The 137,733-nt window shown below is 34.5% G+C and overlaps 12 protein-coding genes across 13 annotated transcripts; 5 read left to right on the forward strand and 7 right to left on the reverse strand.

Annotated features, from left to right (window-relative positions):
* Positions 1-3,153: 3,153 nt before the first annotated feature.
* LOC147390362 (uncharacterized) lies at positions 3,154-5,901 on the reverse strand. The gene has a single exon (XM_086459785.1). It carries the CDS (start codon positions 5,550-5,552, stop codon positions 3,447-3,449), a length of 2,106 nt encoding a protein of 701 aa, XP_086315911.1. The 5' UTR covers positions 5,553-5,901; the 3' UTR covers positions 3,154-3,446.
* Positions 5,902-11,422: 5,521 nt separating this feature from the next.
* On the reverse strand, positions 11,423-13,546 carry LOC147390363 (uncharacterized). The gene has a single exon (XM_086457850.1). It carries the CDS (start codon positions 13,544-13,546, stop codon positions 11,423-11,425), a length of 2,124 nt encoding a protein of 707 aa, XP_086313976.1.
* A 10,857-nt stretch (positions 13,547-24,403) lies between these two features.
* On the reverse strand, positions 24,404-26,440 carry LOC147390364 (uncharacterized; the record flags this gene model as incomplete). The annotated part of the gene is made up of 1 exon (XM_086457851.1): positions 24,404-26,440. A coding segment is annotated over one exon (2,037 nt), but the record flags the coding sequence as incomplete, so codon positions are not given.
* Positions 26,441-37,104: 10,664 nt separating this feature from the next.
* LOC147390365 (uncharacterized) lies at positions 37,105-39,204 on the forward strand. The gene has a single exon (XM_086457856.1). It carries the CDS (start codon positions 37,105-37,107, stop codon positions 39,202-39,204), a length of 2,100 nt encoding a protein of 699 aa, XP_086313982.1.
* Positions 39,205-50,574: 11,370 nt separating this feature from the next.
* LOC147390366 (transcription factor MYB102-like) lies at positions 50,575-52,434 on the reverse strand. Its single transcript, XM_086458169.1, has 3 exons — positions 52,211-52,434; positions 51,809-51,938; positions 50,575-51,643 (listed from the first exon to the last, which is right to left on the reverse strand). Exons 1-3 carry the CDS (start codon positions 52,341-52,343, stop codon positions 50,824-50,826), a joined length of 1,083 nt encoding a protein of 360 aa, XP_086314295.1. The 5' UTR covers positions 52,344-52,434; the 3' UTR covers positions 50,575-50,823.
* An 11,436-nt stretch (positions 52,435-63,870) lies between these two features.
* On the reverse strand, positions 63,871-71,762 carry LOC147390367 (Inositol monophosphatase family protein). Of its 2 annotated transcripts, none has more exons than XM_086458168.1 (9): positions 71,515-71,762; positions 71,291-71,387; positions 71,082-71,184; positions 69,305-69,516; positions 68,858-68,917; positions 65,619-66,007; positions 64,625-64,703; positions 64,487-64,537; positions 63,871-64,166 (listed from the first exon to the last, which is right to left on the reverse strand). In XM_086458168.1, the coding sequence occupies exons 1-9, from the start codon at positions 71,619-71,621 to the stop codon at positions 64,017-64,019; spliced, it is 1,248 nt and encodes a 415-aa protein (XP_086314294.1). In that variant the 5' UTR covers positions 71,622-71,762; the 3' UTR covers positions 63,871-64,016. The 2 variants fall into 2 exon arrangements, 1 of the variants encoding a protein (XP_086314294.1); XR_015182736.1 differs by having other exon boundaries at positions 64,069-64,166; positions 64,487-64,555.
* Positions 71,763-78,138: 6,376 nt separating this feature from the next.
* DGK5 (diacylglycerol kinase 5) lies at positions 78,139-89,549 on the forward strand. Its single transcript, XM_086417230.1, has 13 exons — positions 78,139-78,410; positions 79,785-79,998; positions 80,110-80,232; positions 80,345-80,473; positions 81,578-81,663; positions 83,548-83,671; positions 84,566-84,614; positions 87,133-87,215; positions 87,410-87,477; positions 87,593-87,667; positions 88,466-88,553; positions 88,673-88,789; positions 88,934-89,549. The coding sequence occupies exons 2-13, from the start codon at positions 79,798-79,800 to the stop codon at positions 89,270-89,272; spliced, it is 1,482 nt and encodes a 493-aa protein (XP_086273356.1). The 5' UTR covers positions 78,139-78,410; positions 79,785-79,797; the 3' UTR covers positions 89,273-89,549.
* A 1,447-nt stretch (positions 89,550-90,996) lies between these two features.
* Positions 90,997-94,486, reverse strand: PSB29 (photosystem II reaction center PSB29 protein). Its single transcript, XM_086417231.1, has 5 exons — positions 94,073-94,486; positions 93,425-93,692; positions 92,495-92,711; positions 91,732-91,847; positions 90,997-91,277 (listed from the first exon to the last, which is right to left on the reverse strand). The coding sequence occupies exons 1-5, from the start codon at positions 94,260-94,262 to the stop codon at positions 91,178-91,180; spliced, it is 891 nt and encodes a 296-aa protein (XP_086273357.1). The 5' UTR covers positions 94,263-94,486; the 3' UTR covers positions 90,997-91,177.
* A 5,892-nt stretch (positions 94,487-100,378) lies between these two features.
* Positions 100,379-107,807, forward strand: LOC147390370 (Class II aaRS and biotin synthetases superfamily protein). The gene is made up of 7 exons (XM_086458249.1): positions 100,379-101,924; positions 102,013-102,192; positions 103,347-103,604; positions 103,795-103,929; positions 104,623-104,904; positions 105,772-105,912; positions 107,317-107,807. Exons 1-7 carry the CDS (start codon positions 100,521-100,523, stop codon positions 107,626-107,628), a joined length of 2,712 nt encoding a protein of 903 aa, XP_086314375.1. The 5' UTR covers positions 100,379-100,520; the 3' UTR covers positions 107,629-107,807.
* Positions 107,808-113,401: 5,594 nt separating this feature from the next.
* On the forward strand, positions 113,402-116,891 carry LOC147390371 (vesicle-associated protein 4-1-like). Its single transcript, XM_086458935.1, has 7 exons — positions 113,402-113,850; positions 114,477-114,547; positions 114,803-114,884; positions 115,027-115,145; positions 115,875-115,952; positions 116,068-116,187; positions 116,602-116,891. The coding sequence occupies exons 1-7, from the start codon at positions 113,601-113,603 to the stop codon at positions 116,659-116,661; spliced, it is 780 nt and encodes a 259-aa protein (XP_086315061.1). The 5' UTR covers positions 113,402-113,600; the 3' UTR covers positions 116,662-116,891.
* A 2,135-nt stretch (positions 116,892-119,026) lies between these two features.
* LOC147390372 (uncharacterized) lies at positions 119,027-121,224 on the forward strand. The gene has a single exon (XM_086457212.1). It carries the CDS (start codon positions 119,442-119,444, stop codon positions 121,032-121,034), a length of 1,593 nt encoding a protein of 530 aa, XP_086313338.1. The 5' UTR covers positions 119,027-119,441; the 3' UTR covers positions 121,035-121,224.
* A 1,568-nt stretch (positions 121,225-122,792) lies between these two features.
* On the reverse strand, positions 122,793-129,294 carry LOC147390373 (transport inhibitor response 1-like protein Os04g0395600). The gene is made up of 4 exons (XM_086458239.1): positions 128,162-129,294; positions 126,013-126,505; positions 123,981-124,773; positions 122,793-123,885 (listed from the first exon to the last, which is right to left on the reverse strand). Exons 1-3 carry the CDS (start codon positions 128,662-128,664, stop codon positions 123,997-123,999), a joined length of 1,773 nt encoding a protein of 590 aa, XP_086314365.1. The 5' UTR covers positions 128,665-129,294; the 3' UTR covers positions 122,793-123,885; positions 123,981-123,996.
* Positions 129,295-137,733: the final 8,439 nt, after the last annotated feature.

Genomic DNA, 137,733 nt, shown 5'->3' on the forward strand with positions numbered 1-137,733 from the left:
ACAAAACATTAGTGAGTCAACCCACGTGCCATATTTCAAAATCCTTGAGTCAACTCATTAGCCATGTTCTAGAAGAACGAAAGGCAACTTAGGTGCCACGTGCACAAAACATTAGCGAGTCATCCCATGTGCCATATTTCGAAAAGAGAAAATCAGGTTTAGACCTCCTAAGTAGGTCAAATTGATGAGTCCACTCGCTAATTTTAAAGAAATTTTAATTTAGACCACTTTACTAGCCATGAAAATTGGTGAGTCAACTCATAAGAAATTATTAATTGGGACTCACTCATAATATGAAGTAATTCCAAAATTGATTCAACTATGATTGTTACCTTTGAATTTGGATTCCATTATTCCCTGCAAAGAAAAAAAATGAGTTAATAGCCATGTAAATGATGAATTAAAGGAGAGAAATCTTACTCTTTGATTTACTATGTGGATGTCAACGTTGGTTGCTAAGATTCCTTCAGGTGCTTGTACTTAATCACTTTCACAACGTAGTGAAGGCAATCCATGAAGACAAGAGCTTGATTCGGCTGCTATGGAGCGTGCATGGCCACTATAAGGCGTGGCGAAGAGAGCTGTTGAAGGTGCTGTGGTTGTGTTACAAAGTAATAGAAAGAAACGTTTAAGGTAGAGAAAATGTGGCTGTCATTAATGGTAAAGATCATCCGTCCTCATAGCTGTGTGCTTGGGGCGTTTTCTTTTTAAGAGAAGAAGAGAGCCTCCCCATCACTGTGTTTTGGCCGACCCATGATGGGTAGAGAATCTCTTTTGCTTTTTTTGTTTTTTTGTTTTTTTCAGACTTTCACTTTGGCTGAACCCACGCTTCTTCTCTTAGGTTTTTAAAGTTATCAAGGTTGCATTGATTGATTTAATTTAAGTCTCTTAATGACAATTTTAATTCGAAATTGAGATTTGATTGATTAATTTTAATTTTTATTTCAATGTTCACTTTGATGAGTTGATTGAATTTGAATTTGAATTTGATTAATTAATTGAATTTTAATTTGAATTTGATTGATCGATTGAATTTTAATTTAAATTTAATTAGTTGATTTGAATTTGATAGGTTGATTAAATTTTAATTTGAATTCGATTGGTTGATTAGATTTTATTTTTAATTTGATTGGTTGATTGAATTTTATTTTTAATTCGATTGGTCAGTTTAGGTCATTTTGATTGTTAATCAATTAAAATTTTCAATGTGAGAATTTTTATCCCGTTTTCCTAAGAATCAATGTCTTTAGGTAAAAGTCGGACATCGATGGGCGTTTCGATTATTTTTGTGATTTATCGTAAATTTCTTTGTTGTTGTTGATTGGGGTTCTGTTAGATTCGAAATCATATTTTAAAGGCAATGAAAGTACTTTCGAGTCATTCCGACGATACGAGATTCATGATGGGTATTTTGGTCATTTTGTTATTTTTTTGTAAATTTTTTGAATTTTGGCATGAAGTTTCTTTTAGTCCCAACGTGATTATTTCTAAGTCTCAAGGTCATATTTTCCTAACGTCGTAAGATCTCTAGACTATCAAATGTAAAACGAACCTAAACGTTTGTACTTGCTAAATCGAGTGTAGTGTATAGCGATCTTAAGCGTGTATAATTTTTTTGTCAAGCGTGTCAAGTAAGTAAGAATCATGAGAACTGAGAAAGGATTGGACAAAATTAAGAAAAATACCTTTTTCACAAACTTACAAGATTTTGCATATTATGCACTCATCATTAGAAATCTAAAACAATTGGATGACGGATTGCCAAATCAAGCATATGCAAAAATGGGATGTCTACAATAGATTATTCTAGAGAGTTGAATGGAGGAGAATGATTCTTTTATGAACTCCAAATCATTTTGATAAGACTTTAACATTATAATTGTACTAATAATTTGATAACTTGAACCGAAAAACGAAAGTGTCATTAGGAACCAAGCAATAATCAAAGGATTAGAGTTGATTGAGATGAAAATGATCAAATAAACTATAACGTGGAGAAAATATAAATTAGGATTACCCACTCATGTAGATATTAAAATTAGGGGTACACCCCTTTGCAAGACAATGGTGGAAAACTTGTTTTGAGATTTAAACAAATTATTTGTCTTAGACGACTTTGACCTCACCATCTAACGAAAGTTAATGTATTTTTCTTTTCAAATTTTCTATCTATCTATTATTTGTTTCTTTATCATTTTCCACAATCTTCGTCTCATGTTCCAACGTAGTTCCAAATTGGACTTTTTGCAAAATTCGAATAACATGTTCACATTAGCTTAATTAATATGTTGTGCCTATTAATTTAATCATGAATCGATTCTTTCAAGAAAGGTGGCTTTCAGATTTTAAATTGAATTTTACTTTACTACTAAAGATTAATATTGACTGGCAAGTTGTGATTCAATGCATACCCCACTACAATGACAACTCATAATTTATTATAAAACTAAGGGTTTAGAATCTATAACAAAATTGGGCTTCACCTAAGAAACAGTCCTGAATCTCTTGATCATAAAAAAAAAAAAAAAAAAAAAGTAGACAATTACCCTAATTTGATGAATATGATCATTTCAAGAATTGTTTGATTTTTCTGTCAAATCTCCTACATTAAATCATTGTGATCAACAACACAACAACAAAGCCTTATCCCAAAGATTTGGTGTCGGCTACACAAGCCTTATTCCTTCACTCCACCTTCTTATTTTTCCATTCTACTCTATCTTAGAGATAAGCCCTTATGTTATTGAAAGTGAGTTTATATCTGTTTTCATAATCTTCATTTACATTCTTTTGGATTTTCCTTTTGCCCTTTTTAGGACCTTCAATTTGAATATTTCATGTAACTGGGACATTAGTTATAGTGATCCAATACTAATGTTTACAAGTCCCAAGCTCGGATAAAGGAGGGTCATATCAGATGAACGCAACCATTCAAACTCATATATGTCAATATTAAATGGTTAACGAAAGATATGGGTTGTAACCTGACAAGAATGCAGTCTTAGGCTTGGCGATCACAGGAAAATGAGACTAATGTCATGATACTTCTTCTTGTTCATAAGGACATTTGATTAATATGGAATTTCATATATCGAATCAGAGAACGCATCAAGACCAGATATAATTTATTAGGTGGGATTCACTCACAAACCATGAAAAGTATGAATGGCGTTATGTCAAAAAAAAAAAAACATTTAATTTGATAAGTGATGGAAAATCTCGTGACATTAGTTTTCTGTAATAAGATAACCCTCAAATTCCTACAAAATCTAAAGATTTGAGATTTTCCAGTTCATCCTTCAACAGAAAAAAGTTCATATTGAACCACAAACACAATATTTATAAAAGCTTCAATTTAAACACAAATCCATCGATACTACATTGCATTGAAACAGAGACACAAATTTAGATAGAATTCATACGGAAGAAGAAAGGTTCCGGCCATTTTACTTTCCCACGATTAATTTTGCTCTAGCATGGCCTGCTTCTATACGAAATTGTTCACCCAAGCCTAAATGAGCCATTAGTAACCAAACAAAAGTAATAAGCTCTCCACCTTTACTGAGTTGCTGGGCATGGGTGTTTGCTCTGCAATGACCAGCGGCATAAGACATCAACTCCAGCCATACTTTGCTCATTATCTTCCATTTCTTCTTCTTCAACTGTTTTAAATCTTTGGCTAGCCTTACTGCGTCAAACAACACCGATTTACTCCTATCTCCCTTCACATCTGCAGGTTTGACAACTGTATTTACCTCTTGTAGCATATTACAAGCCTCTTCGGATTGCTCAGATATATAATTACTTCCACAGATGATCTTTAGCACTCTTAGTAGACTGAATTTTTCCAATCTAAGAAAGAATTTCAACGCCTCAGCACAAGTGTCACGGTATCTAATTTGCCCAATGCCTGCCACCGCGGACATCATTGTAGGCTGCATAACCAAAAGATATAACATATAATCCGATATGAGTTTACAGAATTCACGATCACGTTGGACATCGTTATCAACAACTCCATTGTCCTGGTCCTCCTCCTCCTTCATTCGGTAGCATATTTCGGTAGCAATGTGCCACAATAAGAGGCTCTCATCATACTCAACCTCAACACTCCATCCAAGTAGTCTACGATAAGGGGTGTTGCTCAGAACCCAATCACCTCTAGCTGAACATATCTCCTTTGCAGTCTTTGAATCAACAGCTATCCTTGATTTCCTCTTCAGCTCCCAAAATATGAATTGCTTTAGCTCCTCGGTAACGGGTTTTTTGGATTTGTATTGGATCTCATCTAAGAATTCCTTAATCCCCAAAGTATCAATAATTTTGTTTATCCATTTTGGACGTTTCAACAAGCAGAATGTTATCAGATTGAACTGTGATATAGAATTAGACCACCGAGATGTGTTGAGCATAGGGACCCAATTGAGAACTGCAGATACAAAAGAAATGACTTTGGAAATCTTGACCGCAGCAATAGTCCAATCGGAGAATACGAGCATGAGGAAAGCTGAGCAGTCGAGGCTAATTGCACCTATTAGCAAAGCATAAGTGATATAAACGTCTTTCTCATCCAGCCCATCTTTCGGATGGGATTGAAACCGCAGGAGGGTTGTAACGGTCAAACCGAAGTAGATAGCGCGTAGGATATACCCAGGCCGAGAATGAACCACTTCAACTTTTGTGTATAGCACTTCATACATGAAGCTAAGCTCAATTTCAATCACTCTGAAGGCCTTTTCGGCTGATCTCTGGAGAAAGAAATCTCGGCTCTCATTCCTATCATGGAAGCTGAAGATGAGGTCGACAATTAATCCTTTAAATTTTTCAAAGAACTTATAAGCTTGCTTCACCATTTCGACGTCCTTGAGATCATCTTTAGGATCTTCTACAACAACATTGATAGAAATGATCAATTCTTTATTAGTCTCTGGTTCTTTTATCATCTCTATCTCAGTTGGAAGTTTAGCTTCCTTCTTCGACGCGTATTCCTCCATGAGCTTCGCATAATTCGGACCTGGGTCAGGATCCGTAAGCATAGAATCTCTGAAGCTACTCAAGCTTGCAAGATATAGAGCACGAGTCCTCTCGGCATACTTGATGAGTCCAGAAACAAACATGAGGATATTGAGGAACCAAATATCGGTGGGGAGTGATCGTATGAAAATATAACCAGCGGCACCAAGCTGAAACAAGAGACCAAACAAGTGCCGAAGCCACAACTCATTGTCTTCGAGAGCAAAAGCAGTGATGGTATCTGGACCACCAAGGTGTAACAAAAGAAATGGTGCCCAAAAGGCTACAAGATCGTCATTCTGATCTGACCCGGTCGCGTCACCTTGGCTGTTGGAGATTAGTCCAAGTGCAAAACCTGCGATCCAGTCGGCGAGCAAGTAAGCAGACCAGATAAGCATTGTTACAAGTTTGTGTGCCTTCCATTTTCGCAACGGTGCAAAAAAGATTAATAAGGTCTGTAGAAGAAGACTAACAAGAACAAACACCCTTAGATCCCATACATGCCAGAGCTTCAGAATATGATTAGGGATAAGATTCATACTAGCACTTCTTCTTCTTCTTCAATTGAACTTGATTAGCCTTACAACATATAACATGGTTAACCAATCTACTTTGTTGACTTCATCTACAATCACAAGTCTTTCTTTTTAAAATTTTCTTTCCAAGTCTTTCTTTATTCTTTTCTTTCCTTGATCAACAATTACCCATTTACCCATCAATAATTGTCATCCTTGTGTAGAAACAAGTGGTCTTTCTTTATTATTGGATTCCAACTAAATTGAGTTTAGTAATAATTAATGTGTAAAACATTTTAAGCTAAAATAAACTTACTTTCTTATGTGTGCTTGAAAGAGATTTCAATGTATTATGAAATAAATCTTCTAATTAAAGTTATTCTTATATGTTATCAGAGCGAGTTAATTTTAAAAAATATTTTAATATTTTTATTATTTTTATGAATCATGTAATTATTAAGATCTGAATTACTTACCATCTTTGCTGCTTTCGATCTTTTATTTTTCGTCTCTGTATTCAGATCTGAAATTAACTCTCATTTCTGTCCATTACATCTGGTCTTGGAATTTTTTCAAACACTTTCGATTCATATGGTCAACTTTAAGATCTAAAACTAACCTTCTGTTTCTCCAATAATTACTTTGAAAATCAGAAGCTTCACCGTAATCACCGTCTCCGGAGTGATATCTGCGACGGAGTTCCAAAGTCCGAACTTGTTCTTCTTTTGAGCATGTCTCCAGTGAAGGACGTGTCGAGTCCGGTTAGATCGCCGGCATCGTTATCGCCTTCAAGCAGTCACCGTTTACAACAACAAAGGGTTAAAAAAAAAAAGAAAAAAAAGTGAGGTGATTTAGACATGCCCCTCCACGTTTTAGGGAATATTTATGTTACCCTCCGGTATTTTTAAGACGATAACATACTCCCTTGACCTCGGACTTCTCATATAGACTACAGAAAAATGACAAAATGCCCTTATCACTACAACTTATATAACCCAAAGAACACTTGATTTTTAATTTACGAAACCTGTATGATAAATTGTTTTTAATATATCGAACCTCCTCTTCAACCCATTTTTTTTGTTTTCAAACTTGCGTTAATACCTTGTATTCTAGGTCATATTGATAAGTTTGATCATGACGTTCCTTTGTTTTGATATTTTTGAAATATGAGTATGGGACTTGATTTTTCAATTCAAAATTCCATCTTCTACCATAGAAGTCATTTCTTATTCATGAGGTCTGAAGGTTTAAGTGGATAGCATCTTAATATGGGTGGCTCTATTTGCACACACCAAGACGACTCATTACACCCATTTAAGTGATTTTTGTTTAAAAATGGCAAATAACACTTTTATCCTTTTGTGTTTACATTACAATCCATCAAACAAAAAACCCAGTTATTCTTGTTCTACTTCTTCCTCTCTCTCTTTCTCAAATATTTTTTGACAAATTTTATTTCAGCAGGTTCAAACCAATTCGATAAGTACTTATGGAACATAATTTTCTTATGTGAACGACTTTTAATCGATTGAAAATGTTAGGGTAAGAAAAAATAAGTAAGGTCAAAACTTGAAACCTTCTTAAATGCAAAGAAGAATAAGAAATGAGAGAGAGAGAGAGAGAGAGAGAGAGAGAGGAAGAAGAAGAAGTAGAATTCGTTCAGTACTTTTAAGTGGGTAAAATCAACAATTTAAGTTAAAGTACATTTATTAGGTGTGTGCAATTAAGTATTTTAAAATTGAAGTGGGTATAATTGATCATTTTGGTGTATACAACTAGAGCGACCATCTTAATATTGGAGAAGGTGATAAAAAATGTTTTGTAGGTTGAACTGTTGAAATAGATATAATTTTAACCAAGAGGATGAAGATAATTAGTGATACAAACTAAATCGATGCACCAACAATACCTAATTGTTAGTAGTGCAGAAAGTTAGTTCGTTTCCTTTTAGGATCGTAATGTACCACCAGACTCTTTCTATGTCTTCATTAATGGTCTTCTAACCTTTTCTACTTTTTGTTACGAACTCATGACTTCTTTATCGCCATTAGTTTGAAGGGGAGTCATAGTGGTAGTAGTTTATTGGGATAAGAAATATATATCTTGAGAATACATTATATCTAATTAAGACCTATATAGGTATAGGGTTTTGTTAACATGCACCCTAGGGGCACATGTTAAGGTATATTAAATACACCTTGGAAATAAGCATTTGAAGGTATTTTTAGTAAAAAATAAACCTTAGGGTGCATTAAATACACATTATATATACTTAATTTTTGAAACATGTTTTAGTTGCACAGGGAATGGATGATCAATATTCAATGCTGAATCTTGGGATAAGAATTGTAGTTCATGGAGTGTATGGGTTGAATAATTTTAGTATAAGTATCCACAATATGAGTAATTGTATGAGCGACATACCTTTGATTTTTTGAATTAAATCAATTGAGTAAGGCTTTAAACTTTTCTTTTAGGACATACCTTTTTTTTTGTGTGCTAAGTTTAGGGTAAACCTCATCGATATATTTTTATTAAAAAAAAAATCCAATGTGGAGTTCTAACAACTAGAAGGGAATATTTAATTATCAAGTTTGTTATCCAACAAAACATGGAGTGAGACTCCCATTCTTTTAAAAGATTAAATACCTAACTCCAACAAATCATTAGGCTCACCTGGCCACATCAACAATCTAATGCCACAATCTTATAGATTTCATGATAAAACTCAGATTAAAAAATATATATTTTCGATTTGATTAATGATTTTAAGAGAGAATAAATGTTGAGAAGATATTATATGTATTTGATTTAAAGAACTGAAAGTATTATAAGTATTTAATATTTTAAAATGATATAGGTCCTACTCTAAGATTTTTTCGAATAACAAATTTAATAAAATAAGATTCCCTTAGAGTTATCAAGACTTCAAAATAGTTTTTGTAACAAAATTTACAATAGTGAGGTCTGCCCGATAAATGTCTTTGTAATAATAATAGGGAAAATATGACATTTTGTAAGAAAAAAAATGTTAATTATTATTTAGAAAATGAAAAGGGAGAGTTGGTCTCAGATTGAAAAACTTGAGATTTTATAAGTAAGAGTCGTGATCATTGTCAAACATATTGAAAACTCTCATTCCTCTCTTTAGTGTAATTGCACCAAACATTAGTAGGCCAGTGAGCCAAAAATGAGTGTGATTTTGTTGATGCACGGAGACCACGCCTACCCATTCATGGATTTTGTGCCATTTTTAATTCAATACCAACTTTTGAGTTGTGATAATCTGACTCCCCCACATGGCATACTCAAAATACTCTCTTGACATGGCATGTGCTATAACCATAGATTTTATGCCTTGGGACACATCTGCATATCCCCATAAATATGTGCAGTTGTGTATCCCGAGGAGTAAAGATCTATGGTTCTATTACATGCCACATCAGGATAATATTTTGAGAATGCCACGTGTGGGAGTTAGAAAGTCATTACTCTTAACTTGTATGGTTTTAACACCATATATTCTTTTTATAATTAAAGAGTCACGCTGACATGGCAAGGGCACATAATCATAGGTCTTTTTCGGGATATATAGGAAAAAGATGTGCGGTTCTGTGCTTTGTCACATCAGCCACGTACCAAAGCCGTGTGCATTCATCATTATTAATTCATAATTAAAACAAGGAAAATGCTGAGGTAACATTGAAATTGACATTGCTGAGGTGGATGTGTCTATAGAACCATAGATGCTTTTCATCGAGATACAAGTGAGAAGTATCTATGGTTATGTGCACACCAATGTCTCAAACGATGTTACTTCAGCACAACTCTTAAAACAACTCCAATCAGGGTCATTTTCCTAAACAAAACATTTTAGAGAAACACTACTTTACTTACTAACTTAGAAATATAGCAAATCTTACCAAGGGTGGTTGAGCTCAAATGAATTACCAAATTTGGCAAATCCAAAACCACAGCTTTCTGATTTCATGGAAAAACTCATCTTCCTTGTGCAGATTACCCTGATTTGGATTAAGAGTAACATTCACTAGGGTGGACTCCTATTCTAGTCCTCACAGAAATGGTGAGAAATGGAGAGATCTAACCCTCAAGCACAAATTTGAATGAGAAGCACTAATCCAAAATTTACACTATGACAACATACTTGGGATTGTAATTAACAAAAGATGAGTCCAACATATTTATGGGTAAGTTGTAATAGTTTCATTCAAAATACGTAATCATTCACGGGGTGCGCCAAAAACTTATGGGTCACTGAGCCAAAATAGTGCGCCATCCACGTGGCATGCTTGGTTAGCCAAGCAATCTACTTTAAAGTGTAAACCCAAATTACCAAAATTAGGTATGCAGGAAATTTTCCAATAAATAATACATTTTGATTTTATTCATACATAACAATGAATACAAGTACAACACACACACATAGATCAAACTAAAGAAAATAGAAATGTGTATGCGAGGGTATGATCCATGTGGCAAGACTCGCTTATTACTGCTAATTTTCCAATAAGGTTAAACAGGGGTGGAGTCAGGATTTTGTTCATGTGGGGGCAGCCAAGAGAAAAAAATAGTTGTGAGGACAACTAAGAGTGGAAAAAAAATTGTGGGGGCAATAGTGACGGATTTCTTTATCTGCTGCTAAAACCTGTTGCAATAGCACATTAATCCATAGAATTTGAAAACTCTTGTGGGGGGCAAGTGCCCCCACTGCCCGCACTCTGAATTTGCCCCTGAGGTTAAGAGGGCTCTTTAGCAGAAAATTGATCACTCAAGCCAAGGTGAGTCATCAAGAACCTTACAAATAGTAGCTCTCCTCCTTCCACCAAGGGGTGCACCAAACATTAATGGGTCACTGAGCCAAAAATAGTGTGCCATCCACGTGGCTTGCTTGGGTAGCCATAGCAATCTACTTAATTTAAACGCTAGTCTGAATCGTTTGCACCTAGGGTGGAGGATCGAAACCCTTCTCCTACACCCCAATACAAGCTAGTAAACCATTATCCAAGGAATTAGCGTATAAAATATCTAAAAATTTCCTTGTATTACAACTTTTGTGGCTTGTATTGGGGTGTAGGAGGACTTCAATCCTCCACTCTGGGGAAGCAAATCCTCTGTAGCACAACTATTCTGTAGCACTCTCTCCACTACTGAGAGAGAGCCATAGTATGAAAAACTAACATCACAGCCATCTTGTGATAATGGTTTAGATCTAATTTAAGAAAACAAAAAAAAACAAAAAAAAATTGCAAAAGAGTTTTTTTTTGCCAAATCCTCGTTTTTGAAAATGAACGGCCAATAAACTATGAATTTTATAAGGGTGAGATTTTACTGTATTGCTAATGTGGCACTCTTTCAACAGTCGAAACATTGCTTAGAGGGGTGCTAGAGGATAGTTTTGCTACAGAGGATCCGTTTCCCCACCCTGGGTGCATACAATCCGCATTTTTTATACGCATATTAAAATTAGAGCAAATTAGCAAAATTAGGTATAATTTTCAAATAAATAACACATTTTGATTTTATTCATACATTACAATGAATGGAAGTACAAAACACACTCAAGAGAGAGAGAGAGAGAGAGAGAGAGAGAGAGAAGTAATAAAATAGAAGGAAAATGCAGAAATGACAAAAAGTATTTACTGCGATTCTCACAAGTCTGACATGGGATGTGCACATAACCATAGATGTGTTTCTTCGTGATACGAGTAAAAAACATCTATGGTAATCTATGCATGTCCACGTCAGAATTGTGAGAACCACAGTAAATTCTGTGTCACCCGGCACGACTCAATATAGAAATGTGTATACGACTAACGAGGGTATGATCCATGTGGACAGGCTCGCTTATTATTGCTAATTTTCCAATAAGGTTAAGAGGGCTCTTTAGCAGAAAACTGATCACTCAAGCCAAGGTGAGCCATCAAGAACCTTACAAACAGTAGAAGCTCTCCTCCTTTACTTAGCGACGCAGCCTGGGAAAACCCTTTGCAGTAACTCGCAGTGTAAGATAACATCTCCACCCACACCTCACTAATGATCCTCCATTTCCTGTCCCCTGGCAATTTTTCATTAAGCACCTTCACTAGCTTAATTGCATCAGTCCAGATCTTGTCTACATGATCATTCTTTGACAGTAACATCTCACGGGCGCTCTCTGGTGTCGGCTTCAATTTTTCTCTTTGTAGCGACTTCTTGGCATCGGTACATGTGTTTTGAAATCTAATTAGTTCAGACCCCACAATTGACGACAACATTGAATGTTGCACCACTAGGAGATATAGCATGTAGTCAGCTATGTTCTTACTGATCTTCATGTAATCTGTTTGAGTATTGTCGACACTCTTGTCTGTGTCTATCTTGTAGCAGAGATCAGTCGCAATGTGCCACAATAGAAGGCTTTCATCGAATTCTACTTCTCCAATACTCCAGTCAAGTTCGTTCACAGGACAATCTGTGTTTTCGAGAACCCAATTTCCTCGACGCGAGCATAACTTCTTTATGGTCTTGGGATCGTCCTTTGCAAAATCAGATTTTCTCCTCAGCTCATTGAAAATGAAGTCTTTCATTTTTTTGGTGACTGGTATGCGTGGGGTATGCATGTAATAATTTAGCAATTCTGTAGTGCCAGACTTCTCTAGGATCCAATTTAAAAACTTGCACCGCTTGATGAGACAAATATCAATCAAATTATACTGTGAGATTAATTCTGACCACCTGGGCCTGTTAAGGAGGGTAAATTTCTTCAAGATGAATACAGGGATTGTAGTCCACTTATGGCGAGTAGTCATCCCAATTAGGGAGACTATAGTCCAATCGGAGAGGATGAGCATTATAAATGATGTAATATCTAAGACAATGGTACTGATACCAACTGCATATGTTACTCCAATTTCCAAAGGAGTATAACCGGACACACCACCCCAACAGAAAAGTATGAATGATACCAAAATCAAACAGGAGCATATGCCTCGTAGAACATACCCAATGATAGAATGCACCACGGCCGCTTTTGTATAGAGCACGTCATAGATGAATCCTAGTTCGACATCTACGACTTTGAAGGCATCTCCGGCGGATAATTTGAGAAAGAAGGATTGACTCAATTCCCGTTCTTGGAAGCTGAAAATGGTGTTAGCAATTAGGCCCTTGAACATCTTGAAGAAATAATGACCCACCTCTACCACTTCAATGTTGTTCAGTGGTTTGATTGTGGCTAAAGAATTCTCGGGATCTTCTTCTTCCATTCTTTCTCTTACCATCATCGGCACACCAACTTCCTTCCTTGACGTGATGAGCCTTGCATAATTAGGGACTGCATCAGACTTTTTCAGTGTTAAATTCCTGAAAACATGCATGCTTGCGAGATAAAGAGCACGAGTCCGCTCTCCATACTTGATAAGTCCAGCCAAAAATATTAGTGCCATTGGGAGCATATCTTCAAAAATGAGGTCGTATACCCAGGGGATGGCCCGTCCAATAATTAAACTTGCAATCGATACCTCGAAAATCAGCCAAAGTAAGTGCCTTAACCAAAACTCATTGTCCTCGAGAGAAAAAGAAGTGATAGTGTCAGGACCTCCAAGGTGCAATAGTAGAAATGGAGCCCAAAATGCCATGAGGTCAAAACTGGGGGGATTTAGCCGAGATTGATGTTGGTCTTCATTGCATTTATTAAAAAGGGCATTCGTATTATTGAAGTTGATGCAAATAGAAGAGTCGCTTTCACCTTCGCTGATAAAGTTTTTGAGGGATGCACCTTGGGTGTTGAAGATGTTTCCAAGGGCTAATGCTGCTATCGAGTTGGCCAGCAAGTACAATGCCCATATTAATGGACTTAACCATTTGGAGAGTCTTCCCTTTCGAAGAGGTGCCAAGAAGATGAGTAAGAATTGCAGAGATAGACTAAATAGAACTAAAACCCAGATCTGCCATGAATTCCAAAGCTCCTTGAGATACTCAACAATGTCCAAGCTCTGTTGTGTGTTGTTAGCCATCTAACTTTTGCTTTCTTTCCTATATAGTTCCTGTTCCATTTGAATGAATGTGTTTTCAGTTGCAATTTCTTACACAATGGGCACCCAACACACTAAGTATCAACTATCAAATATTCAGAATCAAATCTTCACTACTGTATAGAGGGTTTTTGTAAATGTGAAATAACCATTGGAAGGTATCTTTAGTAGGATTTTTTTTTTTTTTTTGAGAGTATTTTAGGTAGTAAAATAAATTTTGGAGGTGTATTTAATGCATCTTAATGTTTGCGGGGCACAAGTTACCAACACCGTATAAAAAGAGAAGGTAGAGTAAGAGTGGTCCCATACCAAAATTTGGAAGACCAAAAATGCCTCTACATTTACATCATAGCATGAAAAATACAAAATGGACTTGAAATAACTCTAAAGTAGCATTGAGAGTGTCATTGAGTGTGAAAAAACAATCGATGTTTTTTCTCGAGATACTAGTGTTACAATTCCACATCCCCAATAACCATGTTAGTTTTCAAAATTTTCAAAAGTTCTCTTAGAATATTAGATTATAAAATATGTATGATATATATTAAACGACAAAAATACTCTTACAATAATGATCCATAAATCCAAAATTTTGTAATACAAGTGCATTTGCAAATGCTAGTCTAAGATTTTAATACACAATGGAACCACGGCAATTTGATGAATTTACAAATGAATATACATTCAAGATAAGAATACACAATGCCCTTGAGTTGAATGTAGGTTCAAAGGAAGGTCAGAATAAGAACATTCATTGACACATTGATTTTTTTTACTTATAACACACCAAATATGATATAAACAACTGTTTAATTTTGAAAGGATTGGTTTGTTATAAGTATAAGTTGACTGTCAATAGACTCTCTCTAAAAAAAATTTGGAAATATTATTTAAAGGACCCTAGCAGAGGGATTTATTTATAAATAATCCCCAGGCTTTGGGCGATAGCTTGATGGTCCATTTAGTAAAATTTTTATTTTTTAATGGTCCCTCATTATTGGCAAATTCACTGCTTTTTATTTAGTGTCGAGTTCACTCTTTTTTATTTATTGTCAAACTCAACAATAAAAAGTGATTAACTCAACACAGGTAAAACCCACCCATTTTTTATTTTCAAGTTTTTTCAACTAAAATACATGGAAAGATTGACTAAAAACTTAAGATAATGATTAATTTAGATGATTTTAAACCAAAAGAATCATTCTTGATTAATTTTTATCCACAAAAAAAAAAAAAATAATAAAAAATTGAAAGAACCCTAATTTTTTTACATACGTCTTAAAAATATTTGAAAAAACCCCTTGAAAATGACTTCTTCCTTCTTAAATCATTTATGATAGAATGAAGTCTTTGAAACTAGATTGAGATGCCAAAAATCCAATTGTTCTGGATGAAACAGTAAGGGCATTCAATCATGAGAAATGTGGGAAATGGGGTTCAGGGACTGATTTGAAATAATTTTTTTTTATTAAATGGACTATTAAGAGAGGCCCTAAAACTTAAAGACTAATTAGAAAGAACTCCCTCCAGAGAGTCCTTTAAGTAATTATGACCTCACTACCATATGCTAACACGCATGCTTCGCCAAACAAGACTGCTTCAAACATGCTATAACAATCGAAGATTTGTTCTAAAAATTATCAAGGGTGTTGTTAACTTGTATCCCAAGGCAGTAGGGCACATGGCAAGATACATTAAATACACCTTCAAAATTTATTTTACTATTTAAAATGTCCTAAATTAACAACGCCCCCCCCCCCCCCCACCCCCCAACAAAAAAAAAATCTATAATAATAATAAGAATAAATAATTAAAAAAATTATTTCCTACCAAAAATACCCTCAACTTTTTACTTCATAGGTGTTTTAAATGCATCTTAAGATGGGCCCTTAGGCCATACAATATCACATGCATGCTACATATGACCCATGTCCTTTCCTCCGTTGGGAAAAAACTTTGGAATGGCCAACTCACTTCAAAATTTTGGTAGAACCCTCTTATTTGAATTACATGTGGTGCCTCCAAGGAGGTATCCCAAATATTAATGAAAAAGTAGATATGTCAAATAAATGCAAAAAAGACACATGTCATAATGGGAAGAGGGTTCTACTTAAATTTGGAAGCAGCCTGCACGCTTCAAAGTCGGACTCTCTCACCCATAAAAGTAAATATAAAACTAGTGGTGTCAATGGTAGTTGAAAATTCGAATTCAAAAAATTACATATTATCCAAAAAAATTTATATCGGATTTAAATTTGGATAGTTTTATATATTCGAATCCTTATCAAATACAGATTCGGATATTAACATTTCGAATCCAATAATATCCAATTTGAAATAATAAATGATATATATTATTTTATTTGATTCATTTATTGTATAAATAATATAATATATATTATTTTATCTTATTTATTTATTATACAAATAATATAATATATAATAATTTTTTTTTTAAATAATGAAAAATCAGTTGGATAAAGAAAAATTATGTTTTTTATATATACAAATTATTCAAATTCTAATAGGATATTATCCGATATCCGATAAGATAATCGGATTCAAATTCGGATAGAGTTTTAGAACATCCGTTGGATTCAAATTCAACTTTGGATATCAGATAAAAATTTCAGATTCGGATTCGGATATTGTTGTATTCGAACTGAGAAGCATCCGTTGACAACTCTATATAAGACAATATAGGGATTACATAATTTAATGCTTTCTTAAATTTCTTAATCTGAATGAGGCTTCAGATTTTGAAGCAAAGGTTTTGCATGATTAAGAGTTGTGTGAAGTCATGTATACCTGGCACATCAGGCATGGGATTCAACGGTTGCAGCCGTTGAGTTAATGGGTGTTTTGAATATAGCCTTCAATTTTTTTTTATTACTAGAAGAAGATGAGTGTAAATTGGTCAGTCTTTTCTGACAGGGGTGTCTAAGCTTAATGGCCAAAGTGCGGACTGGGTACGAGAGCGGGAAAACGAAAGCATCAAATTCAAAATTTTCTTAAAAGTGGAGAGCGTCTCCAAAGGGTTATATATTAAGTTATATGTAATATATTCAAATATCAATTTTACTATTTTATGCTTCATTTGCTCTAATTAATCCATCACTACATACATTCTCTTGCAAAAAATACCTCTTTTACAATTTAGAAATAATAATTTTATTCATGTCCCCACCATGGTCTATAGTTGTTGTATTTTCACTCGTGCTATATACATTACTTTGTTTCATTTTCTGTACTATTTATATAACTTGACTATATCACTGTTGTTACTATTCAACTCATCATCTCCAATTAGTTACAAAAAAAAAAACAATTCTTGATCAATATAAATATTAGCAATTAAATAATCAATATATATTTTAATGATTGAAGCTTCTTCTATTTTGAAGGATTCAAATTAATTCTATAATTGTGGTATTATTTTAATTTTTATTAATTATTACAATATTATTGTCTCTAATTAATCATTATAAATTTATTTTTGAGGATACACGTGACTAATAAATATATTTAAGAAAAAAAAAATACTTAATGTGATATATGAAATGAGATTCTTTTATGTGAGCAGATTTTACCATTTTGTGAGCGGGTTCCCATATTTTGAGACCAAAGATTGATGAAGGATTCACACTGAAAGTACCAGAGCGAGGTTTGAGAGCGGGAATAACACCCCTAGTAGAAAAATTGACTCACTAAGTGTTTAAGATATTCTTTAAAACTCATGGAGAAATTATCTAAAACAACCAGTGGACATTAAATTATATTGATGACATGGAAGGCAAGGGCGACTTCGCACAATTATTGTACAAAATCTTTACATCAAATTAGGACCCATTTATGTGGGTCCAACAACCCTTAATAACTTTTGAAATCGTACTAAGTTAGTGAAGATAGCCTAATCGAATTAACAGTAATGAGTCTGTTAGCCTGAAAAAATGGGTCACACATGTGGCCTTTTTATTGGATAACTATCAAACTCCATGGAGTGGTCCATTATAAACTGCACAGTGAAATTAAGAAGCAAGAATGTTTCATACCTTGATCGTTGGAGAGAGAGAGAGAGAAACGCAACCGAAGATTTCGAAATCTAATTTTGGGCTTTTGGATTGTTGGGGTTCCATGGCTTTAATTTAAGCTTGAGATTGGTGGCATGGGCACGTGCACTTGTATGATTATTCTTTGCTTGGAAATAGAAAAAGTGAATGGTGTCTCTCTCTCTAACACTTTCCTTAATGGGAACTTTTTTTAAAGGGTATTTAAGTAATAAAATAAGTTCTGGCGGTGCATCTAATGCATCGTTACATCTTAACATACGTGAACAAAATATTTATGATGTGATTATTTATTTTTGTAATGGGAAAAAGACAAAAAATTTATATCTAAATAATCCATCAACCCTATCTCCCAAAATAATACTTTTGAGAATGCTCTCCATTTTCTCATCTTCTTCACATACATGTGCTTTTGAACAGTAATTGCAATTATTTCTAAATATTTTATGATAAATAACAAATAAAGAATGATATACTCTTGATTTTGAATATTTAAATGTAATTTTTAATCTAAAATATCCTCAAAATATTAAAAAAATGATGTTAGTGTTCAAGAAAAATCATGTGTTGAGGGGATTAGAAAGGAAAATAAATCACTTGCATTGCATTAGAGAGGTTTGTAAGAAGTTAGTATACAATGATCTATATAATAAAACACAACGATAGATCCCACTCGACTACAATTTTTTTTTTTTTTTTTTTTTGGGAGGGGGGGGGGGTGGGATAAATGTCTTATCCAGCTAAGGGTGTCAAATGAGTCAGTTCCGATTTGATTCCTAAACAAATTATAACCATAATCACTATATTTTATTTGGTTTCGATTCTAAAATAAGTGAAGCCGAAACTGCCAACAATCACAGGTACCCATTGGTTTCAGTTCTAAAAACTTGAATGAGAAAAAAAAAAAAATTCATAATCATTTTAAAAAAAAAAATTCTTCTAAAAAAAAAAACATATTATCTACAAAGTATCAATTTAATTATAATTTATTTCACTAAAAAATGATTTAATGACTTTTTTTTTTTTTTAAATTAAAATTCATCTTCTTTACAAGTAATAAATTTTAAGAATAGATGATCCATTTTAAGCTCCAATATTTAGTCTATATGAAAATTTGAAGAAGTTTCTATAATATATGTAAATTTTAAAATATAGGAAAAACTTTAAATTATGTATAACGTGAAAATAAAGAAAAAAATAAATCGATTTTGAGTACCTACGGGTACTCATCAGATAGAACCTAATGGTTCCAGTTCCTATCAATTCGATTTCATATTAAACCTGGCTATAATCGATTCCAACAAAAGGGAACTGGAACTGGATTTGGAACTGGATTTTCGATTTTAGTTCCAATTTGATTACTAGTAAATAGGTACCCATTGACACCCCTATGTCTGGCTATCATGGAATGAGATTCACATTACTCCACTTTTTTATCTTTCTTCTTTACCCCCTTCAACTTTATTGTCTTTCCTCCCCTCTTTTAAATAATATATCTTCAATTTTACTATCTTTCATATTCTACAATTGTACCCACTTTTACAATAATACTCCTCTTATTTTACCATATTTCCCCTTTTACCTTTTTAACCCCATTTTGGATGCCTACATCATAGGCACGGACAAACTCTAGTGTGGAGATAATTGGGGAATGCTAGTCAACCAGTGACGAGCTCGATGGTTTGGAATAAAAATATCGTAGAATTTGAGAATTGTAGTAGTCGAGATCAAATTAATAATTGTCAAGTTTAACAATCATAGTTGTCAAGAATAATTATTGACGATTTTAGCTAGTATAATTGTTCAGGACAATTATTGACGTTTTAGTAATTATATAATGCTCGAGTTCAATAATAATAATTGTTAATTTCAATTGTCCAGCTCGACACTTAAAATCATTGATCTCAATAATATTTATTATAGAACGCAATGCTGACACAATTTTACAGTTGTTGAGAGTGGTTAATAAGTATCGATCTGTGACTAAAAATCATTGTTTTAAATAACAAAACTATAAAAAACAATAAAAGAAACCACTTGAAATTAACTCATCTAGGTGCCTGAATGTCGATCTCAACGTGAAAACCTAAATGTTGAGTTTGAATAGTTTGAGGGACAAACGATAACACAATAGGGGCAAATTTGATATTTCACTAAATTAATATGAGGGATATTTATGGTATTTATTAATGGAATAAGATCCACAATTATGAAAAACGAACTCCTATGTTCGCTCACAATTTCAATCATGTAAACATGAGATACAACAGTCAAGATAAATCTTAGAGGTATAAATATTCTTGGGATACATACGTTGTAGTGAATGTTGGACTTCATGTTCAGGAGATCAGGACAGCGAGTGAACATGAGTTTCTTCTCCATGACTATACGGATCTCAATATTTTACTAATTGCCTTTTAACTACTTAAAAAAATAATTTATTTACTAAATCCACCCTTTAGCTGACTATGTAAATAGTTTGGAATGTGTACTACCTTGGTGAATAAGATGATTTCATTGCATATTTTGATAATCACCCTTAAATTCAAAGTTGATTATCACAAAACTCAAAATCTTGACTCACTTTGACTTTATCTATGAAAATTTTAGTTGAGTCAACTGGATGTCCAATCTGACTCATTGATTTCTGAAGTGTCTCTTCTTCCATATTGTACCCTTAAGAACAATTACTTTCTTGAATAAAATGGTTCATAAAACGGGAAATACAGTTTTTCAAGTTTGTATATCCAATCACCTTAACTTCTGACAAGGCAAGTTGACTCAGCATAAAGAGAATTCAACACAAATCAAAATAAAGAGAATTCAACGCAGAAATTGGTGTCATTTGAATCACCTACAACCATGAGTGATGATTAAAACCTTTATTATTGTTTGTGGAGCTTGATGGTATTGTTCAATGAGAAGTATTGTCCATCATTTAACACAGTGCTCACTGGTGGGGCACAATGTTTTTCAAGGGTATTTTAGTAATTTTATTAGAATTATGTTAAATTATTATTATATTCTCTTAGGGGTATATTATTTCTCTTTTTGGTGAAAAGGTGTTGTTATTTGTAATTGTAAATTTTCTCTTCATAGTAGAATCAATGTGATCCGTGAACATGATTACCTAATTCGTTTGTGAGATACTAAACTGCAAACTAATTCGAACACTACGGTTTGCTCTTAGATTGTGAAATAAAGTGAATTCAATGAATTGCATTTTTGTTTATTTTACCTGTCCCTCCACTTGTTGATAATATTTGAGACATCTCCTAAAAACTTAAACTGGTAGGATATCCTTCGACCTTGGTCTTTATTAATAAACTGATGAAAAATGACCAAATACCCTCATCTCCGACCTATAAAAAATAAAATATTTGATTTTTTTTTTCTTCTCACAACTTCCATCTTCATTATCTTTTTCACTCTATTCATACTTCAACCTTCAAATTCCCTAAACTCTATCTATCGGGTTCATTCTCGAGTGGCAAACCATGAACGCAAATTTGAACTGAGCGAATCCACAAATCAGGTAACATAGTCCGTGAATGTACCTCGATCTTAAGGGAATCACATTGAATCTGTGTTTCCGTTAGATTGCATCTTTTTTTTTTTTTTTTTGGGTCTCTTTTTGTTCTCTCGCTTGCTTCTTTTTTTTTGTTCTTTTTGATCACTTAGGATATTTCAGGTTGAGGGCTTCCATCAAAGAGACGATTAGGCTAATTAATGGAAATACACAGATTTCCTAGAGATTAGTATCGATCTTCTAGTCGTGTAAAGTAGACATCTTCCTAGTAATACATTGAGGCTAATGCCTAATATTAAAAGTGCATGCATTTTGGTTTCCAAGGAAACTTTCCACGCAACTTCAATTCCATGCTTTAGTTCTTTTTGTTTTTTTATTCTTGCCTTGAAGATTGTTTCCTTCACTTCTTTTTTTTTTTCCTTCTGTCTTTTCAACCCGCTTCACCTAACGCATCATGTGATTATCCTTCAAAAACAAGTTGACTTGGCCAGGTCTACTTTAAGCAAGGTGGTTTCCAAAACAGGTACAAATACTTTACAGATTACATATATTGTTTATTGCAGCAACACAAGTCATTTGGTTTCTCTAAGAATTATGAGAGAGAGAGAGATTGGATTCCAAAACAGGTACAAATACTTTGCAGATTACAAATATTCTTTATTGCAACACAAGTCATTTGCTTTCTCTAAGAATTATAGAGACAGAGAGATTGGATTCCAAAACAGGTACAAATACTTTGCAGATTACAATATTCTTTATTGCAACACAAGTCATTTGCTTTCTCTAAGAATTATGAGAGAGTGTTCGTTCATTTTACCAATACTTGTGCAATGATGGGGAATCGTTATTCCCTCATGTTTCAATTTGGGCCTGAAAGTGTCAAGCAAAGTCGCCTTCTTCACATGGACGGCGGCTTTAGGAAGGATTTAAACAACGGACTTCTTGATGCGGCGTGGATGGTGCAGGGCAAGTTGGTGCGTGCTATGTATGGATAACGGAGAATCGTCGAATCACCTTCAAATCCATTGCAATTTCTCACATGCCATTTGGGTTCATTTTTTTAAGTTATTTGGGGTTGTGACATGCTAAACAAAATCGGTTAAGGATATATTCATCGGTTGGTCGACAATTGGGTACTCGTTTGGTGGTACAAAGAGGATGTTGTGGAGCATTACACCATTCGCAATTTGTTGGGGGGTGTGGTTTGAAAGGAATAGACGAATTTTTGAAGGAAAATACAAAGATTACACAGATTCGATTATATCTATTTTGGACTTTATCTTTTGTTGGTCCAAAGTATATAAGGAGCTTAGGGGCTTGTTTTTTAAGGATTTTTTGTATAATTGGGATGGGATTTGTGGGTATTTGCGTGAATAGTTCTGGTTTGTAAGGCCTTCCAAATTGATCAACTCAATCGATTTGGTTTTTTCTTGAATGCAATGCTACTTATAAAAATAAAAAATAAATAAAAATTATGAGAGAGAGAGAGAGAGAGTGGATTCCAAAACAGGTACAAATACTTTGCAGATTACAAATATTCTTTATTGCAACACAAGTTATTTGCTTTCTCTGAGAATTATGAGAGAGAGAGTGGATTCCAAAACAGGTACAAATACTATGCAGATTTCAAATATTCTCTATTGCAACACAAGTCATTTGCTTTCTCTAAGAATTATGAGAGAGAGAGAGAGAGAGGATTCCAAAACAGGTACAAATACTTTACAGATTACAAATATCCTTTACTGCAACCCAAGTCATTTGGTTTGTCTAAGAATTGTGTGTGTGTGTGTGTGTGTGTGAGTGAGAGAGAGAGATGTGCCCTACCCAATGGTGATACACGGCATTGCAATATTCCTCAAGGTGCCTCTTGGGCTTCGCGAGGAGTGATTAATGGTATGAGGGAAAATGCAATAAAACATATCTGATTTATAATTGAAGATGGCAATTCTACTGTGAGGTTGGATCCTTGGCTTGATGGTGGATCGTTAGTGGGTGGATAAATTTGGAACATGGGTGGCACTTGGCTGAACCAGAGAATGCAAGAATGAGGGATGTATTAGATGCAATTGAAGGTCACCCTTATTTATCTTCAGGAATTGCCCATGCTTCATGACTAAAGTAAAAAAGTAGAGCTTCTAATGCTTCATGTTTGTTTTGTTCTTGATGGCTAACCATTGGCTTTGTTGAACAATTCTGCATTGATTTTGATCTCACTCTGAAAAAGTAACATTAACTCCTCCAACTATCACACCCATCATCCTTAGAATCAGGATAGGGTAACGTGTCCGTTGTTATAAAATAGGAACAGTGTCAACATGACACGTTTTTGTTGAAGTTTAAAACACATGGCACACAGCCCAATGTGTTTAATCTCAAATTAAAACACACCACGTGGACACCCTATGTTTTTAGAGGAGCGGGGCATCGTTCATGATCGTGAGTTTTTTCTTTAATCTCATATATGCTTAAGGATTTGCATGTCAATAATAAAGAACTATATATGATGCATTGTAATTAAGAGCCAATAAATCAAAGAATCAATTCCTTAATATATTATTAGACTAGGTCATCCAACCACCTATGGTCTACTTATTGTCGCTCCTGGTAGGTCATCCTTTTGATGGGCAAATCATCGTTGTCTTTCTTTCTTTTTTGTACTCAAGAGATTTTTTGCTCACAGGAAAGCCAATCAGGGATTTCATAGAATCTTAGATGACTAAACTCACAAAACCTAATGATGGTAGCTTTTCAATTAGGGATGCCTTCAATACACGTGGGTTCATGTGATTGGTTGATCCGAGACTCTATGAAATCTCAGGTTGAATTTTCTATGAATAAAAAATATCCCCTTGTAATGAGATCTAATAATCAAGGAATCAGTTTCATAATCCAAAACAGATCCTAGTAAAATATTCCTAAACTTTTATTCTATTTCTCACATTTATACCTTTTTTTCTCTTTATTCCGAAACCTGTGTCACAAAGCAATACCCTTCACGAAAACAAGTTGAGCTGTTAGTTTTCATAAACAATATGGGGTCAGAACCCAATACAAGTACGTAATAATTATAAAGATTCTTAATGAAACACCAGTCATTTAGTTCCTCAAGTAAGGCATCTTCTTGACAAATAAGAGACAGAAAGAAAACTAGAAAATTATTTTCAAAGCAAAGGGACTCTCTAAATGTAGAGGAATACTACTACATTTTCAAACCATGCAAATCCTTTAATATATAAGAGATAGCTATATCTCCACAAGCAGCTTGGCCCTGGCATGGCCAGCCTCAATGCAAAACTGTTCACCCAAGCCAAGGTGAACCATCAAGAACCAAACAAATGTCAGAAGTTCTCCTCCTTTACTTAGCAGCGTAGCGTGTGCAACCCCTCTGCAGTGACTTGCAGCATAGGATAACAACTCCACCCACACCTCACTAATGATCTTCCATTTCTTGTTCTCTGGCAATTCGTCCTCGAGCTGTTTGGAAAGCCTAACTGCATCAAATAACACAGACTTGCTTTTGTCTCCTTTTACATCTACAGGTTTAGTCTTTGTATTCACTGATAGTAACTTTTTATGAGGTAGTTTCTCTGATCTCGATTTTGATTTCTCTGTTGAAAAGAAAATCTTGGCCTCAGCACATGTGTCTCGGAATCTAATTAGCCCGATCCCCGCCATTGATGACATCATGGCGGGTTGCATCACCAAGAGATATAGCATGTAGTTTGATAATTTCTTACTTATCTCCATGTAATTTTTTGAACCATCATCGAGTCCAAGATTCTCCTTGATCTTGTCAGTGTTGTAATTGTCTGTTGAGTAGCAGAGATCAGTGGCAATGTGCCACAATAGAAGGATCTCATCAAATTCTTTTTCAACACTCCAGTCAAATTTGTCCTGAAAATAACCCTCATCTTCGAGAACCCAATTGCCTCGACATGAGCATAACATCTTTATGGTCTTGGCATCATTGGCAAACACAGATTTCCTCTTCAGCTCTTCAAAAATGAACTTCTTTAGTTCTTCGTCGACTTCTACGCGGGGTGTTCTAAAATAATATTCTATTGTTTGATTAATGCTAAACACGTCTAAATATTTGCTTTGCTTCCTGAGGCAGAAATCAATCAAATTATACTGTGAGAGTAATTCTGACCACTTGGGTCTGCCAAGAATAGGAAGTTTGTCCCGGATTCCAGAGACAACTGACTGAAGACCAGAAGAAATACCCCTAAGGGAGACGATAGTCCTATCGGAAAGTATTAGCATTATAAATGCTGCAAAATCTAAGAAAATGGCGCCGATAAGCAATGCATATGTAACTGTTATGTCGAACTTCCCATAATTGTGCTTCTTAGTGAATTTGAATAACAAGAGTGATGCCAAAATTAAAGAGGTACAAAAGACGCGTAGACCATACCCCGTACGAGAATGCACCACGGCCGCTTTTGTGTACAGCACCTCATAGATGAATCCAAGTTCGATATCAATTACTTCAAAGGCTTGTTTGGGATCCAATTTCAGAAAGAATTTTCGACTCCAATCCCGTTCTTTGAAGCTGAAAATGAGGTTAGCAATTAGTCCCCTGAACTTCTCGTAGAAAAGATGAGCCCGCTCTACCTTTTTAATGTTGGTCAGATTTTCGGGTTTGGTTTCTTCACACAGTTTTTTATCTTCTTCTTCTATCAAAGCGAAAGGAGTCTCAGGTTCTTCCATTATGTCTATGTTCGCCTCTACACCGGACTCCTTCATTGATGTTAATTCTTCCATGAGTTTGGCATAATTTGGGCCTGGATCAGGTTCTGCCAGCAAGGAATCCCTGAAACCATCCATGCTTGCAAGATAAAGAGCACGAGTTCGCTCAGCATACTTAATAATTCCAGCCACAAACATTAGTAACATTGGGGCTAAGAGTCTTTTCATGGGCAATGCACGTAAAAATACGTAACCTGCTGCAAGGACCTCAAAGAGAAGCCCAAGTAAATGCCTTAACCACAACTCATTGTCTTCAAGGGCGAAAGCGGTGATAGTGTCAGGGCCTCCAAGGTGTAACAAGAGAAATGGAGCCCAAAAGGCACGAAGATCACTACTGGTAGTGTTGGGCGTCCCGTGGTTTGGACTAGAAGAAGAGCGCTTTAAATGTTGAGTGATGTGTAGGCAATCTGAGTTGTCACCACCTTGGTTGTCGGAGATGAGTCCAAGGGAGAAAGCAGCGACCCAATCGGCTAGCAAGTAAAATGCCCAAATAAATGGGCTTGCCCATTTGGATTGTCGTCGTTTACGATATGGGGCGGAGAAGATGAGTATGATCTGAAGTGTCAGACTACAGATAATTAATACCCTGATCTCCCATAAACTCCAAACCTTCTTGACATGCTCAGGGAAGTCCACCATGCTGTCTCTCTTTCTCCTTTCTTTTCTATCTTCCCCTGTTCTATTTGAAGTTAGTTATTTCAGTTTGAGCTTTTATTTTTATTTTTTTTTTATAGAAGGTATGTATGTACATAAGTAATCAAATATTCAAAGTAAAATTAATAATAATGAACCAAAAATTGTAATAAAATTGAAAAATAAAATAAAATCTTCTACTGCAACTTGGGCTTTTTTTATATTTATTTATTTATTGGTGAAGGTGGTGTTTTTTTTTTTTGCCAGGTTTGTGGTATTAAACAAAAAAAATCAACTCGACTTAACTCAGATAATTACTGAGTCAAATTAGCTGGACAATGGTTGACTCAGACAATTCATAACTCGTCTGAGTTTCTAACTCAACTCAGCGAGCTTCTGATTTGAGTCGACTGAATTTTCTTGTATCGACTTGATAAGTTTGTTCACACAAATGGTAGTACCAAGTCGATTCAGAATTCAACCGAGTTAACTGGGCCTGGCCGAGTTTCAAGTCTTGAGGAATAGGCACTAAAATGATTTCTACAGGAAGGAGAAGAAACCCCATGGCATTCGTTCTAACAATCACTGAAATCAGTTAAAAATAGTCAAATTCCAAAGAAATGGTTTTTTTGGTTTTAAAGCCCAATTGGGCTTGGTCATACAATTCAATTTCAGGCCTCCAGAGGCCCGTATTTTCAAGTACCAGTGCCCACAACACCATTTTTAAGACAGATTCTATTACCACACCAGCTAGCCTTTACTAAGAGCACCCTCAACATGTGTGCTTATTGTTTGTTAATATCACATGACTTGGGGTTCTCTAAGTAAAAGTTGGTGTGGCAATATGATATCTCACTTTTTTACCTAGTAATGAGTCGGACTGATAATTTAATGTATCAAACAAAATTTAAAACCCACGTTCATTTTTCTCATTGTTGAACGATATGTCTCGAACATATCGAAAAACTCATCTGAGACAACTCAGTCTCATTCACGGACGAGACGTCAAAATGAGTTTTAAAACCATGGGTTGTTGTGTAGTTCAAATGAAAAGTGGACCAAATATTTATTGGTCAGTGGGACAAAATGAGTGAAATATACTGCATGCATGGGTTAGCTACTCCTACTCTACCCTTAAATAATAAAAAAATTAATTTTTAGACCAAATCAGCAAAGCTCATTTACACTTAATCAACTGTCATCAAGTCAACAAAACAAATCAAATTCACAAATTCCTTAATCTATTAAGAAGCAAGCAAGGAGGGATAAATACCTTACAAGTTGGGGAATGAGACACACCCAAGTATTAGGAGATCGAAGTGCTTAAGCTTGTATGTGGTTGAGCATATTTATATGGCTTTCTATCATGTGGAAATAGGACAAAGTGAAAGTTGAAAGAGAAACAAAGAGAGAAAATAAAATAAAAGTGAAAGAAGTTGCTATATGAAGTGTAATCAAAGATAAGTATTTAAAGGACAATTCGGCATGAATATTGCATTTTGTTAAAGTTGTAGTTAAAGACATTTGAATACTCCAAAAAGAAGCACAAAATCAAGAAGCTAGTGGAATCATGAAAGTCTTGTCAATGTCAGTTGTTGCATCTTTAACCCTCTTATCATCATCTTTGAGGCTTTAATTAATCTAAAAATTTGTGGTCAATTAAACAAATATTATTATTCCAATCATGTCTTCTCTTAATTCAAGTGTTTATGTCCATTCTGATTACTTTAATCTGATTTTTTTCTTAAAGTAAGAAGAATCAAACTAAAATGGTCATGTGTGATACCAAAATCACTGGTTTAGACATATTTTTAAAATATATTTATAAAAAAGAGTCATACCTGTTTTGATATTCATTTATTTTTACCAAAATGGAAATGATTATGCACATATTAATTTGCACATTTAATTTTTTTAGTCTTCTTGTGAATCGCAAATGAAAGATCACGTTTTATTTTTATTTTTTCACAAAATTATGAAAAACATAAATCAGAATCATATTTAGGATTTATTTTAGGTTGAAAATAATGGTATAAAAGTACATTTGACTAAAGGTCATTCCAGAAGAACATATTTTGGTAAAATAAATAAATACTAAAATGGTTATATAACCCTTTTCATAAACATTTCAAAAACATGTTGTGCTAGAAAACAGGTAACAGTAGGACATTTGATACTCTAATCACGGGAGTAGAGGGATTTTGATATTGAATAGAAAGGATTAGTCGATCATTGGATGCATAATTGTATAACCTTATTAGGCTTACAAAGGAACTAAAATAATGAAACCCTAACCACTCTAAGAGCAACTCCAACTTGTCTCTATGTTTTTATATTTAGAGATAGAGAACTCTGAATTAAGTTTCAACCGGTCTCTTAACTTCTGACACACCCTCTAAATCACTATTCATGTCTCTAGAATTGGAAACAAAGCAAAAAAAAATTGGAGATAGCCTCTATTTCACTATTCATCTTGTACAAATACCAATTGTACCCCTATTATTTTACATAAATACCATTCTTAATTATTTTTTTTCAATAAAATTATATTTTAAATATAATGTTTGTCCTTATTTATTTTCAATTATTATTATTTAATATTTTAAAATCATATTTAATCAATTATTCAATCAAATTCGACAAAAAATTGTAATAAAAAATCAGTTAAAATATGAATATTCAAAAAAAAAATTGTAGTTTTTTATATTAAATAAATGAAATTAATTTAAATGTATATATTTATATTTTCTACTAAATATAAGATGGACATACCAAATTTGATTTCTCATACAATTGGTGGATTTTTATTTTTTATTTAAATTGGAGTTATAATCTAAGTATTTGTAATGGGTTTTTGAGCCATGGTTTCAAAACTAGTCCAATACCGAGACATATCACCCGAGTCGTCTTGGTATTAGGCATGGATGAGACAGACGGATAAGTCAATTTTTGGGACGAGATTTAAAATCCCATGTTCATTTTTGAACGAGATGTCTAAAATGTATAAGAAAACTTGCCTAAGACAAATCAGTATCTGGCATGGACGAGATGCGAAATAGAGTTCTAAAACCATGTTTTGAGCCCATCTTGCTTATGAAAACTATCGACTCAACTTGTTTTTTAGAATAAAGAAAAAAAAAAAAAAAGACGAAGGTATAAATGTGAGAAATAGAATCAAAGTTGGGAACATTTTACTCGGATCTATTTTGGATTAAGAAACTGATTCCTTGATTATTGGATCCCATTACAAGGGATATTTTTTATTCATAGAAAATTCAATTTGGAATCTCACAGAATATCGGATCGACCAATCACACAAACCCACATGTATTGAGGGCATCCCCAATTAAAAAGCTACCCTTACTAGGTTTCGCGAGTTTGATCATCCAAGATTCTGTGAAATCCCAGATTGGCTTTCATGTGAACAAAAAAATCTCTTGATTACAAAAAAGAAAGAAAGACTAATTGAGATGGAATTAGGTTTGATACTACAACGATGATTTTTCTTTTTATAAGAGTAAGATTGTATTAGTAAAAGGAGGTTACAAGAGAGAAAACCAGAAGAGGAGGTTGAAATACACTATGTGAAAACTGAAAATTTTGACAAGAAATTTTGACGGGCCAAAGCCCACAAATTTTAGAGACCAAATTACGATGGCCCATGGTCGTTGAAATTTTTTATGTTCCTCAATTTGACGGCTTAGAGCCATCAAATTTCTTCCATCCTCTATTAATTTGCTTATTTCAGTATGTCAAAAAAAAAATATTTGGAAATGAGAAATTTTCCACCTTGGTTTGTCGAATTTTATGAAATATAGGTTTTTTTGACGTTGTGATAACCCCAAAAAAAAAGAAGACAAATGATGAAGAAAACAATAGAAAACCATTACCATCACTACGTGTTACACATAGAATCCCATCTAAACACAAAATCGTCAAAGAAAACATCTAAAAAGTCCTTACTCAACTTCGACCAAAGGTAGATCAAGCCCAAAATTTTCATAGTACAACTATGATTTGCCCATCAAAAGGATGACATACCAAGACCAAGGATCTGTAAACAATAAGTGGTTGGATGACCTAGTATGATAATGTATTAAGGAATTGGTTCTTTGATTTATTGGCTTTTAATCACAATGCGTCATATCTAGTACTCTATTATTGACATGCAATTCCTTAAGCATATATGAGATAAAAGAAAAAACTCACGATCCAGAATGATGCCCCATTCCTATAACAACAAATGGGGCAATTGGGTCGACGTGTCCGTTGTTATAAAATAGAACAGTGTCAACGTGGCACAAGATGTTTTCTACATGGCCCAATGTGTTTAATCTCAAATTAAAACATGCCAAATGACTTGTGTTGCAATAAAGAATATTTTTAATCTGTAAAGTATTTGTACTTGTTTTGGAATCCACCTTGCTTAGGGACCTTGCTAACTCAACTTGTTTTTGAAGGACAATGACATGTTGTGTTATGTGAAGCAGGTTGAAAAAGAGAGAAAAAAAAAAAAAAAAAAGAGTAAACAAACAATCTTCTAAGTTAAGAATTAGAAAAACAAAAAGTACTAAAGCATGGAATTGAAGTTGCGTGGAACAATAGCTTGGGAACCAAAATGCATGCACTTTTAATATTAGGCTGTGTAGCCTGAATGTATTACTATGAAGATGTGTACGTTACATCCCCATAAATATGTGCACTTGGGTATCCCGAGGGAAAAAATCCTATGGTTCTATGCACTGCCATGTCAAGACAGTATGGGGGAATATGCCAGAGGGGGAGGCAAAAAAATCATTATTCTTTTATTTTTATAAGTTGAAGATGGTATTTTGGTCATTTTTCATCAGTCTACTAATAAAAACCAAGGTCAAAGTGATATGCTATCACTTCAAGGTTTTAGGGGATGTCTCAAATATTATCAACAAGTGGAGGGGCAGGTAGAAAAATTAAGAACATGCAATTCGTTGAATTCTCTTCATTTCAACTAAGAGCGAATGGTATCGTGAATCAGTTCATAGTTCAATATCTCACCTTGTTCACAGATCATAGTGATTCTAGTATGAAGAGAAAACTCGCAATTACAAATTACACCATTTCACAAAAAAGAGAAATATATACCCCTAAGAAAATATAACAATAATTTTACTATAATACAATAAAATTATGAAAATACCTTTGAAAAACAGAGTGTCCGATCGGTGAGAGCACTGTGTTAAATGATGAACAATACTTCTTGTTGACCAGTACCATCAAACTCCACAAACAATAATAAAGTTTTAATCATCACTCATTGTTGTAGGTAATCTTATCAAATGACATAAATTTCTGTGTTGAATTCTCTTTATTTTGATTTGTGCATTTTGGTGCCGATTTTAAACATTTGGAACACATCTAGTGCTTGGCTGAGTTGACTCGCCCAGACAGTAGCTAAGGTGAATAGAAATACAAACTTGAAAAACTGTATTTCCCGTTTTATGAACCATTTTATATTCAAGAAGAAAGGTAATTTCTCTTAAGGGTACAATATGGAAGAAGCCACACTTCAGAAATCAATGAGTGAGATTGGACATCCAGTTGACTCAACTAAAATTTTCATAGCTAAAGTCAAACTGAGTCAAGATTTTGAGTTTTGTGATAGTCGTTAGAAGCGATAATCAACTTTGAATTTAAGGGTGATTACCAAAATATGCAATGAAATCATCTTATTCACCAAGATAGTACACATTCCAAACTATTTAGAAAGTCAGGCAAAAAGGTGGATTTAGTAAATAAATTATTTTTTTAAGTAGTTAAAAGGCAATTACTAAAGTATTGAAATCCGTATAGTCAAGGAGAAGAAACTCATATGTTCACTCACAATTCTGATGGCCTGAACATGAAATCCAACAGTCACTACAAAGTACGTATCCCAAGAATACTTATTACCTCTAAGATTTATCTTGACTGTCGGATTTCTTATTTAGAAAAGGGGATTTTTTTTTTTTTTAATACTAAATAGTCCCTCAAACATATTTCCCCTTATTATATTAAAACATTTTTAAACTGTTCGAACCCGACATTTAGGTTTTCACGTTGAGATTGACATTCAGGCACTTAGATGAGTTAATTTCAAGTGCTTTTATTTATATTTTTTATTATAAGTTTTGTTCTTTAAAACAATGTTTTTTAGTCAAAGATCGAATTTTATTAGCTATTCTCGACAGCCGTAAATTGTGTCAAAGTCGAGTTCTATAATAAATTTTATTGAGATCAATTATTTTTATTGTTGAGCTTGACAATTGAAATTAACAATTATTATTATTGAACTCGAGCATTATATAATTACGGAATCGTCTATAATTGACGCCGGCAATTACACTTATTGAACTCGTCAATAATTATTCTTGACAACTATAATTGTTAATTTGGTCTTGACAACTACTATTGTTGAGCTCGACAATGTTAATTTACTAAAATTCATTAATAATTGATCTTGACAACTACAATTCTCAATCTCTACGATATTTTTTTTCCAAACCATTGAACTTATCACTGGTTGACAAGCATTCCCCATTTATATCAGCACTAGATTATCATTTACATTATAATTAAATTGATACTTTTTTTAGAAGAAAATTTTTATATGATTTTGAAATATTTTTTTCTCATTTGTTCATTTAGAACCAGAACCAACGAGTACTCATGACTGTTGGCAGTTTCGGTTCTACTTATTTTTAAATCGGAATCGAAAAAATATAGTGGTTATAGTTCTAATTTTCTTAGGAATCAAACTAGAACCGACCCATTTGACACCCCTAATTGGATAAGACATTAATACTCACACAAAATTGTAACTGAGTGTGACCCATCATTATGTTTTATTATATAGATGTATACTCGTTTCTTAAATCCTCTCTAATTCAATGCAAGTGGTTTACTTTCCTTTCTAATCCCTTAAACACTAACATCATTTTCTTAATATTTTGAAGGTTTTTTGGATTGAAATTTACATATAAATGTTCAAAATCGAGAGTATATCTTTCTTCATTTGTTATTTACCGTAAAATATTCAGAAATAATTGCAATTACCATTCAAAAGCACATGTATGTGATGAAGATGAGAAAATGGAGTTTGAGTATTTCGAAAAGTATTATTTTGGGAGATAGGGTTGATGAACTATTTAGATATAAATTTTTTGTCATTTTACCTTTACAAAAATAAATAATTACATCATAAATATTTTGGAATGCCTACAATAAATATTAATTGTTGAACAAGGTAAATTTTAAGGGGTCTTGTTCACTTATTTTATTACTTAAATACCCTTTAAAAAAAATTTCTTATTAAGGAAAGTATTAGAGCGAGGTACAATTCACTTTTTCTCTTTGTACTTTCAACTTTTTTCTATTTCCAAGCATAGAATAATCATACAAGTTTAAATTAAAGCCCATGCCACCAACCCCTCAAGCTTAAATTAAAGCCATTGAACCACAACGATCCAAAAGCTCAAAATTAGATTTCGAAATCTTTGGTTGCGTCTCTCTCTCTCTCTCTCTCTCCAACGACCAAGGTATGAAACATTCTTTCTTCTTAATTTCACTATGCAGTTTATAATGGGCTAAGGTTTTTAAAACTGTAAAATGTGTGATTATTTTATCTTTGGTTTGTTATGGGTTTGCTCTAAAAACTAATTTTCTTTTAGAGCTGCACTCCATGGAGTTTGGTAGTCATCCAATAAAAAGGCCACATATGTGACACATTCTTTCAAGCTCACTGACCCATTAATGTTAAGTTGATTAGGCTATTTTCACTAACTTAGTAAGATTTCAAATCTTATTAAGGGTTGTGCACTAAGTGAAAACTGAAAAATTCGATAGAAAAAATTGATGGGGCAAGGCCCACGGATTTTAGAAATTGAATTTTGACAGTCTAGGACCGTCAAAATTCTTGATGTTTCCAGATTTAACGGCTTAGAATTGTCGAATATCTCTCATCCTTCATTAATTTGACAGTTTCGGCCCGTCGAAAATAAAATTTTGACAATGATAAATTCGACGTCAATTTGACCTTTTTGTCCATCAAATTTTATGAAATTTGATGGCCATGACAGTCAAATTTGGGTTTTTTTCACATAGTGGTGGGACTTATATATATCTGAATTTGATGTGTACAATTAGAGTTGTGAGAAATCCTCCATGCCTCTCATGTCATCCATATAATTTAATGTCCACTGGTTATTTTAGACAATTCCTCTACGATTTTGTGAAAAATATCTTAGACGCCCCTATCAAAAAAGACTTACCAATTTACACTCATCTTCTTCTAGTAATAAATTTTGTGGATTTTAGTATTTTTCTTTCTCAATAATGTTCATCTTCATCCTTTTTCAAAACCAATAGTCTTCAACCTTCTTTATTCAATCTATCGAAACCTTCAAACCTCAAGATTATATAAGTTTTCTGGGAACTATAAAATTATGGAATTTTGGGTTGAAAAGTCTAGAGTTTCCAAATCAAAGTTAAAATTAAATCGGAAATAATGGATTGAAGATTGGGGAACAAATTACCCTAGAGGTTAAAGAGCTTGAAAATGATAGAATATAAGAGAAAATAGATGATACTTTTAGCCAATCTTTCCAAAAAAAACAAGTATCCTTGAATTTTCAATCCAAAATTCCATCGTTTTCTAGCTCTTAAAAAATCATATATAACCTTAATCTTTGAAGATTGAAGTAGATTCAATCTTTAAGGTTGAAGATTGATTTCTAAGATGAAAAATCAAGAATGAAGATGGTTGGTTATGAGGAAGAAAAATTAATTTAAATAAATAAATTGATGACTAATGAAGAACAGTGTATATAGATTTTTTTCTATTAGTAGTGTATGTAAGATATTATTCAAATTTTGAAGGGTATATCTAAAACACCTATTAACTCAACAGCTGCAACGGTTAAATTCCATGACTAATGTGCCAGGCACACGTGACTTCACACAACTCTTACTTATGCAAAATCTTTGCTTCATTTGGAGTAAGAAATTTAAGAGAATTTAAGAAAGTATTAAATTATGTAATCCCTTTGTTGTTTTCTATTTGCTTTTATAGGCACGCATGTGATACTCCATGGCCTGAAGGCACATGTTAAGATGCATTTAAAACACCTTAGAAATAAGCATTTGAGGGAATTTTAGGTTAGAAATAATTTTTTGGGCTAATTAGTTAAAGGATCTGGCCGAGGGACTTTTCTAAGAGTCCAAACTTTGAAGCGGGCAGCCCGCTTCAAAATGTGAAGGAACCTATTCGTTACATGACATGTGGCATTTTCAATTTATTTCACACCCCTTACATTTCCACCAAAATTTGAAATACCTCCTTGGAAATACCACACATAATCCAATGGAACTTGTTTCTTCAAAATTTTGAAGCGGGTTGCTTGCTTGCTTCAAAGGTTTTTCCTTTTTTTAAATAGTAGCTAAGTTTTGGCCTGTCTCTTTATAGTCCATCTAGTAAATTTTTCTTTTCTTAATAGTCCTTGGACCTCATTTGACTTTGTAATATTTTTGAGATACCCTAACTACCCTTTTTCTTATCTTCTTAATAAAGACGTATTTTATTTATTTATTTTCAATGTTTTATTAAAAAAATGAAGAATGAAGTTGAGATTCAATTTTTTTTATGATTACGTTGTAACTTTTGATTTGATATTATGCGTTTTGAGTATTTCAAGAAGATTTATTTACCTAATATCGAAATCGAAAAAAATTTGGATCACATTTACAATTGTCGAGTTCAACATTTTTATTGTCGAGTTCACCACTTAGAGTCGAGTTCACCACTTTTTATTGTTAGGTTCAACATTTAATTACTATCGAGTTCGACGATTGTTCTCCATAAAAATATTGTCAAACTTGATAGTAATTAAATGTTGAACTAGACACCAAAAAATGGTGAAATCAACACTAAGTAGTGAGTTTGACACCAAGTAATTAAATGTTGAACTAGACAATCAAAAGTAATTAATTAAGTAAATTTGCTAAATTTTTAGCTGAATCAATTCGATGAATAATCAATTAAGTCGAGTTTTAAAATAATATTTTAAGTATTTATATTTTTTTAATAAATATAATATAAATAGATCAAATTAATTTGATGATGATGATAACCATATCATCTCCATCATCATCATCAGTGTGAGTTAAAAATCACTGATTTTGGGAAGACAAAACAAGAATTTTTATTTAGATCTATTTTTTTTTTTTTTCATTATTATATAAAAGATGACCATAGTCAAGGAGGATGTCATTAATTTTAAAATATAGGATATTAGGTTTATAATTTTGGTAAATATAGAACTTCGGATTATAATTTTGGTAATTTAGTTAAATTCCCATGCAAATCGGTGATATTAGGTTTATTCCCTGCAAAATGCAAGATTAGGCATACCCTACCATCAAAAGTCAACGTCCCTTTTCCAAGATGAATTAATAGAAAATATTTGATTTTGTTCATTCAAATGGAAAATCGTTGATGGATAACACATTCATTCAAATGGAACAGGAACTATATAGGAAAGAAAGCAAACATGGACATCACACAACCGACCATATATGAGTATCTCAAGAATCTTTGGGATGCACAGGACATCTGGGTTTTAGTTCTATGTAGTCTATCCCTGCAGATCTTACTCATCTTCTTGGCACCCCTTCGAAAGGGAAGACTCTCCAAATGGTTAAGTCCATTAATATGGGCATTGTACTTGCTGGCTAACTCGATCGCAGCGTTAGCCCTTGGAAACATCTTCAAGACCCAAGATGCATCCCTTACAAACTTCATCAACAATGGTGGAACAAACTCTTCCATTTGCATCGACTACATTGCTAACAATGCCACTTTTACTACATGCAATAAAGATCATCAATCTCCGCTCAATCCCCCCAGTTTCAACCTTATGGCATTTTGGACTCCATTTCTCCTGTTGCACCTGGGAGGTCCTGACACTATCACTTCATTTTCTCTCGAGGACAATGAGTTTTGGATAAGGCACTTACTTTGGCTGATTTTCGAGGTCTCAATTGCAAGTTTAATTCTTGGACAGACCATTCCCTGGGAACTATACTCAGATATAGTCCCACAGGTACTAATATTTTTGGTTGGAATTATCAAATATGGAGAGCGGATTCGTGCTCTTTATCTTGCAAGCATGGATGCTTTCAAGAATTTAATACTGAAAAAGTCTGATGCAGTCCCGAATTATCCCAAGCTCATTACGTCAAAGAAGGAAGTTGATGTGCCAACCGAAAGAGAAAGAATGGAAGAAGATCCCGAGAATTCTTTAGCCAAAATCAATCCACTGAAGAACATTGAAGTGGTAGAGGTGGCTCATTGTTTCTTCAAGATGTTCAAGGGCCTAATTATTAATGCCATATTCAACTTCCAAGAACGGAAATTGAGTCGATCCTTCTTTCTCAAATTATCTGCTGAAGATGCCTTCAAAGTCATAGATGTCGAACTAGGATTCATCTATGATGTGCTCTATACAAAAGCGGCCGTGGTGCATTCTACCGTTGGGTATGTTCTACGAGGCATTTGCTCCTTTTCAATTTGGGCATCAATCATATTTTACCTTGCCATTTTTAGCTCTGATTATACTTCTTTGGAAATTGGAGTTACATTTGTAGTTGGTATCAGTACCATTGTCTTGGATATCATATCATTTATAATGCTCATCCTCTCCGATTGGACTATAGTCTCCCTAATTCGGATGACTACTCTCCATAAGTGGACTACAATCCCTGTATTCATCTTGAAGAAATTTACCTTCCTTAACACACCCAGGTGGTCAGAATTAATCTCACAGTATAATTTGATTGATATTTGTCTCGTCAAGCATTGCAAGTTTTTAAATTGGATCCTAGAGAAGTCAGGCACTACAGAATTGCTAAATTATTACATGCATACACCGCGCATACCAGTCACCAAAAAAATGAAGGCCTTCATTTTCGATGAGCTGAGGAGAAAATCTGATTTTGCAAAGGACGATCCCAAGACCATAAAGAAGTTATGCTTGCATCGAGGAAATTGGGTTCTCGAAAATGCAGATTGTCCTGTGAGCGAACTTGACTGGAGTATTGGAGAAGTAGAATTCGATGAAAGCCTTCTATTGTGGCACATTGCGACTGATCTCTGCTACAAGAAAGACACAGACAAGAGTGTCGACGATACTCAAACAGATTACATGAAGATCAGTAAGAACATAGCTGACTACATGCTATATCTCCTAGTGGTGCGACATTCAATGTTGTCGTCAATTGTGGGGTCCGGGCTAATTAGATTTCAAAACACATGTACCGATGCCAAGAAGTCACTTCAAAAAGAAAAATTGAAGACGCCAGAGAGCGCCCGTGAGATGTTACTGTCAAAGAATGATCATGAAGACAAGATCTGGATTGATGCAGTTAAGCTAGTGAACGTGCTTAATGAAAAATTGTCAGGGGACAGGAAATGGAGGATCATTAGTGAGGTGTGGGTGGAGATGTTATCTTACGCTGCGAGTCACTGCAAAGGGTTTTCCCAGGCTACGTCGCTAAGTAGAGGAGGAGAGCTTCTACTGTTTGTAAGGTTCTTGATGGCTCACCTTGGCTTGAGTGATCAGTTTTCTGCTACAGAGCCCTCTTTAACCTAATTGGAAAATTAGCAATAATAAGCGAGCCTGTCCGCATGGATCATACCCTAGTTAGTCGTATACACATTTCTATTTTATCACTTTTCTCTCTCTCTCTCTCTCACTCTCTCTCTCTCTCTCTCTCTCTGTCTTTTTTGTGTGTGTGTTTGTGTTTTTTTTTGTACTTGTATTCATCATTATTATGTATGAATAAAATCAGAATGTGTTATTTATTTGAAAATTTCTTATCCCTAATTTTGTTAATTTGCTCTAATTTTAATATGCTTTTAAAGAATGTGGATTGTATACACCCAGGGAGGGAAAGCGGATCCTCTGTAGAACAACTATCCTCTAGCACCCCTCTAAGCAATGTTTGGACTGTTGAAAGAGTGTGCCACATCAGCAATAGAGTAAAATCCCACCTTTATAAAATTGGGAGTTTAGTGGCTGTTCATTTCAAAAACAAGGATTTGGCCAAAAACCTCTTATGAAAACTTTTTTTTTTAATTAGATCTAAACCATTATCACAAGATGGCCGTGATGTTAATTTTTCATACTCTGGCTCTCTCTCATTAGTGGAGAGAGTGCTATAGAGGATTTGCTTCCCCAGGGTGGAGGATTGAAGTCCTCCCACACCCCAATACACACCATAAAAGTTGTAATACGAGAAAAATTTTAGGAAGAGATATTTTAGGTGTTAATTCCTTGAATAATGGTTTACTAGCTTGTATTGAGGTGTAGGAGGAGGGTTTCAATCCTCCATCCTGGGTGCAAACGATCTGGATTAGCATTTAAATTAAGTAAATTGTTATGGCTACCCAAGCAAGCCACGTGGATGGCACACTATTTTTGACTCAGTGACCCATTAATGTTTGGCGCACCCCTTGGTGGAAGGTCTTTTTCTCGCCTCTAATAGCATTTGAGGAATTTCAAAAGGTTCAACTAAAAATAAATAGTCTAAATAAATTAAGAATTTAAGGAATTGAAGCAAAACGTTAGTTTTGCTCACATGTATATTGAGTTTTGATTTTTGATTCCCCAGGAAAAATGAATCTAAAGATCTTTGGGCACATAATCCTCGAGATCCATAATTTTGACTTGTCAAAGTTATGATTGTAAGGCTTAGAATAGCAGCTGGAAAATGTCTAACTCTAAAGCAATATTTTAAAAACCAAATGAACGATGGAGTCAAATATAATATTTGTCAAATTGGTTAAACTGATATAGGACCATGGTTCAATTCGGTTGGACAGATGTGTATCTATTAAAAAATACAAAAAAATATGTATATATTTTTAATAAGTTAATTATATTGACAAGGGAATAATACTCGCAAAAATTGATGGTCATTGATTAGTTAATTGTATTACAAAATCCAATTGAACCCAGCACCAGTTCAGTCCGATTTTCGAAACACTGATGTACAATTTTTATTGGACTAAACTGGAAGATAATTCATTACATTTAACTCCAAAAATCTCAAGACTTAAGTAACTTGTTGTGCAAAAGTGAAATATAAGCACACAAAGAATACAAGGATTTACGTGATTCGGCAAGTTGCCTATGTCCACAGAAGAGAGAAAGATCAATCCACTATCAACGATAAATATTACAAGCTTTGAAATGTCTACAACTCCCAAAGAGTAAAAAACTCACGCTACTAATCAAAAAGGCCCTTTTACTTCAGAATTAGGCTCTTGATGCCAAAGTCCAACTTATGAATACTTGACACCTCAGAACATAACCGATAATCAAGGGATTGTCGGGGCAAATGCTTGGTTTTGGGTCTAGTATAAGATTTCCTGACTAGGGCAAGATAGGAATATAGCTCCCTTTCTAGTTGTTGTTAGCAAAAGTTTGTAAATTAGTTTTGTTCAGTACGACTTGGACTTTTAGCGTCAACTTGATTGAATTTATCCAAATATGAAAAGGAGATAGAGTTGATTATGACCATAGTTTTAGAACTCGTCAACTTCAAACTCGGCTGAGTCATCTCGACTCAATTGGATTCCAAGGTGACTTGGCGACACTTTCAATAGAACCAACTCACCAAGTCAACTTAACAAATTTTCACCTTGACTTGACTTGACATATAGACATGTGTATCGAGTTTTTAAGTTCTAAAAGTATTATTCTTTTAATTCTAGGAGTGGGAAAATAATTTTCCCTAGGGGAAGGATTGGAATCCATTTTCATAAGTGATTTTTTATTGTAAAATCTCACCATATGATCAAATCGATGCTTATTCAAAACATAATGGTGTGTTATAATACCATTGCCCTTACAGAAAAGTTCAAGCGTTTCCAAGATAATAATTTGAGACAAACCAAATACTTCCCAGGAAACAACAGAAGTAGCATTTGATTATCTTAGAAACATAATAATAAATTTTATTTCTACTTATAAAATATTTTTTTCTCTCACACCCCTGGATTTTGGACCTTGCATTGATGAGCTACGGATCTGCAGAAGCTGGAGCACGACAACAGGACACATTTGACATAAATTAAGCCATGTCATATATATATATACATTTATATTTTCTTCTCTCTCTCTCTCTCTCTTTCTTTGTATTGCACTTGTAGCATCTACCTTTGAATAGTATAAGTTGTTTATAAATTACTGCATTTTGTTTTGTAGAATTCATTTAAGAATAGACAAAATCATAGAAGTTCATTTATTGTTTCACAAAACAATAGCTTATATTCTAAGTGCCATAGAAACTGCTGCTAATACTATACCCTCCTATTTTGTAGTGAGAAGTATAAATCAACTCCTCAAAATGTTTTTTTTTTTTTTTGAAATTTGATAAAATGACATAGTATTTTACTAACACTCTTGACACAATTTTCTCTCTCCTGCCCATAGTTAAAAAAGAAAACTTTCTGATCTGATGACCTTATGATATTCAAAAACATGATCCAATGCAATAGAGTTGTAGAAGAAAAAATTATATGAACTTTAAAAAAAAAAAATTTAATAGTTATTTTTCACTGTTGAATTTTATTTTTAAATTTGGATGCTCAATGGCCATTCAGTTTTAATATGAATATTTTCATGAAATCTAAAAGACTGGCTTGTTGGATTGTAAATGTGATAATTAATGTGGCCCAACAATTCTTAGGATTTGAAATCTAAAAAAATAAATATGTGGACAGCGGACAAGAGAGAGAATCTCTCTATTGTTGATATCATTTGTGCCACATGTCAAACGTTTGTTGGATTGTGAGTAAACACGTCACAATGTGAAAAAAGCCTAAATTTTGATGGGCTTGGACTGTCAAATTTCATAAAATTCGACTGATCAATAGGTCAAATTGGCGTCGAATTTTTCATTGTTAAAATTTGTTTTTCAACAGTCCGACATTGTCAAATTAATGAAGGATGGGAGAAATTCAACAGTTTTAAACCATCAAATCTGAGAATATCAAGAATTTCAACCATCCAAAATCGTCAAAATTCAGTTTATAAAATTCGTGGGTCTTGGTCCGTCAAATTTTTTTGTCGAATTTTCCACTTTTCACATAGTGCATTAAGGGTGTGCACCAAAACCGAGTCAAATTATCAGCACTCTTTTTTTTTATGTGTGTATGTATGTGTGTGTGTGTGTGCGTGTGTTTGTTGTACTGTCATTCATTGATATATGTATGTATAGAATGTGTGAATGTATGTGGAAACTTCCTCCAATAGGTACATACCTAATTGTTAATCTGCTATAAAGTAAAAAAATTAAATTTATTTTCATTTAGTGTAGATTGAGAGTTGGCTCACTGGCCTATTAATGTTTGGTGCAATAAACCATCCTACTTGGTGATTTTCATCCATTCATTATAAGAACACACGAGTAAAAGCCATAAGTGATTTTATGAGAGATTTTGTTGCCACACCAAATTTTACAAAGAGTACCCCCACATGTGTGGTAAATGGTAATTCTTTTTTAATATTTTATGAATTGGGTTGCTTTTAGTAAAAGTCGGTGTGGCAATAGAATATCTCAATTTTATAATTAAATCACTTACGTTATTTATTCATAACTTAAGTGTGTGATAATTCTACAATTTTTTTGACATTAGGAGTTCAAAGCAGTATTATAAAATAAAATAGGACCGAATCAGTAGTCCAACCATGTTCAACATGATTTTGTAATGAAATCGATTTAACTAATGCATCATTGTTCTTCGTACATAGGTATTTTTCTTTTATGAATATAGGTAAAAGTATTTTAGGAAGAATGTATACCAATCTTTAAGTTTTTTTTTAATAAATATATAACTGTCCAACTGATCAAATTGAATTAGAGTACGTTATGGTCCGATCAATTTGACAAATATTCAATCTGACCATCAGTTTGATCTTTAAAACATTGCAACAATCTAAAACGAATCAAAAAGAACATCAATTTTTAAGGAGGTGAAAAAGAGGCCAATGTACCATTTTCCATTTTTTTTTTTCTACATTTAATTCACCTCTCCTTTTTAGTGATATTTTGGGAAAGAATTTCTTAACAAGGTACTATATCAAATTATTGCAATATCCTGTTTTATCGAAGAAGGATTGCCATAAAAATTAATTTTGTTGGTTTTCTTTTTTCAATTTGATTTGCCCTCAAAGGAATTTGTGTGTCAATAGAATTTTCCTTTTATTTGTTAGATTTAAGATTTTATATGGACCTAATCCTAATTGTAAACAACTGTTGAAGTTGTTTCAAATAACTCTTTATAATGTTGAAATAATAATCAGAACCAAACTTTTGTAGGTTTGAATGCATGGTTTGTTTTTGTCTTTAATTATGTGTGATACATGGTTTAAGAAATTCGGATGTAAGAAGTAAAAGTTGGGGAATCAATAGCAACTCTCGAAAAAATGGGTTTTACTAAAGCTCAAAAAATTTAAAATCGCAAGAGAGTATTTAGGATAGTGTAATGATTTTCTAACACACACCCCAATCATAGAGCTGTAGATCATTTGCCTTTGGATACGTGTAATCATAAATCTTTTTCTTGTGTATCCTGACGCAAATGATCTACAATTTTGTGATGGGGGCATTTGTTAGAGGGGGATATCATATTATCATGACTCTTTAGGATATTATAATGTATGGACATATTCTATACACAATACCCAAAACATGTTCATGCATGTTAAAAAAAACATCTAAATCCAAAATTTTGAAAAGTGCTAAAGTGACATTAAAATTTACTTCCTTTCACACATTACTAACGTGAATGTGTGTAGGAACCACAAATGCTTTTTGCTTTTTATCATAATAAGAGTGAGAAAAGCATCAATGATTATGTGGGCACCTCCACATCAACAATGTACAAAATGATGTAAGTTTCAATGTCACGTAGCACGAGTCCAAAATTTTACCTTTTTAAGGAGAACAAGAAAAAGTGAACCAATGTATCATTTTTCATTGAAAAATGGTAATTAAAATGACTTCCTTCAACAATATGTTCAACATTGCGCCAGATGGTGTGCAGAACCAAATGCTTTTCACTCACATCTTGAGGAAAATCATCCATGTTCTATGCACTAGAATGGCTCTTTTCCATTTCTTGTTCTATATTTAATGCAACTCTACTCATTTGCTTCGCCGAAGTCCAAAGTGTATTTAATGCATCTTTAACCCCCAAATCTCCAATTCCTCTTGTGTGTGCATAGAATTTTTTCTTTGAGATACATGATTGCTCATATTTATGTCAATCAGCAGTTATGTATCTCAAGAAAAAAAAATTATGGTTCTTTGCACAGCAACGTAAGAAGAGTTTGGGGGAATTTGTTGTAGGAGAGTCAATTTATCATTATTCTTGAGAAAAAAAGAGGGATATGGGAAGAAAAGTCATAAAGAAAAAAAAATTAAAGAGTGTGAGGAATGCACACGGTACTTGGCTAATGTAGCAAAGACACAGAACCATAAGATCATTTTCATCCCGATACACTGGGAAAACATATGCGCTTCTGTAATCCTGCCCCGTAAGCCGCGTAATCAACCGCGTGCATTCAACCTTATTTAAAAAAAATGCATGTAAAGACAAAAACAGCCTTTTTGAGCTCTTCAAAGTTTGGAGGAAAAGTCTCTTTTGTTTGGTCTTTGGTCGGTCATAAAATGTTGTGCTCCGTATCACACGTACGCGTCTCTCTGTCTCTCGTTTTTTTAGATCCTCTCTTTGCCAACAGTCAAGGACGCGCAATACTTTCAATATTGAAAGAGAAGCTTTCAACATTGAAGGATGGGGTTAGAGTGTGAGGTTTGTAAATGAAAGTTTGGCTCAAGTTTTAGGGTTAAACGGTACAAATAAACTTCAGTAAATTTAGCCATTAGATTCAAGTATTTAATTTTTAAAGCTAATTAGGGATTAAGGTTGACACCAAATTATGAGTGCTTTTTGACTCACATTGTTGTGAGCAAACTTGCTCACAGCCCAACACAGGTTTGACCTATGGCATAAAAAATAAGAGAGAATTTATCTCTTGCACATAGTGAAAAAATGAAATTTCTTGATTAGATTACTTTTTGGAGTTCAAAAACATGATCCAATATTAGTGTTGTAGAGTACAAAATTCTATGAATTAAAAAAAAAAGTTTTTTTTCCACCATTAAATGTTAAATTTAAATTTGGATGCCTGGTTCCATTTTCAACACGTTAAATCAAAATTGAAAATTTTTGTTTTTTATTTTTTTTAATCATAAGTTTTTTAATGAAATCTAGAAGGTTGTGGTGTTCAATTTTCAATACCATAATCCATATGGGCCACATAATTTTTTTTAAAATTTGAAATTTTAAAATTAAAATACATGGGCAAAGGATGTGGAGGTCGGAGAGAAAAATTTTATCTCTATTACTTGCGTCATTTATGCCATATGTCAATGCGGTGTTGTGTTGTGAGCAAAAAAAGTACTCCCCTTTTAAAGGGTTTAAAAGCACAATGAATGAAAAACTACTACAATCTCATTAGGGAGTAGAATTTAAAAGGGGTTCGGGCCGGATATGTACTTACTGATATTCGTATCCAGATTTTTAATTCAGATCCAAATATGGATCCGACTAGGATCCTACTAGTTCAAACCATATCCGATTTTTTTAAACTTTCATTAAACTAATATCCGGATCCGATCTGATCGAATTAATTGATTTGGGTCGAATAATTTCAAATCATTACAAAGTAATTTATTAAAAAATTAGGTTTAAATGTGATTTGAACTCAAGACCTCTCATGTTTTAAAAAGAAGTTATGACCACTACATCTAATACTCATTTATTAATAAATGATAGACTAAAAAATATAAAAATATAACATACAATATACAAAATAATATATCATTCAAATATAAGATAGGTTCGTATCTGACCCATATTCGACTTTGGTCAAGGGACATCAACCCATATTTTAATTTAGATATGCTTGAAGAAATCAAATCTGTTAAAAATTGGTTTCGGATCACTTGAATTTTGGATAAAATCCGACCCCTTTAAACCCTATTAGAGAGGATCCACCCATTGCATCCTCTCTAACAATCATATAGAAGTGATGAAATGAGAACAACAATCACATGTGATATCTATTATCAGGTTTGAATTTTTTTTTTTTAAATCTTCTATGATTGTTAAGAAAAATTTTGGATTTTAATCATGAAATTTCTTTTCACTCGTTTTTTTTTTAAAGATTCCATTCATGTGAAATGAAAATTGTTTCTTTCTGTTTTTTTTTTTTTGTTTCTATTTGATGTTCTATAATTTTAATTAGGCTTCTATTTTTTTGAGTTTGATAAATCTGTTTATATGATTGTGTTGTTTTTTATGGTGTGGATTTTCAATAATCGTGGCTTTAATTAGTTTTTACTGGAATCAATGATTTTCTCTAGTTAAACAGATTTGTTTTGGAGTTGGGTTGTTCAAGTACAAGATTGAACTCTAATAGGAAACATTGGCGTTTATTTAAGGAGTTGAAGATAACTCCAACACTGACCCATCCAACTCTTGACTCCAAGTAATTACTGCTTCCAAACACACCCTAATTGATTACTAAACATATTACTTAATTGTTATAATCTTAATCTTTTGAAATCACCAATCGAGATGAGTTTCTCTAGATCCATTCAGGGTAGGATTATTGGGGATGGACTCATGAACAAAGCTTAGTTAATCCAACTCTAAATTAAGCTCTAGCTGGCTTAATCCATCCGACAATATTTTATGTGTCCAGATAAGTTTCCAACTTCATAGTCATGATTATTTTTTAATGGTCTTTTCTTCATTTTTTCTATTTTAAAGATTTGATTGAATGAAGCTTTATCTATTTTTTTACTTACTCTATTTAACAATTTCATAGAGACCCATAATTATATTTCTAGGGAAGGGTGAGTACGATGTATCGATATATATGTCAAGTCGATAGTAGTGAGAGGTCATAAAAATAAACAATAATCAAGAAATATAAAAATTATGTGATTCAACCATGTCTATGCTCACGGATGAGAAATGAAAGAGTTTTCAATATTTTTGAGAATGATTATAATAGGAAACCAACTCTCTTTTTATTATCACGTAATTAACTTTTTTCTTTCTCAAAATATCATATTTTTCTAAGGATAAGTAATTATGTAATTTGATTAAAAAATAAATGAACTTGGTTAGCTAGCAACCTTACTCTTACTAAGGATTGTGGGCCCTACGTGAACTATTAGGTTAATCAAATAACACCTCAATTCGCTAGGATTCATGGCTTAGATCAAATTTAAAACAAAATAAAAAATAAATTAAAAAAACACTTTTTTTTTAGGTTTTAAAAATGAAATGCCATTGAACTCTTTTATTTAAAATTTATATCAATGAAGAAAACTTACATTTTTTTTTTTTTTTGTTTACTTTGTTTCAAAAGTTCTTAATGGATAGAGGGTGTAAATGAATACCCATTTAATTGGAATCGAAAACTTTGTTTCTAGCACTCTTTTATTGGAATTGGATGGAGTTGGAATTCTTAGAATCCGTTTAGATAGAAAGTATAAAGTAATTTTTAGAAAGTAGAAAATAATTTATTATTTACTTTTTAAAAAATAAGAATTGTTTTTCTTTTTAAAAGTAATTTACTAAAATGGATTTGAATAGATTTTTTAATTTTTTAATTTTCAAAAGTCAAAAAAATTATGTTTTTACTTGTATCTAAGCAGGCTCTTAGAATTGAATTAATTAAAAATCAAAATCAATAAGGGCATAAGTTAAAGTGCAATAAATGCACTTGGGAATTGGAGTTTTGTATCGAAAATACTCTTAAAAAAATATTATTTTTATCAAAATACTTCCAAATTCCAATTTCCCAAGTGTATATATTGCTCTTTAACGTGTGCTCTAACTCCCCCAGTAATGAAAATCATTTTAAGGAGAATTTTTTTTAAATGATTCTAATTCTAATTTGAGAATAGAAAACCGATTCAAAATTTAAATTTCTTGGAGAGGCGATCCATTGATATTGGGTGGCATAACTACAATTTGCCACCTGGTGTCAATGAGTCGTGTTGGAGTAACATTGAAATGTACATTATGGGCTACATTTTAATATTACGTCAGCATTATCCGATCTCAATCTCTATCATTTAAAGCCACGTGTCATTATTTATGATGTAAGCCCTTTGTAAGAGGCTTTGACTTTGACGCAGCATAAAGAGACCAAACAACACAAGAACCACGCTATTTATTCTCAAAAGCAACTCTATAGTGGTCCCCATTAAATCCGACACCGGTGAAACATTGACACGTATCAATCTTAATTAATCTAAGACTAAAAAAAAATTATTATTTTATTAACATGTGGAATACACCTTTTACGTACACTAAAAGGTGGCATGTGCAAACACACGTCAAAAAATATCACAATGACTTATCTGTAATTAATACTTAAAAGGATTTTTAAATATTATATTAGAGGGTAAAAGAGTTTTTTTTGCATTTTTAGACAATTAATCAGTGTGATTCTTGCACTGTAATTTTTTTTATTTTTGATTAAAATGATCATGATTATATTAAGTTTAAATGTAAAAATGAGAACATTTATAAGATCCAAAATTTGTTGTCTGAACACGTATACTTCTACTCCACTTCTCTCATTATAATAGTAAGAGTCGTGCTAGAGTGACCTCAAGTTAGAATCTCATATTCACTTCTTGACGTGAAAGTGGATAAGAATCATAAATGCTTTTTCATTAGTATCTCGATGAAAATATCTATGATAATTCTCATAAATTTCACGTCAAGAAGTGTGATATGAAGTTCTAGCCTAAGGTCACTTCAGCATTATTCTAATGGTAAAAATGTATAACATGAAACATGTTCATTTCTCATTAATCCAATTACTCCTATCTTAATTTGGATCCAGTAACTCATGGAGAAAAAAACACAAAATCCAACAATTTAAATGTGAAATCTTTTATAAGAATTTATCCTTCAAATACATGTTTATTTTACAAGATTGCCTCTAATTTCGTGTTTAATGCTCGCAACATCTCAAGGAATACTCTTGGTATCAGGATTAACATTTACCCTCAATGACTAAAATAAGTTTTTTCTACAACCACAACCTTCATTATTGGTAGTCACTTGACCCCCTAATAAAAAATTAATAAGTTAGATTAGAACTTAGATGTTTAAGCCCAAATTTCGTTGTGCTGCCTCCTTTCTCCATCAGGATATAATTCGAGTTTCTTAGTTCAAATATTCAACAAAAAAATAAATTTACAAGATGTAAAAATAATTTTATCAGGGAATTGGAATAATGTGTGAACATAAAGAAAATAAAAATTCATATATAATCCATGGGGTTACTATGACTTTTATCTTCAATTATCCTTCTTCAAGTTTGAGTCGTGTTGGGGTGACACAAAGGGAGATACAAGAGTGACAAAAACTCATGGTGTCATGCACATTACCTTAGATGCATTTCCATGAGATATGAGTAAAAAGCATCTACAGTTATGTGCAAGCCACCGCATCATTTTTCATTTTTGTAACCCTTGTATCATCGTTTGTGTCATTCCAGCATTTTCAGTCAAATTTTATTTTGGAAAACCAATGTTTGAGACTCCATCAAACCAATGGCTGGTGAGAAAAAATGATTATAGGGATTCCCACAAGTCTATACCTAGAGAATGTTAATTTGTTGATCCCAAGAAAATTTCTACTGAACTTTGGAAATCTGTGCTATTTTTCCTTTATATAAGCTATACGTGTGATGGAGAGCTACAAACCTCCATTGAGGTAAAATTAGAAAAGTCCCTTATTTTTTGTGGGGTTACTTATGCTTTAATTAATAGCCATAAATGAAGCTTTCCATCTATTTGACATCATTAAATTGAATTCCTTTATTATTTAGTAGGATATGAATAAATACAAACAAATCAACAAATATAACAAAAACATTAATAATTCAAACTTCGCATAAAAAACAAAGGACTGGGGTGAGGGTCTTCTTGGTACAGTGAGCTTAGGAAAATTGCAACAAATTCATTTGGATTTTACAGTATCAACATCAAAGACAAAAAACTGAAAATGATCTAGAACTCTAAGCCATCCTTTTCTCGAATTGTAAATATTATGCACTATTCATCATCACCAAAGACTTATCTCAAGCCTTTCCAACCATTGATTACATAAAGTCATTGATATCCAAGATATCGGGGATCTCGAACTTCAACAAGTCACTGCAAAAGCTATCCCTTTCGTCTTCAGTACTTCCATTGATGTACGTCGAGCTTGAATTCAAAGGCGTCGAGCTTGATGAAGGTGTTGATAGAACAGATTCAAAGTTGAAACTATGGTGGTTGTTGATGTTGTTGGATAGAAAATTCAAGTTTTCAGATAAAGGGTTGATAAGGGATGATTGATCAGAGGCGTAATTCGACATAGGAACCAAATTTTCTGTCAAACTAGAAGGTATTACATTCTCTTGCAACATATTTGGTTGGGAATTCTGGCAGGTAAAGTTGGTTGGATTTAATTGGAATTCCTCCACATTGGTTGGCATGAATTGGGTCTCATTTAAAAATGGAACACAAGGAGAAGTTGATGTTGTGGAAGTTGGAATCTCGTGAATTGGGTTTTGAAACTGATTGGGTTGGAAGTATGCGAATTGATTTTGAATTTGTGGATTGCAAAGCTGGTTTTCTTGAAGATTTTGTTGAATCAAGTTTAGGTTTTCACCTTGGGATGATAGGAGAGAGGTTGCGAGCCTTAGAAGCTCTGGATTAACAAGAGGTTGAAGTCCAAGCAATCTTGAAAAATTCAATTGAGATGAATTGTAAATAGATGTGTTGAGAATCGAAGAAACGTCGAGAAGATCAAGACGGGGACTATGAGTTACAGGATCTATTCCCATTCGAAGAAGTCGCTTTCTAATGTGTGTATTCCAGTAGTTCTTGATCTCGTTATCGGTCCTCCCGGGCAAGCGAGCTGCAATGGCAGACCACCTAAGATAACAAAGAAACTTATGTCACTAATCAATGTATTTTGACAATCATAGAAAACCCAAATTACAAGTTATAGAGAAAGAGAAGCTTTTAAGTCCATGAGTAGGTAATCCAACTAGAAGTTATACAAATTCAAAGAAAAACTACAATAGCAAGTAATCTTACTTGTTTCCCAAAACACTGTGTAGTTGGATTATAGTCTCTTCTTCGTCGAAAGAGAATCTTCCTCTCTTGATATCAGGCCTCAAATAGTTTGTCCATCGAAGACGACAACTTTTTCCACATCTTTGAAGCCCTATACAATTCAATAAATAAATAAATAAAAATACATTTCTTTAACTATCCAAAAAAAAAAAAAAAAACCAATAATTTAACTAATAAAATGACTTGTAAACAGGAAGGAAGGCATTTGATCGATTTCAATTGTTACATTATAATTTTTGGATATTCAAATTCAAATTAGATTATATATGGAAATTGATTTTTAGATTTCGAAATCTTATATGAATACATTGATTTCTAGATACCGAAACAAACACCATTGAAATTTTGAGAATTAACACATACCAGCATTCTTCGGAAGGGTTCGCCAACTCCCATGCCCGTGTTTTTTAATATAATCGATAAGCTTTTGATCTTCATCAGAAGTCCATGGCCCTTTCTTGAGTCCATTTTTATCACAACAAGGAGCTCTACCCATGGTGATGGTCAGATGGTGTGTGTGTCACAAGTTCTTTAATGTTGATGATACTTTGACACGGATAGAGAGAATAGTAAAAGAAAGTGAGGTGAAGATGGCATGAGAGAGGTACCTATATATAAATAGTTGAGAAGGGTAAGAAACTGAGGAAGTCAAAGGGATTGGGTACCGGCCTTTGTAAATCAAACACGCGACGTGTCTCTCTTCTTGGAGAGATGGATTTGTTTAAACTTTGAAACTTTAAAGGGTTAAAAACCGTTCTGCTTTCAACTAAATTCACACTTAGCAAATCCAAAACACCATAGTGTCAGCTCGCTTTCTCTGGATTCAGATTAGATGCCACCAAAAAGGTCATCGCCACGTACCCCATTAAGTGCCGCTTTCGAAGACCATATTATCGATCTGACGGCGTGCCACCTCTTGCATGGCTCCAAGCCAAGCCAAGCCACGTCGAGTTGAGTCGATTTCTCTTTCCTTTTCGTGTATATAGGATTGTAGGGCTTAGTAGAGGGAGGCGGGGTTCAAACCGACAACCGAATCAAACCAATAGCTTTTGGTTGGATTGGTACTTTGGTTTGGTTTGAAACAAGTTATGGTGTGATTCTTGGGTTAGAAAAATGGAGAAATCGATCAATTTGATATGGTTTTCGATTCAAAATTTGTATAGAATTGACCCAAATCGATAAACGAACCCTTATATAATAAGTAAATATAATATTAATTTATCATGAATTATTTTAGGAATAAGGACATAGATTAATAATTTTTTTTACTAATTTTTATCGATAAATTAATGATTTAATTATTATATGAAATTTCTTGTTTATTATTTATTTTTTTTCCTTAAAAATATGTTAATTTCAAGAAGTTTGATGAGATATTGGCCACCCATAGAATCAAACCGACCCTAGTTTTGGTTTGATTCAGTTTGATTCTGGTTCTTATTTAGTGGAATTGACTTATGGTGGTTCGGTTTCAATTTAACCGCAAATCAAATTTGATCGTTCTTATGTCAAATCAGATTAGGTTGAATTTAGATCAAATCTGATTGTTATCAGATCGAATTTGGATCACACTATTGAGATATGATTAAAACCTAATCCGACAAGGAACAATACTACAATCCAATCTTGTCAGATCTTTTCATAATTGGCTCAACACTCATGTAGAACGATCATTCATGGGAATCAGTATTTGGTCCAAGTCAATTCCTTCTAAAATCTCATTTTTTATGTGGTTGACTTTTCTTAGTAAAATTCTAACATTAGATAACTTGATTGTTCGGGGTTGGATTACGCCTAATTGTTGTCCGCTATGTTTGAAGGATGGGGAGTCTATCGATTATATTTTAATCCACTATTTCTTTTTTCATAATATTTGACCAAATTTTCTTGGTTTATTTCGTATTCAGTAGGTCTTTCCTTGTAAGTTCTCCTCGTTGGTAGAAAAGTGGGCCAATAATGATTTCTCTCCCAAAAAAAGATTATTTTGGACTATTCTTCCCTCAGCTATTACTTGGGGGGTGTGGACCAAGAGAAATAATAGGGTTTTCAATAGCAAGATGAGAAGTGCTCATGACAGCTTTTTGGAGATCTTGGATTTGTTGTACTTATGGTCCAAACAGAACATAGAATTCAAGGGGACTACTTTTGATGATTTTTTCTTTAAATGGAATTCTTTATGTAATCATTGATGCTTTTGCTTTTTTTTTTTTTTTTTTTTTTTGTGACTCTTTACGAGACTTTCTCGGCCTCCTTATAATCTATTTTCCCTCTTTTTCAATATATTATACTTATCCAAAAAAAAAATATTACAATCCAATCCTTATCAGATTAGTTTTGAATCTATGAATAGGTTCAAAATTGAATTGGATCTAATTCGAACCCGATTCATTAACAGCCCTGCCTATATCCCATGTTGGTGACTCCAAATATTTCCATGTACTACAAGTTCAAATATCAACATACCTTTATGCATAAAAGACCAACTTCATGTAAAAGTAGTTTTAAAGCTAAACCTTAAGCTGTTAACTATAGTGTACCACATCTTACCCTTGTGATTTGTTTCAATAAAGTTTTAGTTTTTTTCTTTTCTTTTTTTGGGTTAAAAAGTCAAATAAACTTAAATGTGGGGTTATAACATGTCGGTGTGATCAATGATCAAAAAGTACAAAAATTTGTTGAATATTTATATATGATGCGTATCACATATAAGTCTAAGTTAAATAATATAGAGTTGTTACAATAATTGAGGGAAAATTTTTATTTAAATTTTCATGAAATAAATATATGTGTCACCTTGAGATAAACAATGACACAAAAACAAAATCTTGATATCAAAGTCGACCCATTGAGTCAGAATGTACCCTAACCGATAGTCAGGGCCCCGCAAAGTTCGAGGACACATCTAACGACCAATATTTGGGTCGTACAAAAGCATTAATCTTAATAAAAATAAGTTAATCATAACTTGAAAACTATTACGATTAATTTAATGAAATCAAAATATCAAAAAAGTAATAATCTACGAAGATTAAATGAAAAAAAAAGATATAATACAAAATAGGTCAGGGAGAAGGCAACAAGTGATTATTGCATATACTTTGTTTGAAGATAATAAAAAGAAATGATCTCAACAATTTATGGATCAAATCTCGAGGTGTGTATGATAAACTTCATCCACAACCATCAAAGTTCATCATCTTCATCAATCTAGACCATTCGATTGGTGGACTATCTCTTGATGGACAATAGCACAAAAAACACATCATTAGAAGAATGTAAGCCCTTTGGGGATGTGAATTGAGAAGTTCATAAACTTAATCAACGAGTCTTGGGAGTGTTTTATACCACTAAATGTGATAGATCGATGGTTACGATCAATTAATCCAGTTTGGTCCCACGTAAATGGCTGATCATACTCTTGATTGTATTTACAAGGACAATTGCAGCTTCACAATCAAATTTTTTTTATGGATGTTGAATTAACTTTCCCATAAAAAAATCATTCTTTCTCAGGGTCAACCATTTCTTGCTTTCAAGAAAACCTTCTCGAGACTTATATTTTGACTTTGGGCCAAAGCGAGAGTCTATGAAAAACGACCTTGAAAGCTACTACATCATACAGGAAAAATGTACACCTTGACCTCAGCCTTCTCTAAGAGATTAATTTCAAATGATCAAAATACCTTTGTCTCAAGCTCTAAACAAATGAACCATAACTTTCCTCCTCACAACCAGTCATCTTAAACATCTTTTTTTTTTTTTTTTTTTTTTCATTCCTTAACTGAAACCTTAAGATTATAGATTATAGATTTTGAGACAAAAATCAAGTCTTTTTTATCAATTTCAAAAGCCAACTTTGACGGGCATGTCTAAATCATCCCAATAAAAATAGAGAGCTTCTATTAACAACTAACTTTTACTTTTAACTCTCCAATCAACATCTTGACCATCCTTTAATTCCAAAAGGATAGGTATGTTATTGGTAAAAGCTGGTGTGCCAATAGAATCTCCCTTCACAGCTAAGCCGGATCGACTCAGAGCCGCCAGCGCTTACAAACATGAGGAAGGGCATTGACGTCCAAATATTTTTCAGTTTCAGTTTCTTCCTTAAACAATTGAGTGATGATATCCTAACTAGAACGCCTTCACTCCATCAATACTCGGCTGACGTGTTTAACACGAAACCACAAATCTATTTCCTCGGGACACACAAATGCACATCTTTTATGAGGATTTATAGTTTGTATCCCGAGAAAATAGATCTATCGTTCTGTGTCCATAACACGTCTGTGGAGTGATAACCGAGTGGACTTCCTAGTTAGGAAATCATTTTCCTTATTTAGCCGTGTCGGGGTGACACAAAGGGGGACACGGGTGACACAATGACGTGGTAGTGCACACAATACCGTAAATACTATTCCTCGAGATACGATAAAAGACATCTACGGCTATGTGAGCGCCACCACGTCATTTGTGTCATTGCAGCATTCAAATATTACTCTCGTTATATCTGCATGACGACCTCCATGCACGGATCCCAACCCTTTATCACTTTTTAAATCTCATGACGTGGAATCTATCAGACCACGTGTCAACACAGTAGAAACTAATAGCTAATTCACATGTGGGGGCCAGACAAGGCAACCCCTCAGACCACTGAAAGTTCACCACGTCATGCCTTTCATGACATTTGCCCTCTTTGTCTACTTCACAAGCACAAGCCCTATTTCTTCCTTTGGCTTATTTTATTATTATAATTTGATAAAATATTTGTAATAAACTAATAATGAAGAAAAGGTGATTTAAATCTCATTAAATACTCTTCAAAGCCATTGAGGACCATGTGTTCAAATGTTCCATCCACTTCTAACAATAAAGCGTTTGGTCAAATATTATTTTATTCATCTACTGAGATTTGCCCTAACTTTTTAACAAATTATTTAACAACCCTCACTTGCTTGCTTGCCTTACATTCTCACCCACCATTATATTACTATTTTGATAAAATTTATGTATAAAATTAACATCCATGCAAATAAAAAGGTTTGTATAATAGTAGGATCTTTGATCTTTAATTTAACTAAATTAATTAGATTAATTTGACAATAATCTTGGTGAGATCTCTATTCTCGGTGTTGCGGAGACACCCAATTTCTTATGAGGTTTTTAATTTGGGTTTATGATTAAATTAAGACTTATTGACTTGGGTTGATGCTTGATCATGATTAGAGTATAAAATAAAATACACACCATCATATTGCCATTTTGAGAAAACCCCATAACCTTACACATCATATGGAATAAGAGTTTATGCTAAATGAGGTTTATATAATTATGGTTTATGCTTAAAATAAGACATTAAACTAAGGTTTGCACTTAATTAGGTTTATAATTAATATATTACCATTCCATAACCTTATAAACCATATAAAATAAGAATCCATGCAAAAAATAAAGGTTTATGTAATAATATAAGCTTCAAATTGATTGATGGTCAGTGTAATGGAGACACCCGTTTTTTATTTGGGTTGGTAATTAAGATTTATGCTTAAAATAAGAGATCCACCATTATATTACCATTCTCAAGATAAAATCCATAACAAATATAGAATAAGAATCCAAGCAAATAATAAAATTTTCAATCAATCTGTCCCAACTAATTAGACTAATGTGAGGATAATCTTGGTGAGGTGTCACTGCGTGACATCACGGAAACATCCCAATTGTTTAATGAGGGTTGGTAATTAGGGTTTATGAGTAAAATAAGAGGATCAAATCTGTCAGTTTTTTTAGGGTAATCTATGGTCTGACGATATCAGGATTTTCTTGTACATGGGTTACCTGAATAAGCTGCCCACGCATCAAAGTTGACTTACAGAAATATTTAAACTTGGTAGATTATCTAAATATTGTTAAGTGTTTGTTGTGAGGTGTCAACCAGCTCCAACAAACATTGAATACTGATGTGGGGTTTCACACATTTAGGATTCTTTGATGATATGAGATCAAGGGATATGTGGATAGAGTTTAGTTGTTAATATTATATAAACTTTCATGTACATTTTTTTTTTTTATAAGTACGTAGACGTATATCAAGTCCACAGTGATAATACTCTAATAAGGGATGATAACAAGCTTAGTAGTTTATTATTAAGGGAACACCTGGCCATCATCGACTGTCGAGAACTTTCCTTAAATCCTAATTCGGTAAGGGATGATAACAAGCTTAGTAGTTTATTATTAAGGGAACACCTGGCCATCATCGACTGTCGAGAACTTTCCTTAAATCCTAATTCGGTAAGTGATCATCTCAACCATATTTTAAGTGTCGGGGCACGTGGTTGAACATGGAATATAGTCTACAAGATTATGTACGAGTTTCCTAAGACAGTCCTCACGCAGTCTGACAACATGATACAAAATGAGGACATTGAAATAGTTTTCCATTACTGCATACATTTCGTGACGAGATGATTAGATTATTAATCTGGTGTCGCCTAGAATCATAGTCCAAGATCTCTAGATGGTCATGAGCCCAAATCGTTTGATAGAGGCGGCATGTCTAAACTAAAATATTAAGATTCATAGAGAGAGGAAGCTAAAAAAGATGAACAATGAACCTGTAAAATCGGTAGGCCAACAACTAAATGTGTGCTCATAACATGGGCATTTTAGGCATTTTTGCCTTCTTTTCTGAAAATATTTCGAAGTGAACTCTAAGGAATCCAAAACTGGAGCAAGTTGAAGAATTCAACTCAGTTCCATAAACCTAATGTTATAGCTATGTGTGTAATGTATGTGTTGTTTCAAAATAATTTAATTAATATATAATAGAGAGAAGCACAATTGGGCTTTTGTCGTATCCTCACAGAAAATTCTTCTTAACCAAAAGCACCTTCATATTTACAACGAGTGGGGATGTTGGTTGTTTAGATGATACCGTAGTGATCTGCATGCCTAGGACGTGGGAACAACACTCCCACACATCTTAACCCAACTAAGCTAAGTTGACCCTTTCATGATTCCCCATATTCATCAATTTCCCTTATAAATTCCCCTTCTTTTTCGACACCCAGAAAGAACTGTGTTTGAAGATAGCTTTTAAACTACCAAACTCAATTGAGTGGATGATTTTTTAATGGAATTGGACTTCAGCCCCCACATTTGGTACTTAAATATCTCACTAAGATTATCTTTATGTTTATTGGAGAAAAAATGACCATTGTTATTGTTATTATGGGACATATCCAAATTGCGATGTGTTTCATCTAGCTTCAATATTAGACAAAGTTAAAATTCAAATAAAACAAACAAACTGTTTTTAACAACGATACTTGCTAACAAGGCCACTCAAGGGCATTTTTTTATAGCTAAATGCATTAATACTTGATACTGCAACTACTACCTAGCCAACAGCACTAGAAACTTTAATAAAGACATTACAAATCTTTTCATGCACCAGGAGCAAATTAATAGAGGGAAAAAAACCAAGGTTCAATATAATGAATCATAGAGAATATACATGCAACACATTATAATAAGATGTACTTGATATGCACCACATAACATTATAGGAGCATTTCATTCCATTAAGATTGGGATCTTTGAGATTGAAATTAGGATTTTAACTTGGATAGATTCTTTTCTAATCTCAATATCAAAGATAATAATCTTAAAGGGATGAAATGCACCCATAATGTTATAGTGTATCCCAAGTACATCTTATTATAATGCTATCATAATAAGGACTCTGTTTGGACGACGCCTTTTAAGGTAGTTTATGGTCGTCCTCCTAGTGTGCTCGCATCTTATTCGGAGGATGGTACTGCTGTTGAATAGTTGGAAAAGGAGTTGTTGGACTGTGATCAAATTTTGCGTTGCCTTAAGGAGCATCTACATATTGCAAAAGTCCACATAAAAGATCAAGCTGACAAAAACAGATCTAAAAGAGAGTTCCAAGTGGGAGATTGGGTATATCTTCACTTACAACCTTATCAGCAGGCTACTATTGCAATCCATACCCACATGAAGCTCTCTCCAAAATATTTTGGCCCATTTCAAGTTTTGGAGAGGATTGGGAGTGTAGCTTATCATCTCTAGCCCTTCTGGCATCAGCAAAGATTCACTCAGTTTTCCATGTTTTTTGTATTAAGAAGAAACTTGTGAAGTCTGCTCAACAACCATTTCAGGAATGACCACCTCTCACAGATGAAGGACTGTTGCAGCCCGAACCAAAGCAAGTGCTTAATCGACGAATTGTTAAGCGAGATAATTGTGCGGTTACCAAGTCGTTAGTAAAGTGGCTTGGAATGCCTCGGGAAGATGCCACGTGGGAAGATGCCATGAGGACATGACAATTTTTTTTTTTTCTTTTTTTTTGGGTGGGGGGGAGGGAGGGGGAATTGTTAGGGACCTAACAGGTTTCCTTTTTCTGTTTTCCTCTATTTATTTCCTTTTTCTGTTTTAGTAGGAGTTAATTTAGAAAGTCGTAATAGGGTTGTGAGTAGGGAGTTATTTTAGAGAGTCCTAATTAGAGTTTAGTTTCCTATTATTGTTTAGATTCTATTTCAAAATGTAGGAGTGATTGGAGCCTATATATATTACTCTTCAATGAATAAAATAGCATAAGTATTGTGCTATTGCACTACAATCCCTAGTCAAGCTCCAGATCCCGTTCCAAAAATTACAACCATATGAAGAGCAAATTGGCCCATAGGATCCTCCCCGTATTTTGCTTTGATGACTCTCCTCCAAAGACTGCCGCGCTCTACCCCAAAACACAAGAGCCATATCCCAATTACACTTGGTTGAACTGCTAAACTTCCTTATCCCCTGGCCACCACATTTTTTTTTTGTTGGACAAACCAACTTCCAATTTACTAGATGAAACTTGCAGTTCTCCAAATTATCATTCCATAAAAAGTCTCTAATTAACTTCTCAAGCTGGAGTTCAACATTTTTGGGTAAGGAGAACAAGGAGAGGAAATGAATGGGGATGCTCGAGGGGGTGCTCTTGATTAGCGTCAATTTACCTCTTTTTGAAAAGTATAGGCATTCCACAACCCCAACCTACTCCTAACCCTATCTACCTCCAGGTGCCAAATGCAAGAAGATCTATGACTAGCTACGAGGGGAAGTGAAGAAGGAAAACTGCCCATCTGACACCCTAAAAACTTAGCCCACACCTGATATCCGGAATGTGCCCCACTTTGAAGATCTTACTTTTGTTTAGGTTGATGGGAATTCCTAACACCGTCTCAAACCAACTCAAAAGATCACTTAGAAAGCACACTAGATCCAGAGAGGCATCAAGAAATATATGGTATCATCTGCAAACTGAAGGTAGATTATTCTTGGACCACTGGCATCCACCTTGAACCCTCTCAAGGCCCCCACATCAGCCGATCTCGAGATCATCCTACTCAACACTTCTGCAACAAAATTGAAAAGGAAGGAGGATAGAGGGAACGAAGCTGAGGAAACACGCTTCCTAATCCACCATTCACCAAAGCCCGTCTACTTCAAGAAATAACACAAAGAATTCCAGTTTACATGGTCGTAGGCTTTCTCAATGTCAATATTACAGACAAGACCATGTTCCTTGGATCTTCTTATTGAGTCGCTATACTCGTTAGCTACCATAAACCCATCAAGAATTCGATGACCTTTTACAAAAGCCCATTGCACCTGGCTGATGATCTTAGGTAACACTACTCTTAATCCGGATGCTAAGATTTTGGAACAAAATTGTAAGCCGAACAGACAAGGCTAATGGGTCTAAAATCTCAAAATGCTTCTGCCCCTTCTTTTTTCGGAATTAGATAAATGAATGTGGTATTTGAAAGGCAGTCCAAGAACCGATCCTCATAACAAACTTTAATTGCTAGCATCAGATCTTCCTTGATGATATCCCAAGCAAACTTGTAAAATGTCATGGAAAAATCATCTCAACCAGGCATTTTACCCCCATGCAATCCAACAATTGCCTGAGGGGCTTGTTTGATTCTTTTTTTCTTTTCTTTCTTGATAGTTTCACGTGGTGGATGCCTTGGTATCACGGTCGTGTTCTTTCGAAGCGAGGTCGTACGGTGCAAGAGGGTGCTAATCTACAAGCAAGCCTATAAAAATGATCGTACACCACAAACGTAACAAGCAAACAAGATAACGGGGTAACACGAGGCAAAGCCCGGAGGCAACTTTGTTGATATAATATTAATTACACAGCGTAACACGTTACAAAAGCATAAAGGCGTGTTACAAGCAATAGATGATCCTATGACACGCGGGCCTTTCATGTAACTTGGCATGAAGGCTCGAGTCAACGTGGGTGTAGGCCGGGGATTGGGAAGCACTAGACACCCTTCCTACAAAGAATACGCTAAGTCTTTCCTTAGTTTCCAGAAGGAAACATCAAAAGTGGAGGCCGGTCATACTCCTTTATTACTAAAATGCAACTAAGCTAACAGATATGCCCTGGCACGGGACTGATATGGCTTCATATTGAGCCTTACATAATATTACATGGGTGCTCTCGAGTGACTCCGGAGGGAGCTACACCTAACTCTAGGTGACCGAATGTATGGCCGTCACACTTGGGCACTGTTTACTCTCCTAATCGTTTTCAATAAGACTTGCTAATAATAAAAAAATTGCCTATGTATTTATTTTGCCAATGAGCCCACATTATGTCTAAAAATTGCGTTCAAACTCCAAACCTTAAACCAAGTCTAAAATAGGCTCTTCACAGATTAACGGGTCTACGAGAACATCAAAAGACCTAGCTAAACAAGGGATCACATAAAAGGAGTCACAATCTACATCAAGCAAAAAGCCACAAGGCTGATGTAAGATTTTTAATTTCATCTAGTTGCTTTTCTCGTTCAAGAAGTCCTCAAAAAAGACTCCCTTGAATTCCTTAAAGATTTTACACCAAAAGAAAAGGAACCCCAAAGTTGAAAATGATGATCTCCTAAAGCAAGTATCGACCCTTAAAGTTTATGACTTGTCCTTCCAGATGCCCCAACATAAGGCAAAGGAAGTTAAACTCCATAAAATCCTTTTGAAAGCCGAAAAGGAATCACCAAGAGGCTGCCATCCCTCAAACATAGAATAGAGGGATCTTCGAAAGCACGATAGGATATATAAGAGGGTAAGAAAATGAAACCAAATTTAACAAGCTAGCTTGAAATGGATGAAAATATAATCCATGAACTCCCCTTTAACCTTGCAAAGTGAATAGAAATGTGGAGTGATAAAATGTCAACAAATGAAATGATCCATCATAATAATTGAATTCAATATGACCAATCAAAAGAAGAAAGAAATTCTTTTTGGACGCAGACCACTACAGCTGTTGTTGGATTGGGGATTTCTTTCTATCAGTAGGTTGTTTGGTTTCTGTTGTATTTTGTATTTGGATGGTCAGCTCTCCCTCCCTTTTCTTTAATAACGAAATCTACTTATTAAAAAAACTGTTATTTCTCTTGTCTGGCCAGTGAACAATGCAGAGATTGCCAAGGAAGGACAAAACCACTAAAGCTAACCAGCAAAAGTTCCTCTTACTAGACCACAAAGCTTCTTTGTTTGTCATCCCCCCCCCCAAAGTAAAAACCAGCTACACTTACCAAAAAAATAATCCACTGGAATGACCTGGGACTTTTCTTATCCACTCAACTAGGTCCTTTACAAGCTAGTGGAAGTTCCTCTCACAAGGCAAAAAATCTTCTCTACAAGATTCCCCAGTCCCACATAACCCATCAGACTAGCCGTAAGTTTAATCCATTGACACGAACTAGGACTTTTCTCGTTCCACTAATCCACTCAATTTGGTCCATTACAAGAAAGTAAAGTTTCTCAATAACTAGAAGACTCATTAAGTTTCTGCCTCTGCAACCTCTTAGCCCAATATGGCTGAGATCCTTTTACCTTTCTCATGAAGTAGTTGATATAACCCACGAGACACCCTATATCCCGGCAAGAAAAGTTCAAGTTTAGTCCACATAAGATGGTACAGGGACATAGTCTTTCCGACCATGGATTAAGTGCCATAATTTTATTAAAATGATTTTACCGGTTTCATGTGAACAAGAAAAGAAAATCACCACAAGAATCATTGAATCAGATGAATAAAATAAGAAGTATTGCACAACATGACTGCATACTATCCATATTAAATAACTGATGAACTGGCAGATATCATCTCCAATATCTGGTTATGTATTTTACCATTTGTCACAAGCACACCACCTGAAGGAAAGATGACCCTCCGCTCAACTTGATCTGCTGCAAGATCAAGTCGTCTCCCTTCCCAGTCAGTGACCTGATTACAAGTGGTTAGTTTTTCAACCCATGAGATATTTAAAAAATAAAAGAATTTAATGGATTTTAAGAAGCATTTGACATGTTTAATATAAGTAGAAGGACCTCTTAAGACTGTATCTAACGAGAAAGAAAAGAGAGATCCATTTTTATTTTTTTCTATATTTTTTCTTTGTATAATATAATATAAATTAGCGTAACATGCTTTCCAAAGAAATAGTGGCAGAAGAACTTATTATAATTGATGTAAGCGAAATCTTAATTGCAATCATACAGTGAAAGAAAATGAAATACTAAGAAGACAACTGGAAGGAAGCATACCTGCCCCCCTGCTTCATGTACACATATCACTCCAACAGCATGATCCCAAGCCTATAATGTAGTTTGAGTCTAAACTGTCAATGCAGGCTACTGCACATGATTGTTAGACCACATGGAAGAATTTAATATGTGACATACCTTGATAATAGTTTGTGCCCTGGCTCGAAGAATGAAAACGGAAGCCCTACCCGAAGCCACCATTAAGTACTTGCACAAGCTGGAAAAAAAAGGAAGCATGCAACATAAACAGCTAGAAAATCACTAATATGGTAATTAAACAATAAATCATGTTTCTAGATTGGCATAAGAAGATTAAAACAGCATTGTAAAATAATCAATGAATTATCACTTTCTGTTTTTGATGGAAAAGATCGTAAGCCTTTACACCATGATATAAGCACACGTCAACCTGCATGTTATGTGTTATATATTTAATGAGTAGATAAATTAAATAGTGTTGAAGATTATTTATATATAAATTAAATAGGGTTGTAACCATTAAATAGTGTGCAATCCAATCACAGGGACAAACAGCATCTTCTTTCTAGATTGTGAAAAAGTTATTCCTTCATTGCCAAAGTAAGATCATATCTGGCTGCCAAGGTTGAACCTCTGAAGCTCAGAAGAGGAATAAATAGCATATGAATGTTAGTAATTTTCTCTAAGTGGAATATATACATAGAGAAAACCTGTAAAATAAGACCATAATAAGCATGGACCCTCACCCACACATCCCGGTCCTCGCTGCTTCAATTTTTTTAACTATTCTTTCAAGTGCCGAAACAAATTCTGCCCAAACATTTTCCATCTTGGGTTACTAATTCTTATTGTAGTTTGAGTCCAATATTCAGATTTGTTCATGAATAGAAAATTTTCTACATCATTTGATTATGAACACACGTCTGGTCAGCATTGGACATGTGAGTGCATGTGTTCTTTCTGCATTTACATTTCAATTGTGAACAGTTCAATTCTTCCTCTAATTCATAAAGTTAAGAGTTAGGGCCTAATAAAAGGAACTCTGAAACGCTAATGCTATCTCACAACAAAAAACCAATCGATATTTCAGTAGAAAACAAATAAACATAAAACACAGATATACGTTTATCGCAAAGGGATTTAGAAATAACACCTTCCACAACATGTTGGCAAAAGGAGAACTTGTTTGTCCCCAATACTATCAGCATTAGTAGTTGAGCTGAATAAAACAGACAGTGGCAAAGATCCCCAGGTTTGACTATCAGAAATACAAAAACGTGCCTCATGCACCAAGCAACACCTATCCACAGAGCATCTGGTCCAACCATTATGCATGCTGACCAGGTTACCAAGCATATTTGATAACCTCTTTGTCCATGTTCCACAGCCAACATGAGCAACCATGAGGATCCCTGGTCCAGGTAGACCATTTTTGTCTTCCTGACCTTCAGTGCTGGGATTGCAGGAAAAATCTTCCTGCCAGTTAGGACATCCCATAACACCTACTGCGATCTCTCCTTCCACTACAAGAGCCAACCCTACCTGAAAATTTTGTGTATTTCACAGCCAAAGAAGAAACCACCAAATGAGGAGTTTAAACATATAATTCAATGTTGTCTTTATGTAACCTTTCAGGAATCAAGAATCTATTTTGGTATTCAAGAAATACAGCTAATTTCAATTTAAGAATAAAACTAGATGTTCATAGACTTCATACAGCACTATATCTAAGGATCCAATGTTACAATGGGTTGAGCAGCATGTGATAGGGTTAAAGCATGTGTAGCTCCATAGACTTTTCATCCGGCAGGTAGGGGGGCTGAGGGTCAGTGCTGTATTATGAGGATGATTATAATTCAAAAATCTAAGAAGATTTCTTCTGAGACGGATGCAATCAACAATTATGCGCTTTCTTAAATTCTAAATGAATCACGAAAATGATTTTGCCCGGACATCACTTAAATTTAGTTTTTCCTGCAGGTGGGCACCACTTTACATAAAGAGTATGATCCATAAAGTTGTCGTAAAGAAGAAAACAAAAGTAACATGGTTAAATAGACGATTCCAGAGTAACCTCCCAATTTGGTTACATTGATGGAAGCCTTAACCATCAGTTACATTTATGCATCGGTAAGGCATTTCAGAATTGGGCTTAGACCCATAGCTCAGTTGGTTTGACACATTGCAAAGTCCAGCTTACCCATTAAAAAAAGGCATTTCAGATAAGTTATCGAAAAAAAAAACAACCAGATAAGTTTCCATTCCATGAGACCCTACAAACTTCAAAGGCACAAAGAGGAATAATTTTTTTTTTTTTATCGATAAAGATGAATTTATTGATAAACAAAGAGAACGAGGGGGGTCGAAGGGACCCACCCAAAACAAAGAAAACAGCAAAAAAGAAAAAGCAAAGCACAACGCATGAAACCAAAACTATCCCGACAAAGAACAAACCCTATCCCATCTCGCAACAAAATCCTCAAAGAAGACCCCCTTAAATTCCTTATAAAGTTTGCTCCAAGGAATTGGAAAGAAGTCCAATAGCATCAGAAAGAAAACAAAATCTAAATGAATAATATCCTGGATTCAGCAATAGTTATCAAGGAATATAGACTGCCCTTGGGACTTTGAGGCTGGAGAGATTCCAGGAAACCACTGCCTCCAAGAACCAATCCACGATGCAGGGTCCATGTTCAACACCTTCCATTGGGGAAATATGATCACATTGCCTCATACTTTGTCCAAGGCCTCCCTCTACAACTTCCCGTAACTACTACTACTTAATGTTTATATCTAATCTGGACATTCAACATCCATTCTAATCCTAAAATGGATAGAATCCGTTTTTCCTTTTCTTTACTTTTTTTCTGTTTAGTCAATAAGAGGGTATTGAACGCAGCTTGGTCATACTACCACTCATAGACTTTACAGGTTATGAAGCTAGTACCTTCAGGATAGACTCCCTAAAATGTCAGCATGCATCCTTCACATCCAACTAAATTGTTGGCCCACCATCCAATGACCCATCCAAATAATCGAGTTTGGGAAGGAAGTAAGGATACAGTTTTATCCGTAAGTTCTTTCAACTAATTCATTGTAAGCAATCCATCGTCTTCCTTTCCTGCCTCTGCAATTTGGGGGCCTAAAGTTCAATCAAAGATACCTTCTTCATTTGGTCCGAGACTCTTGCAAAAATCTTCACAATGGACCAGTTTATGGCAAGGAGAACTTCTTCAGACAATTACTGTTTTCTTAACAAGTCCGATGGGAAATTGGTCAACCATTTACTTATCCATTGCCCTTTGTCCAAGGAGCTTTGGGGCCATTTTCTTTCTTTATTTGTTGGAAAAAGTTCTTTCAATCATTGGGCTCCTATTCTTGTGGAAAAAAATTTGAAGGAATTTAGAGGGATCATCTTTGAGGACTTTTTGTTTACGTGGGATTTCACTTGTTCAAACTAATTTTGTAGAGGTTGTAGCTTTGTTTTTCTTCTTGTTTCTTCTGCATGTATGGTGAGGTGGCTTCCTTGGCCGCCTACCTTCTTTTTACCTTTTGAATAAAATTTGCTTTACCAATCAGGAAAAAAATGTCACCCATAGTTCACTGCACCCTGTTCAAATTCTTCACCACTCAAAAGGGACAGATTTCGGACCTCCTCATATCTATGCTAGTCAACCTCCCAACACGGAACTAATGTATATCATTCATCTCTTTATTCCTGTTCAAGAAGAAATCCACTGAATTCAATCAGTCATCTAGTAATGATTAATAGGTTTTCTTTGTAATTCCATAAGAAGGACCTTGCTAGTTCTCTCTTGCTTTTATGTTGGAATATGCACAAATATAGCTTGCTCATAAATGCCAAAAATAAGCTTTTTCCACACCCTATCATACACCTTTTCAATAGTAATAACTGACTCAAGTTATTTAAAGCCCATGCAGTTGACCGAAAATTGGAGCCAAAATACCATCCAAGATTTGTTTTTGAACAACCAAACCACCTCGAAAAGGAGAAACAAGAGCTGTTCTCTCCATTCCTACTTTTTGGTGCAGGCCAGATCCAACAAAAACAGGATCAGATTTAATCCATAAGGACCAAGAGAACCCAAACACAGTCCCAAGCAGCTAAGAGAAGGCAGAAGCAGTTTCAAAAAAGTACATTTAATGGTAAATATCCCAAATTCCCCATTACAATCACTAACACCAGATATAAGCAAAACAATGAAATACATCCACCACCAAAAATGAATTGCATACAGGACCAAACACAAGAGGAGACAAGTAAGTTAGAAGGAAGATATCCCAGCATTTCTGAGTCAGAAGAAATGCTTTGATAATCCACCATAAAAAAAAATAGGATCTTCCCCATTGAAGAAAGAAGAAGGAACATACCACATATAAGGCCTCATTGCCTTTCAGAAACCCTCGCGTACCATCAATTGGATCAAGAACCTACATAAAGAATATGAACCCAAATCAGTATATGAAAAGTAGAAACCCATTGTGCAACTTTTTATTGTAATAAGCAAGAATCAAGATTAGCACAAATTACAACAGCTCCCTATTCGGAAATGTGCGGAAAGGGGAGAGGAGCTATATCTCCTACAACAGACTGTTCCCAGTGTAGGTGATGGCATCCATAGGTTACTATGTTACAGCACTACAGTATTAGATAATGCCTACAAAATAATACATCATAATTTGGGGAAAGAGAGGACATCTTAATGGATGAGTGGATCATAATGAGTAATTCATAACAATAATATAAAATTTCAAACTTTTTTCGTCAATCGCCACAACTTTGTCTGAGCAATACTCGAAAACATCCACTAAACTCACCCAATATGTTGCTGGTTTTGCTTCAAAAGCAAATCCACCCTTTCCCCCTCTGTCAATAGCCTCCAAGACATCATCTCGGGTTAAAGGTTTATCTCCAGGTTCCACTTTATCAGTTACGGCATTTACCACAACGTCTGCTAGAAAATTCGATCTTAAGAATGCCGAGTCCTCTTCGGCCACCAATGGAATCGAAGGAAATTGCCTGTTAAGCTCTGTCAACATAGGTCAAATTCAACAATTTTTTTTTTTCCTGAGAAGTAAATTCAACAATATTTAAAACTATATTTCTAACAAAAGGAAAAAAAAATTGGGAACAAGACAATACATTAGTGAAATTGAGCATGAAACTATTTGAATTAACATTTCCCAACATAATTTGATTAAAAAGAATAAAAACAGCAGAAAATTGAACTCATTGTCATCATTGAAGCCTTATCCCAAAGATTTGCGGTCAGCTAAACAAACCCTATTCCTCTATTCCATTGTGCTAGAACCACATTTTTTGTTATTGCAAGTATGTTCATATCCGATTTCATTATCTCAGACCGCATTCTTAAAGTCTTTCTCTTCCTCTTTTAGAACCTTCAACTTGCATATTCTTTTTAAATTGCATTGTAATTGACCTTTGTTGAATGTGCCCAAACCACATAAGATTGGATACTTAAAAAACGAGAATTGTTTGTTGTTGCGAGCAAGTAAGCCTATTTTTACAAGATTGATAACTCATCGCATCAAAGCGAGTTTTGAACGCAGGTTCATGGTATCTGTTATGGTTTGTGGAGCCTGATGCTATTGGTCAGTAAGGACTAATGTTCATCATTCCACAGTTTTTCACCAGTGGAGCCCCTGAAAGAAATTTTTCCCAAGGTTATTTCAATAATTTCAGTGGTATTACGTAAAACCCTAGTTATGTTTTCTTGGGAGTATATATTTCTCTTTATTCGGTGAAAGGGAGTAATTTGTGACAGAGAGTTTTCTCTTCGTAGTGGAATCAGTGTGATCCGTGGATGTACCTCAATCCTGAGATAACTACGTAAAATCTCAATGTTTTTTGCATGTAATTACATCTTGTTCTTATTTTTCTTCTTTATTGTTCTTTGATCACTTTCTCTACAATATCAATGCCCATAGACCTTACCAACTAATCATATATGTGGGCTGCTCAAAAAATAATTGCTATTTATCATGAGATTGAGAGAGTAAATTAGTGGTTTCAGATTGCTCTAGCAAACAACATCAAGTGGATTATCATAGTCTGCCAAATTTGGGGGTCCAACTCAAAACCAATTGGCTATGAGTGGACAGGCCCAGGAGCTTATAAAAAGAGAGATAAAGCAATGAGTGTCCGATGTGGGACTAAACTCAACATAGCCATGGATTCCACTACAGCTGTACACTAAGTGATAAAGGAAGAGAATTCTCTCTCTCCTTTCCTTTTTTTTTTTTTTGAATGATGAGGAAGACAATGCTCCTTGGTCCTCAAGACACTAATTCGTTCGTTTCATGAAGTGAAACATCAGTTTGACTTTCTTTTTACCAACAATTCAAATTAACCTCATTTTTTTTCTTGCATTTCTTTTGTCATTAAATCGGTTTCCTTCATTTGTATCCTAATGGTTTTTCTACGGGTTTACCAGAAATTATCAATGATGTACTCAAGAATGTAAAAAAAATAGAAGTATTCGAATTAATTAAAAATTTAGTTGCCGTCTGCTCAACTCCAAGTTTTCCCACCAAAAGAAACAAAGAAAGAAATGGGACAAAGAGAACAAATTACCCAAGCTGATCAAAGCCTGCACCCCGAAATCAGCCACAGTGACCGGAGTTTGATCGTTCTTTTCCAGAATCCGTCCATCACTGGAAAACAGAGATTTCTTCACCTGGTCGAACATTAATAGAACAAAATATCAACAAATTTAGTTCCAAAAAACGAAGAAAAACGTTATTTTTGCACATTTTTTCAACAGAAATGATTAAAGAAATTACATCCACACAAAGACGGCAAGCTTGTTCCACAACATTCACTGCTGCTTGAAGCTCTCTGTGGTACTTCGCTTTCTGTGGCGGGAAAGGTAAGTTCGACCTAAAAATTAATCAAAAAATAAATAAATAAATAACATTTGAAATTATCTTCAGAACCCTAGATTTCGAGAACAAATGACGATCGATTTGGATAAAAGAGACGAGTACAGATATTGTGAAGCAGAGACCTTACAGTGAATAGAAATCGAGAGGAACTACGAATAGGTGTTGATGAACAATGACGATCGACTAATTGACGAACAGAGAATCGAGAACACGAATGTAAGATATCCATGGCGGGAATGAAGCTAGATCATAGATGTGAAGCTTATAGACTGGTTCAATGGCGGATTCCACTAGATGGAGTTGTGGAGTGTAAGTGTGTGTGAGTGCGCGTGCGGCGTACGTGCGTTCGCGCGCGTGTTTGAGTGCCTGTTATCCGTTATTGTATTTGTATTGGATACACGTTAGATATATAAGTCGAATTGGGTAGGAACATATGCCACGTGTCAACGTTAAAGCCTTTAAAACGTTGGTGTTAAATATTGGAAAAATTACTTAATGCACCTCGCAAGCATAATGACAAAGTAAGGGTTTGGGAATAATTCTCGAAAAAATAGGCAAAAGTCCAAGAAAAAAGCTTTGAAGGGGGCAGTTCATGTCAAAATTGTGATCAAACCCTATTCTGTGGATTACATGTGCAATATCCAAGGAAATATCCACGGTCGCGGTTCATGGGACATCTGTAAAAACAATGGTTTTTCAAAATATGGGTTAGAAGTTTTTGATTGAGCTGATTTTTTACGAGGATGATCACTATGATGAGAAGATCATACTCATAAAAAATCAGCTCAATCTGAAATTTCTAAATCCATTCAAAGTGATTTATAAATTATTGACAAAAATTGATAAAAAATTAACGATCCACATTCTAAATCACTTTTAATGGGTTTAGAAGTTTCAGATTTGACTGATTTTTTTTTTTTTTTGATGATCTTCCCATCATAGAGATCATCCTCATAAAAAATCAGCTCAATCCGAAATTTCTAACTCATATTTTGAAAATTTATTAATGTTACATTGTTGTTTCATATGTCCCTTGATCCATTCCCGATATCCACATATTGATGAAAAAGTAAAAATGTGAAATAAATACAAAAAACCACGTGTCATGTTGGGAAGAGGGTTCTACCAAAATTTTGAAGCGGCCTACTTGCTTCAAAGTAGGATTCGAAGTCAATAAAATCTGGGAAAATGTTGGATAAATTAAAAAGTAAAAATATTTTTTTAATATAAAATATGTATTTAATATATTTAATGATAAAATAACACTTAAAAATAAAAATATTCTATGATATTTTTCAAAAAGTCATCTATTAAATCACGATTAATCCAAGTTTTTTCAAAAACTTTGCATTTTTTTTTTTTCAAATCATGATTTAATCATTTTTTTTAAATAATTGCAGGTTTTTGTCATTATGTTCATGGTCAATTTAGTGATTTTTTTTCCTTAATGCGCCCCGACCCTTTTCAAGGTTCAATTAGAAAAATTGATGATTCAAATTGTCAATATCAATAATTTAAATCATTGAGATCGACCTTTGTTTCAATAGTCAAGATCACCTTTGACAACCATCAAGATCAAAGATTGCAAATTGTCGATCTCAACATTAAACTCGTTGAGATCAAATTTGTTATAATCATCAATATCAATGTTTCAATTTAAATCATCTTGACCCATTATTCAAATGGATAAGATTGATAATTTAAGTGTTCAATCAATTGTTTATCTCAACGATTTGAGTCGTCAATCTCAACAATTTGAATATGAATTTTTATAGGATGAGTTGAGCATTAAGAAATAAAGATTTTAATACTCAAGGTTAGGGGCAGAGCTAGCAAAGAGACATTGGGGGCAATTGCCCCCACTCAATTTTTTTTGGCATTTTAGATACCCTTGAATTTATGTTTAAATTTGAAATACTCCTACATTTTGAATTACTGACATGTCCCATTTGACCTTATTGCCCCCACTCCCTCATCTTCCTCCAATGTTTGCCCCCTCCCTCTCCAATTAACTATAAGTTTGCCCCACTAAAAGAAAATCCTGGCTCCACCCCTACTCAAGTGCATTTATAATTAAACTTGTCTCCCAAGAAGGTCTATTGAGTAATTTTTCCCTTGAGATTTGATCCTCTCAAGCTTTGTCAAAAGGTGAACCCAAGTTCTCTATTGGCTAGGATCGGGCACAAGGTAACATAAGAATCAAAGTTGACCCAATCACGATATTCTAAGCGACAATATGTAAAGCCTTGTTTGCGAGAGTCATGCTTTCAACACTTTCTTTAATTATTTGAATCACTTTTTAACACCTTTCTATGAATCAATTTTATAATCAGTTTGATAATAGTGTTTAGGAAGTACTTTTTGGGATCTAAAGATGTTGTCGAGAGCAAACATCTCTGAACATTTTAGTAATTATATTAAAAAAATTAATATTTTGAATATTGAATTAATATTGTAGAAATACTTAGAGAAGTATTTATAAGTCATTAACTAGAAACATAAAGACATTATCGTCAAAAAAAAAAAAAACTTAGAATTTAGTCAAATCTCCATGGATTTGGACTCCTCTCTTCTAATAAGCGATTCTAGTGTCAATTATTAATTTTCAATCAAAAATTGTTTTTTGGGGGCAAAAACATGGAATGTGGATCATAGTAACAAAGTTCGGATTCAGTAATTATTCGGTGAGAGTTCAATTCAGATAAATTTGAAAAAAATTCGTAAAAAATTAGCAAAATTTTGGAGATTATACAAAATATCTTATTGGATTTCTCACCAAAACCTATCATTTGCCACTTCTCTCTAAATCCTAACTTCTTTCTTGAGGTCTGAATGTTGAAAAAATTAAAATTTTGAAGGCGAATGGTAAAAATGCTATCATATTTCATGATAAATTGGGGGATCAGCAATTAATTTGTTAATGCGTTAAATTAACGGCTAAAACCTAGTTTGAAGAATTTTTCGAATTTTGTGACTATGATGTGAATCCCAAATGCTTACAAATCACAAATTTGGTACAATAAGAGTGATTTCATAACCTATGGTTTAAGAATCATTTCCTACCAACAATATATCTTTAAGTACAGTACTATCTTAGCACTTCTACTTTTCGGTTATTTGTCTCATTGACACTTATTTGCACTTGGACACTTCTCAACATGACACATCTAGACACACATGAAATAAGCATTTCAATGCTATAAAATTAGAATCATGATAATCTGATTACTCCCTGTGGCAAACTCAATCAACTACCTTGATGTGATAAGTTCGGGAATCGTAGATCTATGCTTTTCAAGATACATGGCTGCACTTCCCCATAAAAAAGTGTATCTCAAGGGAACCGTGTTTCCCAAAGAACGTAGATCTACGATTCCCAAAGTTGTCACGTCAGGTAGTCGATTGAGTTTGTCATGTGGGGTAGTCATCTTATCACGACTCATAAAATTATAAGTGTCCATTAAGGAAAATTTGTGTAAAATCAAGTATATAACTTTATAAACAAAATTGCTTTGATTCTTAAATTTTCGTTACATGATATCGAATGGTTCATGTTAGTTACTGACTTTCTTCGTCAGGTAATTTATTTATTTTTTCAATAGAACTCTTCCCCAATTTTGTATATTTTATATGTGTTTCATATATAAAATACCAAATAATTTATGTATTTTATTTTACTTTTATTCTTGTGGGTGTATTAGATTCTTATGCAAGGATGAACTACAAAGTAAGTTTTGGGTCATATTCATCTAATTTTTAATTTTAACATGAGTCATGATAGAGTGACCTCAAGCTAGAATGTCATAGTGCACTTCTTAACTTGAAAATGGATAGGAATCATAGATGTTTTTCACTTGTATCTTGATGAACGGCATCTACAGATCCCATACACTTTCACGTCATGAAGTGCGATATGAGATTCCAGGCTAAGGTCACTTCAACATTATTATTTTAACATATCGAGTTGTCATATTTGAATGAATAATACTGAAGTGACCTTAAGATTGTACCTCATATCTCACTTTCCTAACGTGGAAGTGTGGTAACCATCGAGATACGAGTGAAAAAGAATCTATGACTCTTACACACTTTCACATCAAGAAAGTGAGATATGAGATCTAATCCTGGGGTCACTCCAGCACAACTCTAAATGAAGGGTGTCAAACACATGCAATACCTTGACACCTTGTCAAGTGTTAAGGTAACAATGTGCGTTGCCCATTTAAAATGATTTAATGGATACCAAACCTTATCAAAATACTTTTGTTCTCTTTAGAGTTCAGTGACATGAATTATTAAACACGTTGAAAATTTATGTGAATTACAACTCCACGACAGTGGCCATGTGGTCCAACTGCTCTTATTGGTGAAGTTGGATGAAAAATCTCAAGAATAATTATTTTCTATCTCCCCATCTACTCTCCCAAGGTGGCATGTGATAGAATCGTAAATTTTCTTCTTCGAGATACACAACTACACATGTTTATACGGATGTGTAATTGTGAAACTCGAGAAAAGAAAATCTGCAATTCTATCACATGTCACATCAAGAGAGTAGAGGGGTGTATGTCAGGGAGGGAGTCCGAAAATCATGACTCAAATCATAAATCAACTTCTTAAGGCCAAATATTAAATCTATAGTTTTTAGTTGCAATTGTCCTAATTAGTCCTCTTCAAAGGGCTTATAGCTTGCCTCAGATTTCATACCTGAGGAGTCTCAAAGACCATTCAAGGATATGGTTGAAGGTTCCAATGATGTTGAAGTGAACGTGGTCCTCATTGTATTAGATTCCTAAAGAGAGATTTAAAGAGTGTTACCATCACCCTTAATGGGCATCTCCCTTGGATGAGTTAGAATGCTTAGTCTGTCAAGTACACATGGCACAAACTCATTGGGTTTTGGTTATATTTTATCCAACATAATTGGACATCAAAGCTTACATATTTGCATTTCCATGAGTTTTGGTTGTATTTCATCCAAAGAAGTTACTTCCCAAAAAACACTTTCAAAACGATTATTGAAGGACTAATTGTAATAGTGCTTCACGAAGAAGTGAGAGAACTTTTATAATCGATTATATCCAAATAAAAACTAACAATCCCTCGTTCCAAGATTAAGAAACTGAATCCAAAACATCTTTGATTGTCCTGATGAGTCATACTTTAGGTGCAAATGTCCAAAACGATGATGATGCTAACCTCACACAACAAGGAAAAGGTGGCATAATCAAGGAACACACAATCCGACAATTAGTGGAATCGAAGACCCCACAACCACATGAAGTCAAGAGCCCATCATGAGTTGAAAAGCTTCCAAGAATCTTTAAAAAAATGTCATTTATTAAAATTTCAATCTATTATACATTGGACAAAGCATGATATAAACAAGGATTTTAAAATAAAATAAAATTTGCACGCAAATAAATTAATCCAAGATTTTATAGAATCTTGAGTCAACCGAACACAGGAACTCACGCGTATTGAGGGAATCCCTAATTTATAAAACAACCCTCATTAGGTTTCGTCTGATTGGTCATTCGAGATTCTATGAAATCTTGGATTAATTTTTGTGTAAGTAAAAAATCTCTCCAGAGTTTTTCAAAAACTATGAAGACTAATTCTATGAATATATTCAATTTTTTTTTCTCACAGATCTCATAGGATCCAAGATCAATCTATCACATGTGCCCACGTGTATCAAAACATCCCCAAATTTACAAAACTACCATTGTTAGGCTCTATGTGTCATGTAGTGGGCAGCTTGTGAGATCAATGAGCGAAAAATTTCTCGTATATATCCAACCAACAAATGATAAGCAAAAGGGTCTACATCGTGTACGCCCAGGGTGAAGGATTGAAACTCTCCTCCTACACCTTAATGCATGCCACATAAACCACAGACCAATGCAATTATGGAAAATATGTCATTTAAGCTTTAATTTTTAAGATTGTAACTCACATGGCATGTATTGAGTAGTCCCATAGTGATTGTAGGAGACATTGGATTTCACATTGTGTTGACGTGGAGGTGCACTCAGAATCGTAGATGCTTTCAATAATGCCTCGAGGAAAAACATTTACAATTCTATACCACCTTCACATCTGCACAATGTGAAACAGTGTTATGCACAATCACTTTAGCATTTTCAATTGAGAAGTAAGAAGTGATTTAATCCTCCACCCTGGGTGTATATGTTAGAACCTCATATCGCACTTCTTGACATGAAAGTAGATATGTACCGTAAATATTTTTTCATTTGTATCTTGAGGTCACTCCAGCATGACTCTCTCAAGATTGTACCTAATATCGCACATTCTGACATGAAAGTGTGCAAGAATTATAAATACCTTTTGACTTGTATCTCAATGAAAAGCATCTATACTTCTTACCCACTTTCACGTCAAAATGTACGATACAAAATACAATCTTGAGGTCAATTCAGCATTATTCAAACAGAATTACTATTTAAAGTGATAAGAAGCGAATCATGTCACATGACCTAAAAACTCCAACATATTTCGAATAAAATTATAGCTTGGCACCACTAGTGGGGGACCTGCCCCTTTCCTACATAGAGGGAATCGCCAACCGATCCCCAGCTAAAACCGTTAGAGAATGTCTGGACCTCAAGTAGTATTGTCGTCCCTAAGTCTAAACAGTTGGATGATCATCGAGTGTTGGAGAAGCGAATCCCTATGACCAAGACATTTCAAGATCACAATCCTTCAAATTAAGCGAATGATTGATCTTGAGCTTTTGCTCATTATTTTTTTAATTTCCTCTTTTGCCCTTCCACACAAATTATGTGAATACAAATAAGTCTGAAATTAAGAATTGGTCAAAACCTTCGTTTCATCTCTTCTCAGTTCTCACATGTTCCCTCCTTCGTTCAAAATACGCGTTTCGCCTCCGCTTTTTCGATAGATTCAGATCTGGAGAACGAATAGAATCACACAAACAAAAAGTGTTGGAATCAGAATTCGCTTTAGTTCTCGGCAACTGTTTAATCCTTTTGAGGTAAAGCGTCGTTTAATTCAGCTTGAATTCCTCCTTTTTAATGGCGTTTCTTCTCAAATCCTCTTCGATCGAATTCATGTCCCTATCTAAAGTTGTATATCGTCATGTTAGGGCTTTTGTTAGTAATTTTCTTCAGAAAAGGTCGGTTTTTTTAGCGATCGAGTGTTCCTGAGATTATATCTCGTTTCATTGTTCAATTTTCAGATTTGAAAGGAAATTTTAGAAAGATTATTAATTTTTTGTGGCTTTGTTGATTAGGAAGTTTTGAGTTATGTAGAATCAGTTAAAAATGCTTTAGTTTTGCTCGCAATTAAGCTTTGATGTGTTTATTTCTTTGATCATGCGGCAATCATTTACTGTATTTGAGTAGTTTTCTGTGTGATTATGGAGATAGTTCTCATTTTGCAATCCATATTTTGATGTTGCAGAAAGTTTTTGTCATTTTCTTATTGAGAAAGAAAAAAATTTGTTTGATAGAACATCCTAGTGGATTGTATGGTTCCTTCAAGATTGAAATTCATTATTGCAAGTTCTGCTTTTCCGGATGTGGATGATAATCACATTTAATGTTTGAAATTGTCTTAAATTTGACGTTTAATGTTAGACTTTCATTGATTGTGTCCTCTCTCTATCTCATACTTTTAAGTATTTAGTTTTGGGTCGGGATCCATGGACTCATGAAAAGTGAACTCATGTTCACACACAATCCCAACTGTGTACATGTGAGATCTAACGGTTGAGCAGTCGAGGTTGTGTGTGAACATATGAGTTCACTTTTCATGAGTCTATGGATACCAACCCTTTAGTTTTATAGTTTTGGGTTCAATTTGATAAAGGCCTTTCATTTTTTGTGTTCGAAATTGATTCTTTGAACTTTGTGTATGTTAGTATGATACAAGTATTGAACAAATGTGCCATCAGTGCATAATGCACACTATGGGCAGCATTCCGTAGACAATATTTTGTCCTGTATGGCAAAACAGTTTCGGTATGGGCTGTTTTTTTTTTGTGAGGATGATCTCTATGGTGAGTAGATCATCCTCACAAAAAATTAGCTGATTCTAAAACTTCTAACCCTATGAAAAGTGGTTACAAACTACCGGTTAAAATGAACGGTCCATGATTCTTTAACTTGTAAACTGGGGGTGGCAATTTCAGAATGGGCTGATTTTTTGCAAGGATGATCCCCTCGCCATAGAGATCATCCTCACAAAAAATCAGCCCATTCCGAAACTTTTTGCCCATGTAAGACAAAACACGTTGTGTAGAACGTTGTCTAGAATGTTGTCTACGGATCCCGACCCAATATATATATATATATATATGAATTCTGTATCTCTAAAACTGACAGTGACTTCTGATGCAACATCACAGTTGGGTCGTGGTGATGGGTGATTGCAATTCTGAGTCCGATCAGTTCTTGAAGGAATTTTATATTCCTAACTACATACTCTTAGCGGAATCAGAGACCGAAACTGTTGATTATGTACCGACATGTCCTGTGATGGTGTTCATCAACACTAAAAGTGGTGGTCAGCTGGGAGGGGATCTGCTGACCACATACCGCAGTGTGCTTAATAAAAATCAGGTATTGTTAGTCAGTATACCAGAGGGGTTGGCAGATTGAACCAAATTTATAATTGTGAACATGCAGTTATTTTTTTTATGGGACTTACTTTAGGGTGGCTGTAATTTTCAGGTTTTTGATTTGGGAGAAGAAGCTCCTGATAAGGTGCTACACAAGATCTATGCCACTTTAGAAAAGTTAAAGGTCAATGGAGATGGTTTTGCCTCTGAAATTCAGAAGAGATTGAGATTAATAGTGAGTTGAGCCTTAAATGGTATTACTATGTCATTATTAATTCATACCCAATGCTTAATTTATAATTATTATTACTGTTGGTAGAACATTTAACATATTTTTAGCTTGTTAGGTTGCAGGCGGAGATGGTACAGCTAGTTGGCTGCTTGGAGTTGTTTGCGATCTCAAACTATCTCATCCACCTCCAATTGCGACAGTTCCCTTGGGCACGGGAAACAACTTACCGTTTTCATTTGGATGGGTAAGTTATGGTCTGTTTCTTCAGTAGAAATCTTAATGGATCAAGTATGTTAGGTTGTGGGTTGATTCTTCAATCTGAATATGTCAACCATGCACGTGAACATTTTAGTCCTATTCTCTCTTTCAATCCTAGGTATTTTTCCCCAATTCTTTTACGAATGTATAAGCCACTTCTTAATCTTATTACTAGTTAATTTAAGCATCTCAGATTTTGTTTACATGTCTTGGTTGTTGTTATCGTTTTTTTTTTCTTTTTTAGTTTATTCTCCTGATTTGTTCCAATAAGATTACATACAACTACATTGATCTTAGTAAAAGGTTCTTAAGATGCACAAGGTTCCAAGTTAATACCTGATAAAAAGGATTTCGATAGCACTTTTCCTGACTATTACTTTGATTCCCTAAAAGGTATCATCATATGCTTCGGCCCCCCTATAACTGAACCACCTGAAATGAGGTACTTCTTGATACTGTACGTAAACCAGTTTTTTTGTTTCGGTGGACGAAAACAGATAAGAGAGTTCACCCAACATTGCACACTTGTCCAGTTGGGGTAAAATAAAAAATAGGAACTACCGGATCTACATCAAGATATTGGCTATGATTCTCAAATATCTTAAAGCAGACTGGATTTCGTAGGTATTTTCGTTCCAACCAATGATAATGCTATAGCTTCAACCTGACTAATTCTTAAAATATTAATATTTGCAATTTGTAAATGTTGGCGGTGCTGTAGCTACATTAAGTAACATTCATGGGGAGTAAGAGGTTGATATTCAAATATTTATCCTTTGAATGTATTTATTTGGCCCTGTAAGCAGGACGACCACCTCACTCCGATGGCCACTAATTAATTCACTGAGACAATTGTGGGAAGGACGGATTTGTGGATGAGAAAATTAGCAGATCCATTCTCTTTCGATATATTGTATATTTATACCTCTGTCCTCATCTTTTCTCAATGAATTCAAAACCCTATGCTTTAGCACCTGGTGTAACAACAAGTACCAGATTGACTTGGGTCCAAAGTGATTGAGTGGCATTACTGAAAGCATTGGTTAATTTTGAAATGAGGAATGCTAACATGAATTTGGTTAATTTGCAGGGAAAGAAGAATCCCGGCACAGATTCACATTCCGTGAAGGCATTCTTGGATCAAGTAAAGAAAGCGAAAGAAATGAAAATAGACAGGTACCACAGTTTTCATGATTACTCTTTTGAGTTAATAAAATCTATGCCTGGTCTCTCACCATGTGTTTGACTCAAATTATAGTAGTGTATTTGCTCATTCCCTGTATATTTTGTTTTCAAATTTCCATTTTGTTCTTTTTCACATACACATTCAAAATTTTGTATAAAAGTTATAATGAAGAAAAAGAAACAGAATATTGCTTCATTTTCATGGTGTACTAAAGAAAAAGTAACAGACATTGCTTCAATTTCATGGCATTTTTTGTTAACATGCTTTTCAAATGTTCACAGAGGTGGTATGCATTTTACTGCTAGTCCAGTTCATGTTAACTTGAAGGTGCTAACATGACACCTTGGAAGCTTTACTTGGTGGTCAATTTACATAAACATAAAATTATGGAAAGATGTACCGTTGAACAATTAACATTTTCTGAAACCTCAACCCACGCCACTGTTTATATGCCGTCAACTTGGAAATATGTTAATCTGTAATGCTCTATAAATTCATTGTTATGGTAATTCTAAATGAAAAATGAAAGGATACTATCTTGACTTTTAGTTCAAGGTCAACTTCTGAACCATTATGTACCAAAAGTTCAATTTGAAATCATTGTAGAGGTTTTATCTGATTTGCACATGCCCTACACCTTGACTCTTGGAACAGTCTCTGAGTCAAAATGTCAATGTTGTAGCATTTCTTTTTTACAATAATTTATATCATTCCCCGGGCTCAATTATTTGGAGCTGCAAAATGCATGATCCGTATGTGGGTAAAAAAGAGAGACAGGGTACTCTACTTTCTCTTTTGAAGGTAAGGGAAATGAATTTTATACGCTATATAGGGTAGCTTAAAAGAGCTGGATTGCAAAATGTCGGGCAATAGTATCAAGGATCATACTTTTGATTGGCTCAAAGATGCTTCTGCAAGATGAACTATGTAAAATCTGGGGATAGCATCATCACAAGTAGGGCTGCCAATGATTGGCTCATGGTGAATTTCCTATCTGATCCAATCCAATTAGATGTTGGATTGGTTATGGATTGACTTGTTCGGTCCGATAAAGACCCAATCTGATATTATATGTACGTGTGTCATGTATGGATGTGATGCATATGCATTATCCTTGGGAGGTTTGTAGACCATTTAGGTATTGGGCAGCCTTGACCCAGATAACCGACTCATTTGTTTTAATCAGATCAGGTCTCAGAATCACCATTTGTTTTTGGATTAACTCTCTAACCCATCTCCCAAAAGCTTGTCATGTCTTTGTTAAGCCTTCTATTGAATCAGTCTTGTATCGTTTCTGATTGGATCCAAATCCTGCCCCACTGTCAGCTCTACCTTCGGGTTTTAGCGAAGTATGATTCTGGTTTACCTTCTTGTGTCTGGTCGCTCACAGGATACTTTCTTGTTTCCCTAAAATATTGCATTCGCTGCCTTTTTCTTAGATGATCTTTGCCACTTTGTTCAGATGTGACAGGATCGATCCATATTTAGTGAGACATAATATGTGCTTTTGGTAAAGTAAGTTATCTTGAGTTATAGTTATTTTTCAGGATGATTTTTAGTTATGACTGAATGGTGAGGTTCATATTTCTGTGTGTGAGCATGCTATTCCAGAAGAATAAACATAAGGATTGTACAGGGCCTCTGGGCATGTTATAAAAACATAAAATTTTATTCTTGGTTATTTTTGAGTGCTTGATATTCCTTTCTGTTTCTTTATAGAATTTCAGGCCTTGCCTTACATTTGTACAATAACATTGTATAGCACAGCAATAAATGAGTAGATAATTTCCCATGTATTTTTTGTTGTGCATCTCTTCTCTGTTTTTGGTAAAGGATTTACTTTATGACTACTAACATTATCCAATGTATTCCAGTTGGCATATTCTTATGAGGATGAGAGCCCCCAGAGATGGTACCTGTGATCCCATTGCTCCACTAGAATTACCACATTCGTTGCATGCATTTCATCGGGTCTCTCAAACTGACTCACTAAGCATGGTAAACAGTCTTCTATTGCTCTGTGTACTTACTAAAGTGTATCTTCATTGCTGGTAAATCAAGAAGCTAAGTTCTAGTGTTTTACCAGTAAAAGTGAACATTTAGTGTACAACACCATTTTTATTACCATGAGATCTGGTTAATCTGGTCTTTAAATTCTTCTCGATTTTGCTTAAATCTCTATTTATTTTCCAAGAATACATTAAATGTCTGCTTGAACCTTCTTTTATAACTCCCATATGGATTGAAGGGGCCAGCTAGCTTAGTTGGTAAGTCTATGGTGATGATACGATAAACTTGGTTTCAATTCCTGCCATCACTGAGCTCCTGATTTCATTAAAAACAGACTTACTAGTAAAAAATAAAAATAAATCCATATGGATTTCTACCAAATGGTTTATAAGCTTGCAAATAGAACTTTTTTGGATATTGAAGGTTTTATGTTTAAAACAATATCTACAAGGTTTTATTCTTATTTTTCAATAATCAAGAATCACACAATGCTTAAACTTGCATGCATCTCAGCCTTCTCTGGACAAAATTTATACCTACTAGTGTAACTTTTTTAATTCTAAAGGAATTAATTTATACTCTTTCTGTAAAAGGTTTCTAAAACTTTGATGATCAAATAGCAACAACACAACCTAAACACCGTATTTCCTTTATTTCAATTAGAAGTCTTAATTTTCAAATATCAATCATAAGTGATACTTCCCTACAACCAAAAATGAATAAACAAGATGAACGTATTTACTCAAATGACTAAAATAACAGCACATGTTTTCCTTCCTTTTTCTTTTATTTCTTTACCGTCCCTTTGTGAAATTCCTCTGTCAAGTGAATAGGACTTTGTTCAACCACTCATGGGCACATTTTGGTTTGATTGCTCTGCAGGAAGGGTGCCACACATTTCGTGGGGGGTTTTGGAACTACTTCAGCATGGGTAAGGGTTTCCCTTTGCACACATATGATAGTCTAGATGATACTATTACTTCTGTTTTAAGAGGTTATATGATTTGCACTAGGAAATGTTTCCTGTCTAAAATGTCTTGTAAGTGAAGGTGTCATCTCAGCAAGGTGGTGAAGTCTGTGGGTGGTTATGCCACAAAGCCTGGATCAAGCTCCTACCTTCACCTGCTTGCCTCTAGGAAAAAAAATGCCTAGTGAAGTCAAACCGTTATGATTATTACTAGTAGTGTTTCATTTTAATGTCTCCTTTTAATTTAGTTTATTAGTCTTCTCTGGTTTAAACTGAAAACTGAATTCTGTTCTAAACCTCCTTTTGGTGGGTAAGCATCGAACCATGATCTCATTGTTGAAAAGCACTTGGATTGTAACCACTTCTGCAAAAGATTCAATTCCATAATGAGAGAGTGAGAGACTACCAAACTTGTATTTGGGTACTAATAGTCACTAGAAGGATCCTAACAATGGTACAGGCAGAGAGGTTGTAGGAACAACACGGTATTGTAGAACCAGATTTTCTGTAGGTGTCTTAGTCCATGGAAAGTTTGAGCTATGTGACTAGTTCGTGGGTGCTTGTGAAGCAGACAATTACAGTTAATGATTTTGTTACTTTTTTTGAGTGTTGCAGCTGCAAGCAGTTGACACAGGTTCATTTAGTAAACAATGGATGAATGCGGCATTGGTTTTTGTTCCTTGCAACTTCAATGTTGGAGAACATTCAGAATGATTAGTCTTGCAAGAAGTGGGCTTTTTTCCGAACTTAAAGGCTTGCATGATTACCAACTACAGTGCTTTGTTGTGTTTAAGGTGCATTACCATTCAAAAGAGACCCTGTCGATTCTAAGCACAAGAAGAGTGATATTCTCTCCTAATATTTAATATATTGGGCCAAGAGCCCACATGTGAGAAAGGAAAATCTCTGACTCAATCTTGTGGGGCTATGCCTTATTGCCCTAGAGTAATTGAGTTTAGATAGCTTCATATGTTACCTTTTGCTTTGGAATGGCATTCAACTTCCGGGTGCTTGTTCCTTCTGTGAAGGATTTGGTTGTAGCTGCATTTGGCTTTTGTTCTGGTCGTTTTGTACATTATTGACCAACTAATGAGAGAGGTTTTAGATCCATACTTCATTCTTGTAGTACCTGCTCAGTTTCATACTTACTAGTACTCTAGTGGTAATCTGGAAATGAGGAAACCGTCAGATACTGACCTTATCTTGATGTGATCAAAAAAGAAAGTATTAGTCTTCCTCTATTCTCCCAGGTTCCCTGGAACACATGAAGCATACAGCTTTACTTACCTTTCATTTGGTAGTTTTCAGTTTAGCTAGTTAAGGTCATGTATCTAATTGTCTGGTTTTCTACAGTTACTTATCTAAAATTCCATACTGCTCTTAAAATATAAAATTTTCTTGGGGATATTTTAAGTTGGCCAAAGACATATCATGGTATTACTCGAGGAACACAAAACTCAGAAATGGCAAACATAAGCAAATAGAGGATGTATTTTACAAATATAATCATATAAACTACGAAAGAAGTTCCAGATATATAGAGAAGATATGCTAATCTTTAACTATTGAGGGAATATGAATATAAAGTTGGGGTTGATATACTCGTCTGCTCCCATAACTTTAAGATGTGAAGTGTCATGTTTTATGCATCTTGGGATGCTAAAATTTAAGGAAATTGCTTACATCTTTTTCTTCATACCATTTTAACTTTTCTTGATTTTGTTTCATTAGATATTTGTTCCTCAAATATCAACATCAATATCATCATCAAAGCCTTATCCCAATAATTTGGGGTTGACCCAAACAAATCTTTTTCCTCCATTTAATTCTGTCTAACCTGTTAATTCTAGCGCATTTTTTATCCTCTCTCTTGTAGAACCTTCAACTAACATGACCAAACTGTCTCAATCGACTTTCCCCTAGTTTGTCACCTACTAGTGCCACTCCTACATTTTCCCAAATGCGCTCATTTTTAATTTTATTCTTACCTAGTGTCACCCACCCCTCTTATCATCCTCATATCTACTACGCTTAATTGATGCATATGTTGTATCTTGATTGCCCAGCATTCAGCTCCATAAAGCATAGCTGGCCGGTCCTCCTATTGTCTTATAAAATTTTCCTTTTATGATTGGAATGTGTCAGACACATAGAACTCTGGCAATGCACCTCCACTTTAACCATTCAATTCTAATTTTCTGGAAAATATCCTCCTCAATCTCTCCATCCTTATGAACACTAAAACCAAGATAATGAAAATGGTTGCTTTGGGATAATTCCTGGAGTATCGCTACTAAAGTTACTCTCCATATACACTATCTTGGTTCTACTTGTTCTAAAGCCCTTGGACTGCAAGGCAGCTCCCAGAGTTACATATTGCATTGGCTCTTTCATTAATCTTAACACTATTTAAGTAACTAAATCTTCTATTGTGTGAAATTAATTAATCACACATGGAACAATTCTGTCCTCTCTTTTACAGGTATGGATGCTCAAGTATCATATGCATTTCATTCTGAGCGAAAATTGCATCCTGAAAAGTTCAAAAATCAGTTAGTTAATCAGGTAATGCATTTTATTCTCTGTGCTACTTGGAGTGTGTTGACCTCAGCATTTATGGTTATCTTAGTCATTTATTTTATTATGATAATTTATTAACATAATAAAGGTATAAATAAATCTTCAATCCTTGAAGATTTAAGTATTTTATGCAGATCATTTTTTTTTTTTACTCTCAACTTATAGTTTTATTTGATCAGAGTAATTATTTGAAACTTGGATGTACGCAAGGATGGTTTTGTGCTTCTCTTTTTCATCCGGCTTCACGGTAAGCATGTTAGTTGATACTTGATAGGATTAACAGTCCGAACGCTATTCATATTGTTATTTATTGCTGGTTTCTATTTAATAATCAGTCAGTGATAATGGATTTGTTTATATAGGAGCATAGCTCAACTTGCAAAGGTTAAGATCATGAAAAGACACGGTCAATGGGAAGACCTCACCATACCTCGCGGGTGAAATTATTTGCTTTATTTTAATCATGCCATTGAGCTTGCTTTCATTTCAGTTACCATGCCAGTCACTAGTTAGTGTCATTCTATACTTATTCGTGGTGCCCAAAAATAGATTTTTTTTTAAAAATGCAGCATTTCACACCACAAAGTAGCTATTTTTCAATGCTCACATTTCACACCACAAAAACAGATTAAAATTGCAAAGAAAGTAAGCAAAATGAGTGAAACCATTTGGAAAATGAATGCTGATTGCTGCCCTGATGGCTGGCTGTTTAAGATTTATTTTCTTTGAACAGAATTTGGATATTTCAGTGGATCGGTTCAGTGGTTTTTCATGATAGCAGAGTATATATAAGATTTGAGGTGATTTCCCACAAGGAATCCCCTCCATTGTGATATGATTCTAATGGGGGGTAAGACTTTAAGCAACCCTAGAGGCTATTGCTTTTTTATCTTCTACCATATTCATACTCACCTCATTGGAGATTATTCTCTTGTCATGAATGCATCTATCTTCTTTCTTCAAACCACTTCTAAAGATGTAGTTCCTTTAATTTCTAATAAATTTCGATATTTTTCATTATGATACTGTTACCAAGTGAAGCCAAACCCACCTCATGTTGGTTTGTTTATCTGAATTTTCCTTGTGCACTTACTCCATATGCCGCGACTTTGGCAGAAAACTGATAACACTATAACAAATGCACTTCCCTTTTATCATTGTTTGCCACTGTTTGAAATAAATATTTCTCCATGGTTTGGTCATCATACCAACTTTATCTGCCTATAAACATACAGAATCAGGTCAATTGTTTGTCTTAACCTGCCTAGCTTTTCTGGTGGACTAAATCCTTGGGGTACACCAAATAGGAAGAAAGAGCGAGATGTGAGTTCTAATTTGCAAGTTTCCTTTTCTTTCTGTTTCAGAGAGAGGAGCAGAGAAACATTATTTTGCTGCTAACACTTGTTCATTGAAATTTTCTTGGTGTATCGTGTGATCTACAGAGAGACTTGACGGCACCATTTGTTGATGATAGTCTTCTTGAGGTTGTCGGTTTTAAGAATGCTTGGCATGGGCTTGTTTTACTTGCTCCCAAGGGACATGGAACTCGTCTTGCTCAGGTTAGAAATACAATTTTTTTAAAGTCATGTTGCAGTCCTATCCCGACACCAATATTTTACCAGTTAAATTGGACCTACTGCAATAAAATCCACGTATACAATCTGTTTAACTGTTTTTTTTTTTTTTTTTTAAACCGTACTTAGGCAAGCCGAATCCGCTTTGAATTTCACAAGGGTGCAGCTGACCACACCTTCATGAGAATTGATGGGGAACCATGGAAACAGCCTCTTCCAGTGGACGACGATACTGTTATTGTCGAGATTTCTCACCTTGGCCAAGTCAACATGCTTGCTACCCAAGATTGCAGATCCAGAAGTGTGTATGATCCCTCTACACCTAGCGGTCATCAAGGAGATGATGATGAGGATGATGAGGATAGTAACGAAGAAGACTCTGGTGAAGATTGTGAAGAACGCAGAAAATTTGGCGCAGCAGATACTTTCAGAATCCCTGACGATGTTGACATTTCTCATCTCACTTGAGCAATGCATCATCTCTCACCCATATGGCATTTTCAGTCATTTTTATTTTTTATTTTTTTTCATTGCCTTTTAATTGTTGTCTTCCAACTCAACTCTTTTTTAGTTCTATTTATCAGTGACCCCCCCACAGCTCCGTAATTATTTTTATTTATTTTTTTACCCTTCCATTGTGGGATCGATGATATTGTTTGTCTGTATTTGATGAAATGCTTGAATGTCTTGTAGAGAAATTATTATGTATTTACAGATACGTTAGCAAGACTATTTCTAGCTTCAACTTCGAAATAAATCCCTGTCACAGTTCAAATTTCTGTGCTAAGCTGATGAAACAATGGCATGATGCCATGTCTACTCGTGGTAGTCATCTCAGTACCACTCGTGAACGAGATGAGATGAGAGACATGAGATTTAAAACCATGCTTCAATTGATGAAGTCTTACATTAGAAAAAAATAAAATTAAATATCTCCTTGGCAGGACCACTGAAGTATGGTGCTTGAATCTCGTGCTCTCCATGTTCATTTACACCCATATTATCGATGACAGCACATTTACAACTCAAATATATGGAGTTGAAAGAGTATTCTGATAGAAGTTGCAAATGCTTGCAGAAAACATTTTCTAAGGAAAATCAATGTCTGATAAAATGGTGTATTTTCAAAGAAAATACGTTACCAGGAAAATAAGGTGGTTGGTTTTTAGTTTGGGGTGGAGGCATAAAATATAGGATTTTCCCACCCTGACAACAAAGATAACTTTTCCGATGTGCCAATATTTTCTCAGAAGGATCGGAAGATTGTTTTTCATGCCGAAAATGGGAAAATCATTTACTTGATTTTCCAATCAAAATGCTTAATCATAAAACATGCAAATTGCTCCCTCCCTAGAAATCCATTTCCCCAATTATTATTACATATTTTTATAACAAACCAAGTGAAAATGATTCCAGCTCCAAGAGATATCTCATGTCCACATTTTGAAGTAGTAAATGTTGCATCAGTTAATTTTCAGATTGTAGCACTCGTTCTTGCTGTAGAATTTAAGGTCAGTTTCGATGGATAGCTTCTAAGAGCATCTCCAAGAATATTCTTTAAAATAAAGATCATCTCCTATTTATAAAAATAGAAAAAAAAAAAATATATATATATTTTACTTAATATAAAATTTGATCCCAATTCCAAAAGACTCAAATTCTTCTTTCTCTATTTTTAATATTTAATATTATTTTATTTTATAAACAAATATTTGCTAAAACCTACTTAAATTCTACTAAAAGATCTTGAGCTCACATCTTGACATCCAAAAACATGATCTGATGCCACGAACTTGTAGAAAATGAAATTCTAAGAATTTTGAAGAAAAACACAACATTTTTCACCATTAAATTTTAATTTTAAGTTTTAGGAGTTCGGTAGCCGCCCATTTTCAACTCCTTGGATCAAGCTCAAAATTTATTTATTTTTTTTTTTGACTTTTTCCATGAAATATAAGGGTGTTGTGTTGGATTGCCAATGTGGTAATCCCAATATAAATGTGCAGAGTTATAGAGAGGACTCCTCATTGAGCATTGACTTGCTGTGGGGAATGCGGATCCATGTGCATCTTACAAACACTGGATATGAACATCAGTAGAATACATTTGAGACCAAAGAAGAGAATATTGAGAAGAAAAAAAAAAACATAAAAAAAGAAAAGAGGGAACAAAAGAAGACAAGAAAAGCTGGGTGAATACAAACAAGGTATCTGGATCACCATAATTAAAAATAATATACATTTAAAATATAAATCCATACCCTGATAGGCAGTTTCTGCGACTCAGAGGCTCTCCTTTACCTCAAAAACCATAAAAATATCAGTCAGTTGGAGCTTCACGAGTGTACTTGGCACAATAGGAGTTGCTAGATTGCTAGAATTCTCTGTGTGCATTTTGGAATTCTCCCAAGCATTTTGTAATTGCCTCATTAGCCTTCTGAGTCTCGGATCTTTCTTCTCTTTTCTTCTTTTCTCTGTAAACCAAAAGCAATGCAACAAACATTACTCTTATTATCTGGAAATGTTTCTACTTCGAAGGCACATAAGGGAACATCTACATGGTATGGCTTGAACTTAAAGAAGGCTGATAAGATTAACTGCACTCAAGGCTTATTTTTTCCACCAAGAGAAAGTTAAATGCACCTAATATCAGATATCAACAAATACAAAAACAACATAAGATGGTTAAAAGAGCATTTGCTTCCTGATTTTGACGTGCAATGCAAGTACAGCTAAAATCATTGGAGTTTAAGATTAAAAAGAAAAAAATGTTCATCTATATGTAAAGCTCTAGAGTGAGTTATTGTAAGTTTGATTTCAAAATATATGAATGTTTGCAATTCTCATTTCAACTTAAAAACAGTAGGATATCATACCACAACAATGGTCGGTCGAAAGTTAAACAAGTTCTAAGGAAACTGCATGTACCTATCCATATATTCTTTTAAGAGCTCCTTTGCTTGAACCAACTTGGAGAGTAGGTTGCGGTAAACATCAAGGTCCCGGTCCACACTCCTCTTATCTATGTTTAAGGCTGCACAAAGCTGTTAGACAACAACTTATCAGTTTACGAAAACCATCGGCTACAAAAATCCGACTTCTTCAGATAATTAATTAAAGAAATGGTTTGATTGCATATTTTACACAAAGGTAAGTATGCATGCACATATTCTATGTATGTATGTATGTCTAGTTACACCACATTGACAGTACCAAGCCCGGATAAAGGAGGGTTAGTTACATCAAGTTTTGGCAGCAAATGTAAAAAATTGCCATCTCTTAACATGAATCATGATCCTTTGTTTCATTCCAGGTTTTAGACAGAATTAAAATGTGAAACAGGGTTCATTTGGCCAAATTTTTACAGGTGGAATTGGCTTGATCCGATTTTTTCTCTCTTGCAACAACTTCCACGTCATCTTGGAATAAAACCATGGGATATGAGGATACCACTGGTGAAAAATATGAGTTCATTTCCATGAGTGTACGGATTCCAACAAATATATAGGGGTCAGGACTCAGGATTGGAGGACAACCAGTATAATATATGGAAACAAAACAAGGACATGGTCATATTGTGCAATGAAATCAAATAACATTTCCTATACATGAATATAATTTTTCAAACATTAAAGTGAAAAATATCATGTATGCTTCAGTTACATTCTAAAAATTTAGCAAGTGGTCTAACCTTTTCTAAGATAGTAGGCTCTGTCGCATTGGACAACTCAAGAAGACGAAACAGCCCGATTGCAAAGAAGCGGCTATAGCTGAAACCGCCCTTACCCCCAGCCCGTTCTGAAATGTCTTTTAAAATCCCCTCAACTTCTCCTTCTCTAGATGAAAACTCAATCAATGAACTGGCATTCTGAGAACGGGCCCAATCTTCCAATTTTTGTGCATCACTTCTGTAGAAAATACAAACAGAATGGCAATTGCAAGTCATCTAATATTTTGCCGCACAAAATTAGTGGTTGATGGCACAAGATGAAAATCACCATTAATAAATGAGCTTCAAAGAAAAAAAAAAAAAGGCTTGCAGACATCCACCTGTGGGTCTCCAAGATCTAAACACTCAAGGTTTAACTCAATGCATATAGCATTTGAGTGGATATCCGTTCTTGATATATTTAGATTTTCTTTCTCTCTTCAGTTGGTCTCTTTCTATCTTTAGAAAGGAAACTTTTATTCTCTACCTTCAATCCCGAATCGAAACTTACAAGCTTGGAAATAAAACAAATTAATGACCATTAGAGAAGTGTTACGAAATATTTTAATCAATTATGCTGTTGAAAATTTTCCTTTCAAAACCAATACAAAAAAGGGTTTTTTTTTTTTTTTTTTTTTTTCAGATTTCATTATTGATCATGGAACTTGTGACAAAAGGATCGGTTTTGAAAGATATCAGCTCTAGATTCGCTGCAATCTTTATAACCCAAGCAACAGAAAGCTCTCTTATGAATTATGATGAGCTGGGATCAAAGCAACAAACCCAATTCTCAAACATTATATCTCAATGGCTAGGAATCAATTGACTCACTAAAATTTTCACTCGACATAACTACATTTCACAAGTTTATCACTAATTAATCTTCAAATCAAAGTTAGCATTAACAAATACCTGTATTGCTCTGGATCCTCCTTCAATGCTTGGATATACGCTCGGAAGATGGCATCACGATCATCATCGCTTGGGTACCCATCCATGAGTTGATCGTACACAGTCACAAACCCTAGGGCAAAGACAGCATCGTAAAGGTACGTCTTCTTGTACCTCATCAGATGCTGTTGAACAATCAGCTCCTGCAAAACAGTGTTGTATACACTAGGAATCGGTCGCTTATATGCCTTCAAAAAATTCAATTTTGTCTCAGATACCGTCGGCACATCTGAAAACCACAGTACAGTAATGCTGATCATCTAACGCTCTGGTTCAGTGGCATAATTGTAAATATAGCAAAATTGAGCTGTATAAATTTCCCTTCTCCCTCAAATTTCAGAGAATATTTGAAATATAATTCAAGTCTAGTTTTTTTTTAGTAAAGAACAAATCTATATGTAAAAAAAATTGTGAGAGTGAATTAGAAAACGAATCAATTTCTAAATAAATATAGATTTGTCGTTTTAAAGAAAAAAAAAAAATCTTTCAGAAAAACAGATGTGAAATTGAATTAGAAAACGAATAAATTACTTAAATAAATACAGACTTCTCATTTTAAAGAACAAATCTTTGAACGAAATTAGAAAACGAATCAAAATCATAATTCACCTTGTACAGATGACATGCACTGAATCACCAGTCGAGAAATCGATTTTGAGGTTCGAACACCAATTGAATCGGAAAAAAATCTGTTTGATAACCGAAAACCATAACTGAAACATCGAGGCGCCGAAACCGATACTTTCCACTCCGAAGCTTGTCCCAATGAGGTGAAAGATAGAGAAGAAATGGTGGCCATTAAAGATACAATCTTTGAGCAGAGAATTTTTGGTGAAGAAATCGAAATTGAAGATTTAGGGTTTTCAGAATCGGGGTTTGGCTGACATCGTGGACGAGAAAACAAGCAAAAGTCGCATTTTTATTTATTTTTAATTTTTTGAAATAATTTTGAGAGAGAGAGAGGTCGGAAAGACTCAAAGGAGGCTTATCCGGTTTATGATTTTGATTTTGCAGTGATCTTAGCTCTTCCACTATAATTGGACAAGTGTCAAATCTGGTGATATTATAATCCATCATTTTAGGACCCGTATGATTGCAAGGACTAAATTTTTTACTACAATATGACTTCTAAGAAAAATAAATTTCACCAACTTAAAGGAACTCTAATTCCAAAGTACTAGGGTTCGAGTTTCGTATCCTCTCTTAACTATCATTTTAGAGAGTTAGGGTCCTCTGAAAGCACTCTGATTCTGACTCATGGTTTTTAAATTTAGTATTGCGTCTCATTTCGTTCAGTTCCGATATTGAATCGTTTCGGACGAATTTTTCGATACGTTTGAGACGTCTCGTGAGATAACTCAAAAATTGAACATGAGACGTAAAACTCAATCAAAAAATGACCTTATAAGTTGGTCTCGTTCAGTTCTGATACCTAATTAACTCGGACGATATGTCTCGATCTTGGACGAGTTTAAAAACCATACTCTGACTCTGACTCTCAAATTTGAAATATTCTTGGAGAAAGAAAGTGGGAGATACAAAAAAAAAAAAAGTGAGTTCTCTCTCTCTCCCTATTAACAGTAAAAACAAATTATGGTAATTATGAAATATTCTACTGTAGTTGAATTTGTGGAGAGTCATTTTGACTAGTGAGATTGGAATGTAGTCCATTTGAATAGGCAAAATCACTCTCGATAATAAAATACCTAGTAGATATACCTTTTTGCGTTGGAGTTACTCTTATAATTTTGATCAGATTGGAGGGTAGATCCAAACTCAACTCAAGTTATAGACTAGCATAGCCTTTGACCCAAGCATTGAGCTTGAACTCGTTAACCCAAACTCAACTTTTAAACTCAAGTCGAATTTGGGTTAGTCCGATTTAGATAATTTTGATTGGGTGGGTGGATTAGTAGGAGGGGACGGTAAAAAGCAAACTTAACTTGCTTTTGATTAAAAGAGAAATTTTATATTTAAACTAAAAAATACAATTAATATAAATTAAAATTTATATCTTAAATAATAATTAAAATATATAAAAATGTTTGTATATTTCCTTGTGTTTGGGTTGAATTGGGTTGCCAACCCTCAATTTGAGTTTAACTTGAATTAAGGTCGAATTGAATTATTCTAACCTAGACTCAACTCATTTCTACGTAACTCGATCTAGACTTGTTCATCAATAAGACTGGGTCCGAATTGAATTTAGGTTGGCCTGTCAGGTCGCAATCCTAAGTTTTGACAAAATTCAATTTCTTCAAAACAAAAATTAAAAGATTTTATCCACAATCCTACAAACCTTCAGTTTGCTACCTGTCTTCCTTATCTTTCAAAGTGGCTGAGGTATGTAAATCATTTCGGTAAAGTCGCTATTCTAGCTTATAGACTGTAGACTACTTGTGCCTAATTCATAGACCATTGGGCCTTATCTTAAGACTAGTACATTAGGCATTGGTCCGACCCACACAACATTTTACCAAGTAAGTTAGTAGGCTTTAGAGGATTGAACACATGATTAGAGGAAAGCCCTTACTAGTGTCTTACCATCTCACCACATTCCTTGTGGGTAATTTTTATTCATAGTCACTTCTGCATGAAACTTGACATTTATTCATGGTTACTTCTGCATCGAACTCGACTTCCAATTACTAGAACAACACGTCACATATTGGATTAGATTGATATAAATAATGATCTTGAAAATTGAAATTTTTTTTTGAAAATATATCAAAATGTCTCTATTGATATACTATAAAAAAAAAAATTCATTGATTGAAATTTCCCTTCAAAACCATATCTAACCACTCAAATCTTATTTTGATTATACCCGGGGTCCACTCCAAATTTTATATGTCTCTCGAGGTAATAAATTTAATTAGACAGACTTTTGATGAAGCCAAAGATATACAATCCCATGCGGACTGGCCCTCCAATTCTAGCTTATCACCTATCAAGATCATGGTCAAAGTATTTAGGTTCTGGTCTTCTAGATAATAATGTGACACGTGGCATTTGAATTCATTCTCATCCAACTAATTTTTTTTCCAAAATATGGACATTTAAATGAAAATTAAAATTCTATCGAAAACAAGATAATAGCGTAACTTCCCACGCAAAGACAGATGCTTTCTGTTCTTATCTAGATGATTAAGCACAAGTAACCGACACTTGTAAGTCATTAATAGATACGTTCAGACAACCTTGCCCCCAGTTTTTACCGAAAACTTGGCGCGCAGCCGGTTGTTTTCTACCTTAATAAACACCCGGTTTTCCAAAACCAGAAACCACCATTTGTTCCCTTTCTTTCCTTCCCTCTATATATATATATATATCTCTCTCTCGTGCAATAGCCTCAAGCCTTGTCAATCAAATCGAAACAGTCCTTTTAATTAGATCGATTATCCGATTGGAGATGAGTAGGGTGTTCTACCAAGCTTTTACGAGGGCGATGCAGGGAATCAAAGACCAAGCTTCCAAGTGTGATTCCACTTCCGCCATTAAATCTCTTAAAGATTCAGCTTCTTCGTGTAAACAAGGGAGGCGATTTTCTAGTGTTGTCGATTCCTCCAACTCCTTGAAAGCTGTGGAGAAGTTGAAGCTGAAGCAGGCAGAAGAATCGCTTCGGACGGTTATGTACTTAAGCTGTTGGGGTCCCAATTAACCATCACATATTCTCCGGCTTAGATCAGATCAGATTTTGTTTAGTAATATTTGTAATCTGATGTACATTTTTAAATCATGTATATATGGAATTTATTCTTTTTTAGAAAGATTGGTATATTAGCTTTGACCATGGTTTTAAAATCAGTGTATCTATCGTCTCGTCTTACTCATGTACCCTAGATGACTCGTCTGAGTCATTTCGTTTCATACGAGCCAATCCATTGAAATCGGTTTAAGTTCATTAAATGCGATTAATTTGTACTGAAATAAGTTTATATATTTTTTGAGTGCTGGTAATCTGACTTGGGCACGTGTCAATTTAATCGACTTTATCTGACATGACAGACTCGAGAATCATAGATGTACTCTCTTGGGATACAGATGGATGATTTCTCATTAAAAAAAATGTAATTTTGTATCTCGATTAAAAATGTCATTTTTTAAATAGATTTATAGTTTTCGAGCCTATAACGTCAGGTAAGTCGATTGAGTATGCCATCTCACAACTCATATTTTTTCTTATGATAAGGTGGTTTAGTAGATGCCACAAAAAGATGGTTTTGATTTGACCTAATCAATTTTTTATTTTGTGACCAGTTAATTATATTTGATGGTATGAATTAATAAAAGCATTTCACGTGGTCACTAAGACATGAGAAGGTTGAGTCTATTAAAATTAATAAATTCACTCAACTTATGAGTAACTTTCGAGGCATTTTTGTATCAATTTTCCTTGAGTTTGAGAGAGGATTCAGTTAATAGGACACGAGGCAATTCAAGAGCAGTCGATTGATCCTTTCGTTAAGGTAACCACGTGTCAACTGACACTTTCTCGAGTCCTAGAGATGGTTCGCCCAGCCAATAATACTCGGTTGAGGGTAGTTAAGTGATTTTTTCATTAAGAAAATATTATGAAAATAACAATAGAATCAGAGTGAATTCTAAAAGAAGATTTTTTAAGATAGTTAGAATTTTAATTACAATTATATTCTTAGATTTAAGTAGTAAATGTGATTATTAAAAAAAATAAAGCTGAATTGACCTCAAGTTTGTACCTTGCATCACACTTTTCTTGACATGAAAGTGTTTATGAGTTGTAGATGCTTTTTTAGTACTCTAGCACGACTTTATTAGAAACGACTCTTATGAAACACATAATCAATAAGGATAAAATTAAAAAATTCCTAATTCGAAGAGAACACTAAGTTATTTATGAGATTTTCGTGAAAAAAGCTATTAAGTAAAGGTGTGACTCTTTGACTCATTTCTATCTCAACTTTAAAGGATTCTTACTAATTTAATGGTTAGAGGATCTTGATATGGGAAATCCTCTTATATTTGATACTCTTTACATAAATCAAATCTAGATCTTCATGTGGGTAATTATTATTTTTTTATTTTTTTATATATAAACATTTGTTCAAATTCTCTAATCACTTAATTTCAACAACAAACAAATATTCCATATCATAATTTTCAAGGCTTGAAGAATTCATTGTTGCATCGAGTGTCAAGTGAGCAATCATGAGTTAATTCCATTTTTTTCCCCCCAAAAGATAATTATATTTTTATTGGGTTGATGGTATTGTATGTTTGTAGGCCGCAAATCTATATTTTATATTGATTACATTTAAATCTGTATATGAACAAATTTTATTTTATAAAAAAATACAAAATGAAGTTTACTTAGCCAAGTATTTAAATGTAACAATAATAAATAGGAAATAAGTTAAATTTTATTCTAAATTCTGATCTATTATAGAGGAAATAACTAAAACATCTATGTATTTTGTCAACAATATTATACCAAATAATTTGTTTTAATATTTATGAAATCGAAAACATTATACATCCAATTTTGTAATTATTTTATTTAAGAAAATGATTATATGTTCCTTTACATATATAACTTGATTAAATTACCTTTATGCTCTAGAATTGAATGAAGGTTCACATAATGGATAAATACATGAAAGGTTTTGTTAACGTATATGGTGTGCCCGTATAATATATGTATTTTGGATTTTACTGTAAGATCAATTGAAGTTTGAGTTTGAAAGCTTAAAAATATGAATGTAACGATCAATGCTTGAATTGTCAATCTCGATCATCTATCGAGCGTCAATTTTCTTTAAATAATCACTAAAAAGTTTATTTTGGGATATAACCATTTTGGTATAAAAAGAATTTTCAAGGGTATTTTCGGTACAAAACACAATTTTCCAAGTATTAAAAGGATTTGATTGGTTTAGTAATTTTTTACAAAATACTTGGCCGTTTCTTAAAACACCCTTATTATTATTATTTATACATAAATTTTTTTGTAAAAACCTAGGTTAATCCAAAAAAAAAAAAAAAAAGTGGATTGAAATGAATATCCATACTACTTTCTTTAATCGTGAATATTTACTTATATAAAGTAATTTTGTTATAAGAAATATAAAACACTTGTGAATATGGTATATCTAATTTTTCGAGTAAAACACCGGAGAAAAACATCTATGATTCTGTGAACTTGCCACGTCAATCGAGTATAATTTTTCAAGTTAGAAAATCATGACTCTTTTTATTTATATTGTTAGTGTTGATCAGTTATATAGCTTATGTTTAATTTTGTCAATATCTCACAATATATTTTGAATGTTTATTTAAAGAAAATTGATGGTCAATGGATCGTCGAGATTGACAATTAAAACATTGATCTTCACATTCATTATTATTATTATTATTATTTTTTGAGTTTTCAAACTCAAACTTAGATTGATCTTCCCAAAAAATACAAAATGCACATATTACCTCGGTGAAATGGAAACTCATACCAAACATTATTATGTCTAAATGTCTAAAATGATAATGCTGAACTAACATTGTAGGGGACATTTCTGACATGAAAATCTGTCATAATCATAGATACTTTTCATCGAGATATAATCATATCAAAAATGTCTCCCATAATGTTACTTCAGCACAACTCTTTCAAAAATGAGTTGTGCTAAAGTGACCTCAAGCTGAATCTCATATTGCACTTCTCGACGTCATGAAGTGCCTGAGGTTTTAGCCTGAATCTCATATCGCATTATTCTTTTAAAATTAGCACAAATCGTTGGAGTGGGCATCAAGTTACCTAAGCCCAGCCTTAACTCATTTCGAGCAGGGTGGGTCGGGTTATCAGTGCAACCCGCTGGATTGGTAGTCCAACCTTCTTTTTTTTTTTTTTTTTGACCCGGTCATAAAACCCGAAGTTCTTGTCTTCGCATTTGCAAAATCCCTTCTCATCTTCTTCCAACAGAAACATTTCCGCCGCCACTGCCACCGCCAGCACGAGCCTCCGTCGAAGGAATCTGACACACACACACACACAGACATACTCTCCTTCTCTCTCTAGGATCTAGTAATGGAGGTCTCCATTGTAACAGTTGGAGGCAAAGGTTCATCTCTCTCTTCAGCTTCTGTTTACTTAGTCGCAAACGGTCTCGCTAAAGTAAGAATCGATTCTTCAGTTCTCGAGAAGCTCTCTCCAACTCACGTTCTTTCTTCAACAAATCTCCAGATTTCAAATCCTAACCCTAGATTTCTTACTCTAGAAGAATCCCGAGCTTCTCTCATCGTTCTCTTGAACAAACTTGTCCTCACAAATACTGGGATTCGATCGGTTCTCCCTCTTTTCATTGTTGAAACCCTAAACCTAGGGTTTGATCCGGGTAATTTGGATTGGGGTTCTGTATTAGGGTTTTTGGATTCATTGTTTCGGTTGAATGGTACGACACTTGTGGATACAGGTGTAACTGATGGAGAATTGGTTGTTTTGGAGAATTCATCCGCTGTTTTGGGTGGAATTTGTGCGATTTTGGATTATGGTTCATCGGCTTTGTCGATTGTGGCCGATGCAGTTTCTGCTTTATCGTGCGAGGCTTCTAAGGCTGATGTATCGACCGCAATTAATTTGTTGGATTCTGGTGATGGATTCTCTGTTAAGGATGAATTGGCTGTTGCTAGTGATCTCAAGGTTTTACTTGTTGGGTCGAAACTTGTGGGTCGTGTTGGTTCGAATGCGATTTCAGAGATTCCGAAGGTTCATGGGAGTTTTAGGGAAGTGGTAAGGTCAGTTCACTTGAGAATGCGTGTTGAGTTGAATTCTAGTGTGAAAGTTGGGAAATCGGATTCAGGCAGTAGTGTGGGGAGTGGGAAGGCATTAGTGACAACGTTCTTGCCTTTGGCGACATCTCTATTGTTTCTTGGTGAGAGTAGTTTATGTCGAACAAGATTGAATTGTGATTCAATCGACAATATTGATGTTCTTTCACAGGTGTTGAAAATATTCGAGGGGAATTGCCCCAGCTTTGATAGTTTGAGAGATGGGTTTCGGTTGGTTTCACAAGCCGCATTTGAAGTGGATTATGTCACCCTTTTGCATGAAATATACAGTTTATTGGTGAAGATTAGAGAAATTGTTGCTTGGGAAGGATCATTGGCTCTGTTTTCACTCGAGAGAAATGAGTCAAATGAGAAACCCAGAGTCGAGATGAATGGAGACAATGCAAATGCCGAAAGAAAGACCGAGAGGAAGAAGAATAAGGTGGTTTTGGGAAAGGGAACTGTTGTTATAAGACAGCTTATTAAGGATAGATTGTGGAGTAAGAGTGGGGAATTGGTTGAAAATTTGGCTTTCCTGAATGATTGGGCAAGAGATCTTTCTTTGTTTTTCGACCCTAAGGAGCCGGAACTTGATACTTTTCTGAAGAAAGTGAAAGAGATTGTAGAAAGCAATGAAGCTAGAAGACGACCCAAGCTTCCCAAGGTGAGAAAGCACCATACATTTGAATATTTATTTCCTTTTCATTGGTTTTTTTTATAAGAAATTTTATCGTACTTTCTGTATTTATTAGGGTACTCGAGATTTTGCTAAAGAACAAATGACCATAAGGGAGAAAGCATTTACAACCATAGAAGAGGTGTTTAAGAGGCATGGAGCGACAGCTCTAGATACTCCTGCTTTTGAATTGAGAGAGACTCTCATGGGAAAATATGGGGAAGATTCAAAATTGATATATGACCTTGCTGACCAGGTAATGTATTTCACTGTTTGTTTGTACTAGTCATACATCTTCTTGGTGCTTTGATCGATATCTTGGCATTTTCTAAAATTCCATCAGTCCCAATCGAATGAAAAAAGAATCCCCTAAGAAACAATAGGTGCATTGATTGTGCACAACAAAGATGGGTGAGTGAGAAAACTAAGAAATGACTCATTCATAAAAATATAGTCGTACTAGCCCCAATAGGTGATAAACTAAGGGAATGCCGACTAAGATGGTTTGATCATGTGCAATGAAAGCTGATCATGAACCCAGTTAGAATGAATGTGCAAGTTAAAGGTTCCAAAAGAGTGAGGGAAAGGCCAAAAAGAATAGGATGTGAATGTAGATAGTGACAACGGATATGAATGCACTTAAACTTAACAAAAGACATGGATTTAGACTTAATTGATTAAATAAAATAGATAAGTTCATTCAACTGACCTCAAAATTTGGGTCAAGACTTTGATGATGATAATTGTTTTCAACAAAAATTCTGCAAAAAATATGACATTGTCTTCCAATTAGTGTGTGTGCATGGGTGGGTGCTTTTTTTTATTTTGGGGGGGGGGGGGGGTTATGGGGGCTTGCCGAGTCCCTATTTACTTTGATGTACGTATGCGCATAGATGGTCTCAAAGAAATTACCATGTAACCTCTTCTCGTAATCTGAAGAGTTTCTGTAATCCAAAGTGGTTCTACAACCACAAATTTGGATTACGTGTCGTAAACAATCCATGAGCCGATCCCTTTAATGAATCCCCTTTTTTGTGTTTTGGGGGGAATGTAAGAGAGCAAGCAACAGCCCTAACAGGCTTCCTATTCCTAACCAGAAACTGATTTAGAAAGAGCCAGTGTTAATTAAAGCCGAATGAAATATCTAAGTTTGAGGGAGCAAGACTAGTTTCACCATGGAATACCCATGTGAATACTCGCTTAAATAGACAACTTTAAAGTATGTTTTGGTTAACATGAATCTCCTACCTAACAATTGGCTTCAATCTCTTGAGCATATTTCATGACATCTCTAATGTTTGTGGTGAATCAGGCTGATGAACTTGTCATTATGGATTATATACTATTGTTTCAATGAAAAACCTGCATCGTTGTTAAAAATATGTAATTCTGTGTGTAACATGTTTACAGGGTGGCGAGCTTTGTTCTCTGAGGTATGATCTGACTGTTCCATTTGCCAGATACGTAGCTATGAATGGTGTCACTTCATTCAAAAGATACCAAATAGCTAAAGTGTACAGAAGGGATAACCCGTCTAAGGGGCGATACCGTGAATTCTATCAATGTGACTTTGATATTGCTGGTCAATATGAAGTGATGGGACCTGACTTTGAGATTCTTAAAGTTTTGACCGAACTGCTTGATGAATTAAATATTGGTGATTACGAGGTACTTGTTCTCCTTGGATGATGTTTTCATATTAATATTTGCTCTCATTGGTTGAAATGGGATTTTAATCATGCTTTAATCCACTTCAGGTATTAAAGTAATCATGCTCTATGTTCTTATGCTTCTTTGTTGTGATTTGTTGACTACTTAAAACTGTTTCCTGTTTAATCATGCATACTTCTCTTTATAGATAAAGTTAAATCATCGGAAGTTGCTAGATGGGATGTTGGAGATATGTGGAGTATCTTCTGAAAAATTCAGAACCATATGTTCAAGCATTGACAAGTTGGACAAGCAATCATTTGATCAGATCAAGAAGGAAATGGTGAGAACACACATTTGATATCATTTAGAAACAGGGCGTGAGTATGTATTGTTATTGCCATGTCTCCTTTTACAGGGTTGTATGCTTGTGTTCTATATCTGGGCCATGGTTTAAAATATTGGAATGTATTGGTTGATACGTATTGGTATCGGCCAAGACCGATACGGAACATTGACTCTGAAACATTGAATGTTTCAGGAATGCATCAGGTATGTATTGGCCGATACCATATCGGTTTTTTCATTAAGCGAAACATCCAATCGATACAATATTTTAAACCTTGATCCAGGCCATGTTTATCTTACTCTATCCTATTGTTAAAGGTAGGGGAGAAAATGCCTCTTTTTCTGGGCAAATAATTTTAAATTGTTTTTACATCATAAAAATGCTAATAAAGAAAGTGGTTGGACACTCAGCCTGTTCGCATCTACTGTAATGATGACAACTACTAGTGTGGTTGAGCAAGTGATTACTAAATGGTCCTTGGATAATAGTTACTTCTTGTCAACTGCCAATCTTTGCATGAATCATATGTATTAATGCTGGGCATTTTAACCTTGTTTGTTAATCTTCTTTTGTTGCTGGATACCAATTTTTTTTACCCTTACTTACTTTTGTATTATTCATTATTTTTATTTTTAAATTGACGGACTTGTCAACTTTTATGTTAAAAGATATGTTATCATGTGCTAGGTGGAGGAGAAGGGATTATCTATTGAAACGGCAGATAAAATTGGTACTTTTGTGAAGAAAAGAGGATCCCCTTTGGAACTATTATCTGAGTTGAAACAAGTGGGTAGCGAGTTTTTAGAAAACAATGGTTCTGTTCTGGCATTGAATGACTTAGAGATTCTATTCAAAGCTCTCGAAAAATCAAAGTGTATACACAGAGTGGTGTTTGACTTGAGTCTTGCAAGAGGTCTTGATTATTATACCGGAGTTATATTTGAAGCTGTTCTTAAAGGTGCTATGCAGGTAAATATTTAATCTTAGCCAGTTGATTGATTTCCTCCACATGTCACCAATGCACTCCTTGTGTATGATATGGCATGTATGCTGATTGATGTCACCAATGCACTCCTTGTGTATGATAGTGCATGTATGTTGAGGAAAATGCAGAGCAGTAATGTGTTTTTGCGATCTTTCTTTATATTATGGAGATGCAGTTTTGTCATAAATTCAATCCTAAACTACCATATGAAAATTTTACTTTAAAAAAAAAAAAAAAAATGGAAGCGCGCATGCACAGAACAGTCCCTACAGTCACACTCCCTGACCCCACAGAAATGTGGAATTGATATGAACTGGAATCAATAAACCATGCTATGAACCGATTCTAAATGAAAATTGAGTGTTTCTTTGAAGCATATCTGCACCTCTATTCTGAGCCTCATAGAGTGGGAACCCTATAAATTAACTCTCATGGATGTTATAATGTCACTGTGTTATCATCATGAAGGTGTCACCATCTATCCCTTATCGTAAAAGTTGGAGCCGGCCTAAAGAACTGGTGCTTTATTAAGTCTCAATGGATGTTATAATCTTAAAATCTATGTTTTAATCTTTGGGTTGATTAGAGTCCTATACGCCGAAAGAGTTCCTTTTTTAGCACGTACCATGATGAAAATGCATACTACGATGTATTTCTTCCATCTACTTGACTAGTTTCTTTTCACCTTATTTCAGAAGAAAAATCCATTTTGTGATATATGTCTTCCATATTGCCGGTTCTTGATTTTTTCTGAACATTGTAATTCTCACCAGTTCCAAGTTTGATGAAAAAAAATGGTCGTTCTTCGGTCACCAGTTAGAATTATATCACTAACTTACATATGTCCTCAGGTTGGTTCCATTGCTGCTGGAGGGCGTTATGACAATCTTATAGGTATGTTTTGTACGAAGCAGGTCCCAGCAGTTGGTGTGAGCCTTGGAATTGAACGAGTATTTACTATTTTGGAGCAGCTTGTGAAAGACAACAACCAGGTAATCTTATATATTGTGGTCCAATAAATATTGGTGGATGGTATATTCGTTATTAAGTTGTAGTTTAAGTACAAAAAATTGGATCCACTGTCTGTCCATGTTCTGCACACAAAATAATATAATGGTGTATATAAATTTTACCATCATCATTGATATTGAGTATACACACATGAACAGTCTATTATCTATGTTTTTTAAGCACAAACTATCTTGAGTGTGGGCGCAGGCACACAAATGGATTTCCTCGCTTCCCCATGTAAAGCCCTATGCCACAGATACTTTTGGTCTTTCATTCGTATGGTTTCCTGCACCCTACTTGATAATCAGTTCAGTGGGATTACTACCACCATTCAAAAAATTGTTTGGTTTTTGTTGACCATCCAATCAATGGTTTGGAAAAGGCAGATTCTTTTTGGTATTTTGGGAACATCCCCCCAAGTAATGTTTCGAATTTGTTGATCTACAAGCTGTGGTCCCTTACTCCCTCATGTATGTTAATTGTAGTTCTCATTACCTACCTACCTGAAAAGACCAATTGAGTTTAGATAATGATGATAGTGTGTCTTCTAGTTGTTTTGGGGTGGGGCATATAAAATGTGGGACATTTTGGTAGCATATACTAAACTGGCCCCTGTTAATCCAAGATTGACAGGATAGACCTGTCATCTATTTTTTTTGCGAGCATGGTATTAAATTTTGACATATTCCATGAAATATACCGAACTGGAAAACATATTCCATAAAATATACTGAACTATCTGCATTCCCACAAGGTCCAACATGAAATTTAATTGATAGTTTTCTTTTTTATATACGTTTTGGTGGAAATCACCTTTCATTTTGTGAAATATTTCGGTGAATAGTGAATTTCAACTGAATAATCAAAATTTAGGTATAAAAATGCATGATTTTGGTGGAAGTATTTCAATCACCAGAAAATTTCAACTGAATCCATTTAGCCATCAACATGGAATCCATTTTTCATAGGTTAGAAGTTTCAAAATGGGCCGATCTTTTTCTTGCGTTAAAATAATCTCCATTATGGGGAGATCCAAAGAAATATTCTATTGAATCATGACAGTTCCCTTCCCCATGCCTAATTTTTTTAAATCCCCTTTCTTTTTAATTAGATCTAAACCTAACAGGTCTTCATTTTTTTTGTGTTAGGGGAGAGGGAGAGACAGAGAGAGAGAGGGGGGGGCAATCTGTTTTATACTTTTAGTTTGATATTTATTAGGCCAGTTGCGGTAGGCCTGTGCATGGTCCTAGAAAAAAAGGAGAATAGCATACCATCTAAACATTGTAGTAGAGCAGCATTTTTTTTTTTTTTTTAAAGTTTCCTAGATGCCTTGGAAAAGTGTTGGTAGAGGACTCTTCTAATTATTCCATTTTGGGTTTTGGCAGGCGGTCCGAGCAACAGAAACTCAAGTTTTGGTGGGTATTTTGGGGGAGGACCTGTCTCAAGCTGCTGAATTGGTGAGTGAGTTGTGGAATGCCAAGTTGAAGGCAGAATATGTGGTCAGTAAAAGAATGATGAAACTGATTGATCGTGCTAAAGAATCGAGGATTCCTTGGATGGTCATTGTGGGTGAGAGGGAACAAAATGAAGGCAGTGCCAGATTAAAAGACATTGAAGCAAACAAGGAGGTAGTGGTCTCAAGGGATCAAGTTGTTGTGGAACTTCAGAGACGGTTGAACAACACTTTTTCCCTCTAATCCTTCCATCCATACAAGCCATTCTAGTTTGAGGTATGTTTACATGAACTTGTTCCATTGTATATTACATAGAGTGAGAATTCATCCATTATTATTATCGATAACCAACACAGTTGAATTTATCAAGGATTCATCTTTGAACCCCAAAATTAATGGAACATGATAGTTTACAATTTCAATTTGTGTGTGTGTGTGTTTTTTTTTTCCTCTTCTTTTTCCTCTCTTTGTATTTGGATAGATAAAGAAACAATGATTCTGCAACTCATCATGTAGCACTATCTTCATAGATGTCAATTGATTTACGAAGATGTGAACTTCATTCAAATTTTTTTCAATTAAACATCTCCTAGAACTTTCATGTTCACTAATTACTTCTATTCTTTGATGGAGATCATGCCATTTCATTCACAATGGTTGCGGAGCTATCATTCGACACACAAGTTTTACATGAAAGCCCTTCATAGTGAAGGAAAAAAATTAAATACATGTGATAAAATCCAATTCAACTATAATTCAATAATGGCTGCAAGTACAATCGTGATGATTACAAGAAGAAAATTAACTTTGTTTTGCCCTGACAAATGTTTCCAAAGAGGAAATATATTCTTACATTGAAAGGTTTCCAAGAGATCCATTTTTTGTGTGGTGTATCTTGAGAGAAATATTTAGGGAAGACTGCTAATAGAGTTTAATTGGAGTGTTGCCTTCGCATGCCTAGCCAAAAAAAAAAAAAAAAAATGAAAGAAAACTTGAGATTTTTCTTCTCTTGACCTTCTATATTTTCAAGGAATAATGGCTCAAACTACCACCACCAAACAAGTAATCGATACATGATAATGAATGAGAAACCCCTTTCCTTACCATGATGGTGACCGTCAAAAACAAGGCATCAAGATTTGTTATGAATCTTGAGGAGTTGTTATGCATATCTCGAGGTCTTTTAATGGTGAAGCTTAATAACGCCTTTCTTCCTCACTATCATAATAAGGATAGTTGGACTCATAATAAATAGACTCCCAAGTTTCCCATAGCTCCACACTTTTCAAAGAGTCGTCTTGAGGTGACAAAATGATGTGGTGTCGTGCACATTACCGTAGATGCTTTTCCGTAAGATACGAGTAAAAAGCATTTACGGTTATTTGTGTGCCACCACATCATTTTTATCACCCTTGTCACCCTTTATGTCATTCCAGCATTTTCCCTTTTCAAAAGCAAGTGGTTGGAAAAACATAAATAATGCTGGTCGAGTCCAGAGCTGTGTGTGAGAGAGAGAGAGAGTGAGAGTCATCTCGTCCACACGACTTTGTCACATGCAAACTTCTAGTTAAGTCTATAATCATCTTTCTCATTGTCACATTTTTATTTTTTTTGCTAAAACAAACAAACAATACTCCAGAAGCATATTAAAAGCCATTTATAATCATCATCTAGTGAACCCACCTATTTGAGTGGAAAAATTATGAAAGATAAATTAGTAGCAAATTGGTGATAAAGTAAGAAAAAAAACTCTACTGAGATGGTTACATAAAATCAGATTTAGGTCCTAATACTGAGTTCTGATAAATAAATAAAAATCCAATCGGATCCTATTATTATCAGTTTGGTTTGAGATAAAACCCGACCCATTGACAGTCCTACATGTGCCACATACATCCTCATAATTCAAACTTCATATTCCTTGGGTAGGCCATCCTTGGGGTCCATCCCAACCCAAACTAACACCAAGAGTAGCATTGATGAAGATGTGTGTGTGTGTGGAACATGTGCCACACTTGTCCCCAAAGAGACCACATTTTCCTCCACAAATTACGAGCTTTCCAATGGATAATTGGTTGGACAAAAGATGTTCGTGCATTGATGTTAAGGGCCTTTTGGGCAAAGAGAAAAACAACACCTGTCATTAGTAATTGCTGAGCTGGAAAGAAAAAGATTGTCTTTTGCAACATGGGTCAATAAGTAGGGTTCCCGCGTTGTTCCTTTTTAATGGATCAATGACATAATTAAATATTACGCGTGACAACATTTTTTTATTTCATTTTATACCCTTAAGTACCCTCTCCCACCCAAATCAATTGGACTCATTGGATCCTAATCCTATGTGTTATTTTTGGGTGCTTGAATTAATTAAAAAAGAATAAATTATGATTAAAATCAAATGAGATTTGTTCAACCAATCTCGATTGTTTGTCATAAAGCTCCGAGGATGATGATGTTTGATCCTTAATGATAATATTTTCTTTTAGAGTAAAGATTTTTTTACACCCCCATCACATAACTGTAAATCATTTATCTTAGGATAAACATAATTAAAAAAGAAAATCTTGTGTATCCCGAGGCAAATGACCTATGATTTTGTGATGGGGGTGTGTGTCAGAGGGAGGCGTCATATTATCATGACTCTTCCTTTTGTTGTCCTAAAGTAATCACGTCATTTGATGGAAATATGGATCAAATTGATTCAACTTGATCTGGTCCATTGCGTTTCCCACTTTTAGGTCTATATAAGTGGTAAATGTGATATTTATGTCGGGGTGCTAAATCTGACAAGTATGAACTTACAAGATTTTACAAAAGAAATAACTTAATAGACAAAATTGAATAGAAGAGCATAATTCATTTAGTCGATCTCAAATCTTCAAGATAAGGCTTAGCTACTACTTTTGTTGTCGCTAGTGTTGATGTTTGGGATTTGGGATTGTTCGAACCCCATATGTGACCTCTCTGATTTACACAAAGTTGTCTTAAAATCTTGATTACCCATTCTTGTTACACCATCGCGAGTTGTAATTACAACTTCATTTTCTAGATTATTTCTCTAAATCTTTTGTGATACAATTGAGGATTTAAATTCTAGGATAATTTGAGATTGATTCTTTTTTCCAATTTTAGACTTTTATTATTGTTATGCTAAAACATGTGCTATTATGGTTATTAACTGTTGAAAATGGTCAAAATAATCCTTTGCTTTCTTCCTATACGGTGCCTTGAAATTTTGGTTAATTAAAGTCATAGTTAGTAAATTCGCGAATTAGACGAATAATATTCTTCCTAATCAAAACTGCCATTGGTTTCAAAGATTCGGATGAATTCACAGATCTTTGAATCCCAACGAATGGATCGCGATTTGTATTTATATTCCGTAAGTATTTTAATAAAATACTTCGTATTTTCCTATTCTCAGTTCTCACTTCAAAACTTAGGAGGGGGGGGGGAGTTGAAAATCATTCCCACAAAAATAATTAATCTTGAACAACTTAGGGAACTTCTAGAATATATTGATGATGATCGTAAAGAGCTTGAAAAAGAAGATGAAATTACATCTAATTGTGAAGATATTCTTTTTGACGAACTATTTGGTCCATCTACTTCACATTAATAACTTTTTAGAAATGACAAGAAATTTATTTTTGAACTTAATTAGATCATGCGACATGATGATTTTGACATTAATTAGAATATCATGTTTTATGCTTTTCATTTACATTGATTATTAGATAGATTAAAACTAAATCTTTAATTGCAAATATATATTTTATTGGATGAATGTGATTGTGGATTATTTACTTAAGATATTTTTAATTTAAGTATTAATAATTTGATTAATAGATTAGAATTGTTAGGTCATATCATATGTTATATATATATCAAAATTTAAAAAAATTTAAAAAATTGTTGGATCTGAATCAAACTAGATTTTTTATTATTATATAAATATAAATTATATAAATGAAAAGAAGATAGGGAGGTATCCCCCAAACAACAAGGGAAAAAAGAAGAAAGAAAGAAAAAATACACGCTCAGCGGAGAGCTAATTGTCACAAATGATATCCTAATTAAAAACAAAATCTTGGAAACACACTCCCTCAAAGTCTTTACTCATCTGTGACCAAAGGAAGAGAAATCCCAAAATTTCTAAGATCACTGTATGAGACGAGCTCTTCTTGCAATGGAATACCCTGTTGTTACACTCTCTCCAAAGATCCCAAGCAATGGCGAAAGAAATGATAGCCCAGAGAAGCCTCTTTCTAGAGTAGAAGATATTGAAACTCCACCCCTCCAGAAGTTCAAAAAAAGATAAGGGGAGAACCTAATCCACCTGGAAACAAGATAAGAAGAACATTCAAATAACTCGGAAAAAAAGACAATGACTAAGAATGTGATTGACAGACTCCCCATCCCTAGAACAAAGAAAGCAAAACTTTGGAGTAATCCACCCTCAAATTATTTCTGTATCGTATTTTTACCGTCCTACATTTTTCGTCGAATTTTAAAACAAATCGGTTATCGCTATTCCGAATGTTACCCGATTTATTTCCATACCGTTTTTTCCCCGTCCATTGAATTGTTAATTATGATCAAATTCAATAGAAAATCACATTTGATAGTTATTGGTCTATTTGTGGGTTGAGCCTCACATGGCCTATGTTCATTATGTGGTCCATATAATAACTACTCATAATAGACAACATGATTTCTAAACAAAAATGATCATAATTTATGTTAGAATAATGATTTTATGACGCCCCAGGCATGGCATGTGTTAGAACCATAGAATTTTCCTGGGGATACATAATTACACATATTTATGGGGATGTAGAGTTGTGTATCCCAAGGGTAAACAATCTACGATTCTAGCCCATGTCACATCAGGGGACTTGTGTTAGATGGGGCGTCAGAAAATCACGACTCTTTATATTAAGATGTAGTTCATGTGCTATAAAATTAGAAATGAATACATCCAAGGAAATGTAATAATTCTAATAAGTAATAAACTAAGAAAATGTTAGTTGAGATGATTTGGATATATTCAACAAAGGTTGATTACAATTCCAACTAGAAAAATAATCAAGTTGGAAGTTCTTAAATAACGAGAGGAAGACTCAAAGGATCGTCGAATGAGATTATGAAATTATATATTTAAGATAAGACTTTGAGGTTAATGAATGGTGATATAGTATGTTTATGTAGTCTATATTCTAAGGGGATACTTTTAGGACTTAGTTTTTTAAATGAGAGTCCGTGATATCTTAAATTAGTGAATGTAGAGTTATCCTTGAGATTTTGTTCTCAACGTCTCGAGTGCACAATTCTTTGTGTTTCTTTTGATTTATTTGAATTGCTGATCTTCGGGTTAGGCCTCCTCAACCTCTTACGTGATTATGTCTCAGTCTTTTTATTTTTTTTAAACGAAAATAATATACATATTAAGAGAAAAAGTCACTTGAAATGGTTAAATCATGTGCAACAAAAATTGATTACAATCCCAAACATAAAAAAGTTGTAAACTGAAGATTCTCAAAAAATGAGAGGAAGACATAAAAGAATGTGAATTGAGGTAGTAAGAGGCACAAGACTCATACATATTGGACGAAGAATCACTAATCAAATCATAGAATCTCACGATTGATATCGATCAAGCTATTCTCATCGATGAGGGACATCATTCTTGTTTTCATAATGGGTGGTATATGGATCTCTTGACTCTTGTCTACCCCAATTCACATTTATTTAATTAAAAAGCTTTAATATTGGCTTTAATAACTAATCCCGACTCACAACTACCCTCATTAAAATCTTCAATGAAATAAAAAACAATCTTCAACAACTAATCCTCTAAGTCAACAACCCATCTAACTAAACGGTTATAAACAATTAAAGAGAATGAAATAAAATAAATAAATAAATAATAAAATAAAATAAAATTGAGACGGATTTGAACCCATTTTGTTAAGTACAGTGAATTCTCTTTTAAGATCCGACTTGTCTTCCTTTTACAATAACAGAGTAAAGTAAAGGCAATCTTCCAAAGGGCGCATAGCAAGTGAGAGAGAAACCACAAGAGACGATTTGGGAAAATTTTGAATCTTTTTCTTCAAAATCTCCATAATTTTCTCGAAATCTGCTTTCCTGCTAAGAGAAAACTTCCTTTTGGATGGACTGAAAACCGTTGTGGGTAAGATTCGGGCAAAAAAATGGCTATAATTGATGAAAAATCTGAGTCAGATGGGAAGGCTTGGAGTGTCTGTCGAATGTCATTTTGGCAATCGGGACATGCTTCTTCTTCGTCTTCTACTACACAGAATCTTCAACATCAACAGAATCAAAATCATGTCCATGGATCGAATCATCATTCTTCAAATACAGTTTCATCTGTAGCTAGATCTCTTCTTCCTACCAGGCGTAGACTTCGTCTCGATCCATCTACCAAGCTTTATTTTCCATGTGAGTCTTATCTGGGTTCTTTTTATGGTCGTTGACTTGGGTTTTTTTTTTTTGTTCTTACTTCACTTTGTTTTTTTGAATTTTTGTTTCGTGGGTATGTAGATTTTTGATGATTTAATCCATTTTGAGGAGTAGGTATGTTAATTTTTGACGATTCAATCTTTTTTGAGAGTTGGGTTTGTCGATTTAATCGATTTTGAGGAGTGGGTCTGTTGATTTTTGACGATTCAATCTTTTTTGAGAGATGGGTTTGTTGATTTTTGTTGAATTAATCGATATGGAGTATTGGATTAGTTGATTTAATAAGGGTTGAGAATTTGGTATGTTGGTTTTTGTTGATTTAGTCGGTTTTAAGGATTGGATTTGTTGATCTTTAATAATTGAATTTTTCTTCATTTGCCCATTTTTTTATTTGTTTCAGTTTCTTCTTAATCTCTAGGATAGATTGAAATATTTATTGGATATATTTTTCTTGAATTTGGGTATTATATATGTTAGATTAGATTGTCTGTGTCTAGGCTTTTACTATCTGTGATTCATCTTTGGACTTAGTTATTTGGGCCCCTCAATTTTCTTTCACCTTTCCTAATTGTTGGTTAGTTTATTTATAATTACTTCTGTTGAAGATGAACCTGGTAAACAAGCAAGAAGCGCGATAAGGATAAAAAACACTAGCAGGTCTCATGTAGCTTTCAAGGTATGGAAGAAATTCTGGTGGGTTTTTTCTTTAGTTACTTATACTGTGTTCTTGCTATATGCCCATAAGTTCCCAATTTTAAACAAAACATGCCTTCCATCCCTACCACCTAGATATTCTTATATTGATTACGGTTCAGGACATAACAAATCCATCAACATTATATTGTACATTGATGTATGAAACGATTTGTATGCTATATTGCTATTGCATCTACAATCTGATACTAATGATGAATTTTTCATGTTGTTTTAGTTTCAAACAACTGCCCCAAAGAGCTGTTTCATGCGTCCACCGGGTGGAATTCTTGCTCCCGGTGAAAGTATTATTGCAACCGGTAACAACTTCTCGTCTTATCCTCCATGTTCATGCTTCCATTCTGAACTTCCTTTCTGCTTGTCTGGGAAAATAAACAATTTTGGACTACAAGAAGTTCTTTTTATTGTTTTCGTGCTTTTGATTTTGTTTTGAAATGCTAGTCTTTAAGTTCGTGGAGCATCCAGAGAACAACGAGAAACAAATAGATCAGAAGTGCAAAGTTAAGTTTAAGATCATGAGCTTAAAGGTTAAAGGAGGAATGGACTATGTACCAGAGCTGGTGAGTTGTTTCTCATTCAAATGTCTCCATCTTCTGCTTGTTAATATTACACTTTCCACTCCAATTCTTTGTGCATTTAATTGTTGTGACTCATTCTGTCCCTATTCTCGAGTGATTTGTTATAATTCGTTCTTTTCACGTTCTGGTGTGCCATATCATTAACTGTTGTTAAAAAATTAAATCAGATTATAATATTATGTAAGAAGTAACAACGTACTTTGATTGTGCAAAGGTGCCACCTCAGTGATGTGTTAATATTTTTGTGTGGTCATACTACAGACTTGGGATCAAAACCCCTACACCTACCAAAAAGATTTAAAAAAAGGTGTGAAATGTTGACCTAAATAAAAGTTCATATTTGTGAAAGCTCATAGAATATAATAAATCAAAACTTTGTAGGTCCTGCACTTTGCTTTTAATATTTCCATGACCCAATCCCCGACTCCTCAGTGATGCTCCAACTTTGTGCAACCAAGGACAATAGTCTACTCTTTTACATGGAAGACTATGGGCCTATCTGTTTTCCAAGTGACTTGTAATCTCCATCTTCAATTTTGTTTATTATTATTATTATTTTTTTGTAGGATTCAAGTTAAGTTCTTTTATATATGGGCTGAGTTTAGGGTATTAGCCGGGGAAAATAGTGGGTTTTATTGTTGATTGAATAGAAGGCACTATGTAATTTCAGTGTTGAATAAATATGGGTTTCTTGACTTTCTTTTGGTACAGTTCGATGAACAAAAGGATCAAGTAGCAGTTGAACAGATTTTGCGGGTTGTATTCTTAGATGTCGAACGCCCTAGCCCTGTGAGTAGCATTTTAATAGTTCAACTATTTTTTTATGTATGCAAAGTTACGTGCGTTCATACATGATGTTGCAAATGTGCATCAATGACATACAATTGTGCTTTTCCCTTGAAAGGCATTGGAGAAACTGAAGCGCCAGTTGGCTGAGGCTGAGGCTGCACTTGAGGCTCGCAAGAAGCCTCCAGAAGACACTGGTCCTCGGATTGTTGGGGAAGGACTTGTCATAGATGAATGGGTAAAGTAGATGCCATTAAATCTTTTTGGAGCATTTTAGAAACACCCCCTATAAAATTGGTGATATTAGGTTTACCTCCCTTGACCCATTTTTTCTTGATGATTTAAACAGTGAAATTATAATATTTACCAAATTTTGATTTAGTAATTTAAGTATTTAAAGAGCATTTTGAAAGATAAAAAAAAATCAAAATCAAAATTTCAACATTAAATCATCAAGAAAATACAACCTGAACTTACGGTCAAGGGGGGTAAGCCTAATCTTGCATTTTGCAATGGGGTAAACCTAATATCACCAATTTTACAGGGGGTTGTTTCTAATATAGCCATCTTTTATGGTTTTTTCTCTTGATTTTGGTTGAACTTTTCTTTCCTTTGCCTCAATTGTTTATGTTTCTCCATTTTGTTTTTCTAGAAAGAACGAAGGGAAAGATACCTGGCTCGGCAACAAGTTGAAGGTGTTGATTCAGTGTAGAAGACTAGAAGTGCGGTTTCAATGGATGAAGAATGTATCATTTTCGACCCACCCCTTTTGTTGTCAGGTTTTATAATGAGGGGGAGGTTGACTAAAGGACTGGCAAGGAAACAATAACATGTTTCAGTGTCATATAATGTGAGATGATGAACCTTGTGGAGTTGGAAGGTATTTGATTTTGTAGATAATGTGATTTTGCTGCTTATGAAAATAAAATTGTTTTCTATGAAGATGGCACCCCACATGATCTGTGTCTCTCTTTGGTTCTAGGAGGGTTTAGTGTTGTTTGTGATTCCTTCTTTAACGTCGTTCTTTTTGTGGAAGTAGTTTGTGTTCTTGATATATAGGTTCATGGGGTTACAGACAGTTATGATATGCCTACTTGTCGGTGCAAGACAATTCATATCTCAGAGGATATTTCTTGTTAGTCTATACTTCATCAGACTTGCCAATATTAGAATCATGAGTATTTTTTTTGGTGGACATTTAGCTATTTGTTTACAAGTATTTTTGTTTCGTTGTTTCTCGATTGTGGTGTTTTTTCAGAATGATTTGATTGTTTAGTTTGGGGATTTTTTTTTTTGGATAACGGGGTGTTAGGACTTACATCTGACTAGGGGGACCGGATGAGCAAGGGCCGGAGCCAAGGCAATGGATCCTCACCTGGGCACATTCAACGCCCACACATCACATGCAACAGGTAAGTGAGGGAGTGCCCTCGCGGGTTGGCCCAAGGAAATAATGCTCATTCTGGTATCGAACACAACCTGCGGGGCTGATTTTCATCTTTGTTGTATTGGGGATTTGTTTTGTTAATCAATATATATAATTTTAAAAAACTACTGAATTTCATCTTAATTGCTTAGAAGAAATATAGATGAATATAAAGGGCTCTCATTCAAAGCTTTTATAAGCAATGGTTAAACAAACAGAAAATTACAATACTCTATTAAAATTAAAAATAAAAAGCAATAATTAGTTACTCAAATTTTAACAAATGTGAAAATTTGGACAAACAAATCTTTCAACCAAATCAACTTTGCACTATTAATTAGATTCCATATTCTATGGCAGTGTTTGACACTGTTTCAGTGCCCTCTTAAGCAATTTTCTGAGTCAAATTATTGTTTGATACGACTTAACTTTTGAGTTCTTGTTGAATCCAGAATCTAAAAAAATAAGTTAGAAGCCAAAGCTCCGCAATCCACCCTAGATGTTAATTAGCGTTTAGTTATGTTTTTTTAGAGATGGTTAATAAGAGGCCTGTGGATGATAGGATCAGACCCAAAATCGGATCTGTCCTAATTCGATAACTTTAGATATAATTGGATCGGGTTTGGATCCTAATTTTGAGATCCGATAAAATCCTGGTAAGACCAGAGTTGGATCTGATGCTTATTGGATTGGTTCCTATTTTGATCTGATCTTTGTCGGATTGGTCCCAGATTCATCTGATCTGACTCAATCTATTGATAGCTCAAATGGGAACAACATATTCACAATTGGGTTCTATGGACTGGGCTTGTAGAGAGCTTCCCATAGAGCCACCAACAAGTCGGGTGTTGGGTCATGTGAAGCATATATCCATATCCAAACTATATATTCGAATATCCGTATCTGATTGCTAATCCAACTATTTGAAGGATAACCGTATCCGACCCATTTAAACTTGGATAAATGGATATTCAATTTGTGTATGATGCACATCTGTACCGGACCCTAAAAACATTCGTATAAAAAAAAATGCACCCGTCGTTGCCAACCCTATCTTCCCATGGTTTCATCACACCTCTTGCATTGCCCTTGGGGCCATCAACCAACGGCATGGATCAGGTTTGGATAATCAGAATTGGGCAAAGATAGGCCTGATTAACATTTAGGACCAGGCTCGTCCTTGGATCACTTTGACCCAGCCCGACCCAATAACATATATTATATACCTATTTTATAACAAACAATATTATTAGATTTTGGGAAAATTACTAAAAAAATGGTTAAATATTAATTTACAAAAAAAAACTATTTTTAAAAAAATTACTTAAAAAGAATTAAATCGCTGGACTGTCTGGCGGTTTAATGTGTTAACATACATTGCTTTACGAAAAATACCCTCTGAATGCTTAAAACTCTAGACTGTCCAAGGTAGCAAATTGTTAAAATGATGGATTGTCTAGCGACTTAATTCGTTTTTTATGATTTTTGAAAAAAAAATTAAATTCTTTTTTTTAAATATTAAAATATGTAACCCTCTTTTAGTAATTTTCCCTTAAATTTTAAATAACCCGAAAACGTACGGGCCCAAGCCAAGCTGGGTATAGGAATTTCATTATTTGATCCGACCCGCCATTAATGGGAAGGGTCCAGATCTAGGCTAGGATTTGGAGACTTGATTAGGATCGGCCCTTTGTTTGACATCCCTTAATTGCCCTTCAAATCCCCAAAGCCTTATAAACCAAAGAGTGTAAAAATTCGTTACCTTCGGTTTAAATCACATCGGAGCGTCTGGAGGAGCGGTTTTGCATCCAACGGACACCAAACAGCAGACCTTCAACGTCTAGTTTTTGTTCCAACGGTCAAAAAACTCAAATGCACAAAAACTCCCTCTAAGATCTCTCTCCCTCTCAGACAATCTTCCAAGAAATACACCTCCAAGACACAAAGAACAATACATCCTTCTTCTAAACCACTATCTCTTCTCTCTCTCTAACCTTTCTTGTCTAAAACACCCTTTGATCTGCAACTGTTCTTCTCCAGATATCTCCTCTACCCATCACGAGAAAATGAGTGTTCTCAAATACCCAGACACCATTAACGTTTCAGATCTTCAGATATGGAACAATGCTGCTTTTGACAATGGAGACGCAGATATATCGGCTTTAATTAAAGCTTCTTCTGCAAATGTATCTGAAACCCTTGAATTGGATTCTAGCAAAGAAAATCATAGCCCTGTTTTGTGCAAATCCCCTGTTTGTGCAAAATCTCCAATACCCATTAAGCCTCTTCATCCTAATGGTGCCACAGACACCTCGCAAGGCAAGCCTTTAAAGCTCCTCTTCAAACAAGGTCTTCTTCTCCCTTCGACAACGGTTTCTGATATTGGGACCGAACCAGTCCGTAATGACAGCAAGATTGATACTGAGATCGAAGAGATTGAGATGGAGATTAGTCGGTTATCTTCCAAATTAGAATCACTTCGACTTGAAAAGGAAGGGAAGAATTTGAAGCCCATCGAAAATCCCCAAAGGGTCGTAAAGGTGGAATTCGTGGAGCCGAAGCAGAGTTTCAAGAATTTGGTTACGCCAAAAAAGATTGAAGGAATTCCAGCAGTAAAAGCTGTCACAAAACTCCGTCAAAGGGGTGTGAGTATGGGGCCGACGGAGATCATTGCAGATGTCAGATCCCAGAAGAGAGGGAAGCCAGAAATGACCCCAATTCCGGCAAAGAGGCGTCAGTCCTTGGCCGGAACTCCAACAATAAGTACTAGTGGGCGAAGGGGTGTTAGTATGGGACCATCAGAAGTCATTGCAGGTGTCAGATCCCAGCAGATAAAGAAGCCGGAAATGACACCAATTACATCGAAGACACGTCAATTCAGGGCCGGAACTCCATCAGTAAGTACTACAGTGCGAAGGGGTGTTAGTTTGGGACCTTCAGAAATCATAGTGGGTGTCGGATCCCAGCTTACCCCAATTCCTTCAGTACAGAATAGGCGAAAATCATGCTTCTTTAAGCTTCAAGAAATTGATGAAGAGAAGGTTACGAAACAAAGGGGAGGAGGAGGAGGAAGGAGCTTGAGTTTAAGCCCAAAATCCCGCCAATCTGTTTCGAAGATCAAAGCTTCGAAACAAGGATTAACGAGTATTGGATCAAAGAAACCTGTGAGAAAGGACGATGGAGTTATGTCAACTATTCAACCAAAGAAACTTTTTAATGGAGAAAAACCATTTTCCGCTAAAAGGCCAAATGGGAGGGTTGTGGCGAGCCGTTACAATCAAATTCTGTTTCCTTCTTCGAGAAATCTGTCACAGAATGATCATCGAAAGAGGTCGTTGCCTGAAAATGACAAGGATGACAGTAAGAGGTATGAGATGATCAGTGATTCCAGCCAGAATCAAGAAATTCCAAGTGAAGGAATGGGTCATCAAGGTTTAGAGGATAATCATCCCTCATCGGTTTTGAAAATTGCTGATTTGCTTCCAAAGATCAGGACCATCCGGTGCACAAATGAGAGTCCTCGGGACTCCGGACAAGCCAAAAGAGTGGCCGAGTTAATTGGAAGGAAATCATATTTTGGCGCCATCGAGGAGAGCAATGTAGTAGAGACTTCTGTTTGTCAAGCCTTGAGTTTTGATGATGAAGAAGAACAGATTTAAGTTGTTTCTTTTTTTCCTTTAATTTTGATATTCAGTTCAAATGGTTTGAATGGGGTAAGCTACCTTTTGCTTCCTCTTCAAATGGGTTGGTGGTTGCAAGTTTTAATCTGTTCCTTTTGCTTTGTGTCTCTGTAATTGACTTCGTTATAATGAGATAAGCTTTGCTCTTGCTTTCAAACTGTTGTTTGATGGTTGTTCTTCAATGACAAAGGCTTGTAAACTAGAAATCTAAGCATTTTAAAAAATGATTTTCCTTACTGATAACAAAAATTATTGATCACGTTTTGCTTGTACAAACTGACTTTTGGGGCGAAACTCAACTTTCACTTGTACGAACTTATTTTCAGGCTATGATGCAAACAAGCTTCCAATATTTGTCATGTTTGTCAGAAACTTGATTGAATGGCACATTCTGCTATGGATTTGTCGAAGCTGGCACATTTTTGCCTTCTTGTTGAAAGGATGTGTCTTTGGCACATGGCATCTCAAGCTAGAAAGCAATGGTTATTATGATGCGGAACGATCTTCCAATATTAGTCATGTTGGTTCAGAGACTTCGTTGGATGACACATTCTGTTTAGGATATTTGTTGTAGCTGGCACATTTTTGCATTCTTGTTGAGAGGACGTATGTTATGGAGGATGCTTAATTTTGTCATGTTGGGACATCTAGAATAAAAGAAACAGTAATGGATTTCAAAGGAAATGGAGTGGATTTCCCTAACATTATTTGTAACATTACAACCCTGTTGTCCCATTGGTCGTTCATTCTCATAGATGGCAAAAGATTTTTTATTTTTTAGATCTTGTCTTTAGATGGGATATGGTTGTAAATTTAGTCTCGTGGCAATGAGGGCTTCATTTTTTTGTCCCTTTGGGAAGATCTTCTCAACCTCTCAAGTTTTCTATGTTCTTTCTTCTTTAATGGAATCTCCTTATATCTGAGTGTCTGAAACTTTGATTTGTAGTGAGTTAAGTATGCCCAATGAACTTGTGAGACATAGGAAACAATTCAAAAAGATAAATTACATTGCTTCTCAATGCCAGAAAATTGGTTGTGTTCGAATTATCATGTTATAGATTCCCAAAAACACAAAATTAAATCCACTTGATGTGTTGGCAGCGCTATTCTATGATCCAAGACCATCAAGTATTTATCTGATCTCAGCAAACTGAGTTGTGACCAAGATTTCATTCTCTATAAAACACAAGAAAACATTTTCAATTGATTTACTTTGTCCTTTGCTTTGACAAGTCCTTGCTTTGAGTTTGTTCGTTCAACAAGCAAATCTTTTAACCATATGTTTTCAAAACTCAAAATCTTTGCTCAATCAAACTTGACTTAAAATTTAGTACCCGTGTTTCTCTATTAAACAAATTTGAAGGTCTTCAAAGATTTGAAAGTAAGATCCAAAAAAGAATGTCAATGGAGACACTGAAAGCAGATGTGAACTCTATCGATATCAGAAGGCTTGGATTTTGGATAAAATTGAATGGAGGAAGAACAAGATTCAATTAACTGACCTCAAATTTGTTAATATTTGTTTGTCTCTATTAAACAAATTATTGAATGGGCAGCGTGTACAAACCATAGAAAACTCTGATACTACTAGTTCCAACTGCAACTCGTGCAATAAATCTGAAAGCCACAGACCAAACACCCATACTAAAAAACCACATTTATTCTCATGACCCATGAAAATTACTCAAGGATTCAGATTGAATATAATAAAAGAAGTCTTTGGAAAGTAGGGAATGGCTCGAATGCTAAATATCAATTGAAACCATAAATAGGAACAAAGTCAATCCCACATAAATACAACATAACAATGCAAATGTTTCACCCACAATGAACAATATTCACAGAGATTAAATCAACTAAACAAGAATGGAGATTACAAAAAGTTTAGAACCTCACTTCCAAAACACTTGAAAAGTGTAACCATCTGTTACATTTGAGGTTTCAGTTTGTTCCATATGCACCTCACCAAACCCTTCTTCAACCAATGTAAATCATCCAATGGTTTAAGATTGATACATGGCTCAATTGCAAGAGTACAACAGCTGATCACGTGCTAACAAGATAAATGGCCCACTTGTAATCCTGATCCACAAGAATTTCGAACTGCATTGCAGCATGACAGTGGTAACACATGCACACTGAGTTCATCAGATCCCATAAAGGTCATGGCTTTGGTTGACGATGGTTATGGATCCAGATATACATAGCTGACCCACCAGCACAAGCCCATTTACTTCCCACCATAGTAGAATCCCCATTACCACATCCACTTCATCATCAAGAATATATATATATTTTTTTTCAATTTTCTGGCCTTGACTGTAATTTTCAGTCCTTCCCACATTCACCATGTCAGAAGGTGAGCCAGTCATTGACGATACCAACTTAATCCACAGCCTACTGAAACCCAATGAGAGGACTGATCTGATACTCTTTTTTGCCTACTTTGCTTCTGTGTGGAGTTTGTGTTTCACGAAGGCAATCTTTAAGTCATGTGGGGTTCCGGGTGTAATGTATTGTGGAGACAGACTTTTGTTCATTTGTGTCCCACTGCCCATGGCTGTTTCACAGCTTTGTGATCTTGATCTTCAGGGATGCAACAGCTCAAGAGGCCAAGGCAAACCAGTTTGTGGCCTTGGTGAACTTTTTTATTTTTCCTAGGCTTTACTTTGTAAAGAAGAGAAACAGTGATTTAGAGAAGTATTTCGAGTTTGGCAAATCCCCTTTCTCTTTGTTATATCCTTCTTTTTTTTTTTTTTTTTTCAATTCAACTCTCTTGCATGGCTCACCATCTGGGGTATTAAAGTAGATAGTTGAACATCTGCAAAACCTGCCAGCCAGAAAAAGGACGATATATATTAGAATCTTGAAATAATAATATAAATGAAGTTGAATATATATATATATAGGTAGAGAGAGAGAGACCGAGTGTAGATTATTCTCAGAGGGTGAGAACAAAAGGTGGGGCATCCCTTCTAGGCCCGGCGACAGAGCGATAGACATAAACCTTCTCAGCCTTAATGTCATTGCTCTCTTCCTCCTTAATCACCTCTACATTCAGCCTTGGCATCTCCCTCGCAAGCAACCTACATCCATTCATGGTCACATTGCAGGCCGACATCCACAGAGACCTCATCGACTCATACTTCTCCAGCCCCGACAGCAATGCTGCATTCCCAAAGGGACAATCCCTTATCTCAAGCTTACGCAGCTTCGGGCACCCCTCAAGTACACACTGCATTCCCCGGTCACTACTGCCAGCAAATGCCACAGAAAGGGTCTCAAGGTTCTTTGCATGCGTCCCAATGTACTCAAATGTAAGGTCAGTCAGTAAGCCTGAGATGGCAAGCCTTTGGAGCTTGGTGCAGGTCTTGACTACTGACCCAAATGCCTCATCCATCGGCTCGTTAGTCTGGTAATCGGGCTGCCATGGGTTCATGATGCAGAGGCGAAAATGGGTGAAATCAGGACAGTTTTGCACCACTGTAGCCACAGCAGCATTAGTCATCTGTCGGCAGAAGTAGAGAACATAGTGGAGGTTACGGCAGCCACGGGACACAGCAACTAAGCCAGCTTCAGTCACCCCACCACCTCCCCCAACATCATCATCATCATCAACTTGATTAAAGGGGTCTTCCGGGAAGACGCGGAGCTCCTCAAGTAAGTGACAGTTAGAACCAACGGCATCCAGCCCTTTGTCTTCTACTGTGTCTAAAACCTGTATCAATAATTGGACTTACAAACATTGCAAGAATAGTATTACACGGATAACAATTAAGGACTCTCCTTTAATCATTTTGTGTTTTTTTATTGTCAGTGCAGCACTTTGAATAGAAAATTACAAGAATAGTTGTACATTAATATGTCTATGTTAGCTTGCTTGACTTTTTTTCATTCCTTTTTTCTTTTGTGAGGACCCGTGGAGAATAATATTACATAAAGAACCAACAAAGATGTCTATTTTATTCAGAGATAGTGGAAAGCTGATGAGTAAATAATTTTATTCTGGAAATTGGCCAGGCCAGGTCATTCCAGTTCAACTGCTTAGGCGACATGGTTTGACTTGTGGTGTCACATGACTTCATAACTGATTTTAATAAAAATAAAAATAAAAAGGAATATGCCAGTTCGACTATTTTTAGTGATTAAAAATGGGTTTTGAACAAATTCCAGATCATTGTCAACGGTACTAGTTTTGTGGGCTTGTTGACCGATTGGGCCATCTGGTCTGGCCTGGTTTTCAGAATGCTGATTTAGATAAGGATGAGTTATGTAATGAGCTTAATCTATTCTGGATAAGTATAATTTTAACCACTAAGCTATTGGATGGATCATCGAAAGGAATGCCACTTTCAACGGAAAGTGAAATTTTTGGTTTTTCATTAATCTAACACCACTCATGACGGGTATCCAACAAGAAGTCATCTTGATCAAAAACAGTGACAACTGAGGGTTGAAGAGGAATCCTAGAAAGGCTGATCCAATTTGTGAGGCTGTCATGCGAGAAGATTGCGGAAAGGTCAAAAGGTTTTGGTTCTCCTTGTTTATCTACAATCAATTAGGTTTGATTGAACATGTGAACATAAAAAATAGCAAGCGGATTGACATTTGAATATAAATTGAGGAAGAATCTCGACGATTTCAATAAACTGATTCACTATATGTTCATCCAATGACGTGTACAACAGAGCCAAGGGACAGTAGCTTCATCCCATTTATTGGCCTGATGTGAGTATTCCTCTTGTTGAATAAAAAAGAGGATAGCTTATATTGACAGTGCCACACCAACTTTTGCTAACGCCACCCCGAGATGTGTGCTAATTCTTTGGTGATTTTCATATGAATTGGGATGGCGTTAGCAAAAGTTGGAGGGGCAATAGAATCTCTTTAAAAAAGAAATAAAGATTTAAGAGAAAAAAACGAGACATACTAGATAGAAGTAGTAAAAGCTTCTTACCCAAAGTCGTCGAAGATGTGGGCAATTTGAGACAAGCCTTGCCAGTTCCTCACTTCGCAATGCAGCAGTGCTCAAATTCAGGAACGTTAGACTTGTACAAGCAGGATATAATGCTCGGATGTATAGGAAAGAAGCATCCCATAAACCCGAAAGTGTGTGCAAATTCTTGCAGTTGTTGAACACATTTTCGAGTTCCATATACTGTTGAACGGTAAGATCTTGAGAGAAAGAGCCAGTCCCAAGGTCTAGAAGTCGAGAAGCTCGCACGAGCAAAATCTTTAACTGTTCTAAGGTGATACTTCTATTTACTTTCAAAACCTTAAGTGACTTGCACCTGGCCACAAGCCTCTCCAGTGCATCAAAATTTACTTCGGTCTGCAGATTTGCAAAGTTCAGGACTTCTAATGATGTGAAGTTCTCTGGAAAGCAACTTAACCAACTTCCCCCGAGATCTTCGACGCCATTCTCCTGTATGTCCAGCTCAGTCAAGTTTCTGGAAACCAAATTGGGTTTCGAAAATTGTGTTAGTTATACAACTTAGAAGCTTATATTAGGTACGAGGCATAACACAATAAGGAAAAGTGTTGTCAGCTAATACCAGAGTAATTAAAAGCAGAATCACAAACAAATACTGTTGAACAAATCCGAAAACAGTAACCGATCCAACAAGAAATTATTCGATAATACTTCCATCAACCTTATTTTAGTTCCTATTTAATGTCAACTGTCCTGGCAAATACAAGAGCCTCAACAAGGTAGGATAGACAGCCACACAGTTAACAAGTAGCATAAAAAAACACAGATAGTGTGTGATTGAGGGGCAGGTTACCATCATAGTCTATCAAATTGAGGGACAAATTCCCCGCCAATAGATAACTTGGACTGTTATGCTGTTCAGACTTGGTTGGCTTTCAAACAATCTTTCTAAGGGATATCTCAGATTTTACCCATAAGCATGGTTTTAAAATAACAGAATGTATCGGTCAATACATATCGGTATCGGCCAAGACCGATACAAAACATTGAATGTATCGGCCGATACCGTCTAGGATTTTCCATTAACCAAAACATTTAATCGATACGATATTTTAAATCTTGTCCATAAGAAATAGGTTCTACAAGCAAGCCCTACTGATAGAAGTAGAAAATGCACTGTTCTTATGTACCAAAATCTAGTTAGTGCTAGAAAATATGCAAGTTGCCCAAATATGATGCCAGAAGGAGAGGATTCATAGATTGGCATCTTACCAAATGGCATACATTTTGGTAGGTTCTCTGTATACGAATTGGTGGCTAGGTTTCAGGTACTGGAATGTTGTGACTTGCGAAAAGACTCCACTGAACTGATTTCCACTCACCTGATTCTTAGTCTTTAAATTTTGATAAAGAATAACAATGAGTTCTCTACAGAAAAGATGCTTATTGGTAAATATACCTCTGCCTTTGAGAATAAATAACCAAAAGTTCATTTTAAATATGCATTTGTCTTAATAGTTATGAATGGCTAAACCAGCATAATTGGTGGGTAACAATTTATTCCATAAAGCTTACTGATTAGGAGATTTAACAAAACCAAGGATCCTGAATATGGGTCTACCTACCTTTCTTGGTGTTTTTTACTTTCAATGGTGGGGGGAAAAAAGAGGAGATTTTGACGAAACCGAGGATCCTGAACACGGAACACCAAGCCTCACTTTCCAAATTCAATATAAACCCATATGTTTCACAACTGCTACCAAGCTTGAGGACCACCAAACAAGGTTTTTTTTTTCTTTTTGTATTTCAATCTAACTTGGGAAATAAACAAAATTTCCACTGTAACAATTAAGTAAATGAAGAAGGTTGCTTCCAATGAGTTGTAAACTTGTCATGGCTGAAAAAAGAAAGGCCTTTTATTAAGATAAATCTAAAGGGAATTTTCTGTCTAAGAAGGAACTAAAACAATTCATCACTTAAGAAAAAACAGATAAAAATATCCATTTCCACCCAAAATCACAAGCATTTATAAGAACAAGAACACTAATACAGCTAAAAGCAACCTAGTTAGGAGACCAAACAACCTTATAATGCATACATATCACTTTAGAAGTCTAATTAGCAGAAAAATTAAAGTACCCATTATACAAATTAAGGAAATTAGGAAGCTTACTTGCAATGAGTTGCAATGGTTGCAAGCCCATCAGTGCTGAACCCATCACAGCTCACAAGTGATAAAGCTTTGAAGTTGTTAAAAGATTGGGTAACAAACTCTAAACTCTCATCACTAACAGTCATCCTTTTAAGCCTAAGTTCCTCCAAGAACGGATATGAAGAAGCAAACACAGTGAGCCATGGATGAATATCTGCTCCCCAATTTGGTGGAACAAGGTTGAAATCTGAGAACCTAGGCCTCCCTTTCATGGTAACACTTCGAATATTGGGAAATCTACGAACAAGTATTTCTGGTGAAACAGAGTAACAGTTTCCTATAAAAACATGGGTTCTAGTCCATCTCTCTGCGTTGAACCACTCTTTGCAGACCAGAGAAACAGAGCTTCTGTCCTTGTGAGACTTCAAGAAGACAAGAACACGTTCTAAGACCTCATCGGGAAAGGAAGACTCGCGCTTCTCTTCCTCCCAAACAGGAGAATCTTTTTTCCTCATTGAAGTCATTAAAGTACAAAATCTAACCTCAAAATTCTATTTTTATTGATAAGAAAGAAAACCCCATCAAGGATTTATGTCAAAGATCTGTTTTTTCAAGGCTTAAGAGGAGAAAAAACAAATTCTGGAGCAAAAATTTGTAGAAGTCCGCCATGAAAACTGTAGTTTCTCTTCAAATGCTATCGAACTTGAATTTTAAAAAAAAAACAAGATTTTTTCTTAGAAAACCCTTAAAACTTAAATGGGTATCTAAAATTAACAAACAAACTCCAACATCTGAGGAGAAGAACAAGAAAAAAAATAATTCTACTGTTTCTTCGAAAACCCAGAGAAAATCAAAGATCCTCCATGGAAATAGCTTTCAAAATCTCAGTAAAGAGATATACAGACCAAATCTAAAAGTGAGAAAGATCAAAGAGATGGGTTTGAAAGGTTAGATCTCATGGAGGGTTCAGTGCAGCCATTAACAAATCCCCAAAACAAACCCTAACCCTCTCGTCTGCCTAACAAAAGTGGAGAAACTCTGCAAATGAACCCAGCAGAAGAGCCAAAGAACTGCGGGCAGCCAACCCATGGCGTATTATAGAAAAAGCTACAAACCCATCTTCTCCACTTAACTGACAGACATCAGACATGGCAGTTAAAAAAACATTTTTTTTTCTTTTAAACTAAATTAAAATTTAGAAATTCTATTTTCCGTCATGGTGTACTATGCGCACACCTCTCCTATTTGCCTAAGAAGTAACCATTTTTTGCCACGTGTACAAATAAAAGGACTTTGCGCACACTACGCATAGCTGCGTATCTTAGATGGATGATTATTCCAGTTTAAATAAAAAACCTGCAAATGGGAATATTTAATAATATTATTATTTACTTTTTGATCTCGATGCGACAGCTTCTTAGCTCAATTATTTTAGGATGATTTAGGCACCCCTCCAGGTTTTGGTAAATATTACGGGTACCCTTGCGATGAGACGTAAAAACAAGTTTTCAAACTGATAGCCAACCCCTTGACCATGGTCTTCCATTAAATTAAAATTTCCAATTCACCCTCACCTTGGCATTGTTTTAAAACTTGTTTTTACGTCTCCTAGCATCTCGTCCATGAACGAGACCGAATCGTCTCATACGAGTTTTCCTTTACATTTGAGAGGCCTCGTTCAACAATGAGAAAATTGAACGGTGGATTTAAATCTCATCTGATATGTTTGACTTGTCTATCCGTCTCATTAGTGGATGATACTAAGACGTATCAAACGAGTCGTCTCAATCTTATAAGAGATTTAAAACCATGCACCTCAGACATTTTAATTAAAAAGTCTTCACATTTTACCCCCCAAAAAAAGTTAATCTTTTTTAATCTCTATGATTTTTTAGGCAATTTTTTATCCCCTCCATAAATATTAAAGCTTCTATAACCACACCAACTTTTGCTAATGCCACTTCAAAAAGTGTTCTAATTTTTTGATGATTTACACATGAATTGGGATGAGGTTAGCAAAATTAGCAATAGGATCTCACAAAATAGTAATAATATAATAATAAATACAACCTTAAATGTCCATCATCTTTAATTCTTAATTTACTTGACTTACCCTTTAAAGATAACAATAACTATAAAAATAGCAAGAAAGTTTTATCCCAAAGATTTGATTTGGGGTTAGTTAAAAAAAATTGTTCTTCCATTTTAGTAATCTCAAAAAGCAAATCTTGTACCATTGAGAGTCAATTCATCTATTTTTGATATTTTCATCCACATTTTTTAAGGGAATGTTAACGTTCAAGACTTCATGGAGATATTAGCATTCTCCAACACTTTTGTTTTCCAAAAATACCTCTATTTATTTTGTCTTTTAGTGAAAAAAAATAGAGATATATTAATCTTTTTATATAATAAATATTTATTTATATAACAAATGCATGTCTCTCACATAATAAATGTTAAGGGCATTTAATCTTTAGAATTAAATATATTGTTTGTAATAAGCAATTTAACAATCAATGCAAACAAATATTTATTATTTAAAAGATTAATATTTTCCATATCTTTTTCACTAAAATAAAAAATGAATAAGGATATTATTAAAAAATAAAATGTTGGAGAATGCTAAGATCCCCATGAAGTATTGAACGTTAGTATTCTCTTATATATACAAGGTCAGGTTCAAGAGACATATGAGAAAACATATGTAAAAACAATGTAACATTTATAAAATTTTAAAATATGGCTTAGAAATTTCGAATTGAGCTGATTTTTCGTGAGGATGATCTCTATGATGAGAAGATCATCCGGAAAAAAAATCAGTCCAATCTGAAACTTCTAACCCCATTAAAAGTGATTTAGAATGTGGACCGTTGATTTTTTACCAATTTTTATCAATAATTTTTAAATCACTTTTGATGGATTTAGAAGTTTTTGATTGAGATGATTTTTTATGGGGATGATCTTCTCATCATAGTGACCATCATTGCAAAAATCAGCTCAATCCAAAACCTTTAACCCATATTTTGAAAAATCGTTGTTTTTTCATATGTTTTTACATATGGCCCTTGAACCGCCCCCATATATATATATATATATAATAGATAAAGAAGTGTCTCTTAATTTGTACACTTTTCAATTGCGATCCTTTTAATTTTCTATTTCTTAATTTTTCTTCTCAACATCCTTATCCCTGTCAATTTATTAACATATGTTTTAAAGTCAACTCCATAAACTATAATTGAACTTATTTCTCTTTTTCGTTTTTTTTTTTAATTTGATTTATATGTGTTTTAAGAGGACTCAAGCAACACACTTTTAATTTAATCATCTAACTTTAATTCCATTGGTAATATTATTTCAATCTTACTATCCTTGTATATACTATAAAATCATGAGAATGAAATTAATCACTTTGAGATTTTTATTTTATTTTTCTCTCTAAGAAGGTAAAATAAATTTAATAATTTTCTTATCGCATATTTAGAATTTAAGAATTGGCTCTAACATAAATGAATGGACGAAAAAGACTTGTTTAACTTAGCCAATTCCAAATATTTTGGATAAAGTTTTGTTATTGTTATTTAGAAATTGAAATTATACTCAAAACAAGGGGCAATAATTTAAGATAAGGGTATTTTGATCATTTTATGTGAATTTTTATAGAAGATTAAGTTCAAAGGGTATGTTTATTGGTTTGACATATAGGGGTATCTCAAATATTCACTAAAATCAGGAGGGTTATGTCTAAATAATCCATTATTTTACCACCACAATGATTCCAATAACGGGATAAGCCGTACGATCAGCTCACTACGACTTCAGCTTTTCTTGTTGACGCCTGTAAATGTCGATTTTACCCCCAATTTAATTGAACAATATCTGTTTTACCATTTAAGTCCGTTACGTAAATCTGAAAAAAAAAAAAAAAAAATCATTGAAACTTTTTTTAACCTTCGCCTCAAGCTTAAAAAAAACTCAATTTCTTTCTAAACTTTCTTGCTAATTTGAAGATCTAAATGACCGAAGTTACCCTTTCTGTTTACATGTAGAACTTACTATCTAAGGGGTAATTTGGTCTATCTAAGAGATACGGAACTTTCAGTTCTTTCCGTTACATTCGGTTCGTAAGACATTATTTTACCCAAATGTTTGTTTTGAAATTACATTTTTGCCATTACTATAGCGTGTTCCATCAGGAAAGAGACCATACACATATAACCATGTGATTCAATCAGCTTTTGTCAGCAAAAAGCAACTTTGAGTTAATAGAGGTACTTAAGCCAGGTAAAGGGTATTTGCGTAATATATTACTATTAGGAAGGCAATTATTTTCCCTCTTTTTTCCTTCGTGTTGCAAAAATTTGTACAGATCAGTGCCAGTAATCTTTACTTTGAAGTAACATGACCAGTACGTCGCCGTGATCTGACACAAATCAAGTTTAGTACATGTGATGAGTCACGTGACTCTGCTACGGACACGTGTTCTCTTTCAATTTCTGTTAAATAATTACGTTAGCATGGTTTTAAAACTCGATTTCGCGTCTCCTCGAGACTCAATATTGGATTGTCTCGAACAAGTTTTTTGATACGTTTGATATGTCTCATTTAAAATATAAAAAAATTGCACTTGAAATATTAAATTTTGATAAAAAAAAGAATTATGAATTGATCTCGTTCTGCTCTGATATCAAATTAACTCGGACGATACGTCTCGATCTCAGACGAGTTTTAAAATCATGATAGAGAGTCAATGAGTCAGATCATACTCGAAATCCGATCCATGATATCGGATGCCTTCACTTATGAATCAAGGATTTGGTGGATTCATTTGTTTCAAATAACCATATCCCTGTATATGATAAAATTTGAGAAAATATATAATTTGTTTACAATTTTGTATGTCAAATTGGAATTGGACTCATTTCCACAACAATTCAACCCAATTCAAACTGAATCTATTTCGAGTTTGTTTTGATTTTAGTAGATTTATCCCAAAGTCCATTGATAACCCTAGTTCCAAATCATCAAATTGAGGATTTCTCGTACTTGAATTCGATCATTTTAATGGTAAAATACCACTAGGATTCCAAGATTATAAACAAGGGAAAGAATAAATGCGTAACACTTGTTATTAATGTAAATTCTGCAAAGTCATGGGCTATTATCGTTGTACATTTTATTACTTGTCAAAAGAATTTTAAAATATAAAATTATTATTTTATTTTATATTATATTATAATAAAATATTTTAAAAGCAAAAGTACTATTGTTACTTACAATTTATTTATTAATGCGGAAATGTATCAATAATACATAAACTTCTTCCATTATAACCCTAAAGTTGCTTAAATCCGATAGTTAGAAATCTCATTTATAAAAGAGTCATCTATATAAAGAGAAGATTCATCCCTGAGTGGGGCAAAGGAGATCTATGTTAGTTAGTTAAAAAAGCGCTATCGACAAATCAAAACAACCCATGGGCTTGTGGTACCTTTTGTCCACCTTTACTCCACTTTAAGAACGGTATGAATGGAAGAGTAGGCAAAAGAGAAGGAAGTCCTCATACGGAGTTGCACACTTGAGTAGAGTAGGAATAAAAAAAGTAGGCACCACATAACAATATTTAACTCAATTAGGGCTTAGAACCAGAGCTCAATTGGTCCGACACTTTACAAACTAACTTTGAGGTCGTGGGTTCAAGTCCAATTTATCAAGAGGGTAGGTAGTTGTGAGGGATACTTATATTTTATTTTGTACAATTCAAAGGCATTGGACTCAAAGGATGCTTAGCCAATAGAATTGATATTTAAGAAATAAAGAGAAAAAGAAAAAAAATATATTGTTAATGATAAAAATCTCTCGGTGGTCACTCTCCTTATTGTAGTAAAAATTAAGTAAAATCGATAATGACAATGGTAAATAAAAAAGGCTTCTTTATTTTATGAAGAAAATAACTTATAAATTTTGATTTTAGTTTAAGTGTATTTGGAAACGACTCTTGCTTTTTTTTTTTTATATAATAGATAGTGTAAAAAGTGCATACAATCAATAATGTATACATTTACTCAATGTGATTTTTGCCAATACAAGTCGAACATCACGAAAAAGAGCCTAGGGTTTGGAGAATGTCTGTTTCACTCCATTATGAGCTAGAAGGCCTCAAAGGTGTGTCAATAGGCACATTAAATGCTAAGTAGTCATTTAACATTGAATTTAGCCCCAAAAAAAAAAGTATCTAAAATCTCGAATACGACGAATTGCTGCCAAGTCATCTGGAATCGCATGACCACTTGACAAAGAAATCATGTTACCAAAATGTAACTAAAGGAAATCGATTTGCGATGAATGTAACTCTGATGTTATCCCAAAAAAATGACACTAAACATAACAAAGCGAATGTGATAGATGTTGGCCATGTCATCTCCTCCAAAAGTGTAGAAAAAGAGTGTTGGCAAGGTTTCAATGTGTTGTTCTCTCTCCTCATGCGAACTAATTGAATATCCGAGCGTGATTTGTAGGCAATCGTTTGAGTTCTGAAAATGATCAAAGAAGAATATGAAATAAACTTTACATCTTATATAATACATATCGAGAGGTGTTGGGAGCATTTTTATGTAATACTATCGATTAGTGTTCCGTTGACACTTAAAGAAGTGGTATGGGAACATGAAAAAATTACGTATAATACGGGACGTTAATATTTATTATTCTTTAAAAGAGGAGGGCATCTTATATTTTATTTAGTTAAAGAAAAAAAAAAACTTTCAAAAGCATTCAAGCAACTTGTTGGGACTTGTATTATTTTAAAAGCTCATCATTTTTAGCAAGATTTTAAGAAATATATATTATTATCATTTGAGTTAACATCATCGTTGGTCTCCCACAATTTCCTTGGTATCTTTACGGTCTATGTCTATAGCTGAAAGTATCGATTAAGACCGTCCGATTGAATCCTTCGTGAAATACCTATTTATAATCGAGTTTCATCTTGATCATTAACATCGTCAATGAATTGAATCAGATCCGAAACATTATTTGTTTCAATCCAATAATTTAAAATCTAGATTCTAGATTTAGGGTTTGGGTTCCATATTAAAAAAGTAAATTATATTCCATATTGCAAATCAGATTAGATCCTATCTGGACCGAACTAATTGTTATTGGGTCGAACTTCTGTTCTAAATTGAGATCCAACAAGGATCCAATCCAATGCTTACCGGAGCGGTTCCAAATCCAATCCATTGATGGCCCGGGGTAAGGGTGTCAATGGATAGCCGAAATCCGAATTCGAATTCGAATTCGAATTCGAAAAATCAGATATTATCCGAAATTTTCGGATATCGGATTCGGATTCGGATGTCATTCTAACATTCGAATGAGTTTCGGATACGAATTCGGATATCGCAATATCCGATTCGATAATATCCGCTCCGATAACACTACATATCATGTATTTATGTTTTACAACAAAACGTTTATATATGTACATATATATGTGTTATGTATTCGTTTTATACAACGAAAATTGATTTTTAAAACTTCGTCTTCTCTATCTAACCCACTTTAATGGCTAAAGCCGTAAACAACCAGACGACACGACGGATTTCGATCGAACTTCGACCACTATCTTCTCCGGCCGACGAGCATCAGGTATGTATTCTCTCTCTCTCTCTCCGATCTGAACCGGTCGGAGTGATTTTTCAGATAAATCTGTGGGTTTCGTCGTTTCAACTATGCAAACTCCGACAAGTCTTCCCCGGTTGGCGAGCATGCAGGTACATACTCTCTCTCTCTCTCTCTCTCCCTCTCTCTCCGATCTGAACTGGTCGGAGTGATTGTTCGGACAAATCTGTGGGTTTCGTCGGATTTTTTATCGAATCGGATATCCGATATATTTTTTGGATTCGAATTTGAATGTTTGTTAGGGATATCCGATCGGATTCGAATTCGAATTCGGATAGTGTTATATATTTTCGGATTCGAATTCGGATATAGTACTATCCGATCGGATAGCTATCCGTTGACAGCCCTAGCCCGGGGGATCGTAGTCAGCTTTGAGGACTTGACTCGGCCGGTCCAAGCCAAACTCGAAATGTGCAAACCCGGTTTTCTAAAAAAATACTTAAAGCTTTTAATTAACATTAACAAATATTAAAAATGGACCCATATCGAAAAGTAATGATAATGCTTTGGTACACATGTGCGTCATTTAACTAAGTTGTGATGGTTCCACGTCACCCGACAAATATCATTAATGGACACAGTTTTTCTATTAAATGCTGCTCTTGTCATGTGAGGGCGGCCACGTGGGGTCCCCTCAATTTTGGGCCCACTTGAGATGTGGTCGAAGTGAGGATATTGTCGTCTAGCAATCCAAAGAGGTTCATTTACTAACACATGCCCTTGTGAGTTGTGACCTAAACTCTTTTTACTAAAAGCACTTGTGGGCCCCACCAATGAAAAGAGTCCATCATGACGTGTCGGGATGTGATTGGCTGTCTAAGAAGTCGACATCAATTGGTGATGGGGTTTGTGGATAAGTTGATGACGCTGTAACAGTAAGTTTAGAGACAAAGCCAGTAGTGTGTATGAGACAGGAAAGAAAGAGAGAACATGGTTTTACTAATCAAGCAATTAATAATCACATTGATCCAATGTGATAACAAACAAATGATTCAATTGTATCTTCGCAATCATATACCGTTGGATCTTCTAGTTTGGTGATCAAGAGGTGGGCCCTAGCTAGATTTGTTGAACAAAGAAAAACCCACACAAAATTTTGAAGAGTATATATATTGTGAGAAGATGTTGTATGAGATTAGTTGATTTTGGATCTATCATCATTGACTCAATTATTTTTCGTTTTGATTATGGATGATTATTTCGAGAATCCCATACTCAATTTATTTTATTTTTAACTTATTTAAAAAGGCATTAAATAGTCTAACTAAACATTAATCAATTAGATAATTAGAATTAAATGTACTTTTTTTTTTTCATTTATTAAAAAATATTAAACTAATTAACTTCCTATGAGCCTACAACATCGTCCTGACATGGTGGTACTCACGGAATCATAGATGCATCTCCTTGAGATACAACTGTTATACGCTCGATAAGAATCGAAGGCTCTCTATAAACATGGTGTTGTAAGAAGTCGGTGTAACACGGCTCTCTCTCACTCTCTTTATTTTATTTCACTTTATTTGGAAATATAAACTTTGAATCCTAGATTTCTAAGATTTTCTTTGCAAAAGTTTGATTTGTTTAAAGAATTCATTGTTGGTATATCAACCATGATTTTAAATCTCATTCGTCGAGTCGTCTTGGTCTCGTTCAACAATGATATGGATATATGCGATGTCTCAATATTCACATCATCTCGTAAGATAAATGAGATTTCTCGAACAATATTTTGAAAATCTTGTCTGAGTCAGTAAAACTCGACAAAATCAATCGAAATTTTGATTAAAATAATTAGTATTTTTTAGCTTTTAAATATTTATTATATAAATAAAACATGATTTTATGACTGAATATTTACTAATCTATCTTATTTTATTATAAATTAGAATTATTTTAATTTAAAT

This window comes from Akebia trifoliata, chromosome 11, assembly GCF_017979445.1.
Source record: "Akebia trifoliata isolate Shusen 1 chromosome 11, ASM1797944v1, whole genome shotgun sequence".
In the NCBI taxonomy this organism is placed as follows: Eukaryota; Viridiplantae; Streptophyta; class Magnoliopsida; order Ranunculales; family Lardizabalaceae; genus Akebia; species Akebia trifoliata.

Bases quoted from the DNA above. Each gene is read 5' to 3' on its own strand.
- LOC147390362 (XM_086459785.1), bottom strand. From the start codon at position 5,552: ATGAATCTTATCCCTAATCATATTCTGAAGCTCTGGCATGTATGGGAT.
- LOC147390363 (XM_086457850.1), bottom strand. From the start codon at position 13,546: ATGGCTAACAACACACAACAGAGCTTGGACATTGTTGAGTATCTCAAG.
- LOC147390365 (XM_086457856.1), top strand. From the start codon at position 37,105: ATGGACATCACACAACCGACCATATATGAGTATCTCAAGAATCTTTGG.
- LOC147390366 (XM_086458169.1), bottom strand. From the start codon at position 52,343: ATGGGTAGAGCTCCTTGTTGTGATAAAAATGGACTCAAGAAAGGGCCA. The intron at 51,939-52,210 runs GTATGTGTTAAT...TGAATTGTATAG, and splicing joins AACCCTTCCGAAGAATGCTG to GGCTTCAAAGATGTGGAAAA. The intron at 51,644-51,808 runs GTAAGATTACTT...TTGTTATCTTAG, and splicing joins CACAGTGTTTTGGGAAACAA to GTGGTCTGCCATTGCAGCTC.
- LOC147390367 (XM_086458168.1), bottom strand. From the start codon at position 71,621: ATGGATATCTTACATTCGTGTTCTCGATTCTCTGTTCGTCAATTAGTC. The intron at 64,704-65,618 runs GTGTTATTTCTA...TTTTTTTTCCAG, and splicing joins TTGCCAACATGTTGTGGAAG to CTTGTGCAAGTACTTAATGG. The intron at 64,167-64,486 runs GTATGCTTCCTT...ACTTGTAATCAG, and splicing joins TACATGAAGCAGGGGGGCAG to GTCACTGACTGGGAAGGGAG.
- DGK5 (XM_086417230.1), top strand. From the start codon at position 79,798: ATGGGTGATTGCAATTCTGAGTCCGATCAGTTCTTGAAGGAATTTTAT. The intron at 79,999-80,109 runs GTATTGTTAGTC...TGTAATTTTCAG, and splicing joins GTGTGCTTAATAAAAATCAG to GTTTTTGATTTGGGAGAAGA. The intron at 83,672-84,565 runs GTAAACAGTCTT...ATTGCTCTGCAG, and splicing joins AAACTGACTCACTAAGCATG to GAAGGGTGCCACACATTTCG.
- PSB29 (XM_086417231.1), bottom strand. From the start codon at position 94,262: ATGGCCACCATTTCTTCTCTATCTTTCACCTCATTGGGACAAGCTTCG. The intron at 93,693-94,072 runs GTGAATTATGAT...TGTGGTTTTCAG, and splicing joins GTGCATGTCATCTGTACAAG to ATGTGCCGACGGTATCTGAG. The intron at 92,712-93,424 runs GTATTTGTTAAT...TATTTTCTACAG, and splicing joins GAGGATCCAGAGCAATACAG to AAGTGATGCACAAAAATTGG.
- LOC147390370 (XM_086458249.1), top strand. From the start codon at position 100,521: ATGGAGGTCTCCATTGTAACAGTTGGAGGCAAAGGTTCATCTCTCTCT. The intron at 101,925-102,012 runs GTGAGAAAGCAC...TGTATTTATTAG, and splicing joins GACGACCCAAGCTTCCCAAG to GGTACTCGAGATTTTGCTAA. The intron at 104,905-105,771 runs GTAAATATTTAA...ATATGTCCTCAG, and splicing joins TTCTTAAAGGTGCTATGCAG to GTTGGTTCCATTGCTGCTGG.
- LOC147390371 (XM_086458935.1), top strand. From the start codon at position 113,601: ATGGCTATAATTGATGAAAAATCTGAGTCAGATGGGAAGGCTTGGAGT. The intron at 113,851-114,476 runs GTGAGTCTTATC...CTTCTGTTGAAG, and splicing joins TACCAAGCTTTATTTTCCAT to ATGAACCTGGTAAACAAGCA. The intron at 114,885-115,026 runs GTAACAACTTCT...TTGAAATGCTAG, and splicing joins TGAAAGTATTATTGCAACCG to TCTTTAAGTTCGTGGAGCAT.
- LOC147390372 (XM_086457212.1), top strand. From the start codon at position 119,442: ATGAGTGTTCTCAAATACCCAGACACCATTAACGTTTCAGATCTTCAG.
- LOC147390373 (XM_086458239.1), bottom strand. From the start codon at position 128,664: ATGACTTCAATGAGGAAAAAAGATTCTCCTGTTTGGGAGGAAGAGAAG. The intron at 126,506-128,161 runs GTAAGCTTCCTA...TTTGGTTTCCAG, and splicing joins ACCATTGCAACTCATTGCAA to AAACTTGACTGAGCTGGACA. The intron at 124,774-126,012 runs GTAAGAAGCTTT...TTATTGATACAG, and splicing joins CACATCTTCGACGACTTTGG to GTTTTAGACACAGTAGAAGA.